At 54.5% G+C, this 144,179-nt stretch overlaps 1 protein-coding gene across 1 annotated transcript; it reads left to right on the plus strand.

The window, feature by feature from the left end:
* Positions 1–6,479: 6,479 nt before the first annotated feature.
* Positions 6,480–112,627, plus strand: LOC132401379 (leucine-rich repeat-containing protein 75A-like; the record flags this gene model as incomplete). Its single annotated transcript, XM_059983504.1, has 3 exons — positions 6,480–6,641; positions 74,522–74,631; positions 110,836–112,627. Coding segments are annotated over 3 exons (1,380 nt in total), but the record flags the coding sequence as incomplete, so codon positions are not given.
* Positions 112,628–144,179: the final 31,552 nt, after the last annotated feature.

The raw sequence follows: 144,179 nt of genomic DNA on the forward strand, positions 1-144,179 counted from the left end.
TGTAATAACACACTGCAGCATAGAGACAGTCCATCAGCCCATCTGTCCATCCCATTGTAATAACACACTACAGCATAGCGACAGTCCATCAGCCCCTCATCCATCCCATTGTAATAACACACTGCAGCATAGAGACAGTCCATCAGCCCATCTGTCCATCCCATTGGAATAACACACTACAGCATAGAGACAGTCTGTCAGCCCATCATCCATCCCTTTGTAATAACACACTACAGCATAGAGACAGTCTATCAGCCCATCATCCATCCCATTGTAATAACACACTACAGCATAGAGTCAGTCCATCAGCCCATCTGTCCATCCCATTGTAATAACACACTACAGCATAGTTCATCAGCCCATCATCCATCCCATTGTAATAACACACTACAGCATAGAGACAGTTCATCAGCCCATCATCCATCCCGTTGTAATAACACACTACTGCATAGAGACAGTCTATCAGCCCATCCATCCCATTGTAATAACACACTACAGCATACAGTCCATCAGCCCATCCGTCCATCCCTTTGTTATAACACACTACAGCATAGAGACAGTCCATCAGCTCATCATCCATCCCATTGTTATAACACACTACAGCATAGAGACAGTCCATCAGCCCATCATCCATCCCATTGTAATAACACACTACAGCATAGAGACAGTCCATCAGCCCATCATCCATCCCATTATAATAACACACTACAGCATAGAGACAGTCTGTCAGCCCATCATCCATCCCTTTGTAATAACACACTACAGCATAGAGACAGTCTATCAGCCCATCATCCATCCCATTGTAATAACACACTACAGCTTAGAGACAGTCCATCAGCCCATCTGTCCATCCCATTGTAATAACACTCTATAGCATACCGACAGTCTATCAGCCCATCTGTCCATCCCATTGTAATAAAACTCTACAGCATAGCGATAGTCCGTCAGCCCATCATCCATCTAACCCATGCTGAACTGCAATTCTACAAATCTCATTGAGCTGTACCTGACCCATAGTCCGTCAAACCCCTTCCCATCTCTGTACTTACCCAAAAGTCTCTTACATTTTATAATGGATCCCACATTCACCACTTTTGCAAACTGGCAAAATATTTGAAGGCTTTATTTCTGTGTCCCATTAGCCTGTATTCTCAGGTCCCTCTGCACTGCGTATTTTCAAGTATCTCATCACTTGAAATGTATTCTAATTGCTCTTAAACATTTTGGCGTTCTGCTGGCAGGCAGGCCGGCCCCATGTCTGTTCCCTGCAAGGTAATGGAAGCACCACAACCCAACACATACATTCGCGTGATGTATTATAGTTCTGTCTGAGAAATAGTGGAATTAAATGGAGCTCTACACTGAACAGGTCTTGAAGCATCGAGGCATGGACTTCTGAAAGTGGTCAGGATCAGGTTTATAATCCCCTCACCTGAAGTTATAATAGATATGCTAAAAAAGGTTATATTTAATAAAGTACCTGCAACCGGAATAGTACTGGCAGTGATTATATTCCTAATTATTGGTGTAAAAAAATTCACTTGCCTTCATCAGTAACTATAAATACACATCAACAATTTTCTCAAAAGTCCTGAAAAAGTGCCTGAAATTTTGACATAAGGTAAAACATGTCTCTTAGCTAAAGGAGAAATGACCAATGACCTATCAAAATATTGTCCTATTACTTGTTTACAAACTATTTATGAAACTGTAGCATCGTGCATCTCACAACTCATCAGCACTCACTTGGATAAACTGAATATACTTACTGAAGTGCAGAAAGGATGCCATAAGGGCATGAAAGGATGTAAAGAACAACTGATAATAGATTCCGTAAATCTAAACCAAGCCCAGGGAAAAAGCAGAAATCTTTCAGGTTGTTATATTGATTACCAGAAAGCATTTTTTTCTATCTCATACTGATAGTTAACAGAAGCTCATGTATGTCAACTACACACAATACTTGTGAAATTCCTACAACATCTGAGGAGACATTGGTGTACTCCAGTCATGCCGTCTTTTAACAGCCAGAAAAGAGCAACCACCATTATCAAAGTAAAGCGAGGCATTTTCCAGGGTGATTATTTAAGTCCACTCTTGTTGTGTCCAACTTTAAACCTGCTCTCTAATTTACTGAATCGGTCAAAAATTGTGTATCAAGTTAGAGACATCTGAATGAATTGTATCTTGACGCAGCTTCTATACATGGATGATTTGGAATTATATACTCCTTCATCAGTAAAGCAGAATAGTGGAACTATTTTCAAAAGATACAAACATGAGCTTTGGACTGGATAGGTGCAGAACATTAAGCATAAAGAAAGGTGCAGTACAATACAAGACAGAGCAGCAGGATACAATACAACCAATGGATGAATATGAAACACTTAAGTTTCTGGGTTATCAACAAGCAAAAAAAAAATAGATCACAGTGCGTTAAACAGAAATTTTTTGACAGAATTCACTTCAAAGCTGAAGAAAATCTGCCAAACAGATCTCAACAGTAAAAATATAACAAAGGCAATAAATATTTTCGCTGTACCCTCATGAATGTATTTTGACATGATACCTTGGTCTGAAACTGATCTGGAAAATTTACAAAGAAGAATAATAACTGAAATAATAAATTTCAGAAAACACTATGTAAACTCAAACTCACCTAGATTAACACTACCTAGGACAGGAGGAGGAAAAGGAATAACAAACATTAAAACTTTACACGACAGTCAGATAAGACTTCTAAGGATATAGTTTCATCAACAAAAACAGGATTTAGCACTGCCTGTGAGCAGATTCAATTCTGATAAGAAGTACACACCGCTAAACCAAACACACAGTCCAGAAAAACAAAGACATTATCACCTCAGAAGACAGAGTTAACCAATGGAAGAGCATGATCTTCCATGGAAGACATCCCCATGATCGGAACAGGCTAGATGTTGACAGGAACGTGGAATGCCCGTGGCTCGGATTTGGAGAGCTGTTTCCAGAAGACGGGTTCCTTGTGGCTGTACAGGTCCAGGTGATTTACACAAAAGAATGGTCAAAACTACCTAATAAAAGAGCAACAATTTCAAGACAACAAGTGCAGAACATGCCAAGAGAAACTAGAAATGATTGACACACGACAGGATCCTGCGACAGTTTAACTCAATCTGATTACATGCACAGGCAAAAGCAAATGGTCAATTCAGCAAAATGACCAAAATTTGTTTTAAAATACAAACTCATAAATTACATCATATCTTACTATAAACACAAACCTGATCCAATTTTAGATTCAGAGTCCTGCAAGTTATATTATGACTGATTTGACAATCCATAACTGTCCAGTTATAATGATACAGGATAAACAAGCAAGAAGAACTTACTGAATAGATACAGAATCCCAAACACACATAACTCACAGAAATCAATAAGTGCAACACTGCAGAAATATGTTAATTTAAAGAGGAAATTGAAAGACTGTGGATATTTATTGTCCCAGAGTAGTATCTACAACTAGTATCATCCCAAAGTTACTATGCAATAGCCTTAAGCAATTCAGCCTACACAGAAATATTTATGTGGACATCCAAAATACTAAACACCAGTGGAATAATCTGAAAATTTAGCAATTGGCAAATGAGTGTGCTTGGCCATGCCCGTACCTTAGGTTTTACCAGCCTGAGCTGAGAAAAAGTAAATATTGATAATGTGAGATGAAGACTCCTTAAGGTGAGTCAATAGGTTGTGGGAACAGTTCAGTGATGGGGTGAGTGAAGTTATCCCCACTGGTTCAAGAGCCTGGTGGTTGAGGGATAGTAACTATTCCTGAACCTCACGGTATAAGTCCTGAGGCTTCTGTGCCTTCTCCCTGATGGTAGAAGCAAGAAGAGAGCGTGACCTAGGTAGTGGGGGTCCCTGATGATGGAAGCAGTTCTCTTGCCACAGTGGAGAGGCTTTACCTGAGATGGACCAGGCCGTATCCACAACTTTGTGTATGCTTTTCTGTTCAAGGGCTTTGGTGTTTCCATACCTGCAGCTAGTCAATATATTCTCCATCCATGTCTCTAGAAGCTTGAAAAAGCTTTACGTGTCATGCCAAATCTTCACAAGCTCCTAGGTAGAGGCGCTGCGGGGCTCTCTTAATAACTTCACTTACCAGCTAGGTGCTGGGCAGTTCCTGTCAAGCTCTTCCACGGAGGAATTTAAACTTGCTGACCGTCTCCACCTCTGATACCCCAACGAGGACTGGCTGATGAACCTCTAGATTCCTCTTCCTGGTCAATCATTAACTCGTTGGTTTTGCTGATATTGAGCAAGCAGTTGTTAAAGTCATCTCTCATCCTCCTTTGCTCCAAAGAGAAAAGCTCAACCTTTCCTCGTAAGACATGCTCTCTAATCCAGGCAGCGTCCTGATAAATCTCTTCTGCACCCTCCCTAATGCATCCACCTCCTGTGCCGAGGAACTCCAAATACCCAGGAACGGAAAAGACTCAGTCCCTCACAGGCAAAGCCCTCACCACCACTGAGCACATCTACAAGGAGTGCTGCCACAAGTAAGCAATGCCCATCAATGAGGACTACCCCCCCTCCCCACCTTCCAGCCTCCTCTCTTTTCACTACTACCATTGGGCAGGAGGCAAGTCCCACACCAGCAGGTTCCGGAACAGTTACCAGTCTACAACCATCAGGATCCTGAAGCAGCATGGATAACTTCACCGAGCACAACTTCTGGACTTGCAGTCAGGGACTCAACACAAGTGTTCAAGATTGTTTAAGGGGAACAAAGTAATTGTTACTCTGAGTCTGAGCACCAAAAAAACACAGAAGTTAAAAGTGACAATAATAAAAATAAGCGATAAACATAAATACATAAGATAGCTCATTTGATTGTATGTCCGCAGGGGCCGGCCAGAAGGTGACTGACGGGAAGTGATGAAGTAGTGGTGGAGTTGGTGGGTGGAGAAAGTACTGTAACCATCATTGAGTCTGGTGGTCCTGGCCTGGATCCTACACAGCCTCCTCCCTGTGGGAGGGGACAAGCAGTCCTTGAGCAGGGTGGGTGGGGTCCTTAAGATGTTGCTTGCCCTTTTCTGAATATATGTCCTTGATAGCAGGCAGGCTGGTGTCGGTGCTGTGTTGGGCCGTTTTGACTACCTCCCTGCCTGCCACGGTGCAGTTTCCGGACCGTGTGGTGACTCAGCTTGTCAGGGTGTCCATTGGTGTAGCTGAGGCAACTCCAGCTCTCCTCACCCTTCTCGGAAAGAGGAGGCGTGACGAGTTTGCTGGGCAGTGGAGGATGTGTTCCGGGAGCATGAGGTGTTACGAGTGATGGCCACTGCAGTCAGCTTGAAACCGTTGGCAGTGCCCACCGCTGTGCCATTGATGCAATGGGGGTAAATGGGTTTCCTGAAGTCAATGACGACCTCCTTTGTCTTATGGACAGTGAGGAAGAGGTGTTTTGCCTGGCAGTAAGCCTGAAACTCTTCCACCTCCTCTCTGTAGGCTGTCTCATTGCTGTTGGTGATGAGCCCCACCGTGTCATCGGTTAATCTGACGACGTGATTACTCGGGTGTTTGGCCGTGCAGTCGTGTGTGAGCGGAGCGTACACACACAGCCCTGGGGGTGGGAGGGAGGACAGATTGTGCATCCTGTTGGTTAGGAACAACAACCAACATCCTGTCTATCTGAGGTCTGTTGGCCAGGAACAGCCGCTGAGTGGCCTATTTAAGCCAAGGAGTGGGAGCTTGCTCTCCAAGGTCTGGGGAACAATAATGTTGAACACTGAACTATAATCCAGAAACAGGATTTTGACAGAAGTTCTCAGTGTTATTTATTTTGTATTTGCACAATTTGTCTTCTTTTGCACATTAGTTGCTTTTTAGTCTCAGTTTCCGTGTAGATTTTCATAAATTCTATTCTTTTGTTTCATTTTCCTGCAAATGTCTCTGAGGAAATGAATCTCAGGGTAGTATTATGATGTTGCATACACACTTGGATAATAAATTTACCTGATTATTTTGTTTCACCCGAATGTGGATCTCTGCCCTTTCTGATTGCCTCAGCCAATCCAGACTCACGCAGGTACAGGCTACCAGCTGACCAGTACTCGTGGGAGCTGGATTTCGTTCTTTGGTTGTAAACACGAAACACTGTAAGGGTAAGAGAGAATGTTTCCCAGCCCGCCTCACAGGTTGTATCGCAAGCCACGGAGTAATTTGCCTTCAGTGTATTGGACAGGAGGTTGGCAGGGTGGGGGTGGGGAGTGAAGAGATGCCACTGGCGCTGGATGAGAATTCCACAAAGAGGGAGCTAACGCTGGCTGAAGAGAGTTGTTTAAGGAGCACGTGAACAGAGAACTGATTTGGGAGCAACATGGTGGGGAAGGGATTCCAGGGGTAGTGGTAGCTTTGAAAGAGACTGTGAAATCACAAGGAGTTGAGATAGAACGACTGAGGAGGAAAGGCATCAGCGGGGACTCATGTGATGGGTCACAGGCTCTGATCAGCTGTCTTCTCTCCTACAGGACCTGGGCCTGGAAGGGACATCGTTGAACGATGTCCTTTATAAACACACAGCTCTCCTGAATCTGGTGGATCCCATTTCTCATGAACTGCTGATGAACCTGGCCCGAGACATCCAGTGCCCCAAGAAGGTGAGAGAGAGAGAGATGTGGGGGTGACAATACTCTGGGAAATTCACCTTCAGCAAATTGGGACATGCACTGAGATCATTTCATCCCATCAGTTCATTGAGGTAGAACAAGGTAAAGCCAGATGAAAATGCAGAATGGTCTGTTAGAAAGTGCAGTGCAATTAGACAAGAATGTACAATGTCGAATGTGAAGTCTGGGTCCATCGAATTGCATGAGGCCACTGTCCAATAGTCAGGTAACAGTGGGGCAGAAGCTGGTGCGACAGCCCTCCAGGCTTTTCCCGATGCGAGAGGAGAGAACGTCTGGGGCAGGTGGGTCTTTGATGAGAATAACACAGTGAGAGGTGCAGATAGAGTTCGGCAAAGGGACTGGTTTCTCAGATGTGCTGAGTGTCTAGTTACTCTGGGAGAGGACAACGTGCCAGATGGAATAAACAGCAGGGTCACGGCCGACAGTGGGGTGTCTCCCGACTGTATCTGGGTCAGAGTCACTACTGACGGTGGGGTGAATCCCGACTGTGTCTGGGTCAGAGTCACTGACGGTGGGGTGAATCCCGACTGTGTCTGGGTCAGAGTCACTGACAGTGGGGTGACACCTGACTGTAACTGGGTCAGATTCACTGACGGTGGGGTGAATCCCGACTGTATCTGGGTCAGAGTCACTGACGGTGGGGAGACACCCGACTGTGTCTGGGTCAGAGTCACTGACGGTGGGGTGAATCCCGACTGTGCCTGGGTCAGAGTCACTGACAGTGGGGTGACACCTGACTGTATCTGGGTCAGAGTCACTGACGGTGGGGTGAATCCCGACTGTATCTGGGTCAGAGTCACTGACGGTGGGGTGAAACCCGACTGTGTCTGGGTCAGAGTCACTGACGGTGGGGAGACACCCGACTGGGTCTGGGTCAGAGTCACTGACGGTGGGGTGAATCCCGACTGTGCCTGGGTCAAAGTCACTGACAGTGGGGTGACACCTGACTGTATCTGGGTCAGAGTCACTGACGGTGGGGTGAATCCCGACTGAATCTGGGTCAGAGTCACTGACGGTGGGGTGAATCCCGACTGTGTCTGGGTCAGAGTCACTGACGGTGGGGTGAATCCCGACTGTGTCTGGGTCAGAGTCACTGACAGTGGGGTGAATCCCGACTGTATCTGGGTCACAGTCACTGACGGTGGGGAGACACCCGACTGTGTCTGGGTCAGAGTCACTGACGGTGGGGTGAATCCCAACTGTGTCTGGGTCAGAGTCACTGACGGTGGGGTGAATCCCGACTGTGTCTGGGTCAGAGTCACTGACGGTGGGGTGAATCCCGACTGTGTCTGGGTCAGAGTCACTGACGGTGGGGAGACACCCGACTGTGTCTGGGTCAGAGTCACTGACGGTGGGGTGACACCCGACTGTGTCTGGGTCAGAGTCACTGACGGTGGGGAGACACCCGACTGTGTCTGGGTCAGAGTCACTGACGGTGGGGTGACACCCGACTGTATCTGGGTCAGAGTCACTGACGGTGGGGAGACACCCGACTGTGTCTGGGTCAGAGTCACTGACGGTGGGGAGACACCCGACTGTGTCTGGGTCAGAGTCACTGATGGTGGGGTGAATCCCGACTGTGTCTGGGTCAGAGTCACTGACGGTGCGGTGAATCCCGACTGTGTCTGTCAGAGTCACTGACGGTGGGGATTCACCCGACTGTGTCTGGGTCAGAGTCACTGACGGTGGGGTGAATCCCGACTGTATCTGGGTCAGAGTCACTGACCGTGGGGTGAATCCCGACTGTGTCTGTGTCAGAGTCACTGTCGGTGGGGAGACACCCGACTGTGTCTGGGTCAGAGTCACTGACGGTGGGGTGACACCCGACTGTGTCTGGGTCAGAGTCACTGACGGTGGGGTGAATCCCGACTGTATCTGGGTCAGAGTCATTGACGGTGGGGTGAATCCCGACTGTGTCTGGGTCAGAGTCACTGACAGTGGGGTGAATCCCGACTGTGTCTGGGTCAGAGTCACTGACGGTGGGGATTCACCCAACTGTATCTGGGTCAGAGTCACTGACGGTGGGGTGAATCCCAACTGTGTCTGGGTCAGAGTCACTAACGGTGGGGAGACACCCGACTGTGTCTGGGTCAGAGTCACTGACAGTGGGGTGACACCTGACTGTATCTGGGTCAGAGTCACTGACGGTGGGGTGAATCCCGACTGTGTCTGGGTCAGAGTCACTGACGGTGGGGAGACACCCGACTGTGTCTGGTTCAGAGTCACTGACGGTGGGGTGAATCCCAACTGTGTCTGGGTCAGAGTCACTGACGGTGGGGAGACACCCGACTGTGTCTGGGTCAGAGTCACTGACGGTGGGGTGAATCCCGACTGTGTCTGGGTCAGAGTCACTGACGATGGGGAGACACCTGACTGTATCTGGGTCAGAGTCACTGACGGTGGGGAGACACCTGACTGTATCTGGGTCAGAGTCATTGACGGTGGGGAGACACCCGACTGTGTCTGGGTCAGTCACTGACGGTGGGGAGACACCCGACTGTATCTGGGTCAGAGTCACTGACGGTGGGGTGAATCCCGACTGTGTCTGGGTCAGAGTCACTGACGGTGGGGTGAATCCCGACTGTGTCTGGGTCAGAGTCACTGACGGTGGGGAGACACCCGACTGTGTCTGGGTCAGAGTCACTGACGGTGGGGTGACACCCGACTGTGTCTGGGTCAGAGTCACTGACGGTGGGGTGAATCCCGACTGTGTCTGGGTCAGAGTCACTGACGGTGGGGAGACACCCGACTGTGTCTGGGTCAGAGTCACTGACGGTGGGGTGAATCCCGACTGTGTCTGGGTCAGAGTCACTGACGGTGGGGAGACACCCGACTGTGTCTGGGTCAGAGTCACTGACGGTGGGGAGACACCCGACTGTGTCTGGGTCAGAGTCACTGACGATGGGGAGACACCCGACTGTGTCTGGGTCAGAGTCACTGACGGTGGGGAGAATCCCGACTGTGTCTGGGTCAGAGTCACTGACGGTGGGGAGAATCCCGACTGTGTCTAGGTCAGAGTCACTGACGGTGGGGTGAATCCCGACTGTGTCTGGGTCAGTCACTGACGGTGGGGTGACACCCGACTGTGTCTGGGTCAGAGTCACTGACGGTGGGGTGTCTCCCGACTGTATCTGGGTCAGAGTCACTACTGACGGTGGGGTGAATCCCGACTGTGTCTGGGTCAGAGTCACTGACGGTGGGGTGAATCCCGACTGTGTCTGGGTCAGAGTCACTGACAGTGGGGTGACACCTGACTGTAACTGGGTCAGATTCACTGACGGTGGGGTGAATCCCGACTGTATCTGGGTCAGAGTCACTGACGGTGGGGAGACACCCGACTGTGTCTGGGTCAGAGTCACTGACGGTGGGGTGAATCCCGACTGTGCCTGGGTCAGAGTCACTGACAGTGGGGTGACACCGGACTGTATCTGGGTCAGAGTCACTGACGGTGGGGTGAATCCCGACTGTATCTGGGTCAGAGTCACTGACGGTGGGGTGAAACCCGACTGTGTCTGGGTCAGAGTCACTGACGGTGGGGAGACACCCGACTGGGTCTGGGTCAGAGTCACTGACGGTGGGGTGAATCCCGACTGTGCCTGGGTCAAAGTCACTGACAGTGGGGTGACACCTGACTGTATCTGGGTCAGAGTCACTGACGGTGGGGTGAATCCCGACTGTATCTGGGTCAGAGTCACTGACGGTGGGGTGAATCCCGACTGTGTCTGGGTCAGAGTCACTGACGGTGGGGTGAATCCCGACTGTGTCTGGGTCAGAGTCACTGACAGTGGGGTGAATCCCGACTGTATCTGGGTCACAGTCACTGACGGTGGGGTGAATCCCGACTGTGTCTGGGTCAGAGTCACTGACGGTGGGGAGACACCCGACTGTGTCTGGGTCAGAGTCACTGACGGTGGGGTGAATCCCAACTGTGTCTGGGTCAGAGTCACTGACGGTGGGGTGAATCCCGACTGTGTCTGGGTCAGAGTCACTGACGGTGGGGTGAATCCCGACTGTGTCTGGGTCAGAGTCACTGACGGTGGGGAGACACCCGACTGTGTCTGGGTCAGAGTCACTGACGGTGGGGTGACACCCGACTGTGTCTGGGTCAGAGTCACTGACGGTGGGGAGACACCCGACTGTGTCTGGGTCAGAGTCACTGACGGTGGGGTGACACCCGACTGTATCTGGGTCAGAGTCACTGACGGTGGGGAGACACCCGACTGTGTCTGGGTCAGAGTCACTGACGGTGGGGAGACACCCGACTGTGTCTGGGTCAGAGTCACTGATGGTGGGGTGAATCCCGACTGTGTCTGGGTCAGAGTCACTGACGGTGCGGTGAATCCCGACTGTGTCTGTCAGAGTCACTGACGGTGGGGATTCACCCGACTGTGTCTGGGTCAGAGTCACTGACGGTGGGGTGAATCCCGACTGTATCTGGGTCAGAGTCACTGACCGTGGGGTGAATCCCGACTGTGTCTGTGTCAGAGTCACTGTCGGTGGGGAGACACCCGACTGTGTCTGGGTCAGAGTCACTGACGGTGGGGTGACACCCGACTGTGTCTGGGTCAGAGTCACTGACGGTGGGGTGAATCCCGACTGTATCTGGGTCAGAGTCATTGACGGTGGGGTGAATCCCGACTGTGTCTGGGTCAGAGTCACTGACAGTGGGGTGAATCCCGACTGTGTCTGGGTCAGAGTCACTGACGGTGGGGATTCACCCAACTGTATCTGGGTCAGAGTCACTGACGGTGGGGTGAATCCCAACTGTGTCTGGGTCAGAGTCACTAACGGTGGGGAGACACCCGACTGTGTCTGGGTCAGAGTCACTGACAGTGGGGTGACACCTGACTGTATCTGGGTCAGAGTCACTGACGGTGGGGTGAATCCCGACTGTGTCTGGGTCAGAGTCACTGACGGTGGGGAGACACCCGACTGTGTCTGGTTCAGAGTCACTGACGGTGGGGTGAATCCCAACTGTGTCTGGGTCAGAGTCACTGACGGTGGGGAGACACCCGACTGTGTCTGGGTCAGAGTCACTGACGGTGGGGTGAATCCCGACTGTGTCTGGGTCAGAGTCACTGACGATGGGGAGACACCTGACTGTATCTGGGTCAGAGTCACTGACGGTGGGGAGACACCTGACTGTATCTGGGTCAGAGTCATTGACGGTGGGGAGACACCCGACTGTGTCTGGGTCAGTCACTGACGGTGGGGAGACACCCGACTGTATCTGGGTCAGAGTCACTGACGGTGGGGTGAATCCCGACTGTGTCTGGGTCAGAGTCACTGACGGTGGGGTGAATCCCGACTGTGTCTGGGTCAGAGTCACTGACGGTGGGGAGACACCCGACTGTGTCTGGGTCAGAGTCACTGACGGTGGGGTGACACCCGACTGTGTCTGGGTCAGAGTCACTGACGGTGGGGTGAATCCCGACTGTGTCTGGGTCAGAGTCACTGACGGTGGGGAGACACCCGACTGTGTCTGGGTCAGAGTCACTGACGGTGGGGTGAATCCCGACTGTGTCTGGGTCAGAGTCACTGACGGTGGGGAGACACCCGACTGTGTCTGGGTCAGAGTCACTGACGGTGGGGAGACACCCGACTGTGTCTGGGTCAGAGTCACTGACGATGGGGAGACACCCGACTGTGTCTGGGTCAGAGTCACTGACGGTGGGGAGAATCCCGACTGTGTCTGGGTCAGAGTCACTGACGGTGGGGAGAATCCCGACTGTGTCTAGGTCAGAGTCACTGACGGTGGGGTGAATCCCGACTGTGTCTGGGTCAGTCACTGACGGTGGGGAGACACCCGACTGTGTCTGGGTCAGAGTCACTGATGGTGGGGAGAATCTCGACTGTGTCTGGGTCAGAGTCACTGACGTTGGGGTGACTCCCGACTGTATCTGGGTCAGAGTCACTGACGGTGGGGTGAATCCCGACTGTGTCTGGGTCAGAGTCACTGACGGTGGGGAGACACCCGACTGTGTCTGGGTCAGAGTCACTGACAGTGGGGTGAATCCCGACTGTGTCTGGGTCAGAGTCACTGACGTTGGGGTGACACCCGACTGTGTCTGGGTCAGAGTCACTGACGGTGGGGAGACACCCGACTGTGTCTGGGTCAGAGTCACTGACGGTGGGGTGAATCCCGACTGTATCTGGGTCAGAGTCACTGACGGTGGGGTGAATCCCGACTGTGTCTGGGTCAGAGTCACTGACGGTGGGGAGACACCCGACTGTATCTGGGTCAGAGTCACTGATGGTGGGGTGAATCCCGACTGTGTCTGGGTCAGAGTCACTGACGGTGGGGAGACACCTGACTGTATCTGGGTCAGAGTTACTGACGGTGGGGTGACACCCGACTGTGTCTGGGTCAGAGTCACTGACGGTGGGGAGACACCCGACTGTATCTGGGTCAGAGTCACTGATGGTGGGGTGAATCCCGACTGTGTCTGGGTCAGAGTCACTGACGGTGGGGTGACACCCGACTGTGTCTGGGTCAGAGTCACTGACGGTGGGGTGAATCCCGACTGTGTCTGGGTCAGAGTCACTGACGGTGGGGAGACACCCGACTGTATCTGGGTCAGAGTCACTGACGGTGGGGTGAATCCCGACTGTGTCTGGGTCAGAGTCACTGACGGTGGGGTGAATCCCGACTGTGTCTGGGTCAGAGTCACTGACGATGGGGAGACACCCGACTGTGTCTGGGTCAGAGTCACTGACGGTGGGGAGAATCCCGACTGTGTCTGGGTCAGAGTCACTGACGGTGGGGAGAATCCCGACTGTGTCTAGGTCAGAGTCACTGACGGTGGGGTGAATCCCGACTGTGTCTGGGTCAGTCACTGACGGTGGGGAGACACCCGACTGTGTCTGGGTCAGAGTCACTGATGGTGGGGAGAATCTCGACTGTGTCTGGGTCAGAGTCACTGACGTTGGGGTGACTCCCGACTGTATCTGGGTCAGAGTCACTGACGGTGGGGTGAATCCCGACTGTGTCTGGGTCAGAGTCACTGACGGTGGGGAGACACCCGACTGTGTCTGGTTCAGAGTCACTGACGGTGGGGTGAATCCCAACTGTGTCTGGGTCAGAGTCACTGACGGTGGGGAGACACCCGACTGTGTCTGGGTCAGAGTCACTGACGGTGGGGTGAATCCCGACTGTGTCTGGGTCAGAGTCACTGACGATGGGGAGACACCTGACTGTATCTGGGTCAGAGTCACTGACGGTGGGGAGACACCTGACTGTATCTGGGTCAGAGTCATTGACGGTGGGGAGACACCCGACTGTGTCTGGGTCAGTCACTGACGGTGGGGAGACACCCGACTGTATCTGGGTCAGAGTCACTGACGGTGGGGTGAATCCCGACTGTGTCTGGGTCAGAGTCACTGACGGTGGGGAGACACCCGACTGTGTCTGGGTCAGAGTCACTGACGGTGGGGTGACACCCGACTGTGTCTGGGTCAGAGTCACTGACGGTGGGGTGAATCCCGACTGTGTCTGGGTCAGAGTCACTGACGGTGGGGAGACACCCGACTGTGTCTGGGTCAGAGTCACTGACGGTGGGGTGAATCCCGACTGTGTCTGGGTCAGAGTCACTGACGGTGGGGAGACACCCGACTGTGTCTGGGTCAGAGTCACTGACGGTGGGGAGACACCCGACTGTGTCTGGGTCAGAGTCACTGACGATGGGGAGACACCCGACTGTGTCTGGGTCAGAGTCACTGACGGTGGGGAGAATCCCGACTGTGTCTGGGTCAGAGTCACTGACGGTGGGGAGAATCCCGACTGTGTCTAGGTCAGAGTCACTGACGGTGGGGTGAATCCCGACTGTGTCTGGGTCAGTCACTGACGGTGGGGAGACACCCGACTGTGTCTGGGTCAGAGTCACTGATGGTGGGGAGAATCTCGACTGTGTCTGGGTCAGAGTCACTGACGTTGGGGTGACTCCCGACTGTATCTGGGTCAGAGTCACTGACGGTGGGGTGAATCCCGACTGTGTCTGGGTCAGAGTCACTGACGGTGGGGAGACACCCGACTGTGTCTGGGTCAGAGTCACTGACAGTGGGGTGAATCCCGACTGTGTCTGGGTCAGAGTCACTGACGTTGGGGTGACACCCGACTGTGTCTGGGTCAGAGTCACTGACGGTGGGGAGACACCCGACTGTATCTGGGTCAGAGTCACTACTGACGGTGGGGTGAATCCCGACTGTGTCTGGGTCAGAGTCACTGACGGTGGGGAGACACCCGACTGTATCTGGGTCAGAGTCACTGATGGTGGGGTGAATCCCGACTGTGTCTGGGTCAGAGTCACTGACGGTGGGGAGACACCTGACTGTATCTGGGTCAGAGTTACTGACGGTGGGGTGACACCCGACTGTATCTGGGTCAGAGTCACTGACGGTGGGGTGAATCCCGACTGTGTCTGGGTCAGAGTCACTGACGGTGGGGTGAATCCCGACTGTATCTGGGTCAGAGTCACTGACGGTGGGGTGAATCCCGACTGTGTCTGGGTCAGAGTCACTGACGGTGGGGAGACACCCGACTGTATCTGGGTCAGAGTCACTGATGGTGGGGTGAATCCCGACTGTGTCTGGGTCAGAGTCACTGACGGTGGGGAGACACCTGACTGTATCTGGGTCAGAGTTACTGACGGTGGGGTGACACCCGACTGTGTCTGGGTCAGAGTCACTGACGGTGGGGAGACACCCGACTGTATCTGGGTCAGAGTCACTGATGGTGGGGTGAATCCCGACTGTGTCTGGGTCAGAGTCACTGACGGTGGGGTGACACCCGACTGTGTCTGGGTCAGAGTCACTGACGGTGGGGTGAATCCCGACTGTGTCTGGGTCAGAGTCACTGACGGTGGGGAGACACCCGACTGTATCTGGGTCAGAGTCACTGACGGTGGGGTGAATCCCGACTGTGTCTGGGTCAGAGTCACTGACGGTGGGGTGAATCCCGACTGTGTCTGGGTCAGAGTCACTGACGGTGGGGAGAATCTTGACTGTGTCTGGGTCAGAATCACTGACGGTGGGGTAAATCCCAACTGTGTCTGGGTCAGAGTCACTGACGATGGGGAGACACCTGACTGTATCTGGGTCAGAGTCACTGACGGTGGGGAGACACCCGACTGTATCTGGGTCAGAGTCACTGACGGTGGGGAGACACCCGACTGTGTCTGGGTCAGAGTCACTGACGGTGGGGTAAATCCCAACTGTGTCCGGGTCAGAGACACTGACGATGGGGAGACACCCGACTGTGTCTGGGTCAGAGTCACTCACGGTGGGGTGAATCCCGAATGTGTCTGGGTCAGAGTCACTGACGGTGGGGTGAATCCCGACTGTGTCTGGGTCAGAGTCACTGACGGTGGGGAGACAACCGACTGTGTCTGGGTCAGAGTCACTGACAGTGGGGTGAATCCCGACTGTGTCTGGGTCAGAGTCACTGACGGTGGGGAGACACCCGACTGTGACTGTCAGAGTCACTGACGGTGGGGATTCACCCGACTGTGTCTGGGTCAGAGTCACTGACGGTGGGGTGAATCCCGACTGTATCTGGGTCAGAGTCACTGACCGTGGGGTGAATCCCGACTGTGTCTGTGTCAGAGTCACTGTCGGTGGGGAGACACCCGACTGTGTCTGGGTCAGAGTCACTGACGGTGGGGTGACACCCGACTGTGTCTGGGTCAGAGTCACTGACGGTGGGGTGAATCCCGACTGTATCTGGGTCAGAGTCACTAACGGTGGGGTGAATCCCGACTGTGTCTGGGTCAGAGTCACTGATGGTGGGGATTCACCCAACTGTATCTGGGTCAGAGTCACTGACGGTGGGGTGAATCCCAACTGTGTCTGGGTCAGAGTCACTAACGGTGGGGAGACACCCGACTGTGTCTGGGTCAGAGTCACTGACAGTGGGGTGACACCTGACTGTATCTGGGTCAGAGTCACTGACGGTGGGGTGAATCCCGACTGTGTCTGGGTCAGAGTCACTGACGGTGGGGAGACACCCGACTGTGTCTGGGTCAGAGTCACTGACGGTGGGGTGAATCCCGACTGTATCTGGGTCAGAGTCACTGACGGTGGGGTGAATCCCGACTGTGTCTGGGTCAGAGTCACTGACGGTGGGGAGACACCCGACTGTGTCTGGTTCAGAGTCACTGACGGTGGGGTGAATCCCAACTGTGTCTGGGTCAGAGTCACTGACGGTGGGGTGAATCCCGACTGTGTCTGGGTCAGAGTCACTGACGGTGGGGAGACACCTGACTGTGTCTGGGTCAGAGTCACTGACGGTGGGGTGAATCCCAACTGTGTCTGGGTCAGAGTCACTGACGGTGGGGAGACACCCGACTGTGTCTGGGTCAGAGTCACTGACGGTGGGGTGAATCCCGACTGTGTCTGGGTCAGAGTCACTGACGGTGGGGTGAATCCCGACTGTGTCTGGGTCAGAGTCACTGACGGTGGGGAGACACCTGACTGTATCTGGGTCAGAGTCATTGACGGTGGGGAGACACCCGACTGTGTCTGGGTCAGTCACTGACGGTGGGGTGAATCCCGACTGTGTCTGGGTCAGTCACTGACGGTGGGGAGACACCCGACTGTGTCTGGGTCAGAGTCACTGATGGTGGGGAGAATCTCGACTGTGTCTGGGTCAGAGTCACTGACGTTGGGGTGACTCCCGACTGTATCTGGGTCAGAGTCACTGACGGTGGGGTGAATCCCGACTGTGTTTGGGTCAGAGTCACTGACGGTGGGGAGACACCCGACTGTGTCTGGGTCAGAGTCACTGACAGTGGGGTGACACCTGACTGTATCTGGGTCAGAGTCACTGACAGTGGGGTGAATCCCGACTGTGTCTGGGTCAGAGTCACTGACGGTGGGGTGAATCCCGACTGTGTCTGGGTCAGAGTCACTGACGGTGGGGTGACTCCCGACTGTATCTGGGTCAGAGTCACTGACGGTGGGGTGTCAGGCATCTGGGAGGGGGAATGAGACAGCAACACTCAGCAGTCAGGCAGCATCTGTGAGGGGGAATGAGACAGAAACACTCAGCAGGTCAGGCATCTGGGAGGGGGAATGAGACAACAACACTCAGCAGGTCAGGCAGCATCTGGGAGGGGGAATGAGACAGACACACCCAGCAGCTCAGGCATCTGGGAGGGGGAATGAGACAGCAACACTCAGCAGTCAGGCAGCATCTGGGAGGGGGAATGAGACAGAAACACTCAGCAGTCAGGCAGCATCTGGGAGGGGGAATGAGACAGAAACACTCAGCAGGTCAGGTAGCATCTGGGAGGGGGAATGAGACAGCAATACCCAGCAGTCAGGCATCTGGGAGGGGGAATGAGACAGCAATACCCAGCAGTCAGGCATCTGGGAGGGGGAATGAGACAGAAACACCCAGCAGTCAGTCAGGCATCTGGGAAGGGGAATGAGACAGCAATACCCAGCAGTCAGGCATCTGGGAGGGGGAATAAGACAGAAACACCCTCAGTCAGGCATCTGGGAGGGGGAATAAGACAGAAACACCCAGCAGTCAGGCATCTGGGAGGGAGAATGAGACAACAACACTCAGCAGTCAGGCATCTGGGAGGGGGAATGAGACAGAAACACCCAGCAGGTCAGGCAGCATCTGGGAGGGGGAATGAGACAGCAATACCCAGCAGGTCAGGCAGCATCTGGGAGGGGGAATGAGACAGAAACACCCAGCAGTCAGGCATCTGGGAGGGGGAATGAAACAGAAACACCCAGCAGGTCAGGCAGCATCTGGGAGGGGGAATGAGACAACAACACCCAGCAGGTCAGGCATCTGGGAGGGGGAATGAGACAGCAATACCCAGCAGGTCAGGCAGCATCTGGGAGGGGGAATGAGACAGAAACACCCAGCAGTCAGGCATCTGGGAGGGGGAATGAAACAGAAACACCCAGCAGTCAGGCAGCCTCTGGGAGGGGGAATGAGACTGCAACACTCAGCAGGTCAGGCAGCCTCTGGGAGGGGGAATGAGACAGCAACACTCAGCAGGTCAGGCATCTGGGAGGGGGAATGAGATAGAAACACCCAGCAGTCAGGCAGCATCTGGGAGGGGGAATGAGACAGAAACACCCAGCAGGTCAGGCAGCATCTGGGAGGGGGAATGAGACAGCAATACCCAGCAGTCAGGCATCTGGGAGGGGGAATGAAACAGAAACACCCAGCAGTCAGGCAGCCTCTGGGAGGAGGAATGAGACAGAAACACCCAGCAGTCAGGCAGCATCTGGGAGGGGGAATGAGACAGAAACACTCAGCAGGTCAGGCAGCATCTGGGAGGGGGAATGAGACAGAAACACTCAGCAGGTCAGGCATCTGGGAGGGGGAATGAGACAACAACACCCAGCAGGTCAGGCATCTGGGAGGGGGAATGAGACAGAAACACCCAGCAGGTCAGGCATCTGGGAGGGGGAATGAGACAGAAACACTCAGCAGTCAGGCATCTGGGAGGGGGAATGAAACAGAAACACCCAGCAGTCAGGCAGCATCTGGGAGGGGGAATGAGACAGAAACACCCAGCAGGTCAGGCAGCATCTGGGAGGGGGAATGAGACAGCAACACTCAGCAGGTCAGGCAGCCTCTGGGAGGGGGAATGAGATAGAAACACCCAGCAGTCAGGCAGCATCTGGGAGGGGGAATGAGACAGAAACACTCAGCAGGTCAGGCAGCATCTGGGAGGGGGAATGAGACAGAAACACTCAGCAGGTCAGGCAGCCTCTGGGAGGGGGAATGAGACAGCAACACTCAGCAGGTCAGGCAGCCTCTGGGAGGGGGAATGAGATAGAAACACCCAGCAGTCAGGCAGCCTCTGGGAGGGGGAATGAGACAGCAACACTCAGCAGTCAGGCAGCATCTGGGAGGGGGAATGAGACAGAAACACCCAGCAGGTCAGGCAGCCTCTGGGAGGGGGAATGAGACAGCAATACCCAGCAGGTAGGCAGCATCTGGGAGGGGGGTTTGGGAACCAAAGACAACATTTAGTCTCAAAGACATTTCAATAAACGAGGAAAAGATGGAGGGGTGTTCAGTGAGGGTCAGTTGACCTGTTTACAGAGGAAAGGGGTGAAGGTGGAGAGAATGAATGTGATGTGGTGAACAGTAAATGTGTGTCACCAGTGGGAATGTGACATCGGGAATGTGATATGGGGAACGTCGGGTATGTGACGGGAATGTGATGTGGGGATTGTGATGTGGAGAACGTGGGGTATGTGACGGGAATGTGATGTGGGGAACGTGGGGTATGTGACGGGAATGTGATGTGGGGATTGTGATGTGGGGAACGTGGGGTATGTGATGGGAATGTGATGTGGAGAACGTGGGGTATGTGACGGGAATGTGATGTGGGGATTGTGATGTGGGGAACGTGGGGTATGTGACGGGAATGTGATGTGGAGAACGTGGGGTATGTGACGGGAATGTGATGTGGGGATTGTGATATGGGGAACGTCGGGTATGTGACGGGAATGTGATGTGGGGATTGTGATGTGGAGAACGTGGGGTATGTGATGGGAATGTGATGTGGAGAACGTGGGGTATGTGATGGGAATGTGATGTGGGGATTGTGATGTGGGGAACGTGGGGTATGTGACGGGAATGTGATGTGGGGATTGTGATGTGGGGAACGTCGGGTATGTGACGGGAATGTGATGTGGGGATTGTGATGTGGAGAACGTGGGGTATGTGATGGGAATGTGATGTGGGGAATGTGATGTGGGGAACGTGGGGTATGTGATGGGAATGTGATGTGGAGAACGTGGGGTATGTGACGGGAATGTGATGTGGGGATTGTGATGTGGGGAACGTGGGGTATGTGACGGGAATGTGATGTGGAGAACGTGGGGTATGTGACGGGAATGTGATGTGGGGATTGTGATATGGGGAACGTCGGGTATGTGACGGGAATGTGATGTGGGGATTGTGATGTGGAGAACGTGGGGTATGTGATGGGAATGTGATGTGGGGATTGTGATGTGGGGAACGTGGGGTATGTGATGGGAATGTGATGTGGGGAATGTGATGTGGGGAACGTGGGGTATGTGATGGGAATGTGATGTGGAGAACGTGGGGTATGTGACGGGAATGTGATGTGGGGATTGTGATGTGGGGAACGTGGGGTATGTGACGGGAATGTGATGTGGAGAACGTGGGGTATGTGACGGGAATGTGATGTGGGGATTGTGATGTGGGGAACGTGGGGTATGTGATGGGAATGTGATGTGGAGAACGTGGGGTATGTGACGGGAATGTGATGTGGGGATTGTGATGTGGGGAACGTGGGGTATGTGATGGGAATGTGATGTGGAGAACGTGGGGTATGTGACGGGAATGTGATGTGGGGATTGTGATGTGGGGAACGTGGGGTATGTGACGGGAATGTGATGTGGAGAACGTGGGGTATGTGACGGGAATGTGATGTGGGGATTGTGATGTGGGGAACGTGGGGTATGTGACGGGAATGTGATGTGGGGATTGTGATGTGGAGAACGTGGGGTATGTGACGGGAATGTGATGTGGGGATTGTGATGTGGGGAACGTGGGGTATGTGACGGGAATGTGATGTGGGGATTGTGATGTGGAGAACGTGGGGTATGTGATGGGAATGTGATGTGGGGAACGTGGGGTATGTGACGGGAATGTGATGTGGGGATTGTGATGTGGAGAACGTGGGGTATGTGATGGGAATGTGATGTGGGGAACGTGGGGTATGTGACGGGAATGTGATGTGGAGAACGTGGGGTATGTGACGGGAATGTGATGTGGGGATTGTGATGTGGGGAACGTGGGGTATGTGACGGGAATGTGATGTGGAGAACGTGGGGTATGTGACGGGAATGTGATGTGGGGATTGTGATGTGGGGAACGTCGGGTATGTGACGGGAATGTGATGTGGGGATTGTGATGTGGAGAACGTGGGGTACGTGATGGGAATGTGATGTGGGGATTGTGATGTGGGGAACGTGGGGTATGTGACGGGAATGTGATGTGGGGATTGTGATGTGGGGAACGTGGGGTATGTGACATGGGGAATGTGGGGAATGTGACGTGGGGAAAAGACACTGAGTGAGACCAGGTGGTAGTTGTGGCAAGAGGGTCCGAGGACAACCGGACCCTCTTGGCTCTAATCTGCAGTTGCCACAAACTGAGATCTGTGGCTTAGTCATTGCTTCAGTCTGTCTCTATCTTCCCTTCATGGTACATTGATGGCTACATTAGCACTGGCTCTGCCCTTGTTTCAACATCCTTTGCTAATCCCCTTACTCTTATTGGCCCCTGGGTCTTCCTTCTCCTTGTCAACCCTCCTACCCCACCGGGGGGTACAGTAACTGACTGATGCCTATTACACATCATCTACTCCCACAATTTTCTTGACCACACATCCTTAAATTCAAATTCACATTTAATTGTCATTCGATCATAAATGAATTCAGCCAAACTAATGTGTTGGAAAACCCAGTACCACTGGTTATACAGGGCACAACACATAAGAGATATCAGTACGCATACAATTACAGAAAGAGTAATATAATATAGCCCATGCCCCTGAGTGTCCTGTCTGTCGGTTGATGGTGTGTGAACATTGTTGTCTAGAATAATCCTGCAGCAGTCATCAATCGTGCGCAATCACGTTTGTTTTCCATCGAGCGAGCACTGGAGGGCAGCACCGTCAGGAGGGCCCAACATGGACACTGCCACAGTGCCTCTGGTGTTCCCTCTCCTGCGCCTCGTCTCTGCTAAACTGACACCTGACTGGACTTGCAGTATTTTATATTCCCAGTGTCCACCAGGGTCTCGCCATCGCAAGAGAAATGTCCAAGGCAACCCCTCGCTGTCAGACTGCACGCGACCTGTGACAGGCCACAATAAGTCCAGTTCCTCCATCTCCTCCGCTGATGGGGTGGCCCCAGCGGTGTCTTGTTATCGTGAAAAGGGCAGTAACACTGGAGAGGCTCGGGGAGGCTGCCGTGAGCGTGCACACCTCCGACTAGCCGGAAGATTGTGCGCCCCTCCTGCCCTGATGCCTCATTCCCTTCGGCTGCACCCTCCCTGGTCTGAAGCTGCCATGACCTCACCCCAGCTCCCAAGCTGTGTGGCGTCTCCCTTCACCGAGGGAATCTCAGACACCTCTGTTTTCCGAGCCATCGGCTCTGCTCCCAGCCAGAGTCAGGATGGGGGGGACAGGGTTCCCCGTCCTCACCTTCCACCGAGTGAACTCCAAATTCAGTGCATCATCCTCCGAAATCTCTAAACCAATGGCATCAGCGGCTCGCCCTCTTCTAGAGTTCAACTGGTCCACTCCCCCGTCTGCAACATCTTCAACATCCATGGGGAGGGGAGGGCCAGACATGCAGGGGGCAGATTGTCTCCCCGGGCAAAGCAGCTTCAACTGCCCCTTCCACTTTCAGTGTGACCACCTGTGTACTGGTGAGGGGATGATCAGGGTGGGGAACCCCCCCCCCATTGGGTGGACAGGGTGGGGAACCCCTGCAGGGGATGATCAGGGTGGGGAACCCCTCCAGGGGGTGTCCAGGGTGGGGAACCCATCACAGGAACAGGGGATGTCCAGGGTGGGAAACCCCTCACAGGAACAGGGGATGTCCAGGGTGGGGAACCCCTCACAGGAACGGGGGGGGGCAAAGGTGGGGAAACCCCTCACAGGAACAGGGGGTGGCCAGGGTGGGGAACCCCTCACAGGAACAGAGGGTGGCCAGGGTGGGGAACCCCTCACAGGAACAGGGGGTGTCCAGGGTGGGGAACCCCTCACAGGAACAGGGGGTGGCCAGGGTGGGGAACCCCTCACAGGAACAGGGGGGGCAAGGGTGGGGAACCCCTCACAGGAACAGGGGGTGTCCAGGGTGGGGAACCCCTCACAGGAACAGAGGGTGGCCAGGGTGGGGAACCCCTCACAGGAACAGGGGGGGCAAGGGTGGGGAACCCCTCACAGGAACAGAGGGTGGCCAGGGTGGGGAACCCCTCACAGGAACAGTGGGTGTCCAGGGTGGGGAGCCCCTCACAGGAACAGGGGGTGGCCAGGGTGGGGAACCCCTCAGAGGAACAGGGGGTGGCCAGGGTGGGGAACCCCTCACAGGAACAAGGGGTGGCCAGAGTGGGGAACCCCTCACAGGAACAGAGGGGGGGCAAGGGTGGGGAACCCCTCACAGGAACAGGGGGTGGCCAGGGTGGGGAACCCCTCAGAGGAACAGGGGGGGCAAGGGTGGGGAGCCCCTCACAGGAACAGGGGGTGGCAAATGTGGGGAACCCCTCACAGGAACGGGGGGGGCAAAGGTGGGGAACCCCTCACAGGAGCAGGGGGTGGCCAGAGTGGGGAACCCCTCACAGGAACAGTGGGGGCAAGGGTGGGGAACCCCTCACTGGAACAGGGGGTGGCCAGGGTGGGGAACCCCTCACAGGAACGGGGGGGGGCAAAGGTGGGGAACCCCTCACAGGAGCAGGGGGTGGCCAGTGTGGGAAACCCCTCCAGGGGGTGGCCAGGGTGGGGAACCCCTCCAGGGGGTGGCCAGGGTGGGGAACCCCTCACAGGAACAGGGGGGCAAGAGTGGGGAACCCCTCACAGGAACAGGGGGGGGCAAGGGTGGGGAACCCCTCACAGAAGCAGGGGGTGGCCAGGGTGGGGAACCCCTCACTGGAACAGGGGGTGGCCAGGGTGGGGAACCCATCACAGGAACAGGGGATGTCCAGGTTGGGGAACCCCTCACAGGAACAGGGGGTGGCCAGAGTGGGGAACCCCTCACAGGAACAGGGGGGGCGTGGGTGGGGAACCCCTCACAGGAGCAGGGGGTGGCCAGAGTGGGGAACCTCTCAGAGGAACAGGGGGTGGCCAGTGTGGGAAACTCCTCCAGGGGGTGGCCAGGGTGGGGAACCCCTCACAGGAACAGGGGATGTCCAGGGTGGGGAACCCCTCACAGGAACAGGGGATGTCCAGGGTGGGGAACCCCTCACAGGAACAGGGGGGGGCAAAGGTGGGGAAACCCCTCACAGGAACAGGGGGTGGCCAGGGTGCGGAACCCCTCACAGGAACAGTGGGTGTCCAGGGTGGGGAACCCCTCCCAGGAGGAATGGGCCTGACCGTCACTTTAATCCTCCATCCTGTTCTTCCTGTTTGATGAACATCTCATGCTCCAGACAGAAATGCTACACCTCTCTGGACCCAACAATGAAGGTAATTAGCCATTAAAGTCTCATTCTTCACTGTCCTTTATAGGTGTTTAGTGTTTTTCTCTCTCCTCAGAATCAGGTTTATTATCACCAGCATGTGCTGCGAAACCCTAAGCTGACTTCTGGGTTTCAGTGGTCTCCTTTAGTTAACAGCTGGCCAGACAAAATGCCCCCTCCCCCCCCCACAGACTCTCCAGTTTGCTCACCATCTCTCCCTCTGGACATTTCACCCCTCTCCTCTCTAATCCTTCCATCACTTGCTTTAAATCTAGGTCCCCTGGTTTTTGACACCCTCCTGAGGGAAATGCTTCCCTATTTCTTCTGCCTCGGCCCCTGATAATGTTAAGTACCCAATTAAACCTCTGCACGGCCTCCTGTACTACACAGAAAACCAGGACAGACTGTGGGGCTTGATGGACGTGTGTGTGAAGTGGGAAGCGATGGATATGGGAGGGATATAGAAGTCTATGGTGGGGGTGCAGATCGATTGGACTGAGCAGAATACAGACTAGATGGGCTGAAGGGCTGCCCAGTGCTTTAGTCTTTGAACCAGACAGGAAAGAGCTTTCCACTTACGATATTGTTGAGACAAACGTAGTTCCAGCCCGTGGTGCTCTCCCTTGGGCTCCACGGGCCTTTACTCTTCTGCTTTAGAGAACCTTTCCAAAACCAAGCCTCCTCACCTCTGACCAGGCAGGAGTGGGCCCTGAATAGCCTCTGATCGTTGCCCCTTTTGGAAGGAAGGCTTCGTTAGAGAAAGCGGTTCACTGTGAGGTTGTGGAAATGATGAGCACAGATCCGGATGTGATTGGGAATTCCGGGAGAACCCTTGGCCAACACAGGTTGCTACAGGATGGGCATCTTGCTCCGAAGTTGGAGAAGCCGGAAGACCAGAGTCTGGCAGACCTGTGTGTTCCACTTGGTTCGGTCTGCTGCAGGCTTGATGGATGAGATTGAATGATAGCACCTACCTCATCTCCCCAAGAGAACTCCTCGGAGTGGAAACCCAACAGTAGAAAGCACCACGAGTAGCTTGGCAAGTTAGTACCGCCCTAAAGGCCAAATGGCCTCTTTCTGCGCTGTCACTTTCCATGGATTCTATAAGCCAAGCACATTCATGTCAAGGACGTTTTAATCCGAATCGGAGGCGTTGACCGATTCTGTCTGCATGGGACAGATCGGGCAGCTGGGAGTCTCCGGCACTCTGCAGGCTCAGGTTCCATGTCCATTTCCTCCAAATCATTTCACAACAGCAGCTGAGATTAACAGGCCTCAGGGAGTGTGTGTGTCTGTTCCCCTGCACTGCGATTGTGGAAAGTTCCCATGTAGCATTGTGTGCCTGTGACCTTCTGTGCTAGATCAGATTATGCTGTGTGTGTCCATACATCCTTTAGTCCTGAATTACTCTGTGTGTGTGTGTGTGTGTGTGTGTGTGCCTATCAATATAGGCATGTATGCATGTAGGTATGTGTGTATTTGTGTGTGCCTGTGGGTAGGTGTGTGTATTTGTGTCTGTGGTAGGTGTGTGTATTTTTCTGTGTCTATGGTAGGTGTGTGTATTTCTGTGTGCCTGTGGGTAGGTGTGTGTATTTGTGTCTGTGGTAGGGTGTGTATTTGTGTGTGTCTGTGGGTTTGTGTATTTCTGTGTGCCTGTGGGTAGGTGTGTGTATTTTTCTGTGTCTGTGGTAGGTGTGTGTCTTTGTGTGTGTCTGTGGTAGGTGTGTGTATTTGTGTCTGTGGTAGGTGTGTGTATTTCCCTGTGCCTGTGGGTAGGTGTGTGTATTTGTGTCTGTGGTAGGTGTGTGTATTTTTCTGTGTCTGTGGTAGGGTGTGTGTATTTGTGTGTGTCTGTGGGTTTGTGTATTTCTGTGTGCCTGTGGGTAGGTGTGTGTATTTTTCTGTGTCGGTGGTAGCTGTGTGTATTTGTGTGTGTCTGTGGGTGTGTGTATTTTTCTGTGTCTGTGGGTGTGTGTATTTGTGTGTGTCTGTGGGTGTGTGTATTTTTCTGTGTCTGTGGGTGTGTGTATTTGTGTGTGTCTGTGGGTGTGTGTATTTGTGTGTGTCTGGGTTTGTGTATTTTTCTGTGTCTGTGGGTGTGTGTATTTGTGTGTGTCTGTGGGTTTGTGTATTTTTCTGTGTCTGTGGGTGTGTGTATTTGTGTGTGTCTGTGGGTTTGTGTATTTTTCTGTGTCTGGGTGTGTGTATTTGTGTGTGTCTGTGGGTGTGTGTATTTGTGTGTGTCTGTGGGTTTGTGTATTTGTGTGTGTCTGTGGGTGTGTGTATTTTTCTGTGTCTGTGGGTGTGTGTATTTGTGTGTGTCTGTGGGTGTGTGTATTTTTCTGTGTCTGTGGGTGTGTGTATTTGTGTGTGTCTGTGGGTTTGTGTATTTTTCTGTGTCTGGGTGTGTGTATTTGTGTGTGTCTGTGGGTTTGTGTATTTTTCTGTGTCTGTGGGTGTGTGTATTTGTGTGTGTCTGTGGGTTTGTGTATTTTTCTGTGTCTGGGTGTGTGTATTTGTGTGTGTCTGTGGGTTTGTGTATTTTTCTGTGTCTGTGGGTGTGTGTATTTGTGTGTGTCTGTGGGTGTGTGTATTTGTGTGTGTCTGTGGGTTTGTGTATTTTTCTGTGTCTGTGGTAGGTGTGTGTATTTGTGTGTGTCTGTGGGTGTGTGTATTTGTGTGTGTCTGTGGGTTTGTGTATTTTTCTGTGTCTGTGGGTGTGTGTATTTGTGTGTCTGTGGGTGTGTGTATTTGTGTGTGTCTGGGTGTGTGTATTTGTGTGTGTCTGTGGGTTTGTGTATTTTTCTGTGTCTGTGGGTGTGTGTATTTGTGTGTGTCTGTGGGTTTGTGTATTTTTCTGTGTCTGTGGGTGTGTGTATTTGTGTGTGTCTGTGGGTGTGTGTATTTGTGTGTGTCTGTGGGTTTGTGTATTTTTCTGTGTCTGTGGTAGGTGTGTGTATTTGTGTGTGTCTGTGGGTGTGTGTATTTGTGTGTGTCTGTGGGTTTGTGTATTTTTCTGTGTCTGTGGGTGTGTGTATTTGTGTGTCTGTGGGTGTGTGTATTTGTGTGTGTCTGTGGGTGTGTGTATTTGTGTGTGTCTGTGGGTTTGTGTATTTTTCTGTGTCTGTGGGTGTGTGTATTTGTGTGTGTCTGTGGGTTTGTGTATTTTTCTGTGTCTGTGGGTGTGTGTATTTGTGTGTGTCTGTGGGTTTGTGTATTTCTGTGTCTGTGGGTGTGTGTATTTGTGTGTGTCTGTGGGTGTGTGTATTTTTGTGTGTTTGTGGGTTTGTGTATTTTTCTGTGTCTGTGGTAGGTGTGTGTATTTGTGTGTGTCTGTGGGTGTGTGTATTTGTGTGTGTCTGTGGGTTTGTGTATTCTGTGTCTGTGGGTGTGTGTATTTGTGTGTGTCTGTGGTAGGTGTGTATTTTTCTGTGTCTGTGGTAGGTGTGTGCATTTTTCTGTGTCTGTGGTAGGTGTGTGTATTTCTGTGTGCCTGTGGGTAGGTGTGTGTATTTGTGTCTGTGGTAGGTGTGTGTATTTTTCTGTGTCTGCGGTAGGTGTGTGTATTTCTGTGTGCCTGTGGGTAGGTGTGTGTATTTTTCTGTGTCTGTGGTAGGTGTGTGTATTTGTGTGTGCCTGTGGGTAGGTGTGTGTATTTGTGTCTGTGGTAGGTGTGTGTATTTTTCTGTGTCTGTGGTAGGGTGTGTGTATTTGTGTGTGTCCGTGGGTTTGTGTATTTGTGTGTGCCTGTGGGTAGGTGTGTGTATTTGTGTCTGTGGTAGGTGTGTGTATTTTTCTGTGTCTGTGGTAGGTGTGTGTATTTCTGTGTGCCTGTGGGTAGGTGTGTGTATTTGTGTCTGTGGTAGGGTGTGTATTTGTGTGTGTCTGTGGGTTTGTGTATTTCTGTGTGCCTGTGGGTAGGTGTGTGTATTTTTCTGTGTCTGTGGTAGGTGTGTGTCTTTGTGTGTGTCTGTGGTAGGTGTGTGTATTTGTGTCTGTGGTAGGTGTGTGTATTTCTGTGTGCCTGTGGGTAGGTGTGTGTATTTGTGTCTGTGGTAGGTGTGTGTATTTTTCTGTGTCTGTGGTAGGGTGTGTGTATTTGTGTGTGTCTGTGGGTTTGTGTATTTCTGTGTGCCTGTGGGTAGGTGTGTGTATTTTTCTGTGTCGGTGGTAGCTGTGTGTATTTGTGTGTGTCTGTGGGTAGTTGTGTGTATTTGAGTCTGTGGTAGGTGTGTGTATTTGTGTGTGTCTGTGGGTGTGTGTATTTTTCTGTGTCTGTGGGTGTGTGTATTTGTGTGTGTCTGGGTTTGTGTATTTTTCTGTGTCTGTGGGTGTGTGTATTTGTGTGTGTCTGTGGGTTTGTGTATTTTTCTGTGTCTGTGGGTGTGTGTATTTGTGTGTGTCTGTGGGTTTGTGTATTTTTCTGTGTCTGTGGGTGTGTGTATTTGTGTGTGTCTGTGGGTTTGTGTATTTTTCTGTGTCTGTGGGTGTGTGTATTTGTGTGTGTCTGTGGGTTTGTGTATTTTTCTGTGTCTGGGTGTGTGTATTTGTGTGTGTCTGTGGGTGTGTGTATTTGTGTGTGTCTGTGGGTTTGTGTATTTGTGTGTGTCTGTGGGTGTGTGTATTTTTCTGTGTCTGTGGGTGTGTGTATTTGTGTGTGTCTGTGGGTGTGTGTATTTTTCTGTGTCTGTGGGTGTGTGTATTTGTGTGTGTCTGTGGGTTTGTGTATTTTTCTGTGTCTGTGGGTGTGTGTATTTGTGTGTGTCTGTGGGTGTGTGTATTTGTGTGTGTCTGTGGGTTTGTGTATTTTTCTGTGTCTGTGGTAGGTGTGTGTATTTGTGTGTTTCTGTGGGTTTGTGTATTTGTGTGTGTCTGTGGGTTTGTGTATTTTTCTGTGTCTGTGGGTGTGTGTATTTGTGTGTCTGTGGGTGTGTGTATTTGTGTGTGTCTGGGTGTGTGTATTTGTGTGTGTCTGTGGGTTTGTGTATTTTTCTGTGTCTGTGGGTGTGTGTATTTGTGTGTGTCTGTGGGTTTGTGTATTTTTCTGTGTCTGTGGGTGTGTGTATTTGTGTGTGTCTGTGGGTTTGTGTATTTCTGTGTCTGTGGGTGTGTGTATTTGTGTGTGTCTGTGGGTTTCTGTATTTTTCTGTGTCTGTGGGTGTGTGTATTTGTGTGTGTCTGTGGGTGTGTGTATTTGTGTGTGTCTGTGGGTTTGTGTATTTTTCTGTGTCTGTGGGTGTGTGTATTTGTGTGTCTGTGGGTGTGTGTATTTGTGTGTGTCTGGGTGTGTGTATTTGTGTGTGTCTGTGGGTTTGTGTATTTTTCTGTGTCTGTGGGTGTGTGTATTTGTGTGTGTCTGTGGGTTTGTGTATTTTTCTGTGTCTGTGGGTGTGTGTATTTGTGTGTGTCTGTGGGTTTGTGTATTTCTGTGTCTGTGGGTGTGTGTATTTGTGTGTGTCTGTGGGTTTCTGTATTTTTCTGTGTCTGTGGGTGTGTGTATTTGTGTGTGTCTGTGGGTGTGTGTATTTGTGTGTGTCTGTGGGTTTGTGTATTTTTCTGTGTCTGTGGTAGGTGTGTGTATTTGTGTGTGTCTGTGGGTGTGTGTATTTGTGTGTGTTTGTGGGTTTGTGTATTTTTCTGTGTCTGTGGGTGTGTGTATTTGTGTGTGTCTGTGGGTGTGTGTATTTGTGTGTGTCTGTGGGTTTGTGTATTTTTCTGTGTCTGTGGATGTGTGTATTTGTGTGTGTCTGTGGGTGTGTGTATTTGTGTGTGTCTGTGGGTTTGTGTATTTTTCTGTGTGGTAGGTGTGTGTATTTGTGTGTGTCTGTGGGTGTGTGTATTTGTGTGTGTCTATGGGTTTGTGTATTTTTCTGTGTCTGTGGGTGTGTGTATTTGTGTGTGTCTGTGGGTGTGTGTATTTGTGTGTGTCTGTGGGTTTGTGTATTTTTCTGTGTCTGTGGTAGGTGTGTGTATTTGTGTGTGTCTGTGGGTGTGTGTATTTGTGTGTGTCTGTGGGTTTGTGTTACCATGCTTGCTTTTGCCTCTGCATCACTTTTTTCCTGTGTTTTTGGTTATGTGTGACTGTGTGTGTGCGTGTTTGCATTCAAACAGACAGACATACTTTATTGATCCCGAGGGAAATTCTACGGGATATGTGCATATTTATTTTTCTCTGGATGTCTGTGGCTTCTACCCACGTTGTCGTCGGCAGACAGTCAAATGTCCCAGGCTGTAAGTGACTATTAGAGGCAATTTGTCGGGGGAAATTGTGCCGTATCAGCACTGTCGTATTCGATTATTCTCTGGCAATTTTCTACGATTACCTTCGACCACCGGCTCGGATCCGTAGGAAATCGCGGGCCAAGTTAGTTGCATTAGTGCCACAGTGAGCTTTAACATGAATATTTCACACGGAAAATCTGGGCAAATGTCTCGCGGTTCAACTGGTGTCCAAAGGCCCCATAGTTGATCATTGATTCTGTAGGCGGCCAGAATAGCTTGGTCAGAAACTGCGTTCAGGAGGAAGTTCTTCACCACTGGCATGGGCTCAGACACTGTGTGGACAAGTGACCCTGATCACAGAAACTCGGCTCCGGAGGGGGTTTACACTGTGTGGACAAGTGACCTGATCACAGAAACTCGGCTCCGGAGGGGGTTTACACTGTGGACAAGTGATCCTGATCACAGAAACTCGGTTCCGGAGGGGGTTTACACTCTGGACAAGTGACCCTGATCACAGAAACTCGGTTCCGGAGGAGGTTTACACTCTGGACAAGTGACCCTGATCACAGAAACTCGGTTCCGAAGGAGGTTTACACTGTGTGGACAAGTGACCCTGATCACAGAAACTCGGTTCCGGAGCAGGTTTACACTGTGGACAAGTGATCCTGATCACAGAAACTCGGTTCCGGAGGGGGTTTACACTGTGGATAAGTGACCCTGATCACAGAAACTCGGTTCCGGAGGAGGTTTACACTGTGGACAAGTGACCCTGATCACAGAAACTCGGTTCCGGAGGAGGTTTACACTCTGGATAAGTGACCCTGATCACAGAAACTCGGTTCCGGAGGAGGTTTACACTGTGGACAAGTGACCCTGATCACAGAAACTCGGTTCCGGAGGAGGTTTACAGTGTGGACAAGTGATCCTGATCACAGAAACTCGGTTCCGGAGGAGGTTTACACTGTGGACAAGTGATCCTGATCACAGAAACTCGGTTCCGGAGGAGGTTTACACTGTGGACAAGTGACCTGGATCACAGAAACTCGGTTCCGGAGGAGGTTTACACTCTGGACAAGTGATCCTGATCACAGAGACTCGGTTCCGGAGGAGGTTTACACTGTGTGGACAAGTGATCCTGATCACAGAAACTCGGTTCCGGAGGGGGTTTACACTGTGGACAAGTGATCCTGATCACAGAAACTCGGCTCCGGAGGGGGTTTACACTGTGGACAAGTGACCCTGATCACAGAAACTCGGCTCCGGAGGGGGTTTACACTGTGGACAAGTGATCCTGATCACAGAAACTCGGCTCCGGAGGGGGTTTACACTGTGGACAAGTGACCCTGATCACAGAAACCCGGTTCCGGAGGAGGTTTACACTCTGGACAAGTGACCCTGATCACAGAAACCCGGTTCCGGAGGAGGTTTACACTCTGGACAAGTGATCCTGATCACAGAAACTCGGTTCCGGAGGGGGTTTACACTCTGGACAAGTGACCCTGATCACAGAGACTCGGTTCCGGAGGAGGTTTACACTGTGTGGACAAGTGACCCTGATCACAGAAACTCGGTTCCGGAGGAGGTTTACACTGTGTGGACAAGTGACCCTGATCACAGAAACTCGGTCCGGAGGGGATTTACACTGTGGACAAGTGACCCTGATCACAGAGACTCGGTTCCGGAGGAGGATTACACTCTGGACAAGTGACCCTGATCACAGAAACTCGGTTCCGGAGGAGGTTTACACTGTGGACAAGTGACCCTGATCACAGAGACTCGGTTCCGGAGGAGGTTTACACTCTGGACAAGTGACCCTGATCACAGAAACAGGGTTCCGGAGGAGGTTTACACTGTGGACAAGTGACCCTGATCACAGAAACTCGGTTCCGGTGGGGGTTTACACTGTGGACAAGTGACCCTGATCACAGAAACTCGGTTCCGGTGGAGGTTTACACTGTGGACAAGTGACCCTGATCACAGAAACTCGGTTCCGGAGGAGGTTTACACTCTGGGCAAGTGACCCTGATCACAGAAACTCGGTTCCGCAGGAGGTTTACAATGTGGACAAGTGACCTGGATCACAGAAACTCGGTTCCGGTGGAGGTTTACACTGTGGACAAGTGACCCTGATCACAGAAACTCGGTTCCGGAGGAAGTTTACACTGTGGACAACTGACCCTGATCACAGAGACTCGGTTCCGGAGGAGGTTTACACTGTGGACAAGTGACCCTGATCACAGAAACTCGGTTCCGGAGGAGGTTTACACTGTGTGGATAAGTGACCCTGATCACAGAAACTCGGTTCCGGAGGGGATTTACACTGTGGACAAGTGACCCTGATCACAGAAACTCGGTTCCGGAGGAGGTTTACACTGTGGACAAGTGACCCTGATCACAGAGACTCGGTTCCGGAGGAGGTTTACACTCTGGACAAGTGAACCTGATCACAGAAACTCGGTTCCGGAGGAGGTTTACACTGTGGACAAGTGACCCTGATCACAGAAACTCGGTTCCGGAGGAGGTTTACACTCTGGACAAGTGACCCTGATCACAGAAACTCGGTTCCGGAGGAGGTTTACACTGTGGACAAGTGACCCTGATCACAGAAACTCGGTTCCGGAGGGGGTTTACACTGTGGACAAGTGACCCTGATCACAGAAACTCGGTTCTGGAGGAGGTTTACACTCTGGATAAGTGACCCTGATCACAGAAACTCGGTTCCGGAGGAGGTTTACACTGTGGACAAGTCACCCTGATCACAGAAACTCGGTTCCGGAGGAGGTTTACACTCTGGATAAGTGACCCTGATCACAGAAACTCGGTTCCGGAGGAGGTTTACATTCTGGATAAGTGACCCTGATCACAGAAACTCGGTTCCGGTGGGGGTTTACACTGTGGACAAGTGACCCTGATCACAGAAACTCGGTTCCGGTGGGGGTTTACACTGTGGACAAGTGACCCTGATCACAGAAACCCGGTTCCGGAGGAGGTTTACACTGTGGACAAGTGACCCTGATCACAGAAACGGTTCCGGTGGGGGTTTACACTGTGGACAAGTGACCCTGATCACAGAAACTCGGTTCCGGAGCAGGTTTACACTCTAGAAAAGTGACCTTGATCACAGAAACTCGGTTCCGGAGGAGGTTTACACTGTGGACAAGTGACCCTGATCACAGAAACCCGGTTCCGGAGGAAGTTTACACTGTGGACAAGTGACCCTGATCACAGAAACTCGGTTCCGGTGGGGGTTTACACTGTGGACAAGTGACCCTGATCACAGAAACTCGGTTCCGGAGGGGGTTTACACTGTGGACAAGTGACCCTGATCACAGAAACTCGGTTCCGGTGGGGGTTTACACTGTGGACAAGTGACCCTGATCACAGAAACTCGGGACAAGTGACCCTGATCACAGAAACTCGGTTCCGGAGGAGGTTTACACTGTGGACAACTGACCCTGATCACAGAGACTCGGTTCCGGAGGTGGTTTACATTCTGGATAAGTGACCCTGATCACAGAAACTCGGTTCCGGTGGGGGTTTACACTGTGGACAAGTGACCCTGATCACAGAAACCCGGTTCCGGAGGAGGTTTACACTGTCGACAAGTGACCCTGATCACAGAAACGGTTCCGGTGGGGGTTTACACTGTGGACAAGTGACCTTGATCACAGAAACTCGGTTCCGGTGGGGGTTTACACTGTGGACAAGTGACCCTGATCACAGAAACCCGGTTCCGGAGGAGGTTTACACTGTGGACAAGTGACCCTGATCACAGAAACGGTTCCGGTGGGGGTTTACACTGTGGACAAGTGACCCTGATCACAGAAACTCGGTTCCGGAGCAGGTTTACACTCTAGAAAAGTGACCTTGATCACAGAAACTCGGTTCCGGAGGAGGTTTACACTGTGGACAAGTGACCCTGATCACAGAAACCCGGTTCCGGAGGAAGTTTACACTGTGGACAAGTGACCCTGTTCACAGAAACTCGGTTCCGGTGGGGGTTTACACTGTGGACAAGTGACCCTGATCACAGAAACTCGGTTCCGGAGGGGGTTTACACTGTGGACAAGTGACCCTGATCACAGAAACTCGGTTCCGGTGGGGGTTTACACTGTGGACAAGTGACCCTGATCACAGAAACTCGGGACAAGTGACCCTGATCACAGAAACTCGGTTCCGGAGGAGGTTTACACTGTGGACAACTGACCCTGATCACAGAGACTCGGTTCCGGAGGAGGTTTACACTGTGTGGACAAGTGACCCTGATCACAGAAACTCGGTTCCGGAGGAGGTTTACACTGTGGACAAGTGACCCTGATCACAGAAACTCGGTTCCGGAGGAGGTTTACACTGTGGACAAGTGACCCTGATCACAGAAACTCGGTTCCGGAGGAAGTTTACACTGTGGACAAGTGACCCTGATCACAGAAACTCGGTTCCAGAGGAGGTTTACACTGTGGACAAGTGACCCTGATCAGAGAAACTCGGTTCCGGAGGAAGTTTACACTGTGGAGAAGTGACCCTGATCACAGAAACTCGGTTCCGGAGGAGGTTTACACTCTGGATAAGTGACCCTCATCACAGAAACCCGGTTCCAGAGGAGGTTTACAATCTAGACAAGTGACCCTGATCACAGAAACTCGGTTCCGGAGGAGGTTTACACTGTGGACAAGTGACCCTGATCACAGAAACTCGGTTCCGGAGGAGGTTTACACTGTGGACAAGTGACCCTGATCACAGAAACTCGGTTCCAGAGGAGGTTTACACTGTGGACAAGTGACCCTGATCACAGAAACTCGGTTCCGGAGGAAGTTTACACTGTGGACAAGTGACACTGATCACATAAACTCGGTTCCGGAGGAGGTTTACACTGTGGACAAGTGACCCTGATCACAGAAACTCGGTTCCGGAGGGGGTTTACACTGTGGACAAGTGACCCTGATCACAGAAACTCGGTTCCGGAGGAGGTTTACACTGTGGACAAGTGACCCTGATCACAGCGACTCGGTTCCGGAGGAGGTTTACACTGTGGACAAGTGACCCTGATCACAGAAACTCGGTTCCGGTGGGGGTTTACACTGTGGACAAGTGACCCTGATCACAGAAACTCGGGACAAGTGACCCTGATCACAGAGACTCGGTTCCGGAGGAGGTTTACACTGTGTGGACAAGTGACCCTGATCACAGAAACTCGGTTCCGGAGGAGGTTTACACTGTGGACAAGTGACCCTGATCACAGAGACTCGGTTCCGGAGGTGGTTTACACTGTGTGGACAAGTGACCCTGATCACAGAAACTCGGTTCCGGAGGAGGTTTACACTGTGGACAAGTGACCCTGATCACAGAAACTCGGTTCCGGAGGAGGTTTACACTGTGGACAAGTGACCCTGATCACAGAAACTCGGTTCCGGAGGAGGTTTACACTGTGGACAAGTGACCCTGATCACAGAAACTCGGTTCCGGAGGAAGTTTACACTGTGGACAAGTGACCCTGATCACAGAAACTCGGTTCCGGAGGAGGTTTACACTGTGGACAAGTGACCCTGATCACAGAAACTCGGTTCCGGAGGAAGTTTACACTGTGGACAAGTGAACCTGATCACAGAAACTCGGTTCCGGAGGAGGTTTACAGTGTGGACAAGTGACCCTGATCACAGAAACTCGGTTCCGGAGGAGGTTTACACTGAGGACAAGGGACCCTGATCACAGAAACTCGGTTCCGGAGGAAGTTTACACTGTGGACAAGTGACCCTGATCACATAAACTCGGTTCCGGAGGAGGTTTACACTGTGGACAAGTGACCCTGATCACAGAAACTCGGTTCCGGAGGGGGTTTACACTGTGGACAAGTGACCCTGATCACAGCGACTCGGTTCCGGAGGAGGTTTACACTGTGGACAAGTGACCCTGATCACAGAAACTCGGTTCCGGTGGGGGTTTACACTGTGGACAAGTGACCCTGATCACAGAAACTCGGGACAAGTGACCCTGATCACAGAGACTCGGTTCCGGAGGAGGTTTACACTGTGTGGACAAGTGACCCTGATCACAGAAACTCGGTTCCGGAGGAGGTTTACACTGTGGACAAGTGACCCTGATCACAGAAACCCGGTTCCGGAGGAGGTTTACACTGTGGACAAGTGACCCTGATCACAGAAACGGTTCCGGTGGGGGTTTACACTGTGGACAAGTGACCCTGATCACAGAAACTCGGTTCCGGAGCAGGTTTACACTCTAGAAAAGTGACCTTGATCACAGAAACTCGGTTCCGGAGGAGGTTTACACTGTGGACAAGTGACCCTGATCACAGAAACCCGGTTCCGGAGGAAGTTTACACTGTGGACAAGTGACCCTGTTCACAGAAACTCGGTTCCGGTGGGGGTTTACACTGTGGACAAGTGACCCTGATCACAGAAACTCGGTTCCGGAGGGGGTTTACACTGTGGACAAGTGACCCTGATCACAGAAACTCGGGACAAGTGACCCTGATCACAGAAACTCGGTTCCGGAGGAGGTTTACACTGTGGACAACTGACCCTGATCACAGAGACTCGGTTCCGGAGGAGGTTTACACTGTGTGGACAAGTGACCCTGATCACAGAAACTCGGTTCCGGAGGAGGTTTACACTGTGGACAAGTGACCCTGATCACAGAAACTCGGTTCCGGTGGGGGTTTACACTGTGGACAAGTGACCCTGATCACAGAAACTCGGGACAAGTGACCCTGATCACAGAAACTCGGTTCCGGAGGAGGTTTACACTGTGGACAACTGACCCTGATCACAGAGACTCGGTTCCGGAGGAGGTTTACACTGTGGACAAGTGACCCTGATCACAGAAACTCGGTTCCGGAGGAAGTTTACACTGTGGACAAGTGACCCTGATCACAGAAACTCGGTTCCAGAGGAGGTTTACACTGTGGACAAGTGACCCTGATCACAGAAACTCGGTTCCGGAGGAAGTTTACACTGTGGAGAAGTGACCCTGATCACAGAAACTCGGTTCCGGAGGAGGTTTACACTCTGGATAAGTGACCCTGATCACAGAAACTCGGTTCCGGAGGAGGTTTACACTGTGGACAAGTGACCCTGATCACAGAAACTCGGTTCCAGAGGAGGTTTACACTGTGGACAAGTGACCCTGATCACAGAAACTCGGTTCCGGAGGAAGTTTACACTGTGGACAAGTGACCCTGATCACAGAGACTCGGTTCCGGAGGAGGTTTACACTGTGGACAAGTGACCCTGATCACAGAAACTCGGTTCCAGAGGAGGTTTACACTGTGGACAAGTGACCCTGATCACAGAAACTCGGTTCCGGAGGAAGTTTACACTGTGGAGAAGTGACCCTGATCACAGAAACTCGGTTCCGGAGGAGGTTTACACTCTGGATAAGTGACCCTCATCACAGAAACCCGGTTCCAGAGGAGGTTTACAATCTAGACAAGTGACCCTGATCACAGAAACTCGGTTCCGGAGGAGGTTTACACTGTGGACAAGTGACCCTGATCACAGAAACTCGGTTCCGGAGGAGGTTTACACTGTGGACAAGTGACCCTGATCACAGAAACTCGGTTCCAGAGGAGGTTTACACTGTGGACAAGTGACCCTGATCACAGAAACTCGGTTCCGGAGGAAGTTTACACTGTGGACAAGTGACCCTGATCACAGAAACTCGGTCCGGTGGGGGTTTACACTGTGGACAAGTGACCCTGATCACAGAAACTCGGGACAAGTGACCCTGATCACAGAAACTCGGTTCCGGAGGAGGTTTACACTGTGGACAACTGACCCTGATCACAGAGACTCGGTTCCGGAGGTGGTTTACACTGTGGACAAGTGACCCTGATCACAGAAACTCGGTTCCGGTGGGGGTTTACACTGTGGACAAGTGACCCTGATCACAGAAACTCGGTTCCGGTGGGGGTTTACACTGTGGACAAGTGACCCTGATCACAGAAACTCGGTTCCGGTGGGGGTTTACACTGTGGACAAGTGACCCTGATCACAGAAACTCGGTTCCGGTGGGGGTTTACACTGTGGACAAGTGACCCTGATCACAGAAACTCGGGACAAGTGACCCTGATCACAGAAACTCGGTTCCGGAGGGGGTTTACACTGTGGACAAGTGACCCTGATCACATAAACTCGGTTCCGGAGGAGGTTTACACTGTGGACAAGTGACCCTGATCACAGAAACTCGGTTCCGGAGGGGGTTTACACTGTGGACAAGTGACCCTGATCACAGAAACTCGGTTCCGGAGGAGGTTTACACTGTGGACAAGTGACCCTGATCACAGCGACTCGGTTCCGGAGGAGGTTTACACTGTGGACAAGTGACCCTGATCACAGAAACTCGGTTCCGGTGGGGGTTTACACTGTGGACAAGTGACCCTGATCACAGAAACTCGGGACAAGTGACCCTGATCACAGAGACTCGGTTCCAGAGGAGGTTTACACTGTGGACAAGTGACCCTGATCACAGAAACTCGGTTCCGGAGGTGGTTTACACTGTGGACAAGTGACCCTGATCACATAAACTCGGTTCCGGAGGAGGTTTACACTGTGGACAAGTGACCCTGATCACAGAAACTCGGTTCCGGAGGAGGTTTACACTGTGGACAAGTGACCCTGATCACAGAAACTCGGTTCCGGAGGAGGTTTACACTGTGGACAAGTGACCCTGATCACAGAAACTCGGTTCCGGAGGTGGTTTACACTGTGTGGACAAGTGACCCTGATCACAGAAACTCGGTTCCGGAGGAGGTTTACACTGTGGACAAGTGACCCTGATCACAGAAACTCGGTTCCGGAGGAGGTTTACACTGTGGACAAGTGACCCTGATCACAGAAACTCGGTTCCGGAGGAGGTTTACACTGTGTGGACAAGTGACCCTGATCACAGAAACTCGGTTCCGGAGGAGGTTTACACTGTGGACAAGTGACCCTGATCACAGAGACTCGGTTCCGGAGGTGGTTTACACTGTGTGGACAAGTGACCCTGATCACAGAAACTCGGTTCCGGAGGAGGTTTACACTGTGGACAAGTGACCCTGATCACAGAAACTCGGTTCCGGAGGAGGTTTACACTGTGGACAAGTGACCCTGATCACAGAAACTCGGTTCCGGAGGAGGTTTACACTGTGGACAAGTGACCCTGATCACAGAAACTCGGTTCCGGAGGAAGTTTACACTGTGGACAAGTGACCCTGATCACAGAAACTCGGTTCCGGAGGAGGTTTACACTGTGGACAAGTGACCCTGATCACAGAAACTCGGTTCCGGAGGAAGTTTACACTGTGGACAAGTGACCCTGATCACAGAAACTCGGTTCCGGAGGAAGTTTACACTGTGGACAAGTGACCCTGATCACAGAAACTCGGTTCCGGAGGAGGTTTACAGTGTGGACAAGTGACCCTGATCACAGAAACTCGGTTCCGGAGGAGGTTTACACTGAGGACAAGGGACCCTGATCACAGAAACTCGGTTCCGGAGGAAGTTTACACTGTGGACAAGTGACCCTGATCACATAAACTCGGTTCCGGAGGAGGTTTACACTGTGGACAAGTGACCCTGATCACAGAAACTCGGTTCCGGAGGGGGTTTACACTGTGGACAAGGGACCCTGATCACAGAAACTCGGTTCCGGAGGAGGTTTACACTGTGGACAAGTGACCCTGATCACAGCGACTCGGTTCCGGAGGAGGTTTACACTGTGGACAAGTGACCCTGATCACAGAAACTCGGTTCCGGTGGGGGTTTACACTGTGGACAAGTGACCCTGATCACAGAAACTCGGGACAAGTGACCCTGATCACAGAGACTCGGTTCCGGAGGAGGTTTACACTGTGTGGACAAGTGACCCTGATCACAGAAACTCGGTTCCGGAGGAGGTTTACACTGTGGACAAGTGACCCTGATCACAGAGACTCGGTTCCGGAGGTGGTTTGCACTGTGTGGACAAGTGACCCTGATCACAGAAACTCGGTTCCGGAGGAGGTTTACACTGTGGACAAGTGACCCTGATCACAGAAACCCGGTTCCGGAGGAGGTTTACACTGTGGACAAGTGACCCTGATCACAGAAACGGTTCCGGTGGGGGTTTACACTGTGGACAAGTGACCCTGATCACAGAAACTCGGTTCCGGAGCAGGTTTACACTCTAGAAAAGTGACCTTGATCACCGAAACTCGGTTCCGGAGGAGGTTTACACTGTGGACAAGTGACCCTGATCACAGAAACCCGGTTCCGGAGGAAGTTTACACTGTGGACAAGTGACCCTGTTCACAGAAACTCGGTTCCGGTGGGGGTTTACACTGTGGACAAGTGACCCTGATCACAGAAACTCGGTTCCGGAGGGGGTTTACACTGTGGACAAGTGACCCTGATCACAGAAACTCGGTTCCGGTGGGGGTTTACACTGTGGACAAGTGACCCTGATCACAGAAACTCGGGACAAGTGACCCTGATCACAGAAACTCGGTTCCGGAGGAGGTTTACACTGTGGACAACTGACCCTGATCACAGAGACTCGGTTCCGGAGGAGGTTTACACTGTGTGGACAAGTGACCCTGATCACAGAAACTCGGTTCCGGAGGAGGTTTACACTGTGGACAAGTGACCCTGATCACAGAAACTCGGTTCCGGTGGGGGTTTACACTGTGGACAAGTGACCCTGATCACAGAAACTCGGGACAAGTGACCCTGATCACAGAAACTCGGTTCCGGAGGAGGTTTACACTGTGGACAACTGACCCTGATCACAGAAACTCGGTTCCGGAGGAGGTTTACACTGTGTGGACAAGTGACCCTGATCACAGAAACTCGGTTCCGGAGGAGGTTTACACTGTGGACAAGTGACCCTGATCACAGAAACTCGGTTCCGGAGGAGGTTTACACTGTGGACAAGTGACCCTGATCACAGAAACTCGGTTCCGGAGGAAGTTTACACTGTGGACAAGTGACCCTGATCACAGAAACTCGGTTCCAGAGGAGGTTTACACTGTGGACATGTGACCCTGATCACAGAAACTCGGTTCCGGAGGAAGTTTACACTGTGGAGAAGTGACCCTGATCACAGAAACTCGGTTCCGGAGGAGGTTTACACTCTGGATAAGTGACCCTCATCACAGAAACCCGGTTCCAGAGGAGGTTTACAATCTAGACAAGTGACCCTGATCACAGAAACTCGGTTCCGGAGGAGGTTTACACTGTGGACAAGTGACCCTGATCACAGAAACTCGGTTCCGGAGGAGGTTTACACTGTGGACAAGTGACCCTGATCACAGAAACTCGGTTCCAGAGGAGGTTTACACTGTGGACAAGTGACCCTGATCACAGAAACTCGGTTCCGGAGGAAGTTTACACTGTGGACAAGTGACCCTGATCACATAAACTCGGTTCCGGAGGAGGTTTACACTGTGGACAAGTGACCCTGATCACAGAAACTCGGTTCCGGAGGGGGTTTACACTGTGGACAAGTGACCCTGATCACAGAAACTCGGTTCCGGAGGAGGTTTACACTGTGGACAAGTGACCCTGATCACAGCGACTCGGTTCCGGAGGAGGTTTACACTGTGGACAAGTGACCCTGATCACAGAAACTCGGCTCCGGTGGGGGTTTACACTGTGGACAAGTGACCCTGATCACAGAAACTCGGGACAAGTGACCCTGATCACAGAGACTCGGTTCCGGAGGAGGTTTACACTGTGTGGACAAGTGACCCTGATCACAGAAACTCGGTTCCGGAGGAGGTTTACACTGTGGACAAGTGACCCTGATCACAGAGACTCGGTTCCGGAGGTGGTTTACACTGTGTGGACAAGTGACCCTGATCACAGAAACTCGGTTCCGGAGGAGGTTTACACTGTGGACAAGTGACCCTGATCACAGAAACCCGGTTCCGGAGGAGGTTTACACTGTGGACAAGTGACCCTGATCACAGAAACTCGGTTCCGGAGGAGGTTTACACTGTGGACAAGTGACCCTGATCACAGAAACTCGGTTCCGGAGGAAGTTTACACTGTGGACAAGTGACCCTGATCACAGAAACTCGGTTCCGGAGGAGGTTTACACTGTGGACAAGTGACCCTGATCACAGAAACTCGGTTCCGGAGGAAGTTTACACTGTGGACAAGTGACCCTGATCACAGAAACTCGGTTCCGGAGGAAGTTTACACTGTGGACAAGTGACCCTGATCACAGAAACTCGGTTCCGGAGGAGGTTTACAGTGTGGACAAGTGACCCTGATCACAGAAACTCGGTTCCGGAGGAGGTTTACACTGAGGACAAGTGACCCTGATCACAGAAACTCGGTTCCGGAGGAAGTTTACACTGTGGACAAGTGACCCTGATCACATAAACTCGGTTCCGGAGGAGGTTTACACTGTGGACAAGTGACCCTGATCACAGAAACTCGGTTCCGAAGGGGGTTTACACTGTGGACAAGTGACCCTGATCACAGAAACTCGGTTCCGGAGGAGGTTTACACTGTGGACAAGTGACCCTGATCACAGCGACTCGGTTCCGGAGGAGGTTTACACTGTGGACAAGTGACCCTGATCACAGAAACTCGGTTCCGGTGGGGGTTTACACTGTGGACAAGTGACCCTGATCACAGAAACTCGGGACAAGTGACCCTGATCACAGAGACTCGGTTCCGGAGGTGGTTTACGCTGTGTGGACAAGTGACCCTGATCACAGAAACTCGGTTCCGGAGGAGGTTTACACTGTGGACAAGTGACCCTGATCACAGAGACTCGGTTCCGGAGGTGGTTTGCACTGTGTGGACAAGTGACCCTGATCACAGAAACTCGGTTCCGGAGGAGGTTTACACTGTGGACAAGTGACCCTGATCACAGAAACTCGGTTCCGGAGGAGGTTTACACTGTGGACAAGTGACCCTGATCACAGAAACTCGGTTCCGGAGGAGGTTTACACTGTGGACAAGTGACCCTGATCACAGAAACTCCGTTCCGGAGGAAGTTTACACTGTGGACAAGTGACCCTGATCACAGAAACTCGGTTCCGGAGGAGGTTTACACTGTGGACAAGTGACCCTGATCACAGAAACTCGGTTCCGGAGGAAGTTTACACTGTGGACAAGTGACCCTGATCACAGAAACTCGGTTCCGGAGGAAGTTTACACTGTGGACAAGTGACCCTGATCACAGAAACTCGGTTCCGGAGGAGGTTTACAGTGTGGACAAGTGACCCTGATCACAGAAACTCGGTTCCGGAGGAGGTTTACACTGTGGACAAGTGACCCTGATCACAGAAACTCGGTTCCGGAGGAAGTTTACACTGTGGACAAGTGACCCTGATCACAGAAACTCGGTTCCGGAGGAAGTTTACACTGTGGACAAGTGACCCTGATCACAGAAACTCGGTTCCGGAGGAGGTTTACAGTGTGGACAAGTGACCCTGATCACAGAAACTCGGTTCCGGAGGAGGTTTACACTGTGGACAAGTGACCCTGATCACAGAAACTCGGATCCGGAGGAGGTTTACACTCTAGACAAGTGACCCTGATCACAGAAACTCGGATCCGGAGGAGGTTTACACTCTAGACAAGTGATCCTGATCACAGAATCTCGGTTCCAGAGGGGGTTTACACTGTGGACAAGTGACCCTGATCACAGAAACTCGGTTCCGGAGGGGGTTTACACTGTGGACAAGTGACCCTGATCACAGAAACTCGGTTCCGGAGGAGGTTTACACTGTGGACAAGTGACCCTGATCACAGAAACTCGGTTCCGGAGGAGGTTTACACTGTGGACAAGTGACCCTGATCACAGAAACTCGGTTCCGGAGGAAGTTTACACTGTGGACAAGTGACCCTGATCACAGAAACTCGGTTCCGGAGGAGGTTTACACTGTGGACAAGTGACCCTGATCACAGAAACTCGGTTCCGGAGGAAGTTTACACTGTGGACAAGTGACCCTGATCACAGAAACTCGGTTCCGGAGGAAGTTTACACTGTGGACAAGTGACCCTGATCACAGAAACTCGGTTCCGGAGGAGGTTTACAGTGTGGACAAGTGACCCTGATCACAGAAACTCGGTTCCGGAGGAGGTTTACACTGAGGACAAGTGACCCTGATCACAGAAACTCGGATCCGGAGGAGGTTTACACTCTAGACAAGTGACCCTGATCACAGAAACTCGGATCCGGAGGAGGTTTACACTCTAGACAAGTGACCCTGATCACAGAAACTCGGTTCCAGAGGGGGTTTACACTGTGGACAAGTGACCCTGATCACAGAAACTCGGTTCCGGTGGAGGTTTACACTCTAGACAAGTGACCCTGATCACAGAAACTCGGTTCTGGTGGAGGATTACACTCTAGACAAGTGACCCTGATCACAGAAACTCGGTTCCGGAGGAGGTTTACACTGTGGACAAGTGACCCTGATCACAGAAACTCGGTTCCGGAGGAGGTTTACACTGTGGACAAGTGATCCTGATCACAGAAACTCGGTTCCGGTGGAGGTTTACACTGTGGACAAGTGACCCTGATCACAGAAACTCAGTTCCGGAGGAGGTTTACACTCTGGGCAAGTGACCCTGATCACAGAAACTCGGTTCCGGAGGGGGTTTACACTCTAGATAAGTGACCCTGATCACAGAAACTCGGTTCTGGAGGAGGTTTACACTCTGGATAAGTGACCCTGATCACAGAAACTCGGTTCTGGAGGAGGTTTACACTCTGGATAAGTGACCCTGATCACAGAAACTCGGTTCCGGAGGAGGTATACACTGTGTGGACAAGTGTCCCTGATCACAGAAACTCGGTTCCGGAGGAGGTTTACACTGTGGACAAGTGACCCTGGTCACAGAAACTCGGTTCCGGAGGAGGTTTACACTGTGGGCAAGTGACCCTGATCACAGAAACTCGGTTCCGGAGGGGGTTTACACTGTGGACAAGTGACCCTGATCACAGAAACTCGGTTCCGGAGGGGATTTACACTGTGGACAAGTGACCCTGATCACAGAAACTCGGTTCCGGAGGAGGTTTACACTGTGGACAAGTGACCCTGATCACAGAAACTCGGTTCCGGTGGAGGTTTACACTCTAGACAAGTGACCCTGATCACAGAAACTCGGTTCTGGTGGAGGATTACACTCTAGACAAGTGACCCTGATCACAGAAACTCGGTTCCGGAGGAGGTTTACACTGTGGACAAGTGACCCTGATCACAGAAACTCGGTTCCGGAGGAGGTTTACACTGTGGACAAGTGATCCTGATCACAGAAACTCGGTTCCGGTGGAGGTTTACACTGTGGACAAGTGACCCTGATCACAGAAACTCAGTTCCGGAGGAGGTTTACACTCTGGGCAAGTGACCCTGATCACAGAAACTCGGTTCCGGAGGGGGTTTACACTCTAGATAAGTGACCCTGATCACAGAAACTCGGTTCTGGAGGAGGTTTACACTCTGGATAAGTGACCCTGATCACAGAAACTCGGTTCTGGAGGAGGTTTACACTCTGGATAAGTGACCCTGATCACAGAAACTCGGTTCCGGAGGAGGTATACACTGTGTGGACAAGTGTCCCTGATCACAGAAACTCGGTTCCGGAGGAGGTTTACACTGTGGACAAGTGACCCTGGTCACAGAAACTCGGTTCCGGAGGAGGTTTACACTGTGGGCAAGTGACCCTGATCACAGAAACTCGGTTCCGGAGGGGGTTTACACTGTGGACAAGTGACCCTGATCACAGAAACTCGGTTCCGGAGGGGATTTACACTGTGGACAAGTGACCCTGATCACAGAGACTCGGTTCCGGAGGTGGTTTACACTGTGTGGACAAGTGACCCTGATCACAGAAACTCGGTTCCGGAGGAGGTTTACACTGTGGACAAGTGACCCTGATCACAGAAACTCGGTTCCGGAGGAGGTTTACACTGTGGACAAGTGACCCTGATCACAGAAACTCGGTTCCGGAGGAGGTTTACACTGTGGACAAGTGACCCTGATCACAGAAACTCGGTTCCGGAGGAGGTTTACACTGTGGACAAGTGACCCTGATCACAGAAACTCGGTTCCGGAGGAGGTTTACACTGTGGACAAGTGACCCTGATCACAGAAACTCGGTTCCGGAGGAAGTTTACACTGTGGACAAGTGACCCTGATCACAGAAACTCGGTCCGGTGGAGGTTTACACTGTGGACAAGTGACCCTGATCACAGAAACTCGGTTCCGGAGGAGGTTTACACTCTGGACAAGTGACCCTGATCACAGAGACTCGGTTCCGGAGGAGGTTTACACTGTGGACAAGTGACCCTGATCACAGAGACTCGGTTCCGGAGGGGGTTTACACTGTGGACAAGTGACCCTGATCACAGAAACTCGGTTCCGGAGGAGGTTTACACTGTGGACAAGTGACCCTGATCACAGAAACTCGGTTCCGGAGGAAGTTTACACTGTGGACAAGTGACCCTGATCACAGAAACTCGGTTCCGGAGGAAGTTTACACTGTGGACAAGTGACCCTGATCACAGAAACTCGGTTCCGGAGGAGGTTTACAGTGTGGACAAGTGACCCTGATCACAGAAACTCGGTTCCGGAGGAGGTTTACACTGTGGACAAGTGACCCTGATCACAGAAACTCGGTTCCGGAGGAGGTTTACACTGTGGACAAGTGACCCTGATCACAGAAACTCGGTTCCGGAGGAGGTTTACACTGTGGACAAGTGACCCTGATCACAGAAACTCGGTTCCGGAGGAGGTTTACACTGTGGACAAGTGACCCTGATCACAGAAACTCGGTTCCGGAGGAGGTTTACACTGTGGACAAGTGACCCTGATCACAGAAACTCGGTTCCGGAGGAAGTTTACACTGTGGACAAGTGACCCTGATCACAGAAACTCGGTCCGGTGGAGGTTTACACTGTGGACAAGTGACCCTGATCACAGAAACTCGGTTCCGGAGGAGGTTTACACTCTGGACAAGTGACCCTGATCACAGAGACTCGGTTCCGGAGGAGGTTTACACTGTGGACAAGTGACCCTGATCACAGAGACTCGGTTCCGGAGGGGGTTTACACTGTGGACAAGTGACCCTGATCACAGAAACTCGGTTCCGGAGGAGGTTTACACTGTGGACAAGTGACCCTGATCACAGAAACTCGGTTCCGGAGGAAGTTTACACTGTGGACAAGTGACCCTGATCACAGAAACTCGGTTCCGGAGGAAGTTTACACTGTGGACAAGTGACCCTGATCACAGAAACTCGGTTCCGGAGGAGGTTTACAGTGTGGACAAGTGACCCTGATCACAGAAACTCGGTTCCGGAGGAGGTTTACACTGTGGACAAGTGACCCTGATCACAGAAACTCGGATCCGGAGGAGGTTTACACTCTAGACAAGTGACCCTGATCACAGAAACTCGGATCCGGAGGAGGTTTACACTCTAGACAAGTGACCCTGATCACAGAATCTCGGTTCCAGAGGGGGTTTACACTGTGGACAAGTGACCCTGATCACAGAAACTCGGTTCCGGAGGGGGTTTACACTGTGGACAAGTGACCCTGATCACAGAGACTCGGTTCCGGAGGTGGTTTGCACTGTGTGGACAAGTGACCCTGATCACAGAAACTCGGTTCCGGAGGAGGTTTACACTGTGGACAAGTGACCCTGATCACAGAAACTCGGTTCCGGAGGAGGTTTACACTGTGGACAAGTGACCCTGATCACAGAAACTCGGTTCCGGAGGAGGTTTACACTGTGGACAAGTGACCCTGATCACAGAAACTCGGTTCCGGAGGAAGTTTACACTGTGGACAAGTGACCCTGATCACAGAAACTCGGTTCCGGAGGAGGTTTACACTGTGGACAAGTGACCCTGATCACAGAAACTCGGTTCCGGAGGAAGTTTACACTGTGGACAAGTGACCCTGATCACAGAAACTCGGTTCCGGAGGAAGTTTACACTGTGGACAAGTGACCCTGATCACAGAAACTCGGTTCCGGAGGAGGTTTACAGTGTGGACAAGTGACCCTGATCACAGAAACTCGGTTCCGGAGGAGGTTTACACTGAGGACAAGTGACCCTGATCACAGAAACTCGGATCCGGAGGAGGTTTACACTCTAGACAAGTGACCCTGATCACAGAAACTCGGATCCGGAGGAGGTTTACACTCTAGACAAGTGACCCTGATCACAGAAACTCGGTTCCAGAGGGGGTTTACACTGTGGACAAGTGACCCTGATCACAGAAACTCGGTTCCGGTGGAGGTTTACACTCTAGACAAGTGACCCTGATCACAGAAACTCGGTTCTGGTGGAGGATTACACTCTAGACAAGTGACCCTGATCACAGAAACTCGGTTCCGGAGGAGGTTTACACTGTGGACAAGTGATCCTGATCACAGAAACTCGGTTCCGGTGGAGGTTTACACTGTGGACAAGTGACCCTGATCACAGAAACTCAGTTCCGGAGGAGGTTTACACTCTGGGCAAGTGACCCTGATCACAGAAACTCGGTTCCGGAGGGGGTTTACACTCTAGATAAGTGACCCTGATCACAGAAACTCGGTTCTGGAGGAGGTTTACACTCTGGATAAGTGACCCTGATCACAGAAACTCGGTTCTGGAGGAGGTTTACACTCTGGATAAGTGACCCTGATCACAGAAACTCGGTTCCGGAGGAGGTATACACTGTGTGGACAAGTGTCCCTGATCACAGAAACTCGGTTCCGGAGGAGGTTTACACTGTGGACAAGTGACCCTGGTCACAGAAACTCGGTTCCGGAGGAGGTTTACACTGTGGGCAAGTGACCCTGATCACAGAAACTCGGTTCCGGAGGGGGTTTACACTGTGGACAAGTGACCCTGATCACAGAAACTCGGTTCCGGAGGGGATTTACACTGTTGACAAGTGACCCTGATCACAGAGACTCGGTTCCGGAGGTGGTTTACACTGTGTGGACAAGTGACCCTGATCACAGAAACTCGGTTCCGGAGGAGGTTTACACTGTGGACAAGTGACCCTGATCACAGAAACTCGGTTCCGGAGGAGGTTTACACTGTGGACAAGTGACCCTGATCACAGAAACTCGGTTCCGGAGGAGGTTTACACTGTGGACAAGTGACCCTGATCACAGAAACTCGGTTCCAGAGGAGGTTTACACTGTGGACAAGTGACCCTGATCACAGAAACTCGGTTCCGGAGGAGGGTTACACTGTGGACAAGTGACCCTGATCACAGAAACTCGGTTCCGGAGGAAGTTTACACTGTGGACAAGTGACCCTGATCACAGAAACTCGGTCCGGTGGAGGTTTACACTGTGGACAAGTGACCCTGATCACAGAAACTCGGTTCCGGAGGAGGTTTACACTCTGGACAAGTGACCCTGATCACAGAGACTCGGTTCCGGAGCAGGTTTACACTGTGGACAAGTGACCCTGATCACAGAGACTCGGTTCCGGAGGGGGTTTACACTGTGGACAAGTGACCCTGATCACAGAAACTCGGTTCCGGAGGAGGTTTACACTGTGGACAAGTGACCCTGATCACAGAAACTCGGTTCCGGAGGAAGTTTACACTGTGGACAAGTGACCCTGATCACAGAAACTCGGTTCCGGAGGAAGTTTACACTGTGGACAAGTGACCCTGATCACAGAAACTCGGTTCCGGAGGAGGTTTACAGTGTGGACAAGTGACCCTGATCACAGAAACTCGGTTCCGGAGGAGGTTTACACTGTGGACAAGTGACCCTGATCACAGAAACTCGGATCCGGAGGAGGTTTACACTCTAGACAAGTGACCCTGATCACAGAAACTCGGATCCGGAGGAGGTTTACACTCTAGACAAGTGACCCTGATCACAGAAACTCGGTTCCAGAGGGGGTTTACACTGTGGACAAGTGACCCTGATCACAGAAACTCGGTTCCGGTGGAGGTTTACACTCTAGACAAGTGACCCTGATCACAGAAACTCGGTTCTGGTGGAGGATTACACTCTAGACAAGTGACCCTGATCACAGAAACTCGGTTCTGGAGGAGGTTTACACTCTGGATAAGTGACCCTGATCACAGAAACTCGGTTCCGGAGGAGGTATACACTGTGTGGACAAGTGTCCCTGATCACAGAAACTCGGTTCCGGAGGAGGTTTACACTGTGGACAAGTGACCCTGGTCACAGAATCTCGGTTCCGGAGGAGGTTTACACTGTGGGCAAGTGACCCTGATCACAGAAACTCGGTTCCGGAGGGGGTTTACACTGTGGACAAGTGACCCTGATCACAGAAACTCGGTTCCGGAGGGGGTTTACACTGTGGACAAGTGACCCTGATCACAGAAACTCGGTTCCGGAGGAGGTTTACAGTGTGGACAAGTGACCCTGATCACAGAAACTCGGTTCCGGAGGAGGTTTACACTGTGGACAAGTGACCCTGATCACAGAAACTCGGATCCGGAGGAGGTTTACACTCTAGACAAGTGACCCTGATCACAGAAACTCGGATCCGGAGGAGGTTTACACTCTAGACAAGTGACCCTGATCACAGAAACTCGGTTCCAGAGGGGGTTTACACTGTGGACAAGTGACCCTGATCACAGAAACTCGGTTCCGGTGGAGGTTTACACTCTAGACAAGTGACCCTGATCACAGAAACTCGGTTCTGGTGGAGGATTACACTCTAGACAAGTGACCCTGATCACAGAAACTCTGTTCCGGAGGAGGTTTACACTCTAGACAAGTGACCCTGATCACAGAAACTCGGTTCCGGAGGAGGTTTACACTGTGGACAAGTGATCCTGATCACAGAAACTCGGTTCCGGTGGAGGTTTACACTGTGGACAAGTGACCCTGATCACAGAAACTCAGTTCCGGAGGAGGTTTACACTCTGGGCAAGTGACCCTGATCACAGAAACTCGGTTCTGGAGGAGGTTTACACTCTGGATAAGTGACCCTGATCACAGAAACTCGGTTCTGGAGGAGGTTTACACTCTGGATAAGTGACCCTGATCACAGAAACTCGGTTCCGGAGGAGGTATACACTGTGTGGACAAGTGTCCCTGATCACAGAAACTCGGTTCCGGAGGAGGTTTACACTGTGGACAAGTGACCCTGGTCACAGAAACTCGGTTCCGGAGGAGGTTTACACTGTGGGCAAGTGACCCTGATCACAGAAACTCGGTTCCGGAGGGGGTTTACACTGTGTGGACAAGTGACCCTGATCACAGAAACTGGGTTCCGGAGGAGGTTTACACTGTGGACAAGTGACCCTGATCACAGAAACTCGGTTCCGGAGGAGGTTTACACTGTGGACAAGTGACCCTGATCACAGAAACTCGGTTCCGGAGGAGGTTTACACTGTGGACAAGTGACCCTGATCACAGAAACTCGGTTCCGGAGGAGGTTTACACTGTGGACAAGTGACCCTGATCACAGAAACTCGGTTCCGGAGGAAGTTTACACTGTGGACAAGTGACCCTGATCACAGAAACTCGGTCCGGTGGAGGTTTACACTGTGGACAAGTGACCCTGATCACAGAAACTCGGTTCCGGAGGAGGTTTACACTCTGGACAAGTGACCCTGATCACAGAGACTCTGTTCCGGAGGAGGTTTACACTCTAGACAAGTGACCCTGATCACAGAAACTCGGTTCCGGAGGAGGTTTACACTGTGGACAAGTGATCCTGATCACAGAAACTCGGTTCCGGTGGAGGTTTACACTGTGGACAAGTGACCCTGATCACAGAAACTCAGTTCCGGAGGAGGTTTACACTCTGGGCAAGTGACCCTGATCACAGAAACTCGGTTCCGGAGGGGGTTTACACTCTAGATAAGTGACCCTGATCACAGAAACTCGGTTCTGGAGGAGGTTTACACTCTGGATAAGTGACCCTGATCACAGAAACTCGGTTCTGGAGGAGGTTTACACTCTGGATAAGTGACCCTGATCACAGAAACTCGGTTCCGGAGGAGGTATACACTGTGTGGACAAGTGTCCCTGATCACAGAAACTCGGTTCCGGAGGAGGTTTACACTGTGGACAAGTGACCCTGGTCACAGAAACTCGGTTCCGGAGGAGGTTTACACTGTGGGCAAGTGACCCTGATCACAGAAACTCGGTTCCGGAGGGGGTTTACACTGTGGACAAGTGACCCTGATCACAGAAACTCGGTTCCGGAGGGGATTTACACTGTGGACAAGTGACCCTGATCACAGAGACTCGGTTCCGGAGGTGGTTTACACTGTGTGGACAAGTGACCCTGATCAAAGAAACTGGGTTCCGGAGGAGGTTTACACTGTGGACAAGTGACCCTGATCACAGAAACTCGGTTCCGGAGGAGGTTTACACTGTGGACAAGTGACCCTGATCACAGAAACTCGGTTCCGGAGGAGGTTTACACTGTGGACAAGTGACCCTGATCACAGAAACTCGGTTCCGGAGGAGGTTTACACTGTGGACAAGTGACCCTGATCACAGAAACTCGGTTCCGGAGGAGGTTTACACTGTGGACAAGTGACCCTGATCACAGAAACTCGGTTCCGGAGGAAGTTTACACTGTGGACAAGTGACCCTGATCACAGAAACTCGGTCCGGTGGAGGTTTACACTGTGGACAAGTGACCCTGATCACAGAAACTCGGTTCCGGAGGAGGTTTACACTCTGGACAAGTGACCCTGATCACAGAGACTCGGTTCCGGAGGAGGTTTACACTGTGGACAAGTGACCCTGATCACAGAGACTCGGTTCCGGAGGGGGTTTACACTGTGGACAAGTGACCCTGATCACAGAAACTCGGTTCCGGAGGAGGTTTACACTGTGGACAAGTGACCCTGATCACAGAAACTCGGTTCCGGAGGAAGTTTACACTGTGGACAAGTGACCCTGATCACAGAAACTCGGTTCCGGAGGAAGTTTACACTGTGGACAAGTGACCCTGATCACAGAAACTCGGTTCCGGAGGAGGTTTACAGTGTGGACAAGTGACCCTGATCACAGAAACTCGGTTCCGGAGGAGGTTTACACTGTGGACAAGTGACCCTGATCACAGAAACTCGGTTCCGGAGGAAGTTTACACTGTGGACAAGTGACCCTGATCACAGAAACTCGGTTCCGGAGGAAGTTTACACTGTGGACAAGTGACCCTGATCACAGAAACTCGGTTCCGGAGGAGGTTTACAGTGTGGACAAGTGACCCTGATCACAGAAACTCGGTTCCGGAGGAGGTTTACACTGTGGACAAGTGACCCTGATCACAGAAACTCGGATCCGGAGGAGGTTTACACTCTAGACAAGTGACCCTGATCACAGAAACTCGGATCCGGAGGAGGTTTACACTCTAGACAAGTGACCCTGATCACAGAAACTCGGTTCCAGAGGGGGTTTACACTGTGGACAAGTGACCCTGATCACAGAAACTCGGTTCCGGTGGAGGTTTACACTCTAGACAAGTGACCCTGATCACAGAAACTCGGTTCTGGTGGAGGATTACACTCTAGACAAGTGACCCTGATCACAGAAACTCGGTTCTGGAGGAGGTTTACACTCTGGATAAGTGACCCTGATCACAGAAACTCGGTTCCGGAGGAGGTATACACTGTGTGGACAAGTGTCCCTGATCACAGAAACTCGGTTCCGGAGGAGGTTTACACTGTGGACAAGTGACCCTGGTCACAGAATCTCGGTTCCGGAGGAGGTTTACACTGTGGGCAAGTGACCCTGATCACAGAAACTCGGTTCCGGAGGGGGTTTACACTGTGGACAAGTGACCCTGATCACAGAAACTCGGTTCCGGAGGGGGTTTACACTGTGGACAAGTGACCCTGATCACAGAAACTCGGTTCCGGAGGAGGTTTACAGTGTGGACAAGTGACCCTGATCACAGAAACTCGGTTCCGGAGGAGGTTTACACTGTGGACAAGTGACCCTGATCACAGAAACTCGGATCCGGAGGAGGTTTACACTCTAGACAAGTGACCCTGATCACAGAAACTCGGATCCGGAGGAGGTTTACACTCTAGACAAGTGACCCTGATCACAGAAACTCGGTTCCAGAGGGGGTTTACACTGTGGACAAGTGACCCTGATCACAGAAACTCGGTTCCGGTGGAGGTTTACACTCTAGACAAGTGACCCTGATCACAGAAACTCGGTTCTGGTGGAGGATTACACTCTAGACAAGTGACCCTGATCACAGAAACTCTGTTCCGGAGGAGGTTTACACTCTAGACAAGTGACCCTGATCACAGAAACTCGGTTCCGGAGGAGGTTTACACTGTGGACAAGTGATCCTGATCACAGAAACTCGGTTCCGGTGGAGGTTTACACTGTGGACAAGTGACCCTGATCACAGAAACTCAGTTCCGGAGGAGGTTTACACTCTGGGCAAGTGACCCTGATCACAGAAACTCGGTTCTGGAGGAGGTTTACACTCTGGATAAGTGACCCTGATCACAGAAACTCGGTTCTGGAGGAGGTTTACACTCTGGATAAGTGACCCTGATCACAGAAACTCGGTTCCGGAGGAGGTATACACTGTGTGGACAAGTGTCCCTGATCACAGAAACTCGGTTCCGGAGGAGGTTTACACTGTGGACAAGTGACCCTGGTCACAGAAACTCGGTTCCGGAGGAGGTTTACACTGTGGGCAAGTGACCCTGATCACAGAAACTCGGTTCCGGAGGGGGTTTACACTGTGTGGACAAGTGACCCTGATCACAGAAACTGGGTTCCGGAGGAGGTTTACACTGTGGACAAGTGACCCTGATCACAGAAACTCGGTTCCGGAGGAGGTTTACACTGTGGACAAGTGACCCTGATCACAGAAACTCGGTTCCGGAGGAGGTTTACACTGTGGACAAGTGACCCTGATCACAGAAACTCGGTTCCGGAGGAGGTTTACACTGTGGACAAGTGACCCTGATCACAGAAACTCGGTTCCGGAGGAAGTTTACACTGTGGACAAGTGACCCTGATCACAGAAACTCGGTCCGGTGGAGGTTTACACTGTGGACAAGTGACCCTGATCACAGAAACTCGGTTCCGGAGGAGGTTTACACTCTGGACAAGTGACCCTGATCACAGAGACTCTGTTCCGGAGGAGGTTTACACTCTAGACAAGTGACCCTGATCACAGAAACTCGGTTCCGGAGGAGGTTTACACTGTGGACAAGTGATCCTGATCACAGAAACTCGGTTCCGGTGGAGGTTTACACTGTGGACAAGTGACCCTGATCACAGAAACTCAGTTCCGGAGGAGGTTTACACTCTGGGCAAGTGACCCTGATCACAGAAACTCGGTTCCGGAGGGGGTTTACACTCTAGATAAGTGACCCTGATCACAGAAACTCGGTTCTGGAGGAGGTTTACACTCTGGATAAGTGACCCTGATCACAGAAACTCGGTTCTGGAGGAGGTTTACACTCTGGATAAGTGACCCTGATCACAGAAACTCGGTTCCGGAGGAGGTATACACTGTGTGGACAAGTGTCCCTGATCACAGAAACTCGGTTCCGGAGGAGGTTTACACTGTGGACAAGTGACCCTGGTCACAGAAACTCGGTTCCGGAGGAGGTTTACACTGTGGGCAAGTGACCCTGATCACAGAAACTCGGTTCCGGAGGGGGTTTACACTGTGGACAAGTGACCCTGATCACAGAAACTCGGTTCCGGAGGGGATTTACACTGTGGACAAGTGACCCTGATCACAGAGACTCGGTTCCGGAGGTGGTTTACACTGTGTGGACAAGTGACCCTGATCAAAGAAACTGGGTTCCGGAGGAGGTTTACACTGTGGACAAGTGACCCTGATCACAGAAACTCGGTTCCGGAGGAGGTTTACACTGTGGACAAGTGACCCTGATCACAGAAACTCGGTTCCGGAGGAGGTTTACACTGTGGACAAGTGACCCTGATCACAGAAACTCGGTTCCGGAGGAGGTTTACACTGTGGACAAGTGACCCTGATCACAGAAACTCGGTTCCGGAGGAGATTTACACTGTGGACAAGTGACCCTGATCACAGAAACTCGGTTCCGGAGGAAGTTTACACTGTGGACAAGTGACCCTGATCACAGAAACTCGGTCCGGTGGAGGTTTACACTGTGGACAAGTGACCCTGATCACAGAAACTCGGTTCCGGAGGAGGTTTACACTCTGGACAAGTGACCCTGATCACAGAGACTCGGTTCCGGAGGAGGTTTACACTGTGGACAAGTGACCCTGATCACAGAGACTCGGTTCCGGAGGGGGTTTACACTGTGGACAAGTGACCCTGATCACAGAAACTCGGTTCCGGAGGAGGTTTACACTGTGGACAAGTGACCCTGATCACAGAAACTCGGTTCCGGAGGAAGTTTACACTGTGGACAAGTGACCCTGATCACAGAAACTCGGTTCCGGAGGAAGTTTACACTGTGGACAAGTGACCCTGATCACAGAAACTCGGTTCCGGAGGAGGTTTACAGTGTGGACAAGTGACCCTGATCACAGAAACTCGGTTCCGGAGGAGGTTTACACTGTGGACAAGTGACCCTGATCACAGAAACTCGGATCCGGAGGAGGTTTACACTCTAGACAAGTGACCCTGATCACAGAAACTCGGATCCGGAGGAGGTTTACACTCTAGACAAGTGACCCTGATCACAGAATCTCGGTTCCAGAGGGGGTTTACACTGTGGACAAGTGACCCTGATCACAGAAACTCGGTTCCGGAGGGGGTTTACACTGTGGACAAGTGACCCTGATCACAGAGACTCGGTTCCGGAGGTGGTTTGCACTGTGTGGACAAGTGACCCTGATCACAGAAACTCGGTTCCGGAGGAGGTTTACACTGTGGACAAGTGACCCTGATCACAGAAACTCGGTTCCGGAGGAGGTTTACACTGTGGACAAGTGACCCTGATCACAGAAACTCGGTTCCGGAGGAGGTTTACACTGTGGACAAGTGACCCTGATCACAGAAACTCGGTTCCGGAGGAAGTTTACACTGTGGACAAGTGACCCTGATCACAGAAACTCGGTTCCGGAGGAGGTTTACACTGTGGACAAGTGACCCTGATCACAGAAACTCGGTTCCGGAGGAAGTTTACACTGTGGACAAGTGACCCTGATCACAGAAACTCGGTTCCGGAGGAAGTTTACACTGTGGACAAGTGACCCTGATCACAGAAACTCGGTTCCGGAGGAGGTTTACAGTGTGGACAAGTGACCCTGATCACAGAAACTCGTTTCCGGAGGAGGTTTACACTGAGGACAAGTGACCCTGATCACAGAAACTCGGATCCGGAGGAGGTTTACACTCTAGACAAGTGACCCTGATCACAGAAACTCGGATCCGGAGGAGGTTTACACTCTAGACAAGTGACCCTGATCACAGAAACTCGGTTCCAGAGGGGGTTTACACTGTGGACAAGTGACCCTGATCACAGAAACTCGGTTCCGGTGGAGGTTTACACTCTAGACAAGTGACCCTGATCACAGAAACTCGGTTCTGGTGGAGGATTACACTCTAGACAAGTGACCCTGATCACAGAAACTCGGTTCCGGAGGAGGTTTACACTGTGGACAAGTGACCCTGATCACAGAAACTCGGTTCCGGAGGAGGTTTACACTGTGGACAAGTGATCCTGATCACAGAAACTCGGTTCCGGAGGGGATTTACACTGTGGACAAGTGACCCTGATCACAGAGACTCGGTTCCGGAGGTGGTTTACACTGTGTGGACAAGTGACCCTGATCACAGAAACTGGGTTCCGGAGGAGGTTTACACTGTGGACAAGTGACCCTGATCACAGAAACTCGGTTCCGGAGGAGGTTTACACTGTGGACAAGTGACCCTGATCGCAGAAACTCGGTTCCGGAGGAGGTTTACACTCTGGACAAGTGACCCTGATCACAGAAACTCGGTTCCGGAGGAGGTTTACACTGTGGACAAGTGTCCCTGATCACAGAAACTCGGTTCCGGAGGAGGTTTACACTGTGGACAAGTGACCCTGATCACAGAAACTCGGTTCCGGAGGAAGTTTACACTGTGGACAAGTGACCCTGATCACAGAAACTCGGTCCGGTGGAGGTTTACACTGTGGACAAGTGACCCTGATCACAGAAACTCGGTTCCGGAGGAGGTTTACACTCTGGACAAGTGACCCTGATCACAGAGACTCTGTTCCGGAGGAGGTTTACACTCTAGACAAGTGACCCTGATCACAGAAACTCGGTTCCGGAGGAGGTTTACACTGTGGACAAGTGATCCTGATCACAGAAACTCGGTTCCGGTGGAGGTTTACACTGTGGACAAGTGACCCTGATCACAGAAACTCAGTTCCGGAGGAGGTTTACACTCTGGGCAAGTGACCCTGATCACAGAAACTCGGTTCCGGAGGGGGTTTACACTCTAGATAAGTGACCCTGATCACAGAAACTCGGTTCTGGAGGAGGTTTACACTCTGGATAAGTGACCCTGATCACAGAAACTCGGTTCTGGAGGAGGTTTACACTCTGGATAAGTGACCCTGATCACAGAAACTCGGTTCCGGAGGAGGTATACACTGTGTGGACAAGTGTCCCTGATCACAGAAACTCGGTTCCGGAGGGGGTTTACACTGTGGACAAGTGACCCTGATCACAGAAACTCGGTTCCGGAGGGGATTTACACTGTGGACAAGTGACCCTGATCACAGAGACTCGGTTCCGGAGGTGGTTTACACTGTGTGGACAAGTGACCCTGATCAAAGAAACTGGGTTCCGGAGGAGGTTTACACTGTGGACAAGTGACCCTGATCACAGAAACTCGGTTCCGGAGGAGGTTTACACTGTGGACAAGTGACCCTGATCACAGAAACTCGGTTCCGGAGGAGGTTTACACTGTGGACAAGTGACCCTGATCACAGAAACTCGGTTCCGGAGGAGGTTTACACTGTGGACAAGTGACCCTGATCACAGAAACTCGGTTCCGGAGGAGGTTTACACTGTGGACAAGTGACCCTGATCACAGAAACTCGGTTCCGGAGGAAGTTTACACTGTGGACAAGTGACCCTGATCACAGAAACTCGGTCCGGTGGAGGTTTACACTGTGGACAAGTGACCCTGATCACAGAAACTCGGTTCCGGAGGAGGTTTACACTCTGGACAAGTGACCCTGATCACAGAGACTCGGTTCCGGAGGAGGTTTACACTGTGGACAAGTGACCCTGATCACAGAGACTCGGTTCCGGAGGGGGTTTACACTGTGGACAAGTGACCCTGATCACAGAAACTCGGTTCCGGAGGAGGTTTACACTGTGGACAAGTGACCCTGATCACAGAAACTCGGTTCCGGAGGAAGTTTACACTGTGGACAAGTGACCCTGATCACAGAAACTCGGTTCCGGAGGAAGTTTACACTGTGGACAAGTGACCCTGATCACAGAAACTCGGTTCCGGAGGAGGTTTACAGTGTGGACAAGTGACCCTGATCACAGAAACTCGGTTCCGGAGGAGGTTTACACTGTGGACAAGTGACCCTGATCACAGAAACTCGGATCCGGAGGAGGTTTACACTCTAGACAAGTGACCCTGATCACAGAAACTCGGATCCGGAGGAGGATTACACTCTAGACAAGTGACCCTGATCACAGAATCTCGGTTCCAGAGGGGGTTTACACTGTGGACAAGTGACCCTGATCACAGAAACTCGGTTCCGGAGGGGGTTTACACTGTGGACAAGTGACCCTGATCACAGAGACTCGGTTCCGGAGGTGGTTTGCACTGTGTGGACAACTGACCCTGATCACAGAAACTCGGTTCCGGAGGAGGTTTACACTGTGGACAAGTGACCCTGATCACAGAAACTCGGTTCCGGAGGAGGTTTACACTGTGGACAAGTGACCCTGATCACAGAAACTCGGTTCCGGAGGAGGTTTACACTGTGGACAAGTGACCCTGATCACAGAAACTCGGTTCCGGAGGAAGTTTACACTGTGGACAAGTGACCCTGATCACAGAAACTCGGTTCCGGAGGAGGTTTACACTGTGGACAAGTGACCCTGATCACAGAAACTCGGTTCCGGAGGAAGTTTACACTGTGGACAAGTGACCCTGATCACAGAAACTCGGTTCCGGAGGAAGTTTACACTGTGGACAAGTGACCCTGATCACAGAAACTCGGTTCCGGAGGAGGTTTACAGTGTGGACAAGTGACCCTGATCACAGAAACTCGGTTCCGGAGGAGGTTTACACTGAGGACAAGTGACCCTGATCACAGAAACTCGGATCCGGAGGAGGTTTACACTCTAGACAAGTGACCCTGATCACAGAAACTCGGATCCGGAGGAGGTTTACACTCTAGACAAGTGACCCTGATCACAGAAACTCGGTTCCAGAGGGGGTTTACACTGTGGACAAGTGACCCTGATCACAGAAACTCGGTTCCGGTGGAGGTTTACACTCTAGACAAGTGACCCTGATCACAGAAACTCGGTTCTGGTGGAGGATTACACTCTAGACAAGTGACCCTGATCACAGAAACTCGGTTCCGGAGGAGGTTTACACTGTGGACAAGTGACCCTGATCACAGAAACTCGGTTCCGGAGGAGGTTTACACTGTGGACAAGTGATCCTGATCACAGAAACTCGGTTCCGGTGGAGGTTTACACTGTGGACAAGTGACCCTGATCACAGAAACTCAGTTCCGGAGGAGGTTTACACTCTAGATAAGTGACCCTGATCACAGAAACTCGGTTCCGGAGGGGGTTTACACTCTAGATAAGTGACCCTGATCACAGAAACTCGGTTCTGGAGGAGGTTTACACTCTGGATAAGTGACCCTGATCACAGAAACTCGGTTCTGGAGGAGGTTTACACTCTGGATAAGTGACCCTGATCACAGAAACTCGGTTCTGGAGGAGGTTTACACTCTGGATAAGTGACCCTGATCACAGAAACTCGGTTCCGGAGGAGGTATACACTGTGTGGACAAGTGTCCCTGATCACAGAAACTCGGTTCCGGAGGAGGTTTACACTGTGGACAAGTGACCCTGGTCACAGAAACTCGGTTCCGGAGGAGGTTTACACTGTGGGCAAGTGACCCTGATCACAGAAACTCGGTTCCGGAGGGGGTTTACACTGTGGACAAGTGACCCTGATCACAGAAACTCGGTTCCGGAGGGGATTTACACTGTGGACAAGTGACCCTGATCACAGAGACTCGGTTCCGGAGGTGGTTTACACTGTGTGGACAAGTGACCCTGATCACAGAAACTCGGTTCCGGAGGAGGTTTACACTGTGGACAAGTGACCCTGATCACAGAAACTCGGTTCCGGAGGAGGTTTACACTGTGGACAAGTGACCCTGATCACAGAAACTCGGTTCCGGAGGAGGTTTACACTGTGGACAAGTGACCCTGATCACAGAAACTCGGTTCCGGAGGAGGTTTACACTGTGGACAAGTGACCCTGATCACAGAAACTCGGATCCGGAGGAGGTTTACACTCTAGACAAGTGACCCTGATCACAGAAACTCGGTTCCAGAGGGGGTTTACACTGTGGACAAGTGACCCTGATCACAGAAACTCGGTTCCGGTGGAGGTTTACACTCTAGACAAGTGACCCTGATCACAGAAACTCGGTTCTGGTGGAGGATTACACTCTAGACAAGTGACCCTGATCACAGAAACTCGGTTCTGGAGGAGGTTTACACTCTGGATAAGTGACCCTGATCACAGAAACTCGGTTCCGGAGGAGGTATACACTGTGTGGACAAGTGTCCCTGATCACAGAAACTCGGTTCCGGAGGAGGTTTACACTGTGGACAAGTGACCCTGGTCACAGAAACTCGGTTCCGGAGGAGGTTTACACTGTGGGCAAGTGACCCTGATCACAGAAACTCGGTTCCGGAGGGGGTTTACACTGTGGACAAGTGACCCTGATCACAGAAACTCGGTTCCGGAGGGGATTTACACTGTGGACAAGTGACCCTGATCACAGAGACTCGGTTCCGGAGGTGGTTTACACTGTGTGGACAAGTGACCCTGATCACAGAAACTCGGTTCCGGAGGAGGTTTACACTGTGGACAAGTGACCCTGATCACAGAAACTCGGTTCCGGAGGAGGTTTACACTGTGGACAAGTGACCCTGATCACAGAAACTCGGTTCCGGAGGAGGTTTACACTGTGGACAAGTGACCCTGATCACAGAAACTCGGTTCCGGAGGAGGTTTACACTGTGGACAAGTGACCCTGATCACAGAAACTCGGTTCCGGAGGAGGTTTACACTGTGGACAAGTGACCCTGATCACAGAAACTCGGTTCCGGAGGAAGTTTACACTGTGGACAAGTGACCCTGATCACAGAAACTCGGTCCTGTGGAGGTTTACACTGTGGACAAGTGACCCTGATCACAGAAACTCGGTTCCGGAGGAGGTTTACACTCTGGACAAGTGACCCTGATCACAGAGACTCGGTTCCGGAGGAGGTTTACACTGTGGACAAGTGACCCTGATCACAGAGACTCGGTTCCGGAGGGGCTTTACACTGTGGACAAGTGACCCTGATCACAGAAACTCGGTTCCGGAGGAGGTTTACACTGTGGACAAGTGACCCTGATCACAGAAACTCGGTTCCGGAGGAAGTTTACACTGTGGACAAGTGACCCTGATCACAGAAACTCGGTTCCGGAGGAAGTTTACACTGTGGACAAGTGACCCTGATCACAGAAACTCGGTTCCGGAGGAGGTTTACAGTGTGGACAAGTGACCCTGATCACAGAAACTCGGTTCCGGAGGAGGTTTACACTGTGGACAAGTGACCCTGATCACAGAAACTCGGTTCCGGAGGAGGTTTACACTGTGGACAAGTGAACCTGATCACAGAAACTCGGTTCCGGAGGGGGTTTACACTGTGGACAAGTGACCCTGATCGCAGAAACCCGGTTCCGGAGGGGGTTTACACTGTGGACAAGTGACCCTGATCGCAGAAACCCGGTTCCGGTGGGGGTTTACACTGTGGACAAGTGACCCTGATCGCAGAAACCCGGTTCCGGAGGGGGTTTACACTGTGGACAAGTGACCCTGATCACAGAAACTCGGTTCCGGTGGAGGTTTACACTCTAGACAAGTGACCCTGATCACAGAAACTCGGTTCTGGTGGAGGATTACACTCTAGACAAGTGACCCTGATCACGGAAACTCTGTTCCGGAGGAGGTTTACACTCTAGACAAGTGACCCTGATCACAGAAACTCGGTTCCGGAGGAGGTTTACACTGTGGACATGTGATCCTGATCACAGAAACTCGGTTCCGGTGGAGGTTTACACTGTGGACAAGTGACCCTGATCACAGAAACTCAGTTCCGGAGGAGGTTTACACTCTGGGCAAGTGACCCTGATCACAGAAACTCGGTTCCGGAGGGGGTTTACACTCTAGATAAGTGACCCTGATCACAGAAACTCGGTTCTGGAGGAGGTTTACACTCTGGATAAGTGACCCTGATCACAGAAACTCGGTTCTGGAGGAGGTTTACACTCTGGATAAGTGACCCTGATCACAGAAACTCGGTTCCGGAGGAGGTATACACTGTGTGGACAAGTGTCCCTGATCACAGAAACTCGGTTCCGGAGGAGGTTTACACTGTGGACAAGTGACCCTGGTCACAGAAACTCGGTTCCGGAGGAGGTTTACACTGTGGGCAAGTGACCCTGATCACAGAAACTCGGTTCCGGAGGGGGTTTACACTGTGGACAAGTGACCCTGATCACAGAAACTCGGTTCCGGAGGGGATTTACACTGTGGACAAGTGACCCTGATCACAGAGACTCGGTTCCGGAGGTGGTTTACACTGTGTGGACAAGTGACCCTGATCACAGAAACTCGGTTCCGGAGGAGGTTTACACTGTGGACAAGTGACCCTGATCACAGAAACTCGGTTCCGGAGGAGGTTTACACTGTGGACAAGTGACCCTGATCACAGAAACTCGGTTCCGGAGGAGGTTTACACTGTGGACAAGTGACCCTGATCACAGAAACTCGGTTCCGGAGGAGGTTTACACTGTGGACAAGTGACCCTGATCACAGAAACTCGGTTCCGGAGGAGGGTTACACTGTGGACAAGTGACCCTGATCACAGAAACTCGGTTCCGGAGGAAGTTTACACTGTGGACAAGTGACCCTGATCACAGAAACTCAGTCCGGTGGAGGTTTACACTGTGGACAAGTGACCCTGATCACAGAAACTCGGTTCCGGAGGAGGTTTACACTCTGGACAAGTGACCCTGATCACAGAGACTCGGTTCCGGAGGAGGTTTACACTGTGGACAAGTGACCCTGATCACAGAGACTCGGTTCCGGAGGGGGTTTACACTGTGGACAAGTGACCCTGATCACAGAAACTCGGTTCCGGAGGAGGTTTACACTGTGGACAAGTGACCCTGATCACAGAAACTCGGTTCTGGTGGAGGATTACACTCTAGACAAGTGACCCTGATCACGGAAACTCTGTTCCGGAGGAGGTTTACACTCTAGACAAGTGACCCTGATCACAGAAACTCGGTTCCGGAGGAGGTTTACACTGTGGACATGTGATCCTGATCACAGAAACTCGGTTCCGGTGGAGGTTTACACTGTGGACAAGTGACCCTGATCACAGAAACTCAGTTCCGGAGGAGGTTTACACTCTGGGCAAGTGACCCTGATCACAGAAACTCGGTTCCGGAGGGGGTTTACACTCTAGATAAGTGACCCTGATCACAGAAACTCGGTTCTGGAGGAGGTTTACACTCTGGATAAGTGACCCTGATCACAGAAACTCGGTTCTGGAGGAGGTTTACACTCTGGATAAGTGACCCTGATCACAGAAACTCGGTTCCGGAGGAGGTATACACTGTGTGGACAAGTGTCCCTGATCACAGAAACTCGGTTCCGGAGGAGGTTTACACTGTGGACAAGTGACCCTGGTCACAGAAACTCGGTTCCGGAGGAGGTTTACACTGTGGGCAAGTGACCCTGATCACAGAAACTCGGTTCCGGAGGGGGTTTACACTGTGGACAAGTGACCCTGATCACAGAAACTCGGTTCCGGAGGGGATTTACACTGTGGACAAGTGACCCTGATCACAGAGACTCGGTTCCGGAGGTGGTTTACACTGTGTGGACAAGTGACCCTGATCACAGAAACTCGGTTCCGGAGGAGGTTTACACTGTGGACAAGTGACCCTGATCACAGAAACTCGGTTCCGGAGGAGGTTTACACTGTGGACAAGTGACCCTGATCACAGAAACTCGGTTCCGGAGGAGGTTTACACTGTGGACAAGTGACCCTGATCACAGAAACTCGGTTCCGGAGGAGGTTTACACTGTGGACAAGTGACCCTGATCACAGAAACTCGGTTCCGGAGGAGGGTTACACTGTGGACAAGTGACCCTGATCACAGAAACTCGGTTCCGGAGGAAGTTTACACTGTGGACAAGTGACCCTGATCACAGAAACTCAGTCCGGTGGAGGTTTACACTGTGGACAAGTGACCCTGATCACAGAAACTCGGTTCCGGAGGAGGTTTACACTCTGGACAAGTGACCCTGATCACAGAGACTCGGTTCCGGAGGAGGTTTACACTGTGGACAAGTGACCCTGATCACAGAGACTCGGTTCCGGAGGGGGTTTACACTGTGGACAAGTGACCCTGATCACAGAAACTCGGTTCCGGAGGAGGTTTACACTGTGGACAAGTGACCCTGATCACAGAAACTCGGTTCCGGAGGAAGTTTACACTGTGGACAAGTGACCCTGATCACAGAAACTCGGTTCCGGAGGAAGTTTACACTGTGGACAAGTGACCCTGATCACAGAAACTCGGTTCCGGAGGAGGTTTACAGTGTGGACAAGTGACCCTGATCACAGAAACTCGGTTCCGGAGGAGGTTTACACTGTGGACAAGTGACCCTGATCACAGAAACTCGGATCCGGAGGAGGTTTACACTCTAGACAAGTGACCCTGATCACAGAAACTCGGTTCCAGAGGGGGTTTACACTGTGGACAAGTGACCCTGATCACAGAAACTCGGTTCCGGTGGAGGTTTACACTCTAGACAAGTGACCCTGATCACAGAAACTCGGTTCTGGTGGAGGATTACACTCTAGACAAGTGACCCTGATCACAGAAACTCGGTTCTGGAGGAGGTTTACACTCTGGATAAGTGACCCTGATCACAGAAACTCGGTTCCGGAGGAGGTATACACTGTGTGGACAAGTGTCCCTGATCACAGAAACTCGGTTCCGGAGGAGGTTTACACTGTGGACAAGTGACCCTGGTCACAGAAACTCGGTTCCGGAGGAGGTTTACACTGTGGGCAAGTGACCCTGATCACAGAAACTCGGTTCCGGAGGGGGTTTACACTGTGGACAAGTGACCCTGATCACAGAAACTCGGTTCCGGAGGGGATTTACACTGTGGACAAGTGACCCTGATCACAGAGACTCGGTTCCGGAGGTGGTTTACACTGTGTGGACAAGTGACCCTGATCACAGAAACTCGGTTCCGGAGGAGGTTTACACTGTGGACAAGTGACCCTGATCACAGAAACTCGGTTCCGGAGGAGGTTTACACTGTGGACAAGTGACCCTGATCACAGAAACTCGGTTCCGGAGGAGGTTTACACTGTGGACAAGTGACCCTGATCACAGAAACTCGGTTCCGGAGGAGGTTTACACTGTGGACAAGTGACCCTGATCACAGAAACTCGGTTCCGGAGGAGGTTTACACTGTGGACAAGTGACCCTGATCACAGAAACTCGGTTCCGGAGGAAGTTTACACTGTGGACAAGTGACCCTGATCACAGAAACTCGGTCCTGTGGAGGTTTACACTGTGGACAAGTGACCCTGATCACAGAAACTCGGTTCCGGAGGAGGTTTACACTCTGGACAAGTGACCCTGATCACAGAGACTCGGTTCCGGAGGAGGTTTACACTGTGGACAAGTGACCCTGATCACAGAGACTCGGTTCCGGAGGGGCTTTACACTGTGGACAAGTGACCCTGATCACAGAAACTCGGTTCCGGAGGAGGTTTACACTGTGGACAAGTGACCCTGATCACAGAAACTCGGTTCCGGAGGAAGTTTACACTGTGGACAAGTGACCCTGATCACAGAAACTCGGTTCCGGAGGAAGTTTACACTGTGGACAAGTGACCCTGATCACAGAAACTCGGTTCCGGAGGAGGTTTACAGTGTGGACAAGTGACCCTGATCACAGAAACTCGGTTCCGGAGGAGGTTTACACTGTGGACAAGTGACCCTGATCACAGAAACTCGGTTCCGGAGGAGGTTTACACTGTGGACAAGTGAACCTGATCACAGAAACTCGGTTCCGGAGGGGGTTTACACTGTGGACAAGTGACCCTGATCGCAGAAACCCGGTTCCGGAGGGGGTTTACACTGTGGACAAGTGACCCTGATCGCAGAAACCCGGTTCCGGTGGGGGTTTACACTGTGGACAAGTGACCCTGATCGCAGAAACCCGGTTCCGGAGGGGGTTTACACTGTGGACAAGTGACCCTGATCACAGAAACTCGGTTCCGGTGGAGGTTTACACTCTAGACAAGTGACCCTGATCACAGAAACTCGGTTCTGGTGGAGGATTACACTCTAGACAAGTGACCCTGATCACAGAAACTCTGTTCCGGAGGAGGTTTACACTCTAGACAAGTGACCCTGATCACAGAAACTCGGTTCCGGAGGAGGTTTACACTGTGGACATGTGATCCTGATCACAGAAACTCGGTTCCGGTGGAGGTTTACACTGTGGACAAGTGACCCTGATCACAGAAACTCAGTTCCGGAGGAGGTTTACACTCTGGGCAAGTGACCCTGATCACAGAAACTCGGTTCCGGAGGGGGTTTACACTCTAGATAAGTGACCCTGATCACAGAAACTCGGTTCTGGAGGAGGTTTACACTCTGGATAAGTGACCCTGATCACAGAAACTCGGTTCTGGAGGAGGTTTACACTCTGGATAAGTGACCCTGATCACAGAAACTCGGTTCCGGAGGAGGTATACACTGTGTGGACAAGTGTCCCTGATCACAGAAACTCGGTTCCGGAGGAGGTTTACACTGTGGACAAGTGACCCTGGTCACAGAAACTCGGTTCCGGAGGAGATTTACACTCTGGACAAGTGACCCTGATCACAGAAACTCGGTTCCGGAGGGGGTTTACACTGTGGACAAGTGACCCTGATCACAGAAACTCGGTTCCGGAGGGGATTTACACTGTGGAGAAGTGACCCTGATCACAGAAACTCGGTTCCGGAGGGGCTTTACACTCTGGACAAGTGACCCTGATCACAGAAACTCGGTTCCGGAGGAGGTTTACACTCTGGATAAGTGACCCTGATCACAGAAACTCGGTTCCGGTGGGGGTTTACACTGTGGACAAGTGACCCTGATCACAGAAACTCGGTTCCGGTGGAGGTTTACACTGTGGACAAGTGACCCTGATCACAGCGACTCGGTTCCGGAGGAGGTTTACACTGTGTGGACAAGTGACCCTGATCACAGAAACTCGGTTCCGGAGGGGGTTTACACTGTGGACAAGTGACCCTGATCACATGAACTCAGTTCCGGAGGAGGTTTACACTCTGGGCAAGTGACCCTGATCACAGAAACTCGGTTCCGGAGGGGGTTTACAATCTAGACAAGTGACCCTGATCACAGAAACTCGGTTCCGGAGGAGGTTTACACTGTGGACAAGTGACCCTGATCACAGAAACTCGGTTCCGGAGGAAGTTTACACTGTGGACAAGTGACCCTGATCACAGCGACTCGGTTCCGGAGGGGGTTTACACTGTGGACAAGTGACCCTGATCACAGAAACTCGGTTCCGGAGGGGGTTTACACTGTGGACAAGTGACCCTGATCACAGAAACTCGGTTCTGGAGGAGGTTTACACTCTGGATAAGTGACCCTGATCAAAGAAACTCGGTTCCGGAGGTGGTTTACACTCTGGATAAGTGACCCTGATCACAGAAACTCGGTTCCGGTGGGGGTTTACACTGTGGACAAGTGACCCTGATCACAGAAACTCGGTTCCGGAGGGGGTTTACACTCTGGAGAAGTGACCCTGATCACAGAAACTTGGTTCCGGAGGAGGTTTACACTGTCGACAAGTGACCCTGATCACAGAAACACGGTTCCGGAGGAGGTTTACACTGTCGACAAGTGACCCTGATCACAGAAACATGGTTCCGGAGGAGGTTTACACTGTGGACAAGTGACCCTGATCACAGAAACTCGGTTCCGGAGGGGGTTTACACTCTGGAGAAGTGACCCTGATCACAGAAACTCGGTTCCGGAGGGGGTTTACACTGTCGACAAGTGACCCTGATCACAGAAACACGGTTCCGGAGGAGGTTTACACTGTGGACAAGTGACCTGGATCACAGAAACTCGGTTCCGGTGGAGGTTTACACTGTGGACAAGTGAACCTGATCACAGCGACTCGGTTCCGGAGGAGGTTTACACTGTGGACAAGTGACCTGGATCACAGAAACTCGGTTCCGGAGGGGGTTTACACTGTGGACAAGTGTCCCTGACCACACAGCAGGAAAAGCTCCTGGCATCTGCTCTCACCGTGGTGGGTGGAGCTCACTTCTGCTTCAGGAGATATTTTCAATCTGACAGCAACGTCACTGCTGCCAGGGGATTATCACTGGATTAGAAGAAGCCGACAGTTTGGAGTCTAACCAGCCGTTCTGCCAACCTACGACATAAGCAGACGGTTGGTTCCATTTGTGGGAGCAGGAGACACACCATGTTCACTGTGTCATTCTGATACTCTGCCTGCTGTTCAGCTCTGCCCCCCCAGCCGACCGCATCCCTCGTAGCCCAGTGCTCGTCCAGTCAGACCCACCCTTTTCACGCTGACGATCGTGCTGGTACCATCTGCCAGCACGTCCTCTGGCTTTCCACGTCCACTCAGATTCCTCTGACACTTTGTGGGAGTCTCTGCCTCCAGCAGCCCCTCATGCAGTGTGTTGCAATCTCCAATCGCCAGTCAGCTTCCGGGAGGATCAAATTTTCCCCAAAACCTCTGGAAGGAGGAGAATATAAAATATGGGAACAGGAGAAGTCATATTTGGTAAAATCGTGGCTGATCCGGCCATGGGCTCAGTCCTAACACTCTTAATTCAAAAATCTAAGCAGCTGTGAATTAAAAATCATTTCACGAGGTAGTCTCTTCTGTTTCCCTGGACAGAGAATTCCACCGGTACACTCCTCTCTGGGAAAAGCAGTTCCTGCTCATCACTCTGCTAAACCTTTGGCTTCCCAAGACTGTGTCCCCTAGTTCTCATCTCACTAGCAGGAACTACTTCCCTGCCTCTGTCTCATCTAAACTTTTCAGGATTGTATATGTTTCCATAGGATCAGCAAATAGGTGGTGTAGCACCATGGAGCTGGAAGGCCCAGTGTTGCCTGTATGTTGGGAGATCTGAGCCAGAGACTCAAGGGCACGGTGTCAGCTGGTCACGGGGGGCGGGGCAGAGGATTGCGTTGAGTTGGCGCACTGGGGTATATTCACGGACACATCAGAGGTTCTGAACGTTTGTCAAAGTCTTCGGAGGAACACTTGTGGGCTGTTGTGTCCTCACAGAATCATTCGGTCTTGCACAACCGGAAGCCCCGGATGATCCGTGCTCCGCACTCTGCTGAGGCCAAATCAGAGGCGTGCAGGTCTGACAGGCAAGGAAGTCCCAACGGATCCAGGTGCCATTTCCAGAGAGGCGTCTCCCAGGCCAAGTGGCAACTCTGGACTGAACTCGTTTCAACGAAGGGGGCTGGACATCTGTGGCAGGGCTTGTCTGCTGTCACCACTAGTAAAGTAAAATCAAACAACGTAGGTGACAGCAGGGCTCAATGCCTTCACTCTGCCCATCGGAAATGGGGGAGCCGTCACGGACTCCCACAGCCCTCCGATCCTGTGGAGCTGAGCCCACGAACAGCATCCGGCCAGGCAGAGTGCCTGTGCTGACCATCTGGTCAGAGTGTTCACCGAGATCTTCACCCTCTCACTTCAGCGGACTGAGGTCCCCACTTGCTTCGAGCAGGCTACTGGTGGCTGAGAAGAACCTGCCTCAAAGGCTCGTTCGTAGACTTGCATCCGCAGTGATAACAGGTTCAAAGATTCAAAGTAAATTTATTACCGAGATATGTATGCAGAATACAACTCTGAGATTCGTCCTCGAAATTCCGCCGCGAAATAAAGGAACGTCAACCACATTGACTGCTGGGATCTGCTCTAGTTTGCCTCAGCAGATGGCATCTCGTTGCCTCTTCATTCAACCCCGGGTCATCTGGACAACAATGGTGCTCTTCAGCAACCAACTCTCAGAATTCAGCACTATCACCCCCTCAAAACTAATCAATAAGCTTCAAGACCTTGGCCTGAGTATCTGCTTGTGCAACTGGATACTCAGTTTCCTCACCTGCAGGCACCAGTCACTTTGAACTGGCGACAACATCTCCTCCACGATGTCCGTCAGCACAGTTGCTGTGAGCTAACCCCTGCTCTGCTCACTGTCTTTTACTTACAACTGTGTGGCGAAGCATGGCTCCATACTCAAGTTTGGTAATGACACCACTAGCGTAGGAGGGGGATTGAAAATCTGGCTGAGTGCTGTCACCCACCCCTTACTCAATTTTAGCAAAGCCGATTATTGACTTCAGGAAGAAGAAACGAGAGGTCTGTGAGCAATGTTCACTCTAAGGTGTGAGGACAAACAACTTTTGCTGCTAGTGCACAAAGAAATTTAAACTGTACACAGAAGGTTGGCACCCTCTACTTCATTGGCACGTTAAATATATTTTGCAGTCAGACGCAATCATATTTCCTTTTCCAGTTTCTGATGCGGGCGGTGTGACAATGTGGAGTTTACGATGACTTGTCTGCAGATTGTAGAACGGGCTCATTTATTCTGTTACTGATTCACTCTGTTGAATTCCAAAGAAGCAAGGGGCATGAAGTGCAGAAGAACTGCTGGTTAATTTAAAGTGGAATGGCTTAATTATCCTTAGAACAGCTTTAGGTTTACTTCCACTTAGAAATTCAGTGTGCTCATGTTGTTGTCGCTGGGCACAAGGTCTTTGAGCACACTGGTTATCACCAGTTAGAGGGAGCATTGTCCAAGAGCTAGTCCTCATCAGACAGTCAGAGGTGGAAAGAGTCAGCGACTTTAAATTATTGCTGAGGACCTGCACGCAAGAGCAATTGTGAAGAAAGTGTGGCAGCTCCTCAAGAGCCTGCGCCGCTTCAGCGTGGCATCTAAAACCTCAGCAAAACTTCCACAGATGTGTCACGGAGAGTATATTGACTGGCTACAACACAATCTCCTATAGAAACACCAATGCCCCCGGTCAGAAGATCCTACAAGAAGCCGTGGATATGGCCCACTCCATCACAGATAAAACTCCCCCATCCCTTTGAGCACATCGACATGAAACGCTGTTGCAGGAAAGCAGCATCCATCATCAGGGACCCCCAACACCCAGGTCATGCTCTCTTCTCGCTGCTGCCATCAGGAGCCTCAGGACTCACCCCCACCAGGTTCAGAAATAGTTATTACCCCTCAACCATCAGACTCTTGAACTAAAGTGGGTAATTGAACTCAGCTTCACTGAAATGTTCTCACAACCTACGGACTCTTCACCTGAAGTTCTTGATATTTGTTGGTTATGTATTAATATAATTTCTTCCTCTTTGTATTTGTGCACTTTGTTGTCGTTTGCACGTTGGTGTGGTGTGGACTGGTTTGGATTCTATGATGGTTATTATTCTAAAATGGATTTATTGAGTATGCCCGCACGAAAATGAATCTCTGGGTTGTATATGGCAACATTTGTGCACTTTAATAATGAAATACTTTGAAACACCCGAACTGCGGCGAGTATACTCTGAGGTGATTCAATCTCAACTCTGGAATCGACCCAGTCAACCTGCTCTACACTGCCTCCAAAGCCAGTACAGATTTCCTCAAGTAAGGAGACCAGACCTGCAGGCAGCGCCTCAGGTTCAGCCTCACTTGTACAGTTGCAGACTGACTTCCCTGCTCTTCACTTCAGTCCCTCTTCCTTACTTTAAATATACACCCTCGCATTTGAGATGCCTCTGATCACACAAACCACCTCACCTGTGCCCCTTCACAGCTCCATCAGGATTCTGCCCTCACCAGGAGTCTCGTCCCTTCCGAGGAACGTAGATCCAGCCTCCCCTACCTGGACTACTCGAGCACTGACGGAGCTGGCTGCCAGGTCTGCAGGTGGCCGAAGGAGTCAGCAGCCCTGGACCAGCACGTCCCCATCAGTCACGTCCTCGCGCACGGTAGGGGTGGGGTGAGCTGCAGGTAAAGGAAAGCGCACGCGGCTCGGGCCAGACTGTATGTGGAACTGTGGACGAGTCTGCACGCAGGGTGAGTGAAGGCTTCTTTTGCTGTTGGCTGTTTCAGGAGCTGGAGTCGTTGAAGTCCGCGGAGAAACTCTGCCGACAGCTCATCTACCACCTGACACCCCATGCCAAGTGGCAGCGACAGGCAGTCTCCCGGCACACACAGCCCTGGTGAGTACCCAGCGAGAGTCGGCACCCTCCACCCAGTGAGACAGGGCACCCTCCACCCAGTGAGAGACGGCACCCTCCACCCAGTGAGACAGGGCACCCTCCACCCAGTGAGAGACGGCACCCTCCACCCAGTGAGACAGGGCACCCTCCACCCAGTGAGAGACGGCACCCTCCACCCAGTGAGAGACGGCACCCTCCACCCAGTGAGAGACGGCACCCTCCACCCAGTGAGAGAGGGCACCCCACACCCAGTGAGAGATGGCACCCTCCACCCAGTGAGAGACGGCACACTCCACCCAGTGAGACAGGGCACCCTCCACCCAGTGAGAGACGGCACCCTCCACCCAGTGAGACAGGGCACCCTCCACCCAGTGAGAGACGGCACCCTCCACCCAGTGAGACAGGGCACCCTCCACCCAGTGAGAGACGGCACCCTCCACCCAGTGAGACAGGGCACCCTCCACCCAGTGAGAGACAGCACCCTCCACCCAGTGAGACAGGGCACCCTCCACCCAGTGAGACACGGCACCCTCCACCCAGTGAGAGTCGGCACCCTCCACCCAGTGAGACAGGGCACCCTCCACCCAGTGAGAGACGGCACCCTCCACCCAGTGAGAGAGGGCACCCCACACCCAGTGAGAGACGGCACCCTCCACCCAGTGAGACAGGGCACCCTCCACCCAGTGAGACAGGGCACCCTCCACCCAGTGAGACAGGGCACCCTCCACCCAGTGAGACAGGGCACCCTCCACCCAGTGAGAGACGGCACCCTCCACCCAGTGAGAGACGGCACCCTCCACCCAGTGAGAGTCGGCACCCTCCACCCAGTGAGACAGGGCACCCTCCACCCAGTGAGAGACGGCACCCTCCACCCAGTGAGAGAGGGCACCCCACACCCAGTGAGAGTCGGCACCCTCCACCCAGTGAGACAGGGCACCCTCCACCCAGTGAGACAGGGCACCCTCCACCCAGTGAGACAGGGCACCCTCCACGCAGTGAGAGACGGCACCCTCCACCCAGTGAGACAGGGCACCCTCCACCCAGTGAGACAGGGCACCCTCCACCCAGTGAGAGAGGGCACCCCACACCCAGTGAGAGACGGCACCCTCCACCCAGTGAGAGACGGCACCCTCCACCCAGTGAGAGTCGGCACCCTCCACCCAGTGAGACAGGCCACACTCCACCCAGTGAGAGACGGCACCCTCCACCCAGTGAGACAGGGCACCCTCCACCCAGTGAGAGACGGCACCCTCCACCCAGTGAGACAGGGCACCCTCCACCCAGTGAGAGACGGCACCCTCCACCCAGTGAGACAGGGCACCCTCCACCCAGTGAGAGACGGCACCCTCCACCCAGTGAGACAGGGCAACCTCCACCCAGTGAGAGACAGCACACTCCACCCAGTGAGACAGGGCACCCTCCACCCAGTGAGACAGGGCACCCTCCACCCAGTGAGAGACGGCACCCTCCACCCAGTGAGAGACGGCACCCTCCACCCAGTGAGACAGGGCACCCTCCACCCAGTGAGAGACGGCACCCTCCACCTAGTGAGAGTCGGCACCCTCCACCCAGTGAGACAGGGCACCCTCCACCCAGTGAGAGACGGCACCCTCCACCCACTGAGACAGGGCACCCTCCACCCAGTGAGAGACGGCACCCTCCACCCAGTGAGACAGGGCACCCTCCACCCAGTGAGAGACAGGGCACCCTCCACCCAGTGAGACAGGGCACCCTCCACCCAGTGAGACAGGGCACCCTCCACCCAGTGAGACAGGGCACCCTCCACCCAGTGAGAGAGGGCACCCCACACCCAGTGAGACAGGGCACCCTCCACCCAGTGAGACAGGGCACCCTCCACCCAGTGAGAGACGGCACCCTCCACCCAGTGAGAGACGGCACCCTCCACCCAGTGAGAGTCGGCACCCTCCACCCAGTGAGACAGGGCACCCTCCACCCAGTGAGAGACGGCACCCTCCACCCAGTGAGAGAGGGCACCCCACACCCAGTGAGAGATGGCACCCTCCACCCAGTGAGACAGGGCACCCTCCACCCAGTGAGACAGGGCACCCTCCACCCAGTGAGACAGGGCACCCTCCACCCAGTGAGAGTAGGCACCCTCCACCCAGTGAGAGACGGCACCCTCCACCCAGTGAGACAGGGCACCCTCCACCCAGTGAGACAGGGCACCCTCCATCCAGTGAGAGACGGCACTCTCCATCCAGTGAGAGAGGGCACCCCACACCCAGTGAGAGACGGCACCCTCCACCCAGTGAGAGACGGCACCCTCCACCCATTGAGAGAGGGCACCCTCCACCCAGTGAGAGACGGCACCCTCCACCCAGTGAGAGACGGCACCCTCCACCCAGTGAGACAGGGCACCCTCCACCCAGTGAAAGACGGCACCCTCCACCCAGTGAGAGACGGCACCCTCCACCCAGTGAGAGACGGCACCCTCCACCCAGTGAGACAGGGCACCCTCCACCCAGTGAGAGTCGGCACCCTCCACCCAGTGAGACAGGGCACCCTCCAGCCAGTGAGACAGGGCACCCTCCACCCAGTGAGACAGGGCACCCTCCACCCAGTGAGAGAGGGCACCCCACACCCAGTGAGACAGGGCACCCTGCAGCCAGTGAGACAGGGCACCCTCCACCCAGTGAGACAGGGCACCCACCACCCAGTGAGAGACGGCACCCTCCACCCAGTGAGAGAGGGCACCCCACACCCAGTGAGAGATGGCACCCTCCACCCAGTGAGACAGGGCACCCTCCACCCAGTGAGACAGGGCACCCTCCACCCAGTGAGACAGGGCACCCTCCACCCAGTGAGAGTCGGCACCCTCCACCCAGTGAGAGACGGCACCCTCCACCCAGTGAGACAGGGCACCCTCCACCCAGTGAGACAGGGCACCCTCCATCCAGTGAGAGACGGCACCCATCACCCAGTGAGAGAGGGCACCCCACACCCAGTGAGAGACGGCACCCTCCACCCAGTGAGAGACGGCACCCTCCACCCATTGAGAGAGGGCACCCTCCACCCAGTGAGAGACGGCACCCTCCACCCAGTGAGAGACGGCACCCTCCACCCAGTGAGACAGGGCACCCTCCACCCAGTGAAAGACGGCACCCTCCACCCAGTGAGAGACGGCACCCTCCACCCAGTGAGAGACGGCACCCTCCACCCAGTGAGACAGGGCACTCTCCATCCAGTGAGACAGGGCACCCTCCACCCAGTGAGACAGGGCACCCTCCACCCAGTGAGAGACGGCAACCTCCACCCAGTGAGAGAGGGCACCCTGCACCCAGTGAGAGACGGCACCCTCCACCCAGTGAGACAGGGCACCCTCCACCCAGTGAGACAGGGCACCCTCCACCCAGTGAGAGACGGCACCCTCCACCCAGTGAGACAGGGCACCCTCCACCCAGTGAGAGTCGGCACCCTCCACCCAGTGAGACAGGGCACCCTCCACCCAGTGAGACAGGGCACCCTCCACCCAGTGAGAGACGGCACGCTCCACCCAGTGAGACAGGGCACCCTCCACCCAGTGAGAGACGGCACCCTCCACCCAGTGAGACAGGGCACCCTGCACCCAGTGAGACAGGGCACCCTCCACCCAGTGAGACAGGGCACCCTCCACCCAGTGAGAGACGGCACCCTCCACCCAGTGAGACAGGGCACCCTCCACCCAGTGAGACAGGGCACCCTCCACCCAGTGTGACAGGGCACCCTCCACCCAGTGAGAGACGGCACCCTCCACACAGTGAGACAGGGCACCCTGCAGCCAGTGAGACAGGGCACCCTCCACCCAGTGAGACAGGGCACCCACCACCCAGTGAGAGACGGCACCCTCCACCCAGTGAGAGAGGGCACCCCACACCCAGTGAGAGACGGCACCCTCCACCCAGTGAGACAGGGCACCCTCCACCCAGTGAGACAGGGCACCCTCCACCAAGTGAGAGTCGGCACCCTCCACCCAGTGAGAGACGGCACCCTCCACCCAGTGAGACAGGGCACCCTCCACCCAGTGAGACAGGGCACACTCCACCCAGTGAGAGACGGCACCCTCCACCCAGTGAGACAGGGCACCCTCCACCCAGTGAGAGACTGCACCCTCCACCCAGTGAGACAGGGCACCCTCCACCCAGTGAGAGAGGGCACCCTCCACCCAGTGAGAGACGGCACCCTCCACCCAGAGAGAGACGGCACCCTCCACCCAGTGAGAGACGGCACCCTCCACCCAGTGAGACAGGGCACCCTCCACCCAGTGAGAGACGGCACCCTCCACCCAGTGAGAGACAGCACCCTCCACCCAGTGAGACAGGGCACCCTCCACCCAGTGAGAGTCGGCACCCTCCACCCAGTGAGACAGGGCACCCTCCACCCAGTGAGACAGGGCACCCTCCACCCAGTGAGACAGGGCACCCTCCACCCAGTGAGAGAGGGCACCCCACACCCAGTGAGACAGGGCACCCTGCAGCCAGTGAGACAGGGCACCCTCCACCCAGTGAGACAGGGCACCCACCACCCAGTGAGAGACGGCACCCTCCACCCAGTGAGAGAGGGCACCCCACACCCAGTGAGAGATGGCACCCTCCACCCAGTGAGACAGGGCACCCTCCACCCAGTGAGACAGGGCACCCTCCACCCAGTGAGACAGGGCACCCTCCACCCAGTGAGAGTCGGCACCCTCCACCCAGTGAGAGACGGCACCCTCCACCCAGTGAGACAGGGCACCCTCCACCCAGTGAGACAGGGCACCCTCCATCCAGTGAGAGACGGCACCCATCACCCAGTGAGAGAGGGCACCCCACACCCAGTGAGAGACGGCACCCTCCACCCAGTGAGAGACGGCACCCTCCACCCATTGAGAGAGGGCACCCTCCACCCAGTGAGAGACGGCACCCTCCACCCAGTGAGAGACGGCACCCTCCACCCAGTGAGACAGGGCACCCTCCACCCAGTGAAAGACGGCACCCTCCACCCAGTGAGAGACGGCACCCTCCACCCAGTGAGAGACGGCACCCTCCACCCAGTGAGACAGGGCACTCTCCATCCAGTGAGACAGGGCACCCTCCACCCAGTGAGACAGGGCACCCTCCACCCAGTGAGAGACGGCAACCTCCACCCAGTGAGAGAGGGCACCCTGCACCCAGTGAGAGACGGCACCCTCCACCCAGTGAGACAGGGCACCCTCCACCCAGTGAGACAGGGCACCCTCCACCCAGTGAGAGACGGCACCCTCCACCCAGTGAGACAGGGCACCCTCCACCCAGTGAGAGTCGGCACCCTCCACCCAGTGAGACAGGGCACCCTCCACCCAGTGAGACAGGGCACCCTCCACCCAGTGAGAGACGGCACCCTCCACCCAGTGAGACAGGGCACCCTGCACCCATTGAGACAGGGCACCCTCCACCCAGTGAGACAGGGCACCCTCCACCCAGTGAGAGACGGCACCCTCCACCCAGTGAGACAGGGCACCCTCCACCCAGTGAGACAGGGCACCCTCCACCCAGTGTGACAGGGCACCCTCCACCCAGTGAGAGACGGCACCCTCCACACAGTGAGACAGGGCACCCTGCAGCCAGTGAGACAGGGCACCCTCCACCCAGTGAGACAGGGCACCCACCACCCAGTGAGAGACGGCACCCTCCACCCAGTGAGAGAGGGCACCCCACACCCAGTGAGAGACGGCACCCTCCACCCAGTGAGACAGGGCACCCTCCACCCAGTGAGACAGGGCACCCTCCACCAAGTGAGAGTCGGCACCCTCCACCCAGTGAGAGACGGCACCCTCCACCCAGTGAGACAGGGCACCCTCCACCCAGTGAGACAGGGCACACTCCACCCAGTGAGAGACGGCACCCTCCACCCAGTGAGACAGGGCACCCTCCACCCAGTGAGAGACTGCACCCTCCACCCAGTGAGACAGGGCACCCTCCACCCAGTGAGAGAGGGCACCCTCCACCCAGTGAGAGACGGCACCCTCCACCCAGAGAGAGACGGCACCCTCCACCCAGTGAGAGACGGCACCCTCCACCCAGTGAGACAGGGCACCCTCCACCCAGTGAGAGACGGCACCCTCCACCCAGTGAGAGACAGCACCCTCCACCCAGTGAGACAGGGCACCCTCCACCCAGTGAGAGTCGGCACCCTCCACCCAGTGAGACAGGGCACCCTCCACCCAGTGAGAGAGGGCACCCCACACCCAGTGAGACAGGGCACCCTGCAGCCAGTGAGACAGGGCACCCTGCAGCCAGTGAGACAGGGCACCCACCACACAGTGAGAGACGGCACCCTCCACCCAGTGAGAGAGGGCACTCCACACCCAGTGAGAGATGGCACCCTCCACCCAGTGAGACAGGGCACCCTCCACCCAGTGAGACAGGGCACCCTCCACCCAGTGAGACAGGGCACCCTCCACCCAGTGAGAGTCGGCACCCTCCACCCAGTGAGAGACGGCACCCTCCACCCAGTGAGACAGGGCACCCTCCACCCAGTGAGAGACGGCACCCTCCACCCAGTGAGAGAGGGCACCCCACACCCAGTGAGAAACGGCACCCCACACCCAGTGAGAGACGGCACCCTCCACCCAGTGAGAGAGGGCAGCCTCCACCCAGTGAGAGACGGCACCCTCCACCCAGTGAGAGACGGCACCCTCCACCCAGTGAGACAGGGCACCCTCCACCCAGTGAGACAGGGCACCCTCCACCCAGTGAGAAACGGCACCCTCCACCCAGTGAGAGACGGCACCCTCCACCCAGTGAGACAGGGCACCCTCCACCCAGTGAAACAGGGCACCCTCCACCCAGTGAGACAGGGCACCCTCCACCCAGTGAGAGACGGCACCCTCCACCCAGTGAGAGAGGGCACCCTGCACCCAGTGAGAGACGGCACCCTCCACCCAGTGAGACAGGGCACCCTCCACCCAGTGAGACAGGGCACCCTCCACCCAGTGAGAGACGGCACCCTCCACCCAGTGAGACAGGGCACCCTCCACCCAGTGAGACAGGGCACCCTCCACCCAGTGAGACAGGGCACCCTCCACACAGTGAGAGACGGCACCCTCCACCCAGTGAGACAGGGCACCCTCCACCCAGTGAGACAGGGCACCCTCCACCCAGTGAGAGACAGCACCCTCCACCCAGTGAGACAGGGCACCCTCCACCCAGTGAGACAGGGCACCCTCCACCCAGTGAGAGAGGGCACCCTCCACCCAGTGAGAGAGGGCACTCTCCACCCAGTGAGAGAGGGCACCCCGCATCCAGTGAGAGAGGGCACCCTGCAGCCAGTGAGACAGGGCACCCTCCACCCAGTGAGACAGGGCACCCACCACCCAGTGAGAGACGGCACCCTCCACCCAGTGAGAGAGGGCACCCCACACCCAGTGAGACAGGGCACCCTCCACCCAGTGAGAGACGGCACCCTCCACCCAGTGAGAGACGGCACCCTCCACCCAGTGAGACAGGGCACCCTCCACCTAGTGAGAGTCGGCACCCTCCACCCAGTGAGACAGGGCACCCTCCACCCAGTGAGATAGGGCACCCCCCACCCAGTGAGAGAGGGCACCCCACACCCAGTGAGACAGGGCACCCTGCAGCCAGTGAGACAGGGCACCCTCCACCCAGTGAGACAGGGCACCCACCACCCAGTGAGAGACGGCACCCTCCACCCAGTGAGAGAGGGCACCCCACACCCAGTGAGAGATGGCACCCTCCACCCAGTGAGACAGGGCACCCTCCACCCAGTGAGACAGGGCACCCTCCACCCAGTGAGACAGGGCACCCTCCACCCAGTGAGAGTCGGCACCCTCCACCCAGTGAGAGACGGCACCCTCCACCCAGTGAGACAGGGCACTCTCCACCCAGTGAGACAGGGCACCCTCCATCCAGTGAGAGACGGCACCCTCCACCCAGTGAGAGAGGGCACCCCACACCCAGTGAGAGACGGCACCCTCCACCCAGTGAGAGACGGCACCCTCCACCCATTGAGAGAGGGCACCCTCCACCCAGTGAGAGACGGCACCCTCCACCCAGTGAGAGACGGCACCCTCCACCCAGTGAGACAGGGCACCCTCCACCCAGTGAAAGACGGCACCCTCCACCCAGTGAGAGACGGCACCCTCCACCCAGTGAGAGACGGCACCCTCCACCCAGTGAGACAGGGCACCCTCCACCCAGTGAGACAGGGCACCCTCCACTCAGTGAGACAGGGCACTCTCCACCCAGTGAGAGACGGCAACCTCCACCCAGTGAGAGAGGGCACCCTGCACCCAGTGAGAGACGGCACCCTCCACCCAGTGAGACAGGGCACCCTCCACCCAGTGAGAGACGGCACCCTCCACCCAGTGAGACAGGGCACCCTCCACCCAGTGAGAGTCGGCACCCTGCACCCAGTGAGACAGGGCACCCTCCACCCAGTGAGACAGGGCACCCTCCACCCAGTGAGACAGGGCACTCTCCACCCAGTGAGAGACGGCACGCTCCACCCAGTGAGACAGGGCACCCTCCACCCAGTGAGAGTCGGCACCCTCCACCCAGTGAGACAGGGCACCCTCCACCCAGTGAGACAGGGCACCCTCCACCCAGTGAGACAGGGCACCCTCCACCCAGTGAGAGAGGGCACCCCACACCCAGTGAGACAGGGCACCCTGCAGCCAGTGAGACAGGGCACCCTCCACCCAGTGAGACAGGGCACCCACCACCCAGTGAGAGACGGCACCCTCCACCCAGTGAGAGAGGGCACCCCACACCCAGTGAGAGATGGCACTCTCCACCCAGTGAGACAGGGCACCCTCCACCCAGTGAGACAGGGCACCCTCCACCCAGTGAGACAGGGCACCCTCCACCCAGTGAGAGTCGGCACCCTCCACCCAGTGAGAGACGGCACCCTCCACCCAGTGAGACAGGGCACCCTCCACCCAGTGAGACAGGGCACCCTCCATCCAGTGAGAGACGGCACCCTCCACCCAGTGAGAGAGGGCACCCCACACCCAGTGAGAGACGGCACCCTCCACCCAGTGAGAGACGGCACCCTCCACCCATTGAGAGAGGGCACCCTCCACCCAGTGAGAGACGGCACCCTCCACCCAGTGAGAGACGGCACCCTCCACCCAGTGAGACAGGGCACCCTCCACCCAGTGAAAGACGGCACCCTCCACCCAGTGAGAGACGGCACCCTCCACCCAGTGAGAGACGGCACCCTCCACCCAGTGAGACAGGGCACCCTCCACCCAGTGAGACAGGGCACCCTCCACCCAGTGAGACAGGGCACCCTCCACCCAGTGAGAGACGGCAACCTCCACCCAGTGAGAGAGGGCACCCTGCACCCAGTGAGAGACGGCACCCTCCACCCAGTGAGACAGGGCACCCTCCACCCAGTGAGACAGGGCACCCTCCACCCAGTGAGAGACGGCACCCTCCACCCAGTGAGACAGGGCACCCTCCACCCAGTGAGAGTCGGCACCCTCCACCCAGTGAGACAGGGCACCCTCCACCCAGTGAGACAGGGCACCCTCCACCCAGTGAGACAGGGCACCCTCCACCCAGTGAGAGACGGCACGCTCCACCCAGTGAGACAGGGCACCCTCCACCCAGTGAGAGACGGCACCCTCCACCCAGTGAGACAGGGCACCCTGCACCCAGTGAGACAGGGCACCCTCCACCCAGTGAGACAGGGCACCCTCCACCCAGTGAGAGACGGCACCCTCCACCCAGTGAGACAGGGCACCCTCCACCCAGTGAGACAGGGCCACCTCCACCCAGTGTGACAGGGCACCCTCCACCCAGTGAGAGTCGGCACCCTCCACACAGTGAGACAGGGCATCCTCCACCCAGTGAGAGTCGGCACCCTCCACCCAGTGAGACAGGGCACCCTCCACCCAGTGAGACAGGGCACCCTCCACCCAGTGAGAGAGGGCACCCCACACCCAGTGAGACAGGGCACCCTGCAGCCAGTGAGACAGGGCACCCTCCCCCCAGTGAGACAGGGCACCCACCACCCAGTGAGAGACGGCACCCTCCACCCAGTGAGAGAGGGCACCCCACACCCAGTGAGAGACGGCACCCTCCACCCAGTGAGACAGGGCACCCTCCACCCAGTGAGACAGGGCACCCTCCACCAAGTGAGAGTCGGCACCCTCCACCCAGTGAGAGATGGCAACCTCCACCCAGTGAGACAGGGCACCCTCCACCCAGTGAGACAGGGTACACTCCACCCAGTGAGAGACGGCACCCTCCACCCAGTGAGATAGGGCACCCTCCACCCAGTGAGAGACTGCACCCTCCACCCAGTGAGACAGGGCATCCTCCACCCAGTGAGAGAGGGCACCCTCCACCCAGTGAGAGACGGCACCCTCCACCCAGAGAGAGACGGCACCCTCCACCCAGTGAGAGACGGCACCCTCCACCCAGTGAGACAGGGCACCCTCCACCCAGTGAGAGACGGCACCCTCCACCCAGTGAGAGACGGCACCCTCCACCCAGTGAGACAGGGCACCCTCCACCCAGTGAGAGTCGGCACCCTCCACCCAGTGAGACAGGGCACCCTCCACCCAGTGAGAGTCGGCACCCTCCACCCAGTGAGACAGGGCACCCACCACCCAGTGAGAGACGGCACCCTCCACCCAGTGAGAGAGGGCACCCCACACCCAGTGAGACAGGGCACCCTCCACCCAGTGAGACAGGGCACCCTCCACCCAGTGAGACAGGGCACCCTCCACCCAGTGAGAGTCGGCACCCTCCACCCAGTGAGAGACGGCACCCTCCACCCAGTGAGAGACGGCACCCTCCACCCAGTGAGACAGGGCACCCTCCACCCAGTGAGAGAGGGCACCCCACACCCAGTGAGAAACGGCACCCCACACCCAGTGAGAGACGGCACCCTCCACCCAGTGAGAGAGGGCACCCTCCACCCAGTGAGAGACGGCACCCTCCACCCAGTGAGAGAGGGCACCCTCCACCCAGTGAGACAGGGCACCCTCCACCCAGTGAGAGACGGCACCCTCCACCCAGTGAGAGACGGCACCCTCCACCCAGTGAGAGACGGCACCCTCCACCCAGTGAGACAGGCCCCCTCCACCCAGTGAAACAGGGCACCCTCCACCCAGTGAGACAGGGCACCCTCCACCCAGTGAGAGACGGCACCCTCCACCCAGTGAGAGATGGCACCCTGCACCCAGTGAGAGACGGCACCCTCCACCCAGTGAGACAGGGCACCCTCCACCCAGTGAGACAGGGCACCCTCCAACCAGTGAGAGACGGCACCCTCCACCCAGTGAGACAGGGCACCCTCCACCCAGTGAGACAGGGCACCCTCCACCCAGTGAGACAGGGCACCTTCCACACAGTGAGAGACGGCACCCTCCACCCAGTGAGACAGGGCACCCTCCACCCAGTGAGACAGGGCACCCTCCACCCAGTGAGAGACAGCACCCTCCACCCAGTGAGACAGGGCACCCTCCACCCAGTGAGACAGGGCACCCTCCACCCAGTGAGACAGGGCACCCTCCACACAGTGAGAGACGGCACCCTCCACCCAGTGAGGCAGGGCACCCTCCACCCAGTGAGACAGGGCACCCTCCACCCAGTGAGAGAGGGCACCCTCCACCCAGTGAGAGAGGGCACTCTCCACCCAGTGAGAGAGGGCACCCCGCACCCAGTGAGACAGGGCACCCTGCAGCCAGTGAGACAGGGCACCCTGCAGCCAGTGAGACAGGGCACCCTCCACCCAGTGAGACAGGGCACCCACCACCCAGTGAGAGATGGCACCCTCCACCCAGTGAGAGAGGGCACCCCACACCCAGTGAGACAGGGCACCCTCCACCCAGTGAGAGACGGCACCCTCCACCCAGTGAGAGACAGCATTCTCCACCCAGTGAGACAGGGCACCCTCCACCCAGTGAGAGTCGGCACCCTCCACCCAGTGAGACAGGGCACCCTCCACCCAGTGAGACAGGGCACCCTCCACCCAGTGAGACAGGGCACCCTCCACCCAGTGAGAGAGGGCACCCCACACCCAGTGAGACAGGGCACCCTGCAGCCAGTGAGACAGGGCACCCTCCACCCAGTGAGACAGGGCACCCACCACCCAGTGAGAGACGGCACCCTCCACCCAGTGAGAGAGGGCACCCCACACCCAGTGAGAGATGGCACCCTCCACCCAGTGAGACAGGGCACCCTCCACCCAGTGAGACAGGGCACCCTCCACCCAGTGAGACAGGGCACCCTCCACCCAGTGAGAGTCGGCACCCTCCACCCAGTGAGAGACGGCACCCTCCACCCAGTGAGACAGGGCACTCTCCACCCAGTGAGACAGGGCACCCTCCACCCAGTGAGAGAGGGCACCCCACACCCAGTGAGAGACGGCACCCTCCACCCAGTGAGAGACGGCACCGTCCACCCAGTGAGAGAGGGCACCCTCCACCCAGTGAGAGACGGCACCCTCCACCCAGTGAGAGACGGCACCCTCCACCCAGTGAGACAGGGCACCCTCCACCCAGTGAAAGACGGCACCCTCCACCCAGTGAGAGACGGCACCCTCCACCCAGTGAGAGACGGCACCCTCCACCCAGTGAGACAGGGCACCCTCCGCCCAGTGAGACAGGGCACCCTCCACCCAGTGAGACAGGGCACCCTCCACCCAGTGAGAGACGGCAACCTCCACCCAGTGAGAGAGGGCACCCTGCACCCAGTGAGAGACGGCACCCTCCACCCAGTGAGACAGGGCACCCTCCACCCAGTGAGACAGGGCACCCTCCACCCAGTGAGAGACGGCACCCTCCACCCAGTGAGACAGGGCACCCTCCACCCAGTGAGAGTCGGCACCCTCCACCCAGTGAGACAGGGCACCCTCCACCCAGTGAGACAGGGCACCCTCCACCCAGTGAGACAGGGCACCCTCCACCCAGTGAGAGACGGCACGCTCCACCCAGTGAGACAGGGCACCCTCCACCCAGTGAGAGACGGCACCCTCCACCCAGTGAGACAGGGCACCCTGCACCCAGTGAGACAGGGCACCCTCCACCCAGTGAGACAGGGCACCCTCCACCCAGTGAGAGACGGCATCCTCCACCCAGTGAGACAGGGCACCCTCCACCCAGTGAGACAGGGCACCCTCCACCCAGTGTGACAGGGCACCCTCCACCCAGTGAGAGACGGCACCTTCCACACAGTGAGACAGGGCACCCTCCACCCAGTGAGAGTCGGCACCCTCCACCCAGTGAGACAGGGCACCCTCCACCCAGTGAGACAGGGCACCCTCCACCCAGTGAGAGAGGGCACTCTCCACCCAGTGAGAGAGGGCACCCCACACCCAGTGAGACAGGGCACCCTGCAGCCAGTGAGACAGGGCACCCTCCACCCAGTGAGACAGGGCACCCACCACCCAGTGAGAGACGGCACCCTCCACCCAGTGAGAGAGGGCACCCAAACCCAGTGAGAGACGGCACCCTCCACCCAGTGAGACAGGGCATCCTCCACCCAGTGAGACAGGGCACCCTCCACCAAGTGAGAGTCGGCACCCTCCACCCAGTGAGAGACGGCACCCTCCACCCAGTGAGACAGGGCACCCTCCACCCAGTGAGACAGGGCACACTCCACCCAGTGAGAGACGGCACCCTCCACCCAGTGAGACAGGGCACCCTCCACCCAGTGAGAGACAGCACCCTCCACCCAGTGAGACAGGGCACCCTCCTCCCAGTGAGAGAGGGCACCCTCCACCCAGTGAGAGAAGGCACCCTCCACCCAGAGAGAGAAGGCACCCTCCACCCAGTGAGAGACGGCACCCTCCACCCAGTGAGACAGGGCACCCTCCACCCAGTGAGAGACGGCACCCTCCACCCAGTGAGAGACGGCACCCTCCACCCAGTGAGACAGGGCACCCTCCACCCAGTGAGAGTGGGCACCCTCCACCCAGTGAGACAGGGCACCCTCCACCCAGTGAGAGAGGCCACCCCACACCCAGTGAGACAGGGCACCCTGCAGCCAGTGAGACAGGGCACCCTCCACCCAGTGAGACAGGGCACCCACCACCCAGTGAGAGACGGCACCCTCCACCCAGTGAGAGAGGGCACCCCACACCCAGTGAGAGATGGCACCCTCCACCCAGTGAGACAGGGCACCCTCCACCCAGTGAGACAGGGCACCCTCCACCCAGTGAGACAGGGCACCCTCCACCCAGTGAGAGTCGGCACCCTCCACCCAGTGAGAGACGGCACCCTCCACCCAGTGAGACAGGGCACCCTCCACCCAGTGAGTGACGGCACCCTCCACCCAGTGAGAGAGGGCACCCCACACCCAGTGAGAAACGGCACCCCACACCCAGTGAGAGACGGCACCCTCCACCCAGTGAGAGAGGGCACCCTCCACCCAGTGAGAGACGGCACCCTCCACCCAGTGAGAGACGGCACCCTCCACCCAGTGAGACAGGGCACCCTCCACCCAGTGAGAGACGGCACCCTCCACCCAGTGAGAGACGGCACCCTCCACCCAGTGAGAGACGGCACCCTCCACCCAGTGAGACAGGGCACCCTCCACCCAGTGAAACAGGGCACCCTCCACCCAGTGAGACAGGGCACCCTCCACCCAGTGAGAGACGGCACCCTCCACCCAGTGAGAGAGGGCACCCTGCACCCAGTGAGAGACGGCACCCTCCACCCAGTGAGACAGGGCACCCTCCACCCAGTGAGACAGGGCACCCTCCACCCAGTGAGAGACGGCACCCTCCACCCAGTGAGACAGGGCACCCTCCACCCAGTGAGACAGGGCACCCTCCACCCAGTGAGACAGGGCACCCTCCACACAGTGAGAGACGGCACCCTCCACCCAGTGAGACAGGGCACCCTCCACCCAGTGAGACAGGGCACCCTCCACCCAGTGAGAGACAGCACCCTCCACCCAGTGAGACAGGGCACCCTCCACCCAGTGTGACAGGGCACCCTCCACCCAGTGAGACAGGGCACCCTCCACACAGTGAGAGACGGCACCCTCCACCCAGTGAGACAGGGCACCCTCCACCCAGTCAGACAGGGCACCCTCCACCCAGTGAGAGAGGGCACCCTCCACCCAGTCAGACAGGGCACCCCACACCCAGTGAGACAGGGCACCCTGCAGCCAGTGAGACAGGGCACCCTCCACCCAGTGAGACAGGGCACCCACCACCCAGTGAGAGACGGCACCCTCCACCCAGTGAGAGAGGGCACCCCACACCCAGTGAGAGACGGCACCCTCCACCCAGTGAGACAGGGCACCCTCCACCCAGTGAGACATGGCACCCTTCACCAAGTGAGAGTCGGCACCCTCCACCCAGTGAGAGACGGCACCCTCCACCCAGTGAGACAGGGCACCCTCCACCCAGTGAGACAGGGCACACTCCACCCAGTGAGAGACGGCACCCTCCACCCAGTGAGACAGGGCACCCTCCACCCAGTGAGAGACAGCACCCTCCACCCAGTGAGACAGGGCACCCTCCACCCAGTGAGAGACGGCACCCTCCACCCAGTGAGACAGGGCACCCTCCACCCAGTGAGAGACAGCACCCTCCACCTAGTGAGACAGGGCACCCTCCACCCAGTGAGAGAGGGCACCCTCCACCCAGTGAGAGACGGCACCCTCCACCCAGTGAGAGACGGCACCCTCCACCCAGTGAGAGACGGCACCCTCCACCCAGTGAGACAGGGCACCCTCCACCCAGTGAGAGACGGCACCCTCCACCCAGTGAGAGACGGCACCCTCCACCCAGTGAGACAGGGCACCCTCCACCCAGTGAGAGTCGGCACCCTCCACCCAGTGAGACAGGGCACCCTCCACCCAGTGAGAGAGGGCACCCTCCACCCAGTGAGAGACGGCACCCTCCACCCAGTGAGAGACGGCACCCTCCACCCAGTGAGAGACGGCACCCTCCACCCAGTGAGACAGGGCACCCTCCACCCAGTGAGACAGGGCACACTCCAGCCAGTGAGAGACGGCACCCTCCACCCAGTGAGACAGGGCACCCTCCACCCAGTGAGAGACAGCACCCTCCACCCAGTGAGACAGGGCACCCTCCACCCAGTGAGAGACGGCACCCTCCACCCAGTGAGACAGGGCACCCTCCACCCAGTGAGAGACAGCACCCTCCACCCAGTGAGACAGGGCACCCTCCACCCAGTGAGAGAGGGCACCCTCCACCCAGTGAGAGACGGCACCCTCCACCCAGTGAGACAGGGCACCCTCCACCCAGTGAGAGACGGCACCCTCCACCCAGTGAGAGACAGCACCCTCCACCCAGTGAGACAGGGCACCCTCCACCCAGTGAGAGACGGCACCCTCCACCCAGTGAGAGACGGCACCCTCCACCCAGTGAGACAGGGCATCCTCCACCCAGTGAGAGACGGCACCCTCCACCCAGTGAGAGACGGCACCCTCCACCCAGTGAGACAGGGCACCCTCCACCCAGTGAGAGTCGGCACCCTCCACCCAGTGAGACAGGGCACCCTCCACCCAGTGAGACAGGGCACCCTCCACCCAGTGAGACTGGGCACCCTCCACCCAGTGAGAGAGGGCACCCCACACCCAGTGAGACAGGGCACCCTCCACCCAGTGAGACAGGGCACCCTCCACCCAGTGAGACAGGGCACCCTTCACCCAGTGAGAGACGGCACTCTCCACCCAGTGAGAGAGGGCACCCCACACCCAGTGAGAAACGGCACCCCACACCCAGTGAGAGACGGCACCCTCCACCCAGTGAGAGAGGGCACCCTCCACCCAGTGAGAGACGGCACCCTCCACCCAGTGAGAGACGGCACCCTCCACCCAGTGAGACAGGGCACTCTCCACCCAGTGAGAGACGGCACCCTCCACCCAGTGAGAGACGGCACCCTCCACCCAGTGAGAGACGGCACCCTCCACCCAGTGAGACAGGGCACCCTCCACCCAGTGAGACAGGGCACCCTCCACCCAGTGAGACAGGGCACCCTCCACCCAGTGAGAGACGGCACCCTCCACCCAGTGAGAGAGGGCACCCTGCACCCAGTGAGAGAGGGCACCCTCCACCCAGTGAGAGACGGCACCCTCCACCCAGTGAGACAGGGCACCCTCCACCCAGTGAGACAGGGCACCCTCCACCCAGTGAGAGACGGCACCCTCCACCCAGTGAGACAGGGCACCCTCCACCCAGTGAGACGGGGCACCCTCCACCCAGTGAGACGGGGCACCCTCCACACAGTGAGAGACGGCACCCTCCACCCAGTGAGACAGGGCACCCTCCACCCAGTGAGACAGGGCACCCTCCACCCAGTGAGAGACAGCACCCTCCACCCAGTGAGACAGGGCACTCTCCACCCAGTGAGACAGGGCACCCTCCACCCAGTGAGACAGGGCACCCTCCACACAGTGAGAGACGGCACCCTCCACCCAGTGAGACAGGGCACCCTCCACCCAGTGAGAGACGGCACCCTCCACCCAGTGAGAGACGGCACCCTCCACCCAGTGAGACAGGGCACTCTCCACCCAGTGAGACAGGGCACCCTCCACCCAGTGAGAGACGGCACCCTCCACCCAGTGAGAGACGGCACCCTCCACCCAGTGAGACAGGGCACCCTCCACCCAGTGAGAGACGGCACCCTCCACCCAGTGAGAGACGGCACCATCCACCCAGTGAGAGACGGCACCCTCCACCCAGTGAGAGTCGGCATCCTCCACCCAGTGAGAGAGGGCACCCTCCACCCAGTGAGAGACGGCACCCTCCACCCAGTGAGAGAGGGCACCCTGCACCCAGTGAGAGTCGGCACCCTCCACCCAGTGAGACAGGGCACCCTCCACCCAGTGAGAGAGGGCACCCTCCACCCAGTGAGAGACGGCACCCTCCACCCAGTGAGAGACGGCACCCTCCACCCAGTGAGAGACGGCACCCTCCACCCAGTGAGACAGGGCACCCTCCACCCAGTGAGAGACGGCACCCTCCACCCAGTGAGAGTCGGCACCCTCCACCCAGTGAGACAGGGCACCCTGCACCCAGTGAGAGACGGCACCGTGCACCCAGTGAGAGACGGCACCCTCCAGCCAGTGAGAGACGGCACCCTCCACCCAGTGAGACAGGGCACCCTCCACCCAGTGAGACAGGGCACCCTCCACCCAGTGAGACAGGGCACCCTCCACCCAGTGAGACAGGGCACCCTCCACCCAGTGAGAGATGGCACCCTGCACCCAGTGAGAGTCGGCACCCTCCACCCAGTGAGACAGGGCACCCTCCACCCAGTGAGACAGGGCACCCTCCACCCAGTGAGACAGTGCACCCTCCACCCAGTGAGACAGGGCACCCTCCACCTAGTGAGACAGGGCACCCTGCACCCAGTGAGACAGAGCACCCTCCACCCAGTGAGAGACGGCACCCTCCACCCAGTGAGAGACGGCACCCTCCACCCAGTGAGAGTCGGCACCCTCCACCCAGTGAGACAGGGCACCCTCCACCCAGTGAGACAGGGCACCCTCCACCCAGTGAGAGTCGGCACCCTCCACCCAGTGAGAGTCGGCACGCTCCACCCAGTGAGACAGGGCACCCTCCACCCAGTGAGAGACGACACCCTCCACCCAGTGAGACAGGGCACCCTGCACCCAGTGAGACAGGGCACCCTCCACCCAGTGAGACAGGGCACCCTCCACCCAGTGAGAGACGGCACCCTCCACCCAGTGAGACAGGGCACCCTCCACCCAGTGAGACAGGGCATCCTCCACCCAGTGAGACAGGGCACCCTCCACCCAGTGAGAGACGGCACCCTCCACCCAGTGAGACAGGGCACCCTCCACCCAGTGAGAGTCGGCACCCTCCACCCAGTGAGACAGGGCACCCTCCACCCAGTGAGACAGGGCACCCTCCACCCAGTGAGAGTCGGCACCCTCCACCCAGTGAGACAGGGCACCCTCCACCCAGTGAGACAGGGCACCCTCCACCCAGTGAGAGAGGGCACCCCACACCCAGTGAGACAGGGCACCCTGCAGCCAGTGAGACAGGGCACCCTCCACCCAGTGAGACAGGGCACCCACCACCCAGTGAGAGACGGCATCCTCCACCCAGTGAGAGAGGGCACCCCACACCCAGTGAGAGATGGCACCCTCCACCCAGTGAGACAGGGCACCCTCCACCCAGTGAGACAGGGCACCCTCCACCCAGTGAGACAGGGCACCCTCCACCCAGTGAGAGTCGGCACCCTCCACCCAGTGAGAGACGGCACCCTCCACTTAGTGAGGCAGGGCACCTTCCACCCAGTGAGACAGGGCACCCTCCACCCAGTGAGAGAGGGCACCCCACACCCAGTGAGAGATGGCACCCTCCACCCAGTGAGACAGGGCACCCTCCACCCAGAGAGACAGGGCACCCTCCACCCAGTGAGAGGGCACCCTCCACCCAGTGAGAGTCGGCACCCTCCACCCAGTGAGAGACGGCATCCTCCACTCAGTGAGACAGGGCACTCTCCACCCAGTGAGACAGGGCACCTTCCACTCAGTGAGACAGGGCACCCCACACCCAGTGAGAGACGGCACCCTCCACCCAGTGAGAGACGGCACCCTCCACCCATTGAGAGAGGGCACCCTCCACCCAGTGAGACAGGGCACCCTCCACCCAGTGAGAGACGGCACCCTCCACCCAGTGAGACAGGGCACCCTCCACCCAGTGAGACAGGGCACCCTCCACCAAGTGAGAGTCGGCACCCTCCACCCAGTGAGAGACGGCACCCTCCACCCAGTGAGACAGGGCACCCTCCACCAAGTGAGAGTCGGCACCCTCCACCCAGTGAGAGACGGCACCCTCCACCCAGTGAGACAGGGCACCCTCCACCCAGTGAGACAGGGCACACTCCACCCAGTGAGAGACGGCACCCTCCACCCAGTGAGACAGGGCACCCTCCACCCAGTGAGACAGGGCACCCTCCACCCAGTGAGAGAGGGCACCCTTCACCCAGTGAGAGACGGCACCCTCCACCCAGTGAGAGACGGCACCCTCCACCCAGTGAGAGACGGCACCCTCCACCCAGTGAGACAGGGGACCCTCCACCCAGTGAGAGACGGCACCCTCCACCCAGTGAGAGACGGCACCCTCCACCCAGTGAGACAGGGCACCCTCCACCCAGTGAGAGAGGGCACCCCACACCCAGTGAGATAGGGCACCCTGCAGCCAGTGAGACAGGGCACCCTCCACCCAGTGAGACAGGGCACCCACCACCCAGTGAGAGACGGCACCCTCCACCCAGTGAGAGTGGGCACCCCACACCCAGTCAGACAGGGCACCCTCCACCCAGTGAGAGACGGCACCCTCCACTCAGTGAGAGACAGCACCCTCCACCCAGTGAGAGTCGGCACCCTCCACCCAGTGAGACAGGGCACCCTCCACCCAGTGAGACAGGGCACCCTCCACCCAGTGAGACAGGGCACCCTCCACCCAGTGAGAGAGGGCACCACACACCCAGTGAGACAGGGCACCCTGCAGCCAGTGAGACAGGGCATCCTCCACCCAGTGAGACAGGGCACCCACCACCCAGTGAGAGACGGCACCCTCCACCCAGTGAGAGAGGGCACCCCACACCCAGTGAGAGATGGCACCTTCCACCCAGTGAGACAGGGCACCCTCCACCCAGTGAGACAGGGCACCCTCCACCCAGTGAGACAGGGCACTCTCCACCCAGTGAGAGTCGGCACCCTCCACCCAGTGAGAGACGGCACCCTCCACTCAGTGAGACAGGGCACCCTCCACCCAGTGAGACAGGGCACCCTCCACCCAGTGAGAGAGGGCACCCCACACCCAGTGAGAGATGGCACCCTCCACCCAGTGAGACAGGGCACCCTCCACCCAGTGAGACAGGGCACCCTCCACCCAGTGAGACAGGGCACCCTCCACCCAGTGAGAGTCGGCACCCTCCACCCAGTGAGAGACGGCACCCTCCACTCAGTGAGACAGGGCACCCTCCACCCAGTGAGACAGGGCACCCCACACCCAGTGAGAGACGGCACCCTCCACCCAGTGAGAGACGGCACCCTCCACCCATTGAGAGAGGGCACCCTCCACCCAGTGAGAGACGGCACCCTCCACCAAGTGAGAGTCGGCACCCTCCACCCAGTGAGAGACGGCACCCTCCACCCAGTGAGACAGGGCACCCTCCACCCAGTGAGACAGGGCACACTCCACCCAGTGAGAGACGGCACCCTCCACCCAGTGATACAGGGCACCCTCCACCAAGTGAGAGTCGGCACCCTCCACCCAGTGAGAGACGGCACCCTCCACCCAGTGAGACAGGGCACTCTCCACCCAGTGAGACAGGGCACACTCCACCCAGTGAGAGACGGCACCCTCCACCCAGTGAGACAGGGCACCCTCCACCCAGTGAGACAGGGCACCCTCCACCCAGTGAGAGAGGGCACCCTCCACCCAGTGAGAGACGGCACCCTCCACCCAGTGAGAGACGGCACCCTCCACCCAGTGAGAGACGGCACCCTCCACCCAGTGAGACAGGGCACCCTCCACCCAGTGAGAGACGGCACCCTCCACCCAGTGAGAGACAGCACCCTCCACCCAGTGAGACAGGGCACCCTCCACCCAGTGAGAGAGGGCACCCCACACCCAGTGAGACAGGGCACCCTGCAGCCAGTGAGACAGGGCACCCTCCACCCAGTGAGACAGGGCACCCACCACCCAGTGAGAGACGGCACCCTCCACCCAGTGAGAGAGGGCACCCCACACCCAGTGAGACAGGGCACCCTCCACCCAGTGAGAGACGGCACCCTCCACCCAGTGAGAGACAGCACCCTCCACCCAGTGAGACAGGGCACCCTCCACCCAGTGAGAGTCGGCACCCTCCACCCAGTGAGACAGGGCACCCTCCACCCAGTGAGACAGGGCACCCTCCACCCAGTGAGACAGGGCACCCTCCACCCAGTGAGAGAGGGCACCCCACACCCAGTGAGACAGGGCACCCTGCAGCCAGTGAGACAGGGCACCCTCCACCCAGTGAGACAGGGCACCCACCACCCAGTGAGAGACGGCACCCTCCACCCAGTGAGAGAGGGCACCCCACACCCAGTGAGAGATGGCAGCCTCCACCCAGTGAGACAGGGCACCCTCCACCCAGTGAGACAGGGCACCCTCCAACCAGTGAGAGTCGGCACCCTCCACCCAGTGAGAGACGGCACCCTCCACTCAGTGAGACAGGGCACCCTCCACCCAGTGAGACAGGGCACCCTCCACCCAGTGAGAGAGGGCACCCCACACCCAGTGAGAGATGGCACCCTCCACCCAGTGAGACAGGGCACCCTCCACCCAGTGAGACAGGGCACCCTCCACCCAGTGAGACAGGGCACCCTCCACCCAGTGAGAGTCGGCACCCTCCACCCAGTGAGAGACGGCACCCTCCACTCAGTGAGACAGGGCACCCTCCACCCAGTGAGACAGGGCACCCTCCACCCAGTGAGACAGGGCACCCCACACCCAGTGAGAGACGGCACCCTCCAGCCAGTGAGAGACGGCACCCTCCACCCATTGAGAGAGGGCACCCTCCACCCAGTGAGACAGGGCACCCTCCACCCAGTGAGAGAGGGCACCCCACACCCAGTGAGAGATGGCACCCTCCACCCAGTGAGACAGAGCACCCTCCACCCAGTGAGACAGGGCACCCTCCACCCAGTGAGAGTCGGCACCCTCCACCCAGTGAGAGTCGGCACCCTCCACCCAGTGAGAGACGGCATCCTCCACTCAGTGAGACAGGGCACCCTCCACCCAGTGAGAGACGGCACCCTCCACCCAGTGAGAGACGGCACCCTCCACCCAGTGAGACACGGCACCATCCACCCAGTGAGACAGGTCACCCTCCACCCAGTGAGAGACAGCACCCTCCACCCAGTGAGACAGGGCACCCTCCACCCAGTGAGAGTCGGCACCCTCCACCCAGTGAGACAGGGCACCCTCCACCCAGTGAGAGAGGGCACCCTGCAGCCAGTGAGACAGGGCACCCTCCACCCAGTGAGACAGGGCACCCACCACCCAGTGAGAGACGGCACCCTCCACCCAGTGAGAGAGGGCACCCCACACCCAGTGAGAGATGGCACCCTCCACCCAGTGAGACAGGGCACCCTCCACCCAGTCAGACAGGGCACCCTCCACCCAGTGAGACAGGGCACCCTCCACCCAGTGAGAGTCAGCACCCTCCACCCAGTGAGAGACGGCACCCTCCACCCAGTGAGACAGGGCACCCTCCACCCAGTGAGAGACGGCACCCTCCACCCAGTGAGACAGGGCACCCTCCACCCAGTGAGAGACGGCACCCTCCACCCAGTGAGAGACGGCACCCTCCACCCAGTGAGAGACGGCACCCTCCACCCAGTGAAACAGGGCACCCTCCACCCAGTGAGACAGGGCACCCCACACCCAGTGAGAGAGGGCACCCCACACCCAGTGAGAGACGGCACCCTCCACCCAGTGAGAGACGGCACCCTCCACCCAGTGAGAGTCGGCACCCTCCACCCAGTGAGAGAGGGCACCCTCCACCCAGTGAGACAGGGCACCCTCCACCCAGTGAGAGAGGGCACCCTCCACCCAGTGAGACTGGGCACCCTCCACCCAGTGAGAGACGGCACCCTCCACCCAGTGAGAGTCGGCACCCTCCACCCAGTGAGAGACGGCACCCTCCACCCAGTGAGAGACGGCACCCTCCACCCAGTGAGACAGGGCACCCTCCACCCAGTGAGACAGGGCACCCTCCACCCAGTGAGAGACGGCACCCTCCACCCAGTGAGAGACGGCACCCTCCACCCAGTGAGAGACGGCACCCTCCACCCAGTGAGAGGCGGCACCCTCCACCCAGTGAGAGTCGGCACCCTACACCCAGTGAGAGACGGCACCCTCCACCCAGTGAGAGACGGCACCCTCCACCCAGTGAGAGACGGCACCCTCCACCCAGTGAGGCAGGGCACCCTCCACCCAGTGAGAGACGGCACCCTCCACCCAGTGAGAGTCGGCACCCTCCACCCAGTGAGACAGGGCACCCTCCACCCACTGAGAGACGGCACCCTCCACCCAGTGAGAGACGGCACCCTCCACCCAGTGAGAGACGGCACCCTCCACCCAGTGAGAGACGGCACCCTCCACCCAGTGAGACAGGGCACCGTACACCCAGTGAGAGACGGCACCCTTCACCCAGTGAGAGACGGCACCCTCCACCCACTGAGAGACGGCACCCTCCACCCAGTGAAACAGGGCACCCTCCACCCAGTGAGAGACGGCACCCTCCACCCAGTGAGACAGGGCACCCTCCACCCAGTGAGACAGGGCACCCTACACCCAGTGAGAGACGGCACCCTCCACCCACTGAGACAGGGCACCCTCCACCCAGTGAGACAGGGCACCCTCCACCCAGTGAGAGACGGCACCCTCCACCCAGTGAGAGACGGCACCCTCCACCCAGTGAGAGACGGCACCCACCACCCAGTGAAACAGGGCACCCTCCACCCAGTCAGAGACGGCACTCTCCACCCAGTGAGACAGGGCACTCTCCACCCAGTGAGACAGGGCACCCTCCACACAGTGAGGGACGGCACCCTCCACCCAGTGAGAGTCGGCACCCTCCACCCAGTGAGAGACGGCACCCTCCACCCAGTGAGACAGGGCACCGTACAAACACTGAGAGACGGCACCCTCCACCCAGTGAGAGACGGCACCCTCCACCCAGTGAGAGACGGCACCCTCCACCCAGTGAAACAGGGCACCCTCCACCCAATGAGAGACGGCACCCTCCACCCAGTGAGACAGGGCACCCTCCACCCAGTGAGACAGGGCACCCTACACCCAGTTAGAGACGGCACCCTCCACCCAGTGAGACAGGGCACCCTCCACCCAGTGAGACAGGGCACCCTCCACCCAGTGAGAGACGGCACCCTCCACCCAGTGAGAGACGGCACCCTCCACCCAGTGAGAGACGGCACTCTCCACCCAGTGAAACAGGGCACCCTCCACCCAGTGAGAGACGGCACCCTCCACCCAGTGAGACAGGGCACACTCCACCCAGTGAGACAGGGCACCCTACACCCAGTGAGAGACGGCACCCTCCACCCAGTGAGACAGGGCACCCTCCACCCAGTGAGACAGGGCACCCTCCACCCAGTGAGACAGGGCACCCTCCACACAGTGAGAGACGGCACCCTCCACTCAGCGAGAGTCGGCACTCTCCACCCAGTGAGACAGGGCACCCTCCACCCAGTGAGAGACGGCACCCTCCACCCAGTGAGAGACGGCACCCTCCACCCAGTGAGAGAAGGCACCCTCCACCCAGTGAGACAGGGCACCCACCACCCAGTGAGAGACGGCACCCTCCACGCAGTGAGAGTCGGCACCCTCCACCCAGTGAGACAGGGCACCGTACACCCAGTGAGAGACGGCACCCTCCACCCAGTGAGACAGGGCACCCTCCACCCAGTGAGACAGGGCACCCTCCACCCAGTGAGAGTCGACACCCTCCACCCAGTGAGAGACGGCACCCTCCACCCAGTGAGACAGGGCACCCTCCACCCAGTGAGAGTCGGCACCCTCCACCCAGTGAGAGTCGACACACTCCACCCAGTGAGAGACGGCACCCTCCACCCAGTGAGACAGGGCACCCTCCATCCAGTGAGAGACGGCACCCTCCACCCAGTGAGAGTCGGCACCCTCCACCCAGTGAGACAGGGCACCCTCCACCCAGTGAGACAGGGCACCCTCCACCCAGTGAGACAGGACACCCTCCACCCAGTGAGACAGGGCACCCTCCACCCAGTGAGACAGGGCACCCTCCACCCAGTGAGAGACGGCACACTCCACCCAGTGAGAGTCGGCACCCTCCACCCAGTGAGAGACGGCACCCTCCACCCAGTTGGAGACGGCACCCTCCACCCAGTTGGAGACGGCACCCTCCACCCAGTTGGAGACGGCACCCTCCACCCAGTTGGAGACGGCACCCTCCACCCAGTGAGACAGGGCACCCTCCACCCAGTGAGACAGGGCACCCTCCACCCAGTGAGAGACGGCACCCTCCACCCAGTGAGAGACGGCACCCTCCACCCAGTGAGAGACGGCACCCTCCACCCAGTGAGAGACGGCACCCTCCACCCAGTGAGAGACGGCACCCTCCACCCAGAGAGAGACGGCACCCTCCACCCAGTGAAACAGGGCACCCTCTACCCAGTGAGAGACGGCACCCTCCACCCAGTGAGACAGGGCACCCTCCACCCAGTGAGACAGGCACCGTACACCCAGTGAGAGACGGCACCCTCCACCCAGTGAGACAGGGCACCCTCCACCCAGTGAGACAGGACACCCTCCACCCAGTGAGACAGGGCACCTTCCACCCAGTGAGAGTCGACACCCTCCACCCAGTGAGAGTCGACACCCTCCACCCAGTGAGAGACGGCACCCTCCACCCAGTGAGACAGGGCACCCTCCACTCAGTGAGAGTCGGCACCCTCCACCCAGTGAGAGTCGACAACCTCCACCCAGTGAGAGACGGCACCCTCCACCCAGTGAGACCGGGCACCCTCCACCCAGTGAGAGACGGCACCCTCCACCCAGTGAGACAGGGCACCCTCCACCCAGTGAGACAGGGCACCCTCCACCCAGTGAGACAGGACACCCTCCACCCAGTGAGACAGGGCACCCTCCACCCAGTGAGACTGGGCACCCTCCACCCAGTGAGAGACGGCACCCTCCACCTAGTGAGAGACGGCACCCTCCACCCAGTGAGAGACGGCACCCTCCACCCAGTGAGACAGGGCACCCTCCACCCAGTGGGACAGGGCACCCTCCACCCAGTGAGAGACGGCACCCTCCTCCCAGTGAGAGACGGCACCCTCCACCCAGTGAGAGACGGCACCCTCCACCCAGTGAGAGACGGCACCCTCCACCCAGTGAGAGACGGCACCCTACACCCAGTGAGAGGCGGCACCCTCCACCCAGTGAGAGGCGGCACCCTCCACCCAGTGAGAGACGGCACCCTCCACTCAGTGAGAGTCGGCACCCTACACCCAGTGAGAGACGGCACCCTCCACCCAGTGAGAGACGGCACCCTCCACCCAGTGAGAGACGGCACCCTCCACCCAGTGAGACAGGGCACCCTCCACCCAGTGAGAGACGGCACCCTCCACCCAGTGAGAGTCGGCACCCTCCACCCAGTGAGACAGGGCACCCTCCACCCAGTGAGAGACGGCACCCTCCACCCAGTGAGAGACGGCACCCTCCACACAGTGAGAGACGGCACCCTCCACCCAGTGAGAGACGGCACCCTCCACCCAGTGAGAGACGGCACCCTACACCCAGTGAGAGTCGGCACCCTCCACCCAGTGAGAGACGGCACCCTCCACCCAGTGAGACAGGGCACCGTACACCCAGTGAGAGACGGCACCCTCCACCCAGTGAGAGACGGCACCCTCCACCCAGTGAGAGACGGCACCCTCCACCCAGTGAAACAGGGCACCCTCCACCCAGTGAGAGACGGCACCCTCCACCCAGTGAGACAGGGCACCCTCCACCCAGTGAGACAGGGCACCCTCCACCCAGTGAGAGACGGCACCCTCCACCCAGTGAGAGTCGGCACCCTCCACCCAGTGAGAGACGGCACCCTCCACCCAGTGAGACAGGGCACCCTCCACCCAGTGAGACAGGGCACCCTACACCCAGTGAGAGACGGCACCCTCCACCCAGTGAGACAGGGCACCCTCCACCCAGTGAGACAGGGCACCCTCCACCCAGTGAGAGTCGACCCCCTCCACCCAGTGAGAGACGGCACCCTCCACCCAGTGAGACAGGGCACCCTCCACCCAGTGAGAGACGGCACCCTCCACCCAGTGAGACAGGGCACCCTCCACCCAGTGAGACAGGGCACCCTCCACCCAGTGAGACAGGGCACCCTCCACCCAGTGAGAGTCGACACCCTCCACCCAGTGAGACAGGGCACCCTCCACCCAGTGAGACAGGGCACCCTCCACCCACTGAGAGACGGCACCCTCCACCCAGTGAGTCAGGGCACCCTCCACCCAGTGAGACAGGGCACCCTCCACCCAGTGAGAGACGGCACCCTCCACCCAGTGAGACAGGGCACCCTCCACCCAGTGAGAGACGGCACCCTCCACCCAGTGAGAGACGGCACCCTCCACCCAGTGAGACAGGGCTCCCTCCACCCAGTGAGAGTCGGCACCCTCCACCCAGCGAGAGTCGGCACCCTCCACCCAGTGAGACAGGGCACCCTCCACCCAGTGAGACAGGGCACCCTCCACCCAGTGAGACAGGGCACCCTCCACCCAGTGAGAGTCGGCACCCTCCACCTAGTGAGAGTCGGCACCCTCCACCCAGTGAGACAGGGCACCCTCCACCCAGCGAGAGTCGGCACCCTCCACCCAGCGAGAGTCGGCACCCTCTACCCAGTGAGAGACGGCACCCTACACCCAGTGAGAGTCGGCACCCTCCACCCAGTGAGAGACGGCACCCTCCACCCAGTGAGATACGGCACCCTCCACCCAGTGAGACAGGGCACCCTCCACCCAGTGAGACAGGGCACCCCACACCCAGTGAGAGACGGCACCCTCCACCCAGTGAGAGACGGCACCCTCCACCCAGTGAGAGTCGGCACCCTCCACCCAGTGAGACAGGGCACCCTCCACCCAGTGAGAGTCGGCACCCTCCACCCAGTGAGAGACAGCACCCTACACCCAGTGAGAGACAGCACCCTACTCCCAGTGAGACAGGGCACCCTCCACCCAGTGAGAGTCGGCACCCTCCACCCAGTGAGAGACGGCACCCTCCACCCAGTGAGACAGGGCACCGTACACCCAGTGAGAGACGGCACCCTCCACCCAGTGAGAGACGGCACCCTCCACCCAGTGAGTCACAGTTACCCCACTCAGTGAGAGCCAGCACCCTTCACCCAGACTCTCCCAGACCCAGGCCATCCAATGAGACAGGGCACCCTCCTCCCCATAGTCATTGTCACACACGGCATGTGACGGTCAGAAATTGGCAGCAGATTTGAATCACTGCCGGGGGATTAGTCACTCCGAGATTTCAGAGATCAGCATAATCCCAAAGAAGAGGGATTAAGGAGGGTTAAATCATCGAGTGAAATCTGGTTGATGGACAAAATGTGGCACAGGGAAAGGAGGCCGCTGGTGAGGGAGATTAGGATGGGGCTGGGAGAGAGGGGTCACTAGGAGAGGCAGTGAGGGAACAGTCGTGATTGTCACAGGACAAGGAGTGGTAGTGATTATCACTAGTGAGGGACCAGTGGTGATTATCACTAGTGAGGGATTGGTAGTGGTTATCACTAGTGATTGAGTGATAGTTATTATTACTAGTGTGAGTGATAGTGGTTATCACTAATGAATAGGTGATAGTGATCATCGCTAGTGGTGGTGTGGTAGTGATTATCACTAGTATGTAATTGGTAATGATTTTCACCAGTGAGGGAGTGGTAATGGTTATCTCTCGTGAGGGAGCAGTAGTGATCATCACCAGTGAGGAAGTTATAGTTATTATCACTAGAGTGAGAGGTAGTGGTTATCACAAGTGAGTGAGTGGTAGTGATTTTCTTGGAATACCACTGGTCACTGTCCACCTGTTAGTCTCAGAATACCACAGGTCACTGTTAGTGTAAGTCCCATCCTTCTGCCTGAAATGGGAACACTGACTCTGAATCCAAGTGGCCAAGTCTCTGTGCGGGCCTTGAGAAATACGTAACCCACATCCGCATTCCTACCGTCATCACCTCCTCGAAAAGCTCAAGTTAGAAAGACGCGACTTGTCCAGCAGAAAGCCCTGCTGATTGTTGGTCCTGATGAAGGGTCTCGGCCCAAAACATCGACAGATCTTCGCCCTGTAGGTGCTGCCTGGCCTGCTGCGTTCCGCCAGCATTCTGCAGATTTCCTCGTGTTTGATCCCTCATTGGGCCATGGGCTTGCAAAGCAACACACACAAGCGGCTGGAGGAACACTGGAGGTCAGGCAGCATGTATGAAAACGAGTAAAGTCCCAATGCTTATAAATGCTACCATTAAGAATTCTCTCTGGTAATTTCCTTACCGCTGATTTGAGGCCCACTGGTCCGTAGTTTCCAAGATCGTCCCTATTTCCCTTATTGAACAATGGAATTGCATTGGCTATTCACCAGTCAGCTCTTTCCAATCTCGATAAGCTGCTCTGCCTGCCACCAGAAGGGTTCTCATCCCCATGTGATGATGAGTTGGGAGCATGAATGATTATCAAATTCAAACTTCAGAGGCTGGTGATGACCTGATAAAAGTTTATAAAATCTGAGCTGCCTTAATGTCTATCGCCCAGTAGCGACAGTGATGAAATGCTTTGAGAGGTTGGTCATGATGTGATTGGACCTGGACCCATTGCAATTTGCCACAATAGGTCAACAGCAGATGCAGTCTCAATGGTTCTCCACACGGCTTTAGACCACCTAGACAACACAAATACTTAAGTCTGAATGTTGTTCATCGAGTATAGCTCAGCATTTAATACCATCATTCCCACAATCCTGATTGAGAAGTTGTAGAACCTGGGCCTCTGCAATTGGATCCTCGACTTCCTAACCGGAAGACCACAATCTGTGCGGATTGGTGACAATACTCTTCCTCACTGACGATCAACACGGGCACACCTCGGGTGTGTGCTTAGCCCACTGCTCTACTCTCTATATACCCATGACTGTGTGGCTAGGTATAGCTCAAATATCACCTATAAATGTGATGATGATAGAATTGTTGTTGGTAGAATCTCAGATGGTGATGAGAGGACGTACAGGAATGAGATATGCCAACTAGTGGAGTGGTGCCACAGCAACAACCTGGCACTCAATGTCAGTAAGATGAAAGAGCTGACTGTGGACTTCAGGAAGGGTAAGACGAAGGAACACAAACCAATCCTCATAGAGGGATCAGAAGTGGAGAGAGTGAGCAGCTTCAAGTTCCTGGGTGTCAAGATCTCTAAGGATTTAACCTGGTCCCAACATATCGATGTAGTTATAAAGAAAGCAAGACAGCAGCTATACTTCATTAGGAGTTTGAAGAGATTTGGCATGTCAACAAATACACTCAAAAACTTCTATAGTTGTACCGTGGAGAGCATTCTGACAGGCTGCATCACTGTCTGGTATGGAGGGGCTACTGCACAGGACCGAAAGAAGCTGCAGAAGGTTGTAAATCTAGTCATCTCCATCTTGGATACTAGCCTACAAAGTACCCAGGACATCTTTAGGGAGCGGTGTCTCAGAAAGGCAGTGTCCATTATTAAGGACGCCCAGCACCCAGGGCATGCCCTTTTCTCACTGTTACCATCAGGTAGGAGATACAGAAGCCTGAAGGCACACACTCAGCGATTCAGGAAAAGCTTCTTCCCCTCTGCTATCTGATTCCTAAATGGACATTGAATCCTTGGACACTACCTCACTTTTTTAATATACAGTATTTCTGTAATTTTGCACTTTTTAAAAAATCTATTCAATCTACAGTGGCATGCAAAAGTTTGGGCACCCCAAGAGATTTGAGCTCTCAGATTAACTTTTACCAAGGTCTCAGACCTTAATTAGTTTGTTAGGGCAATGGCTTGTTCACAGCCATCGTTAGGAAAGGCCAGGTGATGCAAATGTCAAAGCTTTATAAATACCCTGACTCCTCAAACCTTGTCCCAACAATCAGCAGCCATGGGCTCCTCTAAGCAGCTGCCTAGCACTCTGAAAATTAAAATAAATGATGCCCACAAAGCAGGAGAAGACTATAAGAAGATAGCAAAGTGCTTTCAGGTAGCCGTTTCCTCAGTTCATAATGTAATTAAGAAATGGTAGTTAACAGGAAAGGTGGAGGTCAAGTTGAGGTCTGGAAGACCAAGAAAACTTTCCGAGAGAACTGCTCGCAGTATTGCTAGAAAGGCAAATCAAAACCCCCATTTGACTGCAAAAGACCTTCAGGAAGATTTAGCAGACTCTGGAGTGGTGGTGCACTGTTCTACTGTGCAGTGACACCTGAACAAATATGACCTTCATGGAAGAGTCATCAGAAGAAAACCCTTCCTGTGTCCTCACCACAAAATTCAGTGTCAGAAATTTGCGAAGGAACATCTAAACAAGCCTGATGCATTTTGGAAACAAGTCCTGTGGACTGATGAAGTTAAAATAGAACTTTTTGGCTGCAATGAACAAATATATGTTTGGAGAAAAAAGGGTGCAGAATTTCATGAAAAGAACACCTCTCCAACTGTTAAGCACGGGGGTGGATCAATCACACTTTGGGCTTGTGTTGCAGCCAGTGGCACGGGGAACATTTCACTGGTAGAGGGAAGAATGAATTCAATTAAATACCAGCAAATTCTGGAAGCAAACATCACACCGTCTGTAAAAAAGCTGAAGGTGTAAAGAGGATGGCTTCTACAACAGGAGAATGATCCTAAACACATCTCAAAATCCACAATGGACTACCTCAAGAGGCGCAAGCTGAAGGTTTTGCCACGGCCCTCACAGTCCCCTGACCTAAACATCATCGAAAATCTGTGCATAGACCTCAAAAGAGCAGTACATGCAAGACGGCCCAAAAATCGCACAGAGCTAGAAGCCTTTTGCAAGGAAGAATGGGCGAAAATCCCCCAAACAAGAATTAAAAGACTCTTAGCTGGCTATAGAAAGCACTTACAAGCTGTGATACTTGCCAAAGGGTGCCCAAACTTTTGCTTTGGGCCCTTTCCCTTTTTTGTGTCATCTTTAACTTTAAGCCTTTTGGAAATCAGTTCATCTTTTACTCGCTTAGCTATTCACAGTAACAGAAATTTTGACCGGGGTGCCCAAACTTTTGCATGTCACTGTACATATACTGTATTTGATTTACTTATATATTTTTATTTCTATATTATGTATTACATCGAACTGCTGCTGTTAAGTTAACAGATTTAATTTCACATGCCGGTGATAATAAGCCTGATTCTGATTCTGATAACAGAATGAGACATGGATGGGGCAGGCAAGATGGAAATATCAAATACCAAAGGTGATAGGCTTGAGGTGGGAGCGGGAAAGTTTAAAGGGCAGGATTACTTCTCGGTATTCTCAAGAGGGAGGGTGAGCAGCCGGATGTTGTGGTCCATGTAGGAACTAATGACGTGGGTAGGAAGAGTGAGGAGATCCTGAAAGGTGAGTTTAGGGAGCTAGGTGCCAAGTTAAAGGACAGGACCTCCAGGATAGCGATCTCAGGATTGCTCCCAGTGCCACGTGCAGGTGGGTTTAGAAATAGTAAGATAGCGCAGATCAACACGTGGCTGAAGACATGGTGCAGGAGGGAGGGCTTCAGATTTATAGATAATTGGGCAGTTTTCCAGGGAAGGTGGGACCTGTTCTGGCGGGATGGTTTACATCTGAACTGGAGGGGGACAAATATTCTTGCAGGTAGGTTTACTAAAGAGAGTCCAGTGGATTTAAACCAGATACAAGGGAGAAGGGGAACCAGAGTGTAGGAACAGGTGTATGGGAGAAGGAAGAAAAAGAAGACAGTAAAGTTCTTTGTACTGTTAGAGATAAACAGAGGGGAAGAGGTGGAGAATTTCTTAAATGCATTTACTTTAATGCTAGGAGCATTGTAAAAAAGGTGGATGAGCTTAAAGCATGGATTGATACCTGGAAATATGATGTTATAGCTATTAGCGAAACATGGTTGCAGGAGGGGTGTGATTGGCAACTAAATATTCCAGGATTTCATTGCTTCAGGTGTGATAGAATCGGAGGGACAAGAGGGGGAGGTGTTGCATTGCTTGTCAGAGAGAATATTACAGTGGTGCCCTGGCAGGATAGATTAGAGGGCTCATTTAGGGAGACTATTTGGGAGGAATTGGGGAATGGGAAAGGTGTAGTAACATTTATAGAGGTGTATTATAGACCACCTAATGGGGAGCGAGAATTGGAGGAGCAAATTTGCAAGGAGATAGCAGATATTTGTAGTAAGCACAGGGTTGTGATTGTGGGAGATTTTAATTTTCCACACATAGACTGGGAAGCCCATACTGTAAAAGGGATGGATGGTTTGGAGTTTGTAAAATGTGTATAGGATAGTTTTTTGCAGCAATACATAGAGGTACCAACTAGAGAAGGGGCAGTGTTGGATCTCCTGTTAGGGAATGAGATAGGTCAGGTGACAGAGGTATGTGTTGGGGAGCACTTCGGGTCCAGTGATCACAATACTGTTAGTTTCAATATAATTATGGAGAAGGATAGGACTGGATCCAGGGTTGAGATTTTTGATTTGGAGAAAGGCTAACTTTGAAGAGATGCAAAAGGATTTAGAAGGAGTAGATTGGGACATTATGTTCTATGGGAAGGATGTAATAGAGAAATGGAAGTCATTTAAAGGTGAAATTTTGAGGGTACAGAATCTTTATGTTCCTGTTAGGTTGAAAGGAAAGGTTAAAAGTTTGAGAGAGCCATGGTTTTCAAGGGATATTGGAAACTTGGTTCAGAAAATATCGTGACAGTATGTTTCCTAGGACCTTGAGGGAAGTTAGTGTAGAAATAGCAGGGGCTCTGACAGAAATATTTCAAATGTCATTAGAAACGGGGATTGTGCCGGAGGATTGGCATATTGCTCATGTGGTTCCATTGTTTAAAAAGGGTTCTAAGAGTAAGCCTAGCAGTTATCGGCCAGTCAGTTTGACATCAGTGGTGGGTAAATTAATGAAAAGTATTCTTAGAGATGGTATATATAAATACCTGGATAGACAGGGTCTGATTAGGAACAGTATATATGGATTTGTGCGTTGAAGGTCATGTTTGACAAATTTTATTGAATTTTTTGAAGAGTTTACGAGGAAAGTTGAGGAGGGTAAAACAGTGGATGTTGTCTAAATGGACTTCAGTAAGGCCTTTGAAAAGGTTCCACACGGAAGGTTAGTTTAGAAGGTTCAATCATTAGGTATTAATATTGAAGTAGTAAAATGGATTCAACAGTGGCTGGATGGGAGATGCCAGAGAGTAGTGGTGGATAACTGTTTGTCAGGTTGGAGGCCGGTGACTAGTGGTGTGCCTCAGGGATCTGTACTGGGTCCAATGTTGTTTGTCATATACATTAATGATCTAGATGATGGGGTGGTAAATTGGATTAGTAAATATGCAGATGACACTAAGGTAGGTGGCGTTGTGGATATTGAAGTAGGTTTTCAAAGCTTGCAGGGAGATTTAGGCCAGTTAGAAGAGTGGGCTGAATGATGGCAGATGGAGTTTAGTACTGATAAGTGTGAGGTGCTACATTTTGGTAGGAATAATCCAAATAGGACATACATGATAAATGGTAGGGCATTGAAGAATGCAGTAGAGCAGAGTGATCTAGGAATAATGGTGCATAGTTCCCTGAAGGTGGAATCTCATGTGGATAGGATGGTGAAGAAAGCTTTTGGTATGTTGGCCTTTATAAATCAGAGCATTGAGTATAGGAGTTGGGATGTAATGTTAAAATTGTACAAGGCATTGGTAAGGCCGAATTTGAAGTATTGTGTACAGTTCTGGTCACCGAATTATAGGAAAGATATCAACAAAATAGAGAGAGTACAGAGAAGATTTACTAGAATGTTACCTGGGTTTCAGCACCTAAGTTACAGGGAAAGATTGAACAAGTTAGGTCTTTATGCTTTGGAGCGTAGAAGGTTGAGGGGGGACGATAGAGGTATTTAAAATTATGAGGGGGATAGATAGAGTTGACGTGGATAGGCTTTTTCCATTGAGAGTAGGGGAGATTCATACAAAAGGACATGAGGTTGAGAGTTAGGGGGAATTTCTTTACTCAGAGAGTGGTAGCTGTGTGGAACGAGCTTCCAGTAGAAGTGGTAGAGGCAGGTTCGGTATTGTCATTTAAAGCAAAATTGGATAGGTATATGGATAGGAAAGGAATGGAGGGTTATGGGCTGAGTGTGGGCCAGTGGGACAAGGTGAGAGTAAGATTTCTAGACGGACCAGGAGGGCCAAGATGGCCTGTTTCTGTGCTGTAATTGTTACGTGGTTATTATTTTACACCTAGGTGTCTGGAGTGGGCTTAGGGCTGAAGGTGAAGTCAGCCACAATACGGTCGCTAGGCAGACACGTGTGGAAATGGAGGAAGGGGTATGGATGGTGGACAGGCAGAGCAGATTTAGTTGACAACACAGACAGTCAGTTTCTTGGTTGGATTGTTCAGTTTTGTAAACTGCCTGTCTTTCCCCCTAGTCTGAAAACAGCTTTGCAGAGGAGAATAGCGAATGACTCATTGGATCTTTCGGGAATGCCACTGCCTCCCAGGGACATTCAGCGTGTGGCCTATCACATACAGCTGAACCGCGACCACCTCATCTCCATCGACCTGAGTTTCACAGAGCTGACAGACGATAGCCTGCAGTTCCTGCTGCCGTTCCTGGCATCCCTGCCCAAACTCACCAACCTGGCCCTGAACGGGAACCGCCTGACCAAGGTGGTACTCAGGGAAATGACGGAGATGATGAAGGAGCCAAATGTATTCCCAGCACTGTCCTGGATTGACCTGGGAAACAACGCAGATATCTGCTCCATGCCGCAGCCTCTGCTGGTGGGCCTGCGACGCCGGTGTAGTCTGCAGGGAGCACTGCCCACCATCCAGGAACATTCCGAGAACCAGGCCAGCGACCAGGAGACGGAGCTGGGGGAGGTCAGCCAATCCCGGGAGGAGGACCAGGATGAGGTCAGCCAATCCCAGGAGGAGGACCTGGGTGAGGTCAGCCGATCCCAGGAAGTGGAGGAGGGTGAAGTCAGCCAATCACAGGAAGAGGAGGAGGAGGAGGGTGAGGTCAGCCAATCCCAGCAGGTGGAGGAGGGTGAGGTCAGCCAATCCCAGGAGGTGGAGGAGGGTGAACTCAGCCAATCCCGGGAGGAGGAGGAGGGTGAGGTCAGCCAATCCCAGGAGGTGAAGGAGGACCAGGGTGAGGTCAGCCAATCCCGGGAGGAGGAGGAGGAGGGTGAGGTCAGCCAATCCCGGGAGGAGGTGGAGGGTGAGGTCAGCCAATCCCGGGAGGAGGAGTGTGATGTCGACCGATCCCAAGAGGAGGAGCAAGGTGAGTTTAGCCAATCCCGAGAGGAGGGCCAGGGTGAATTCTGCCAAATCCAAGAAGAGGTCAGCCAATCCAAAGAGGAGCAGGGTAAAGTCAGCCAATCCCGGGAGGAGCAGGGTAAAGTCACCCAATCTCAAGAGGAGAAGCAGGGGCTCATGTCCCAGGCAGAGCAGAGCCAATCTCAGGGGGAGGGGGACAGCCCCTGGCAAGGGGTGCAGAGGGAAGCTGGAGCCCAGCAATACTGCCAGAGGTGACCGAGCGCAGTTGTGCCGGGGCAAGGACTGAGCTTTGAGAAAGAGGGGGACTGAAGCCCAGTGTTCCAAGCTGCCATTGCCTGAAGCCCGTCAACCTCCCTGTTTGCCACACGCTGTCGGAGTGACAGCCCGCGGCAGGAACGCTGCCTCCTGCTTCCTGGCTCCCTTACGGACAGGAACGTGGACTTCTGCCGAGATCAAGGGTCAGCAAGGCCACGAGCCGGGGACGATCACGGAATCAGAGGAGGGGAAGAGGGGCTTTGGCAACTCTCAACCCAGGGAGGTGTTGCCACGACCCGGTGGGATGTGTTGTAGACCTGCCACCCCGCACAGGAGCAGCCAGTTTGACAATCACTGGGTGGGGGTCAAGGCCAGCCACCTGCCAGCGTCCCCAGACTGTGCATGTATGTGTCTGTGCTTGTATTAACAGCTGGATTTGCTCAGACGTGTTCGCTGTCCCTGTCCGAATTTCAGTGTGGTGTAGCCATAGTCGGTGTCAGCTGGCCCAGGGGAAGGCCTGACACCCGTCCACTGAGAGCTCCGGGTGGGGATGTCTCCATCACTGTCATCTGCAGTTCCAGCAGCCGGGTCCAGCCCCCTGCTGTGCTCTCCGTGTGCAATTGTTGATGTTTATCTGGAACGTTTGTGTGCAGCTCTCCTCATTAAAGTTACGCTTTGAATGTTCATTGGCTTCCTTTCTGCTTTGACCTCCCTGGTGGTGCAGCCAGCGTTTTGACCCCTGCTGGCCATTCATATGGCTTTCTTGCACGGAAATAGAGGGGATGGCCGGGTCACCCTGCCCTGCGTCCTGCACACAGCCCAGTCTCGCCGTCTGAGCCCAGGAGGGGCCATCTGGGTGCAGACACAATTCTTTTCCGCCTCACTTGGGTTTGTGTCTCACCCCAGGACAGTGCAACGTTGCCTCGGTGTTGTTGTGGCAGATCAGCCTGGGCTTCAGCCGCAGCTCTCCAGGCTAGGCTGGTGACTAACTGGAATGTCATCAGCCATCAGGAGTTAGGAATGGAGAACAGGAGAATGAGGGGAGATTTGATAGCAGTGTACAGTATAATAAGGAGTGTAGCTAGGACAAATGCAAGCAGGCTTTCTCCACTGAGGATGGATGAGACAAGAACTAGAGGTCATGGGTCAAAAGGGTGAAAGGTGAAATGTTTAATGGGAAGCTACTTCAATCAGAGGAGGATGAGATTGAGCAATGCGGACAATCTCAGATAGGAGCAGCTCGGCTGAGTACGTGGATGAGAGGAGATGAAGGTGCAGGCAGACTAACAATTCAGCATTGACTAGATGGGCTGAATCGCCAGTTTCTATACTGAGGTGCTCGATGGCTCTAATCCCGTACAACTACAAAATTCAGTGTGGGGAAATTTCACCCAGAGATCTCCCCTGCAATAACCTGACAAGCGAAGCGAGGACTGGGAGCAGAAGGGAATTCCTGACTGGCCCAGCAAACAATCGGTAGACCCATCCCGAGGCTGGAACAAGAGACAGGGCCAGAGGCACAGTCAGCCCCGCCGGGTCTGGACAAGCACAAACTCGGGGCGTGAGGATGAGGGGTCGGCAGATCCAGTGGGGGGTGACTGGCTGAGGAAACATAATCTGTGTCTGGGGAAACAAATCCAGTGCGAGAACGGTGGGGAATCATCGATTCTGTGGGAGGGGTGCGGGCTGGGCATCAGATTGAGTGGGAGATGATCAGGGGGGTGGGGATCAAATTGAGTGGGAGATGGACGGCAGGGTGAGGATCAGATTGAGTGGGAGATGGTCTGGAGGGTGCGGATCAAATTGAGTGGGAGATGATCAGGGGGGTGGGGATCAAATTGAGTGGGAGATGGTCGGGAGGGTGAGGAACAGTGAGTGGGAGATGGTCAGACGTGTGAGGATCAGATTGAGTGGGAGATGATTGGGAGGGTGAGGATCAGATTGAGTGGGAGATGATCGGGAGGGTGAGGATCAGATTGAGTGGGAGATGGTCGGGAGGGTGAGGATCAGATTGAGTGGGAGATGATCGGGAGGGTGAGGATCAGATTGAGTGGGAGATGCTTGTGAGGGTGAGGATCTGATGGAGTGGGAGATGGTCGGGAGGGTGAGGATCAGATTGAGTGGGAGATGGTCGGGAGAGTCAGGATTAGATTGAGTGGGAGATGATCGGGTGGGTGAGGATCAAATGGAGTGGGGGATGATCGGGAGGGTGAGGATCAGATTGAGTGGGAGATGATCGGGTGGGTGAGGATCAGATGGAGTGGGAGATGATCGAGAGGATGAGGATCAGATTGAGTGGGAGATGGTCGGGAGGGTGAGGATTAGATTGAGTGGGAGATGGTCGGGAGGGTGAGGATCAGATTGAGTGGGAGATGATCGGGAGGGTGAGGATCAGATTGAGTGGGAGATGATCGGGTGGGTGAGGATCAGATGGAGTGGGAGATGATCGAGAGGGTGAGGATCAGATTCAGTGGGAGATGATCGGGAGGGTGAGGATCAGATTCAGTGGGAGATGGTCGGGAGGGTGAGGATCAGATTCAGTGGGAGATGATCGGGAGGGTGAGGATCAGATTGAGTGTGAGATGATCGGGAGGGTGAGGATCAGATTGAGTGGGAGATGATCGGGAGGGTGAGGATCAGATTGAGTGGGAGATGGTCGGGAGGGTGAGGATCAGATTGAGAAGGAGATGATTGGGAGGGTGAGGATCAGATTGAGTGGGAGATGATCGAGAGGGTGAGGATCAGATTGAGTGGGAGATGATCGGGAGGGTGAGGATCAGATTCAGTGGGAGATGGTCGGGAGGGTGAGGATCAGATTGAGTGGGAGATGACAGTGAGGGTGAGGATCAGATTGAGTGGGAGATGATCAGGAGGGTGAGGATCAGATTGAGTGGGAAATGATCAGGAGGGTGAGGATCAGATTGAGTGGGAGATGGTCAGACGGGTGAGGATCAGATTGAGAAGGAGATGATTGGGAGGGTGAGGATCAGATTGAGTGGGAGATGCTCGAGAGGGTGAGGATCAGATTGAGTGGGAGATGATCGAGAGGGTGAGGATCAGATTGAGTGGGAGATGATCGAGAGGGTGAGGATCAGATTGAGTGGGAGATGACAGTGAGGGTGAGGATCAGATTGAGTGGGAGATGGTCGGGAGGGTGAGGATCAGATTGAGTGGGAGATGGTCGAGAGGGTGAGGATCAGATTGAGTGTGAGATGATTGGGAGGGTGAGGATCAGATTGAGTGGGAAATGATCAGGAGGGTGAGGATCAGATTGAGTGGGAGATGGTCGGGAGGGTGAGGATCAGATTGAGTGGGAGATGATCGGGAGGGTGAGGATCAGATTGAGTGCGAGATGGTCGGGAGTGTGAGGATCAGATTGAGTGGGAGATGATCGGGTAAGTGAGGATCAGATGGAGTGGGAGATGATCGTTAGGGTGAGGATCAGATTGAGTGGGAGATGGTCGGGAGGGTGAAGATCAGATTGAGTGGGAGATGACCGTGAGGGTGAGGATCAGATTGAGTGGGAGATGATCAGGAGGGTGAGGATCAGATTGAGTGGGAGATGGTCGGGAGGGTGAGGATCAGATTGAGAAGGAGATGATTGGGAGGGTGAGGATCAGATTGAGTGGGAGATGGTCGGGAGGGTGAGGATCAGATTGTGGGAGATGATCGGGAGGGTGAGGATCAGATTGAGTGGGAGATGGTCGGGAGGGTCAGGACCAGATTGAGTGGGAGATGACCGGGAGGGTGAGGATCAGATTAAGTGGGAGATGGTCGGGAGGGTGAAGATCAGATTGAGTGGGAGATGACCGTGAGGGTGAGGATCAGATTGAGTGGGAAATGGTCGGGAGGGTGAGGATCAGATTGAGTGGGAGATGATCGGGAGGGAGAGGATCAGATGGAATGGGAGATGATCGGGAGGTGAGGATCAGATTCAGTGGGAGATGATCAGGAGGGTGAGGATCAGATTGAGTGGGAAATGATCAGGAGGGTGAGGATCAGATTGAGTGGTAGATGATCGAGAGGGTGAGGATCAGATTCAGTGGGAGATGGTCGGGAGGGTGAGGATCAGATTGAGTGGGAGATGATCAGGAGGGTGAGGATCAGATTGAGTGGGAAATGATCAGGAGGGTGAGGATCAGATTGAGTGTGAGATGGTCAGACGGGTGAGGATCAGATTGAGAAGGAGATGATCGGGAGGGTGAGGATCAGATTGAGTGGGAGATGATCGGGAGGGTGAGGATCAGATTGAGTGCGAGATGGTCGGGAGGGTGAGGATCAGATTGAGTGGGAGATGATCGTTAGGGTACGGATCAGATTGAGTGGGACATGATCGGGAGGGTGAGGATCAGATTGAGTGGGAGATGGTCCGGAGGGTGAAGATCAGATTTAGTGGGAGATGACCGTGAGGGTGAGGATCAGATTGAGTGGGAGATGATCAGGAGGGTGAGGATCAGATTGAGAGGGAGATGATCAGGAGGGTGAGGATCAGATTGTGTGGGAGATGATCGGGAGGGTGAAGATCAGATTGAGTGGGAGATGACCGTGAGGGTGAGGATCAGATTGAGTGGGAGATGATCAGGAGGGTGAGGATCAGATTGAGTTGGAGATGGTCGGGAGGGTGAGGATCAGATTGAGTGGGAGATGATCGAGAGGGTGAGGATCAGATTGAGTGGGAGATGATCAGGGGGGTGGGGATCAAATTGAGTGGGAGATGGACGGCAGGGTGAGGATCAGATTGAGTGGGAGATGGTCTGGAGGGTGCGGATCAAATTGAGTGGGAGATGATCAGGGGGGTGGGGATCAAATTGAGTGGGAGATGGTCGGGAGGGTGAGGAACAGTGAGTGGGAGATGGTCAGACGTGTGAGGATCAGATTGAGTGGGAGATGATTGGGAGGGTGAGGATCAGATTGAGTGGGAGATGATCGGGAGGGTGAGGATCAGATTGAGTGGGAGATGGTCGGGAGGGTGAGGATCAGATTGAGTGGGAGATGATCGGGAGGGTGAGGATCAGATTGAGTGGGAGATGCTTGTGAGGGTGAGGATCTGATGGAGTGGGAGATGGTCGGGAGGGTGAGGATCAGATTGAGTGGGAGATGGTCGGGAGAGTCAGGATTAGATTGAGTGGGAGATGATCGGGTGGGTGAGGATCAAATGGAGTGGGGGATGATCGGGAGGGTGAGGATCAGATTGAGTGGGAGATGATCGGGTGGGTGAGGATCAGATGGAGTGGGAGATGATCGAGAGGATGAGGATCAGATTGAGTGGGAGATGGTCGGGAGGGTGAGGATTAGATTGAGTGGGAGATGGTCGGGAGGGTGAGGATCAGATTGAGTGGGAGATGATCGGGAGGGTGAGGATCAGATTGAGTGGGAGATGATCGGGTGGGTGAGGATCAGATGGAGTGGGAGATGATCGAGAGGGTGAGGATCAGATTCAGTGGGAGATGATCGGGAGGGTGAGGATCAGATTCAGTGGGAGATGGTCGGGAGGGTGAGGATCAGATTCAGTGGGAGATGGTCGGGAGGGTGAGGATCAGATTGAGTGTGAGATGATTGGGAGGGTGAGGATCAGATTGAGTGGGAGATGATCGGGAGGGTGAGGATCAGATTGAGTGGGAGATGGTCGGGAGGGTGAGGATCAGATTGAGAAGGAGATGATCGGGAGGGTGAGGATCAGATTGAGTGGGAGATGATCGAGAGGGTGAGGATCAGATTGAGTGGGAGATGATCGGGAGGGTGAGGATCAGATTCAGTGGGAGATGGTCGGGAGGGTGAGGATCAGATTGAGTGGGAGATGACAGTGAGGGTGAGGATCAGATTGAGTGGGAGATGATCAGGAGGGTGAGGATCAGATTGAGTGGGAAATGATCAGGAGGGTGAGGATCAGATTGAGTGGGAGATGGTCAGACGGGTGAGGATCAGATTGAGAAGGAGATGATTGGGAGGGTGAGGATCAGATTGAGTGGGAGATGCTCGAGAGGGTGAGGATCAGATTGAGTGGGAGATGATCGAGAGGGAGAGGATCAGATGGAATGGGAGATGATCGGGAGGTGAGGATCAGATTCAGTGGGAGATGATCAGGAGGGTGAGGATCAGATTGAGTGGGAAATGATCAGGAGGGTGAGGATCAGATTGAGTGGTAGATGATCGAGAGGGTGAGGATCAGATTCAGTGGGAGATGGTCGGGAGGGTGAGGATCAGATTGAGTGGGAGATGATCAGGAGGGTGAGGATCAGATTGAGTGGGAAATGATCAGGAGGGTGAGGATCAGATTGAGTGTGAGATGGTCAGACGGGTGAGGATCAGATTGAGAAGGAGATGATCGGGAGGGTGAGGATCAGATTGAGTGGGAGATGATCGGGAGGGTGAGGATCAGATTGAGTGCGAGATGGTCGGGAGGGTGAGGATCAGATTGAGTGGGAGATGATCGTTAGGGTAAGGATCAGATTGAGTGGGACATGATCGGGAGGGTGAGGATCAGATTGAGTGGGAGATGGTCCGGAGGGTGAAGATCAGATTGAGTGGGAGATGACCGTGAGGGTGAGGATCAGATTGAGTGGGAGATGATCAGGAGGGTGAGGATCAGATTGAGTGGGAGATGATCGGGAGGGTGAGGATCAGATTGAGTGGGAAATGATCAGGAGGGTGAGGATCAGATTGAGTGTGAGATGGTCAGACGGGTGAGGATCAGATTGAGAAGGAGATGATCGGGAGGGTGAGGATCAGATTGAGTGGGAGATGATCGGGAGGGTGAGGATCAGATTGAGTGGGAGATGATCGTTAGGGTAAGGATCAGATTGAGTGGGACATGATCGGGAGGGTGAGGATCAGATTGAGTGGGAGATGGTCCGGAGGGTGAAGATCAGATTGAGTGGGAGATGACCGTGAGGGTGAGGATCAGATTGAGTGGGAGATGATCAGGAGGGTGAGGATCAGATTGAGTGGGAGATGATCGGGAGGGTGAGGATCAGATTGAGAGGGAGATGATCAGGAGGGTGAAGATCAGATTGAGTCGGAGATGACCGTGAGGGTGAGGATCAGATTGAGTGGGAGATGATCAGGAGGGTGAGGATCAGATTGAGTTGGAGATGGTCGGGAGGGTGAGGATCAGATTGAGTGGGAGATGATCGAGAGGGTGAGGATCAGATTGAGTGGGAGATGATCAGGGGGGTGGGGATCAAATTGAGTGGGAGATGGACGGCAGGGTGAGGATCAGATTGAGTGGGAGATGGTCTGGAGGGTGCGGATCAAATTGAGTGGGAGATGATCAGGGGGGTGGGGATCAAATTGAGTGGGAGATGGTCGGGAGGGTGAGGAACAGTGAGTGGGAGATGGTCAGACGTGTGAGGATCAGATTGAGTGGGAGATGATTGGGAGGGTGAGGATCAGATTGAGTGGGAGATGATCGGGAGGGTGAGGATCAGATTGAGTGGGAGATGGTCGGGAGGGTGAGGATCAGATTGAGTGCGAGATGATCGGGAGGGTGAGGATCAGATTGAGTGGGAGATGCTTGTGAGGGTGAGGATCTGATGGAGTGGGAGATGGTCGGGAGGGTGAGGATCAGATTGAGTGGGAGATGGTCGGGAGAGTCAGGATTAGATTGAGTGGGAGATGATTGGGAGGGTGAGGATCAGATTGAGTGGGAGATGATCAGGAGGGTGAGGATCAGATTGAGTGGGAGATGGTCGGGAGGGTGAGGATCAGATTGTGTGGGAGATGGTCAGACGGGTGAGGATCAGATTGAGAAGGAGATGATTGGGAGGGTGAGGATCAGATTGAGTGGGAGATGGTCAGGAGGGTGAGGATCAGATTGAGTGGGAAATGATCAGGAGGGTGAGGATCAGATTCAGTGGGAGATGGTCGGGAGGGTGAGGATCAGATTGAGTGGGAGATGACCGTGAAGGAGTGGAGCAGATTGAGTGGGAGATAATCAGGAGGGTGTGGATCAGATTGAGTGGGAAATGATCAGGAGGGTGAGGATCAGATTCAGTGGGAGATGGTCAGACGAGTGAGGATCAGATTGTGTGGGAAATGATCAGGAGGGTGAGGATCAGATTGAGTGGGAGATGGTCGGGAGGGTGAGGATCAGATTGAGTGGGAGATGGTCGGGATGGTGAGGATCAGATTGTGGGAGATGATCGGGTAAGTGAGGATCAGATGGAGTGGGAGATGATCGTTAGGGTGAGGATCAGATTGAGTGGGAGATGGTCGGGAGGGTGAAGATCAGATTGAGTGGGAGATGATCGTGAGGGTGAGGATCAGATTGAGTGGGAGATGATCAGGAGGGTGAGGATCAGATTGAGTGGGAGATGGTCGGGAGGGTGAGGATCAGATTGAGAAGGAGATGATTGGGAGGGTGAGGATCAGATTGAGTGGGAGATGGTCGGGAGGGTGAGGATCAGATTGAGTGGGAGATGACCGTGAGGGTGAGGATCAGATTGAGTGGGAAATGGTCGGGAGGGTGAGGATCAGATTGAGTGGGAGATGATCGGGAGGGAGAGGATCAGATGGAATGGGAGATGATCGGGAGGTGAGGATCAGATTCAGTGGGAGATGATCAGGAGGGTGAGGATCAGATTGAGTGGGAAATGATCAGGAGGGTGAGGATCAGATTGAGTGGGAGATGATCGAGAGGGTGAGGATCAGATTGAGTGGGAGATGGTCGGGAGGGTGAACATCAGATTGAGTGGGAGATGACCGTGAGGGTGAGGATCAGACTGAGTGGGAGATGATCAGGAGGGTGAGGATCAGATTGTGTGGGAGATTGTCAGACGGGAGAGGATCAGATTGAGAAGGAGATGATTGGGAGGGTGAGGATCAGATTGAGTGGGAGATGATCAGGAGGGTGAGGATCAGATTGAGTGGGAGATGGTCTGGAGGGTGAGGATCAGATTGTGTGGGAGATGGTCAGACGGGTGAGGATCAGATTGAGAAGGAGATGATTGGGAGGGTGAGGATCAGATTGAGTGGGAGATCGTCCGGAGGGTGAGGATCAGATTTTGTGTGGAAATGATCAGGAGGGTGAGGATCAGATTCAGTGGGAGATGGTCGGGAGGGTGAGGATCAGATTGAGTGGGAGATGACCGTGAAGGAGAGGAGCAGATTGAGTGGGAGATAATCAGGAGGGTGAGGATCAGATTGAGTGGGAAATGATCAGGAGGGTGAGGATCAGATTCAGTGGGAGATGGTCAGACGAGTGAGGATCAGATTGAGTGGGAAATGATCAGGAGGGTGAGGATCAGATTGAGTGGGAGATGGTCGGGAGGGTGAGGATCAGATTGAGTGGGAGATGGTCGGGATGGTGAGGATCAGATTGTGGGAGATGATCGGGTAAGTGAGGATCAGATGGAGTGGGAGATGATCGTTAGGGTGAGGATCAGATTGAGTGGGAGATGGTCGGGAGGGTGAAGATCAGATTGAGTGGGAGATGACCGTGAGGGTGAGGATCAGATTGAGTGGGAGATGATCGGGAGGGTGAGGATCAGATTGAGAGGGAGATGATCAGGAGGGTGAGGATCAGATTGTGTGGGAGATGATCGGGAGGGTGAAGATCAGATTGAGTGGGAGATGACCGTGAGGGTGAGGATCAGATTGAGTGGGAGATGATCAGGAGGGTGAGGATCAGATTGAGTTGGAGATGGTCGGGAGGGTGAGGATCAGATTGAGTGGGAGATGATCGGGAGGGTGAGGATCAGATTGAGTGCGAGATGGTCGGGAGGGTGAGGATCAGATTGAGTGGGAGATGACCGTGAGGGTGAGGATCAGATTGAGTGGGAGATGATCAGGAGGGTGAGGATCAGATTGAGTGGGAGATGGTCGGGAGGGTGAAGATCAGATTGAGTGGGAGATGACCGTGAGGGTGAGGATCAGATTGAGTGGGAGATAATCAGGAGGGTGAGGATCAGATTGAGTGGGAGATGGTCGGGAGGGTGAGGATCAGATTGTGTGGGAGATGGTCCGACGGGTGAGGATCAGATTGAGTGGGAGATGGTCGGGAGGGTCAGGACCAGATTGAGTGGGAGATGATCGGGAGGGTGAAGATCAGATTGAGTGGGAGATGACCGTGAGGGTGAGGATCAGATTGAGTGGGAGATGGTCGGGAGGGTGACGATCAGATTGTGTGGGAGATTGTCAGACGGGAGAGGATCAGATTGAGAAGGAGATGATTGGGAGGGTGAGGATCAGATTGAGTGGGAGATGATCAGGAGGGTGAGGATCAGATTGAGTGGGAGATGGTCGGGAGGGTGAGGATCAGATTGTGTGGGAGATGGTCAGACGGGTGAGGATCAGATTGAGAAGGAGATGATTGGGAGGGTGAGGATCAGATTGAGTGGGAGATGGTCAGGAGGGTGAGGATCAGATTGAGTGGGAGATGGTCCGGAGGGTGAAGATCAGATTGAGTGGGAGATGACCGTGAGGGTGAGGATCAGATTGAGTGGGAGATGATCAGGAGGGTGAGGATCAGATTGAGTGGGAGATGATCGGGAGGGTGAGTATCAGATTGAGAGGGAGATGATCAGGAGGGTGAGGATCAGATTGTGTGGGAGATGATCGGGAGGGTGAAGATCAGATTGAGTGGGAGATGACCGTGAGGGTGAGGATCAGATTGAGTGGGAGATGATCAGGAGGGTGAGGATCAGATTGAGTTGGAGATGGTCGGGAGGGTGAGGATCAGATTGAGTGGGAGATGATCGAGAGGGTGAGGATCAGATTGAGTGGGAGATGATCAGGGGGGTGGGGATCAAATTGAGTGGGAGATGGTCGGGAGGGTGAGGATCAGATTGTGTGGGAGATGGTCAGACGGGTGAGGATCAGATTGAGAAGGAGATGATTGGGAGGGTGAGGATCAGATTGAGTGGGAGATGGTCAGGAGGGTGAGGATCAGATTGAGTGGGAAATGATCAGGAGGGTGAGGATCAGATTCAGTGGGAGATGGTCGGGAGGGTGAGGATCAGATTGAGTGGGAGATGACCGTGAAGGAGTGGAGCAGATTGAGTGGGAGATAATCAGGAGGGTGTGGATCAGATTGAGTGGGAAATGATCAGGAGGGTGAGGATCAGATTCAGTGGGAGATGGTCAGACGAGTGAGGATCAGATTGTGTGGGAAATGATCAGGAGGGTGAGGATCAGATTGAGTGGGAGATGGTCGGGAGGGTGAGGATCAGATTGAGTGGGAGATGGTCGGGAGGGTGAAGATCAGATTGAGTGGGAGATGACCGTGAGGGTGAGGATCAGATTGAGTGGGAGATGATCAGGAGGGTGAGGATCAGATTGAGTGGGAGATGGTCGGGAGGGTGAGGATCAGATTGTGTGGGAGATGGTCAGACGGGTGCGGATCAGATTGAGTGGGAGATGGTCGGGAGGGTCAGGACCAGATTGAGTGGGAGATGATCGGGAGGGTGAAGATCAGATTGAGTGGGAGATGACCGTGAGGGTGAGGATCAGATTGAGTGGGAGATGGTCGGGAGGGTGACGATCAGATTGTGTGGGAGATTGTCAGACGGGAGAGGATCAGATTGAGAAGGAGATGATTGGGAGGGTGAGGATCAGATTGAGTGGGAGATGATCAGGAGGGTGAGGATCAGATTGAGTGGGAGATGGTCGGGAGGGTGAGGATCAGATTGTGTGGGAGATGGTCAGACGGGTGAGGATCAGATTGAGAAGGAGATGATTGGGAGGGTGAGGATCAGATTGAGTGGGAGATGGTCAGGAGGGTGAGGATCAGATTGAGTGGGAAATGATCAGGAGGGTGAGGATCAGATTCAGTGGGAGATGGTCGGGAGGGTGAGGATCAGATTGAGTGGGAGATGACCGTGAAGGGGAGGAGCAGATTGAGTGGGAGATAATCAGGAGGGTGAGGATCAGATTGAGTGGGATATGATCAGGAGGGTGAGGATCAGATTCAGTGGGAGATGGTCAGACGAGTGAGGATCAGATTGAGTGGGAAATGATCAGGAGGGTGAGGATCAGATTGAGTGGGAGATGGTCGGGAGGGTGAGGATCAGATTGAGTGGGAGATGGTCGGGATGGTGAGGATCAGATTGTGGGAGATGATCGGGAGGGTGAGGATCAGATTGAGTGGGAGATGGTCGGGATGGTGAGGATCAGATTGTGGGAGATTATCGGGAGGGTGAGGATCAGATTGAGTGGGAGCTGGTCGGGAGGGTGAGGATCAGATTGAGTGGGAGATGGTCGGGAGGGTGAGGATCAGATTGTGGGAGATGATCGGGAGGGTGAGGATCAGATTGAGTGGGAGATGGTCGGGAGGGTGAGGATCAGATTGAGTGGGAGATGATCGGGTGGGTGAGGATCAGATGGAGTGGGAGATGATCGTTAGGGTGAGGATCAGATTGAGTGGCAGATGATCGGGAGGGTGAGGATCAGATTGAGTGGGAGATGGTCGGGAGGGTGAACATCAGATTGAGTGGGAGATGACCGTGAGGGTGAGGATCAGACAGTGGGAGATGATCAGGAGGGTGAGGATCAGATTGTGTGGGAGATTGTCAGACGGGAGAGGATCAGATTGAGAAGGAGATGATTGGGAGGGTGAGGATCAGATTGAGTGGGAGATGATCAGGAGGGTGAGGATCAGATTGAGTGGGAGATGGTCGGGAGGGTGAGGATCAGATTGTGTGGGAGATGGTCAGGAGGGTGAGGATCAGATTGAGTGGGAAATGATCAGGAGGGTGAGGATCAGATTCAGTGGGAGATGGTCGGGAGGGTGAGGATCAGATTGAGTGGGAGATGACCGTGAAGGGGAGGAGCAGATTGAGTGGGAGATAATCAGGAGGGTGAGGATCAGATTGAGTGGGATATGATCAGGAGGGTGAGGATCAGATTCAGTGGGAGATGGTCAGACGAGTGAGGATCAGATTGAGTGGGAAATGATCAGGAGGGTGAGGATCAGATTGAGTGGGAGATGGTCGGGAGGGTGAGGATCAGATTGAGTGGGAGATGGTCGGGATGCTGAGGATCAGATTGTGGGAGATGATCGGGAGGGTGAGGATCAGATTGAGTGGGAGATGGTCGGGATGGTGAGGATCAGATTGTGGGAGATGATCGGGAGGGTGAGGATCAGATTGAGTGGGAGCTGGTCGGGAGGGTGAGGATCAGATTGAGTGGGAGATGGTCGGGAGGGTGAGGATCAGATTGTGGGAGATGATCGGGAGGGTGAGGATCAGATTGAGTGGGAGATGGTCGGGAGGGTGAGGATCAGATTGAGTGGGAGATGATCGGGTGGGTGAGGATCAGATGGAGTGGGAGATGATCGTTAGGGTGAGGATCAGATTGAGTGGCAGATGATCGGGAGGGTGAGGATCAGATTGAGTGGGAGATGGTCGGGAGGGTGAACATCAGATTGAGTGGGAGATGACCGTGAGGGTGAGGATCAGACTGAGTGGGAGATGATCAGGAGGGTGAGGATCAGATTGTGTGGGAGATTGTCAGACGGGAGAGGATCAGATTGAGAAGGAGATGATTGGGAGGGTGAGGATCAGATTGAGTGGGAGATGATCAGGAGGGTGAGGATCAGATTGAGTGGGAGATGGTCTGGAGGGTGAGGATCAGATTGTGTGGGAGATGGTCAGACGGGTGAGGATCAGATTGAGAAGGAGATGATTGGGAGGGTGAGGATCAGATTGAGTGGGAGATCGTCCGGAGGGTGAGGATCAGATTTTGTGTGGAAATGATCAGGAGGGTGAGGATCAGATTCAGTGGGAGATGGTCGGGAGGGTGAGGATCAGATTGAGTGGGAGATGACCGTGAAGGAGAGGAGCAGATTGAGTGGGAGATAATCAGGAGGGTGAGGATCAGATTGAGTGGGAAATGATCAGGAGGGTGAGGATCAGATTCAGTGGGAGATGGTCAGACGAGTGAGGATCAGATTGAGTGGGAAATGATCAGGAGGGTGAGTATCAGATTGAGTGGGAGATGGTCGGGAGGGTGAGGATCAGATTGAGTGGGAGATGGTCGGGATGGTGAGGATCAGATTGTGGGAGATGATCGGGTAAGTGAGGATCAGATGGAGTGGGAGATGATCGTTAGGGTGAGGATCAGATTGAGTGGGAGATGGTCGGGAGGGTGAAGATCAGATTGAGTGGGAGATGACCGTGAGGGTGAGGATCAGATTGAGTGGGAGATGATCAGGAGGGTGAGGATCAGATTGAGTGGGAGATGGTCGGGAGGGTGAGGATCAGATTGAGAAGGAGATGATTGGGAGGGTGAGGATCAGATTGAGTGGGAGATGGTCGGGAGGGTGAGGATCAGATTGTGGGAGATGATCGGGAGGGTGAGGATCAGATTGAGTGGGAGATGGTCGGGAGGAACAGGACCAGATTGAGTGGGAGATGACCGGGAGGGTGAGGATCAGATTAAGTTGGAGATGGTCGGGAGGGTGAAGATCAGATTGAGTGGGAGATGACCGTGAGGGTGAGGATCAGATTGAGTGGGAAATGGTCGGGAGGGTGAGGATCAGATTGAGTGGGAGATGATCGGGAGGGAGAGGATCAGATGGAATGGGAGATGATCGGGAGGTGAGGATCAGATTCAGTGGGAGATGATCAGGAGGGTGAGGATCAGATTGAGTGGGAAATGATCAGGAGAGTGAGGATCAGATTGAGTGGGAGATGATCGAGAGGGTGAGGATCAGATTCAGTGGGAGATGGTCGGGAGGGTGAGGATCAGATTGAGTGGGAGATGATCAGGAGGGTGAGGATCAGATTGAGTGGGAAATGATCAGGAGGGTGAGGATCAGATTGAGTGTGAGATGGTCAGACGGGTGAGGATCAGATTGAGAAGGAGATGATCGGGAGGGTGAGGATCAGATTGAGTGGGAGATGATCGGGAGGGTGAGGATCAGATTGAGTGCGAGATGGTCGGGAGGGTGAGGATCAGATTGAGTGGGAGATGATCGTTAGTGTAAGGATCAGATTGAGTGGGACATGATCGGGAGGGTGAGGATCAGATTGAGTGGGAGATGGTCCGGAGGGTGAAAATCAGATTGAGTGGGAGATGACCGTGAGGGTGAGGATCAGATTGAGTGGGAGATGATCAGGAGGGTGAGGATCAGATTGAGTGGGAGATGATCGGGAGGGTGAGGATCAGATTGAGAGGGAGATGATCAGGAGGGTGAGGATCAGATTGTGTGGGAGATGATCGGGAGGGTGAAGATCAGATTGAGTGGGAGATGACCGTGAGGGTGAGGATCAGATTGAGTGGGAGATGATCAGGAGGGTGAGGATCAGATTGAGTTGGAGATGGTCGGGAGGGTGAGGATCAGATTGAGTGGGAGATGATCGGGAGGGTGAGGATCAGATTGAGTGCGAGATGGTCGGGAGGGTGAGGATCAGATTGAGTGGGAGATGACCGTGAGGGTGAGGATCAGATTGAGTGGGAGATGATCAGGAGGGTGAGGATCAGATTGAGTGGGAGATGGTCGGGAGGGTGAAGATCAGATTGAGTGGGAGATGACCGTGAGGGTGAGGATCAGATTGAGTGGGAGATGATCAGGAGGGTGAGGATCAGATTGAGTGGGAGATGGTCGGGAGGGTGAGGATCAGATTGTGTGGGAGATGGTCAGACGGGTGAGGATCAGATTGAGTGGGAGATGGTCGGGAGGGTCAGGACCAGATTGAGTGGGAGATGATCGGGAGGGTGAAGATAAGATTGAGTGGGAGATGACCGTGAGGGTGAGGATCAGATTGAGTGGGAGATGGTCGGGAGGGTGACGATCAGATTGTGTGGGAGATTGTCAGACGGGAGAGGATCAGATTGAGAAGGAGATGATTGGGAGGGTGAGGATCAGATTGAGTGGGAGATGATCAGGAGGGTGAGGATCAGATTGAGTGGGAGATGGTCGGGAGGGTGAGGATCAGATTGTGTGGGAGATGGTCAGACGGGTGAGGATCAGATTGAGAAGGAGATGATTGGGAGGGTGAGGATCAGATTGAGTGGGAGATGGTCAGGAGGGTGAGGATCAGATTGAGTGGGAAATGATCAGGAGGGTGAGGATCAGATTCAGTGGGAGATGGTCGGGAGGGTGAGGATCAGATTGAGTGGGAGATGACCGTGAAGGAGAGGAGCAGATTGAGTGGGAGATAATCAGGAGGGTGAGGATCAGATTGAGTGGGAAATGATCAGGAGGGTGAGGATCAGATTCAGTGGGAGATGGTCAGACGAGTGAGGATCAGATTGAGTGGGAAATGATCAGGAGGGTGAGGATCAGATTGAGTTGGAGATGGTCGGGAGGGTGAGGATCAGATTGAGTGGGAGATGGTCGGGATGGTGAGGATCAGATTGTGGGAGATGATCGGGAGGGTGAGGATCAGATTGAGTGGGAGATGGTCGGGATGGTGAGGATCAGATTGTGGGAGATGATCGGGAGGGTGAGGATCAGATTGAGTGGGAGATGGTCGGGAGGGTGAGGATCAGATTGAGTGGGAGATGGTCGGGAGGGTGAGGATCAGATTGTGGGAGATGTTCGGGAGGGTGAGGATCAGATTGAGTGGGAGATGGTCGGGAGGGTGAGGATCAGATTGAGTGGGAGATGGTAGGGAGGGTGAACATCAGATTGAGTGGGAGATGACCGTGAGGGTGAGGATCAGATTGAGTGGGAGATGATCAGGAGGGTGAGGATCAGATTGACTGGGAGATGGTCGGGAGGGTGAGGATCAGATTGAGAAGGAGATGATTGGGAGGGTGAGGATCAGATTGAGTGGGAGATGCTCGAGAGGGTGAGGATCAGATTGAGTGGGTGATGATCGAGAGGGTGAGGATCAGATTGAGTGGGAGATGATCGAGAGGGTGAGGATCAGATTGAGTGGGAGATGACAGTGAGGGTGAGGATCAGATTGAGTGGGAGATGGTCGGGAGGGTGAGGATCAGATTGAGTGGGAGATGGTCGAGAGGGTGAGGATCAGATTGAGTGTGAGATGATTGGCAGGGTGAGGATCAGATTGAGTGGGAAATGATCAGGAGGGTGAGGATCAGATTGAGTGGGAGATGGTCGGGAGGGTGAGGATCAGATTGAGTGGGAGATGATCGGGAGGGTGAGGATCAGATTGAGTGCGAGATGGTCGGGAGGGTGAGGATCAGATTGAGTGGGAGATGATCGGGTAAGTGAGGATCAGATGGAGTGGGAGATGATCGTTAGGGTGAGGATCAGAATGAGTGGGAGATGATCGGGAGGGTGAGGATCAGATTGAGTGGGAGATGGTCGGGAGGGTGAGGATCAGATTGAGTGGGAGATGGTCGGGAGGGTGAGGATCAGATTGAGAAGGAGATGATTGGGAGGGTGAGGATCAGATTGAGTGGGAGATGGTCGGGAGGGTGAGGATCAGATTGTGGGAGATGATCGGGAGGCTGAGGATCAGATTGAGTGGGAGATGGTCGGGAGGGTCAGGACCAGATTGAGTGGGAGATGACCGGGAGGGTGAGGATCAGATTAAGTGGGAGATGGTCGGGAGGGTGAAGATCAGATTGAGTGGGAGATGACCGTGAGGGTGAGGATCAGATTGAGTGGGAAATGGTCGGGAGGGTGAGGATCAGATTGAGTGGGAGATGATCGGGAGGGAGAGGATCAGATGGAATGGGAGATGATCGGGAGGTGAGGATCAGATTCAGTGGGAGATGATCAGGAGGGTGAGGATCAGATTGAGTGGGAAATGATCAGGAGGGTGAGGATCAGATTGAGTGGGAGATGATCGAGAGGGTGAGGATCAGATTCAGTGGGAGATGGTCGGGAGGGTGAGGATCAGATTGAGTGGGAGATGATCAGGAGGGTGAGGATCAGATTGAGTGGGAAATGATCAGGAGAGTGAGGATCAGATTGATTGTGAGATGGTCAGACGGGTGAGGATCAGATTGAGAAGGAGATGATCGGGAGGGTGAGGATCAGATTGAGTGGGAGATGATCGGGAGGGTGAGGATCAGATTGAGTGCGAGATGGTCGGGAGGGTGAGGATCAGATTGAGTGGGAGATGGTCCGGAGGGTGAAGATCAGATTGAGTGGGAGATGACCGTGAGGGTGAGGATCAGATTGAGTGGGAGATGATCAGGAGGGTGAGGATCAGATTGAGTGGGAGATGATCGGGAGGGTGAGGATCAGATTGAGTGCGAGATGGTCAGAAGGGTGAGGATCAGATTGAGTGGGAGATGATCGGGAGGGTGAGGATCAGATTGACCGGGAGATGATCAGGAGGGTGAGGATCAGATTGTGTGGGAGATGATCGGGAGGGTGAAGATCAGATTGAGGGGGAGATGACCGTGAGGGTGAGGATCAGATTGAGTGGGAGATGATCAGGAGGGTGAGGATCAGATTGAGTTGGAGATGGTCGGGAGGGTGAGGATCAGATTGAGTGGGAGATGATCGGGAGGGTGAGGATCAGATTGAGTGCGAGATGGTCGGGAGGGTGAGGATCAGATTGAGTGGGAGATGACCGTGAGGGTGAGGATCAGATTGAGTGGGAGATGATCAGGAGGGTGAGGATCAGATTGACTGGGAGATGGTCGGGAGGGTGAAGATCAGATTGAGTGGGAGATGACCGTGAGGGTGAGGATCAGATTGAGTGGGAGATGATCAGGAGGGTGAGGATCAGATTGAGTGGGAGATGGTCGGGAGGGTGAGGATCAGATTGTGTGGGAGATGGTCAGACGGGTGAGGATCAGATTGAGTGGGAGATGGTCGGGAGGATGAGGATCAGATTTTGGGAGATGATGGTGAGGGTGAGGATTATATTGAGTGGGAGATAATGGGAAGTGTGAGGATCAGATTCAGCGGGAGATTATCAGGAGGGTGAGGATCAGATTGAGTGGGAGATGGTCAGGAGGGTGAGGATCAGATTGAGTGGGAAATGATCAGGAGGGTGAGGATCAGATTGAGTGGGAGATGATCGGGAGGGTGAGGATCAGATTGAGTGGGAGATGGTCGGGAGGGTGAGGATCAGATTGTGGGAGATGATCGGGAGGGTGAGGATCAGATTGAGTGGGAGATGGTCGGGAGGGTCAGGACCAGATTGAGTGGGAGATGATCGGGAGGGTGAGGATCAGATTAAGTGGGAGATGGTCGGGAGGGTGAAGATCAGATTGAGTGGGAGATGACCGTGAGGGTGAGGATCAGATTAAGTGGGAGATGGTCGGGAGGGTGAAGATCAGATTGAGTGGGAGATGACCGTGAGGGTGAGGATCAGATTGAGTGGGAAATGGTCGGGAGGGTGAGGATCAGATTGAGTGGGAGATGATCGGGAGGGAGAGGATCAGATGGAATGGGAGATGATCGGGAGGTGAGGATCAGATTCAGTGGGAGATGATCAGGAGGGTGAGGATCAGATTGAGTGGGAAATGATCAGGAGGGTGAGGATCAGATTGAGTGGGAGATGATCGAGAGGGTGAGGATCAGATTCAGTGGGAGATGGTCGGGAGGGTGAGGATCAGATTGAGTGGGAGATGATCAGGAGGGTGAGGATCAGATTGAGTGGGAAATGATCAGGAGGGTGAGGATCAGATTGAGTGTGAGATGGTCAGTCGGGTGAGGATCAGATTGAGAAGGAGATGATCGGGAGGGTGAGGATCAGATTGAGTGGGAGATGATCGGGAGGGTGAGGATCAGATTGAGTGCGAGATGGTCGGGAGGGTGAGGATCAGATTGAGTGGGAGATGGTCCGGAGGGTGAAGATCAGATTGAGTGGGAGATGACCGTGAGGGTGAGGATCAGATTGAGTGGGAGATGATCAGGAGGGTGAGGATCAGATTGAGTGGGAGATGATCGGGAGGGTGAGGATCAGATTGAGTGCGAGATGGTCAGAAGGGTGAGGATCAGATTGAGTGGGAGATGATCGGTAGGGTGATGATCAGATTGAGTGGGAGATGATCGGGAGGGTGAGGATCAGATTGACCGGGAGATGATCAGGAGGGTGAGGATCAGATTGTGTGGGAGATGATCGGGAGGGTGAAGATCAGATTGAGGGGGAGATGACCGTGAGGGTGAGGATCAGATTGAGTGGGAGATGATCAGGAGGGTGAGGATCAGATTGAGTTGGAGATGGTCGGGAGGGTGAGGATCAGATTGAGTGGGAGATGATCGGGAGGGTGAGGATCAGATTGAGTGCGAGATTGTCGGGAGGGTGAGGATCAGATTGAGTGGGAGATGACCGTGAGGGTGAGGATCAGATTGAGTGGGAGATGATCAGGAGGGTGAGGATCAGATTGAGTGGGAGATGGTCGGGAGGGTGAAGATCAGATTGAGTGGGAGATGACCGTGAGGGTGAGGATCAGATTGAGTGGGAGATGATCAGGAGGGTGAGGATCAGATTGAGTGGGAGATGGTCGGGAGGGTGAGGATCAGATTGTGTGGGAGATGGTCAGACGGGTGAGGATCAGATTGAGTGGGAGATGGTCGGGAGGATGAGGATCAGATTGTGGGAGATGATGGTGAGGGTGAGGATTATATTGAGTGGGAGATAATGGGAAGTGTGAGGATCAGATTCAGCGGGAGATTATCAGGAGGGTGAGGATCAGATTGAGTGGGAGATGGTCAGGAGGGTGAGGATCAGATTGAGTGGGAAATGATCAGGAGGGTGAGGATCAGATTGAGTGGGAGATGATCGGGAGGGTGAGGATCAGATTGAGTGGGAGATGGTCGGGAGGGTGAGGATCAGATTGTGGGAGATGATCGGGAGGGTGAGGATCAGATTGAGTGGGAGATGGTCGGGAGGGTCAGGACCAGATTGAGTGGGAGATGATCGGGAGGGTGAGGATCAGATTAAGTGGGAGATGGTCGGGAGGGTGAAGATCAGATTGAGTGGGAGATGACCGTGAGGGTGAGGATCAGATTGAGTGGGAGATGGTCGGGAGGGTGACGATCAGATTGAGTTGGAGATGATCGGTAGGATGAGGATCAGATTGAGTGGGAGTTGATCGGCAGGTGAGGATCAGATGGAGTGGGAGATGATCGGGAGGGTGAGGATCAGATTCAGTGGGAGATTATCAGGGGGGTGAGGATCAGATTGAGTGGGAGATGATCGGTAGGATGAGGAACAGATTGTGTGGGAGATGATCGGGAGGGTGAGGATCAGATTGAGTGGGAGATGATCGGTACGATGAGGATCAGATTGAGTGGGAGATGATCGGGAGGATGAGGATCAGATTGTCTGGGAGATGATCGGGAGGATGAGGATCAGATTGAGTGGGAGATGATCGGGAGGATGAGGATCAGATTGTGTGGGAGATGGTCGGGAGGGTGAGGTTCAGATTGAGTGGGAGATGATCGGAGCGTGAGGATCAGATTGAGTGGAAGATGGTCCGGAGGGTGCGGAACAGATGGATTGGGAGATGATCTGGAGGGTGAGGATCAGATTGAATGCGAGATGGTGGGGAGGGTGAGGAACAGTGAGTGGGAGATGGTCGAAAGGGTCAGGTTCAGATTGAGTGGGAGATGATCGGGAAGGTGATGATCAGATTGAATGGGAGATGGTCGGGAGGTTGAGGATCAGATTGTGGGAGATGATGGTGAGGGTGAGGATTAGATTGAGTGTTAGATGATGGGAATGGTGAGGATCAGATTCAGCGGGAGATGATCAGGAGGGTGAGGATCAGTTTGAGTGGGAGATGGTCGAGAGTGTGATGATCAGATAGAGTGGGAGATGGTCGGGAGGGTGAGGATCAGATTGAGTGGGAGATGATCGGGACGATGAGGATCAGATTGAGTGGGAGATGGTCGGGACGGTGAGGATCAGATTGAGTGGGAGATGTTCGGGAGGGTGAGGATCAGATTGAGTGGGAGATGATCGGGACGGTGAGGATCAGATTCTGTGGGAGATGATCGGGAGGGTGAGGATCAGATTGAGTGGGAGATGGTCGGGAAGGTGAGGATCAGATTGAGTGGGAGATGGTCTGACGGGTGAGGATCAGAATGAGTGGGAGATGATCGGGAGGGTGAGGATCAGATGGAGTGGGAGATGGTCGGGAGGGTGAGGATCAGATTGAGTCTGAGATGATAGATAGGATGAGGATCAGATTGAGTGGGAGATGATCGGGAGGGTGAGGATCAGATTGAGTCTGAGATGATAGGTAGGATGAGGATCAGATTGAGTGAGAGATCATCGGGAAGATGAGGATCAGATTGAGTGGGAGATGGTCGTGAGGGTGAGGATCAGATTGAGTGCGAGATGGTCGGGAGGGTGAGGATCAGATTAAGTGGGAGATGATCGGGAAGGTGTGGATCAGATTGAGTGGGAGATGGTCGTGAGGGTGAGGATCAGATTGAGTGGGAGATGGTCAGACGGGTGAGGATCAGATTGAGTGGGAGATCATCGGGAAGATGAGGATCAGATTGAGTGGGAGATGGTAGTGAGGGTGAGGATCAGATTGAATGGGAGATCATCGGGAAGATGAGGATCAGATTGAGTGGGAGATGGTCGTGAGGGTGAGGATCAGATTGTGTGGGAGATGATCGGGAAGGTGAGGATCAGATTGAGTGGGAGATGATCGGGAAGGTGAGGATCAGATTGAGTGGGAGATGATCGGGAGGGTGAGGATCAGATTGAGTGGGAGATGGTCGAGAGTGTGATGATCAGATAGAGTGGGAGATGGTCGGGAGGGTGAGGATCAGATTGAGTGGGAGATGATCGGGACGATGAGGATCAGATTGAGTGGGAGATGGTCGGGACGGTGAGGATCAGATTGAGTGGGAGATGTTCGGGAGGGTGAGGATCAGATTGAGTGGGAGATGATCGGGACGGTGAGGATCAGATTCTGTGGGAGATGATCGGGAGGGTGAGGATCAGATTGAGTGGGAGATGGTCGGGAAGGTGAGGATCAGATTGAGTGGGAGATGGTCTGACGGGTGAGGATCAGAATGAGTGGGAGATGATCGGGAGGGTGAGGATCAGATGGAGTGGGAGATGGTCGGGAGGGTGAGGATCAGATTGAGTCTGAGATGATAGATAGGATGAGGATCAGATTGAGTGGGAGATGATCGGGAGGGTGAGGATCAGATTGAGTCTGAGATGATAGGTAGGATGAGGATCAGATTGAGTGAGAGATCATCGGGAAGATGAGGATCAGATTGAGTGGGAGATGGTCGTGAGGGTGAGGATCAGATTGAGTGCGAGATGGTCGGGAGGGTGAGGATCAGATTAAGTGGGAGATGATCGGGAAGGTGTGGATCAGATTGAGTGGGAGATGGTCGTGAGGGTGAGGATCAGATTGAGTGGGAGATGGTCAGACGGGTGAGGATCAGATTGAGTGGGAGATCATCGGGAAGATGAGGATCAGATTGAGTGGGAGATGGTAGTGAGGGTGAGGATCAGATTGAGTGGGAGATCATCGGGAAGATGAGGATCAGATTGAGTGGGAGATGGTCGTGAGGGTGAGGATCAGATTGTGTGGGAGATGATCGGGAAGGTGAGGATCAGATTGAGTGGGAGATGATCGGGAAGGTGAGGATCAGATTGAGTGGGAGATGATCGGGAGGGTGAGGATCAGATTGAGTGGGAGATGATCTGGAGGGTGAGGATCAGATTGAGTGGGAGATGGTCGGGAGGAGAGGATCAGATTGAGTGGGAGATGGTCGGGAGGGTGAGGATCAGATTGAGTGGGAGATGATCGGGAGGGTGAGGATCAGATTGAGTGGGAGATGATCGGGAGGGTGAGGAACAGTGAGTGGGAGATGGTCGGGAGGGTGAGGATCAGATTGAGTGGGAGATGATCGAGAGGGTGAGGATCAGATTGAGGGAGATGATGGTGAGTGTGAGGATTAGATTGAGTGGGAGATGATGGGAAGGGTGAGGGTCAGATTCAGTGGGAGATTATCAGGGGGGTGAGGAACAGATTGAGTGGGAGATGATCGAGAGGGTGAGGATCAGATTGAGTTGGAGATGATCGGTAGGATGAGGATCAGATTGAGTGGGAGATGATCGGGAGGATGAGGATCAGATTGTGTGGGAGATGATCAGGAGGGTGAGGATCAGATTGAGTGGGAGATGGTCGGGAGGGTGAGGAACAGATAGAGTAGGAGATGCTTGTGACGGTGAGGATCAGATTGAGTGGGAGATCATCGGGAGCGTGAGGATCAGATGGAGTGGGAGATGATCGGGAGGGTGAGGATCAGATTGAATGCGAGATGGTCGGGAGGGTGAGGAACAGTGAGTGGGAGATCGTCGAAAGGGTGAGGATCAGATTGAGCGGGAGATGATCGGGAAGGTGATGATCTGATTGAATGGGAGATGGTCGGGAAGATGAGGATCAGATTGTGGGAGATGATGGTGAGGTTGAGGATTAGATTGAGTGGGAGATGATGGGAAGGGTGAGGATCAGATTCAGCGGGAGATTATCAGGAGAGTGAGGATCAGATTGAGTGGGAGATGATCGAGAGGGTGAGGATCAGATTGAGTGGGAGATGGTCGGGAGGAGAGGATCAGATTGAGTGCGAGATGGTCTGGAGGGTGAGGATCAGATGGAGTGGGAGATGATCGGGAGGGTGAGGATCAGATTGAGTGGGAGATGGTCGGGAGGGTGAGGATCAGATTGAGTGGGAGATGTTCGGGAGGGTGAGGATCAGATTGATTGGGAGATGGTCGGGAGGGTGAGGATCAGATTCAGTGGGAGATTATCAGGGGGGTGAGGATCAGATTGAGTGGGAGATGACCGTGAGGGTGAGGATCAGATTGAGTGGGAAATGATCGGGAGGGTGAGGATCAGGTTGAGTGGGAGATGGTCAGACGGGTGAGGATCAGATTGAGTGGGAGATGATCGGGAGGGTGAGGATCAGATTGAGTGCGAGATGGTCGGGAGGGTGAGGATCAGATTAAGTGGGAGATGATCGGGAAGGTGAGGATCAGATTGAGTGGGTGATGGTCGTGAGGGTGAAGATCAGATTGAGTGGGAGATCATCGGGAAGATGAGGATCAGATTGAGTGGGAGATGGTCGGGAGGGTGATGATCAGATGGAGTGGGAGATGATCGGGAGGGTGAGGATCAGATTGAGTGGGAGATGATCGGGAGGGTGAGGATCAGATTGAGTGTGAGATGGTCGGGAGGGTGAGGATCAGATTGAGTGGGAGATGTTCGGGAGGGTGAGGAACAGATGGAGTGGGAGATGATCGGGAAGGTGAGGATCAGATTGAGTGGGAGATGATCGTGAGAGTGAGGATCAGATTGAGTGGGAGATGATCCGGAGGATGAGGATCAGATTGAGTGGGAGATGATCGGGAGGGTGAGGATCTGATTCAGTGGGAGATTATCAGGGGGGTGAGGATCAGATTGAGTGGGAGATGATCGAGAGGGTAAGGATCAGATTGTGTGGGAGATGATCAGGAGGATGAGGATCGGATTGTGTGGGAGATGATCGGGAGGGTGAGGATCAGATTGAGTGGCAGATGATCGAGATGGGGAGGATCAGATTGAGTGGGAGATGATCAGGAGGGTGTGGATCAGATTGAGTGGGAAATGATCGGGAAGGTGAGGATCAGACTGATTGGGAGATGGTCGTGAGGGTGAGGATCAGATTCAGTGGGAGATTATCAGGGGGGTGAGGATCAGATTGAGTGGGAGATGATCGAGAGGGTGAGGATCAGATTGAGTTGGAGATGATCGGTAGGATGAGGATCAGATTGAGTGGGAGTTGATCGGCAGGTGAGGATCAGATGGAGTGGGAGATGATCGGGAGGGTGAGGATCAGATTCAGTGGGAGATTATCAGGGGGGTGAGGATCAGATTGAGTGGGAGATGATCGAGAGGGTGAGGATCAGATTGAGTGGGAGATGATCGGGAGGATGAGGATCAGATTGTGTGGGAGATGATTGGGAGGGTGAGGATCAGATTGAGTGGGAGATGATCAGGAGGGTGAGGAACAGATGGAGTAGGAGATGCTTGTGACGGTGAGGATCAGATTGAGTGGGAGATGATCGGGAGGGTGAGGATCAGATTGAGTGGGAGATGATCGGGAGGGTGAGGATCAGATTCAGTGGGAGATTATCAGAGGGGTGAGGATCAGATTGAGTGGGAGATGATCAGGAGGATGAGAATCGGATTGTGTGGGAGATGATCGGGAGGGTGAGGATCAGATTGAGTGGGAGATAATCGGGAAGGTGAGGATCAGATTGATTGGGAGATGGTCGTGAGGGTGATGATCAGATTCAGTGGGAGATTATCAGGGGGGTGAGGATCAGATTGAGTGGGAGATGATCGAGAGGGTGAGGATCAGATTGAGTGGGAGATGATCGGGAGGATGAGGATCAGATTGAGTGGGAGATGATCGGGAGGATGAGGATCAGATTGTGTGGGAGATGATCGGGAGGGTGAGGATCAGATTGAGTGGAAGATGATCGGGAGGATGAGGATCAGATTGAGTGGGAGATGATCGGGAGGATGAGGTTCAGATTGAGTGGGAGATGATCGGAGCGTGAGGATCAGATTGAGTGGAAGATGGTCGGGAGGGTGAGGAACAGTGAGTGGGAGATGGTCGAAAGGGTGAGGTTCAGATTGAGTGGAAGATGATCGGGAAGGTGATGATCAGATTGAATGGGAGATGGTCGGGAGGTTGAGGATCAGATTGTGGGAGATGATGGTGAGGGTGAGGATTAGATTGAGTGTTAGATGATGGGAAGGGTGAGGATCAGATTGAGTGGGAAATGATCGGGAGGGTGAGGATCAGGTTGAGTGGGAGATGGTCAGACGGGTGAGGATCAGATTGAGTGGGAGATGATCGGGAGGGTGAGGATCAGATTGAGTGCGAGATGGTCGGGAGGGTGAGGATCAGATTAAGTGGGAGATGATCGGGAAGGTGAGGATCAGATTGAGTGGGTGATGGTCGTGAGGGTGAAGATCAGATTGAGTGGGAGATCATCGGGAAGATGAGGATCAGATTGAGTGGGAGATGGTCGGGAGGGTGATGATCAGATGGAGTGGGAGATGATCGGGAGGGTGAGGATCAGATTGAGTGGGAGATGATCGGGAGGGTGAGGATCAGATTGAGTGTGAGATGGTCGGGAGGGTGAGGATCAGATTGAGTGGGAGATGTTCGGGAGGGTGAGGAACAGATGGAGTGGGAGATGATCGGGAAGGTGAGGATCAGATTGAGTGGGAGATGATCGTGAGAGTGAGGATCAGATTGAGTGGGAGATGATCCGGAGGATGAGGATCAGATTGAGTGGGAGATGATCGGGAGGGTGAGGATCTGATTCAGTGGGAGATTATCAGGGGGGTGAGGATCAGATTGAGTGGGAGATGATCGAGAGGGTAAGGATCAGATTGTGTGGGAGATGATCAGGAGGATGAGGATCGGATTGTGTGGGAGATGATCGGGAGGGTGAGGATCAGATTGAGTGGCAGATGATCGAGATGGGGAGGATCAGATTGAGTGGGAGATGATCAGGAGGGTGTGGATCAGATTGAGTGGGAAATGATCGGGAAGGTGAGGATCAGACTGATTGGGAGATGGTCGTGAGGGTGAGGATCAGATTCAGTGGGAGATTATCAGGGGGGTGAGGATCAGATTGAGTGGGAGATGATCGAGAGGGTGAGGATCAGATTGAGTTGGAGATGATCGGTAGGATGAGGATCAGATTGAGTGGGAGTTGATCGGCAGGTGAGGATCAGATGGAGTGGGAGATGATCGGGAGGGTGAGGATCAGATTCAGTGGGAGATTATCAGGGGGGTGAGGATCAGATTGAGTGGGAGATGATCGAGAGGGTGAGGATCAGATTGAGTGGGAGATGATCGGGAGGATGAGGATCAGATTGTGTGGGAGATGATTGGGAGGGTGAGGATCAGATTGAGTGGGAGATGATCAGGAGGGTGAGGAACAGATGGAGTAGGAGATGCTTGTGACGGTGAGGATCAGATTGAGTGGGAGATGATCGGGAGGGTGAGGATCAGATTGAGTGGGAGATGATCGGGAGGGTGAGGATCAGATTCAGTGGGAGATTATCAGAGGGGTGAGGATCAGATTGAGTGGGAGATGATCAGGAGGATGAGAATCGGATTGTGTGGGAGATGATCGGGAGGGTGAGGATCAGATTGAGTGGGAGATAATCGGGAAGGTGAGGATCAGATTGATTGGGAGATGGTCGTGAGGGTGATGATCAGATTCAGTGGGAGATTATCAGGGGGGTGAGGATCAGATTGAGTGGGAGATGATCGAGAGGGTGAGGATCAGATTGAGTGGGAGATGATCGGGAGGATGAGGATCAGATTGAGTGGGAGATGATCGGGAGGATGAGGATCAGATTGTGTGGGAGATGATCGGGAGGGTGAGGATCAGATTGAGTGGAAGATGATCGGGAGGATGAGGATCAGATTGAGTGGGAGATGATCGGGAGGATGAGGTTCAGATTGAGTGGGAGATGATCGGAGCGTGAGGATCAGATTGAGTGGAAGATGGTCGGGAGGGTGAGGAACAGTGAGTGGGAGATGGTCGAAAGGGTGAGGTTCAGATTGAGTGGAAGATGATCGGGAAGGTGATGATCAGATTGAATGGGAGATGGTCGGGAGGTTGAGGATCAGATTGTGGGAGATGATGGTGAGGGTGAGGATTAGATTGAGTGTTAGATGATGGGAAGGGTGAGGATCAGATTCAGCGGGAGATGATCAGGAGGGTGAGGATCAGTTTGAGTGGGAGATGGTCGAGAGTCTGATGATCAGATTGAGTGGGAGATGATCGGGACGATGAGGATCAGATTGAGTGGGAGATGGTCGGGACGGTGAGGATCAGATTGAGTGGGAGATGTTCGGGAGGGTGAGGAACAGATTGTGTGGGAGAGGATCGGGAGGGTGAGGATCAGATTGAGTGGGAGATGATCGGGAAGGTGAGGATCAGATTGCGTGGGAGATGGTCGTGAGGGTGAGGATCAGATTGAGTGGGAGATCATCGGGAAGATGAGGATCAGATTGAGTGGGAGATGGTCGTGAGGGTGAGGATTAGATTGAGTGGGAGATGATCGGGAGGGTGAGGATCAGATTCAGTGGGAGATTATCAGGGGGGTGAGGATCAGATTGAGTGGGAGATGATCGAGAGGGTGAGGATCAGATTGAGTTGGAGATGATCGGTAGGATGAGGATCAGATTGAGTGGGAGATGATCGGGAGGATGAGGATCAGATTGTGTGGGAGATCATCGGGAGAGTGAGGATCAGAATGAGTGGGAGATGATCGGGAGGGTGAGGATCAGATTGTGTGGGAGATGATCGGGAGGGTAAGGATAAGATTGAGTGGGAGATGGTCTGGATGGTGAGGAACAGATGGAGTGGGACATCATCGGGATGGTGAGGATCAGATTGAATGGGAGATGGACGGGAGGGTGAGGAACAGTGAGTGGGAGATGGTCGAGAGGGTGAGGATCAGATTGAGTGGTAGATGATCGGGAAGTTGAGGATCCGATTGAGTGGGAGATGATCGGGAGGATGAGGATCAGACTGTGGGAGATGATCGAGAGGGTGAGGATCAGATTGTGGGAGATGATGGTGAGGGTGAGGATTAGATTGAGTGGGAGATGATGGGAAGGGTGAGGATCAGATTCAGTGGGAGATGATGGTGAGGGTGAGGATTAGATTGAGTGGGAGATGATGGGAAGGGTGAGGATCAGATTGAGTGGGAGATGATCGGGAGGGTGAGGAACAGTGAGTGGGAGATGGTCGGGAGGGTGAGGATCAGATTGAGTGGGAGATGATCGAGAGGGTGAGGATCAGATTGAGGGAGATGATGGTGAGTGTGAGGATTAGATTGAGTGGGAGATGATGGGAAGGGTGAGGGTCAGATTCAGTGGGAGATTATCAGGGGGGTGAGGAACAGATTGAGTGGGAGATGATCGAGAGGGTGAGGATCAGATTGAGTTGGAGATGATCGGTAGGATGAGGATCAGATTGAGTGGGAGATGATCGGGAGGATGAGGATCAGATTGTGTGGGAGATGATCAGGAGGGTGAGGATCAGATTGAGTGGGAGATGGTCGGGAGGGTGAGGAACAGATAGAGTAGGAGATGCTTGTGACGGTGAGGATCAGATTGAGTGGGAGATCATCGGGAGCGTGAGGATCAGATGGAGTGGGAGATGATCGGGAGGGTGAGGATCAGATTGAATGCGAGATGGTCGGGAGGGTGAGGAACAGTGAGTGGGAGATCGTCGAAAGGGTGAGGATCAGATTGAGCGGGAGATGATCGGGAAGGTGATGATCTGATTGAATGGGAGATGGTCGGGAAGATGAGGATCAGATTGTGGGAGATGATGGTGAGGTTGAGGATTAGATTGAGTGGGAGATGATGGGAAGGGTGAGGATCAGATTCAGCGGGAGATTATCAGGAGAGTGAGGATCAGATTGAGTGGGAGATGATCGAGAGGGTGAGGATCAGATTGAGTGGGAGATGGTCGGGAGGAGAGGATCAGATTGAGTGCGAGATGGTCTGGAGGGTGAGGATCAGATGGAGTGGGAGATGATCGGGAGGGTGAGGATCAGATTGAGTGGGAGATGGTCGGGAGGGTGAGGATCAGATTGAGTGGGAGATGTTCGGGAGGGTGAGGATCAGATTGATTGGGAGATGGTCGGGAGGGTGAGGATCAGATTCAGTGGGAGATTATCAGGGGGGTGAGGATCAGATTGAGTGGGAGATGACCGTGAGGGTGAGGATCAGATTGAGTGGGAAATGATCGGGAGGGTGAGGATCAGGTTGAGTGGGAGATGGTCAGACGGGTGAGGATCAGATTGAGTGGGAGATGATCGGGAGGGTGAGGATCAGATTGAGTGCGAGATGGTCGGGAGGGTGAGGATCAGATTAAGTGGGAGATGATCGGGAAGGTGAGGATCAGATTGAGTGGGTGATGGTCGTGAGGGTGAAGATCAGATTGAGTGGGAGATCATCGGGAAGATGAGGATCAGATTGAGTGGGAGATGGTCGGGAGGGTGATGATCAGATGGAGTGGGAGATGATCGGGAGGGTGAGGATCAGATTGAGTGGGAGATGATCGGGAGGGTGAGGATCAGATTGAGTGTGAGATGGTCGGGAGGGTGAGGATCAGATTGAGTGGGAGATGTTCGGGAGGGTGAGGAACAGATGGAGTGGGAGATGATCGGGAAGGTGAGGATCAGATTGAGTGGGAGATGATCGTGAGAGTGAGGATCAGATTGAGTGGGAGATGATCCGGAGGATGAGGATCAGATTGAGTGGGAGATGATCGGGAGGGTGAGGATCTGATTCAGTGGGAGATTATCAGGGGGGTGAGGATCAGATTGAGTGGGAGATGATCGAGAGGGTAAGGATCAGATTGTGTGGGAGATGATCAGGAGGATGAGGATCGGATTGTGTGGGAGATGATCGGGAGGGTGAGGATCAGATTGAGTGGCAGATGATCGAGATGGGGAGGATCAGATTGAGTGGGAGATGATCAGGAGGGTGTGGATCAGATTGAGTGGGAAATGATCGGGAAGGTGAGGATCAGACTGATTGGGAGATGGTCGTGAGGGTGAGGATCAGATTCAGTGGGAGATTATCAGGGGGGTGAGGATCAGATTGAGTGGGAGATGATCGAGAGGGTGAGGATCAGATTGAGTTGGAGATGATCGGTAGGATGAGGATCAGATTGAGTGGGAGTTGATCGGCAGGTGAGGATCAGATGGAGTGGGAGATGATCGGGAGGGTGAGGATCAGATTCAGTGGGAGATTATCAGGGGGGTGAGGATCAGATTGAGTGGGAGATGATCGAGAGGGTGAGGATCAGATTGAGTGGGAGATGATCGGGAGGATGAGGATCAGATTGTGTGGGAGATGATTGGGAGGGTGAGGATCAGATTGAGTGGGAGATGATCAGGAGGGTGAGGAACAGATGGAGTAGGAGATGCTTGTGACGGTGAGGATCAGATTGAGTGGGAGATGATCGGGAGGGTGAGGATCAGATTGAGTGGGAGATGATCGGGAGGGTGAGGATCAGATTCAGTGGGAGATTATCAGAGGGGTGAGGATCAGATTGAGTGGGAGATGATCAGGAGGATGAGAATCGGATTGTGTGGGAGATGATCGGGAGGGTGAGGATCAGATTGAGTGGGAGATAATCGGGAAGGTGAGGATCAGATTGATTGGGAGATGGTCGTGAGGGTGATGATCAGATTCAGTGGGAGATTATCAGGGGGGTGAGGATCAGATTGAGTGGGAGATGATCGAGAGGGTGAGGATCAGATTGAGTGGGAGATGATCGGGAGGATGAGGATCAGATTGAGTGGGAGATGATCGGGAGGATGAGGATCAGATTGTGTG

Source organism: Hypanus sabinus, chromosome 10 (assembly GCF_030144855.1).
Source record: "Hypanus sabinus isolate sHypSab1 chromosome 10, sHypSab1.hap1, whole genome shotgun sequence".
NCBI lineage: Eukaryota > Metazoa > Chordata > Chondrichthyes > Myliobatiformes > Dasyatidae > Hypanus > Hypanus sabinus.